At 48.7% G+C, this 140,293-nt stretch overlaps 2 protein-coding genes, 20 non-coding genes and 10 pseudogenes across 23 annotated transcripts; 31 read left to right on the top strand and 1 right to left on the bottom strand.

Moving 5' to 3' along the window:
• Positions 1-3,327: 3,327 nt before the first annotated feature.
• Positions 3,328-3,501, top strand: LOC132118838 (U2 spliceosomal RNA; annotated as a pseudogene).
• Positions 3,502-3,853: 352 nt separating this feature from the next.
• Positions 3,854-4,017, top strand: LOC132118716 (U1 spliceosomal RNA). The gene has a single exon (XR_009425944.1). It is a non-coding gene; the product is annotated as a U1 spliceosomal RNA (small nuclear RNA).
• Positions 4,018-5,484: 1,467 nt separating this feature from the next.
• LOC132118864 (U2 spliceosomal RNA) lies at positions 5,485-5,626 on the top strand (annotated as a pseudogene).
• Positions 5,627-12,633: 7,007 nt separating this feature from the next.
• Positions 12,634-13,996, top strand: LOC132117821 (putative uncharacterized protein DDB_G0287113). Its single transcript, XM_059527126.1, has 2 exons — positions 12,634-13,493; positions 13,856-13,996. The coding sequence occupies exons 1-2, from the start codon at positions 13,237-13,239 to the stop codon at positions 13,860-13,862; spliced, it is 264 nt and encodes an 87-aa protein (XP_059383109.1). The 5' UTR covers positions 12,634-13,236; the 3' UTR covers positions 13,863-13,996.
• LOC132117820 (uncharacterized) lies at positions 13,584-14,567 on the bottom strand. Of its 2 annotated transcripts, none has more exons than XM_059527124.1 (4): positions 14,487-14,567; positions 14,048-14,411; positions 13,842-13,968; positions 13,584-13,724 (listed from the first exon to the last, which is right to left on the bottom strand). In XM_059527124.1, exons 1-4 carry the CDS (start codon positions 14,513-14,515, stop codon positions 13,615-13,617), a joined length of 630 nt encoding a protein of 209 aa, XP_059383107.1. In that variant the 5' UTR covers positions 14,516-14,567; the 3' UTR covers positions 13,584-13,614. The 2 variants fall into 2 exon arrangements, with proteins under 2 accessions (XP_059383107.1, XP_059383108.1); XM_059527125.1 differs by having other exon boundaries at positions 13,584-13,721.
• Positions 14,568-16,336: 1,769 nt separating this feature from the next.
• Positions 16,337-16,501, top strand: LOC132118764 (U1 spliceosomal RNA). The gene has a single exon (XR_009425986.1). It is a non-coding gene; the product is annotated as a U1 spliceosomal RNA (small nuclear RNA).
• A 7,615-nt stretch (positions 16,502-24,116) lies between these two features.
• LOC132118815 (U2 spliceosomal RNA) lies at positions 24,117-24,290 on the top strand (annotated as a pseudogene).
• A 352-nt stretch (positions 24,291-24,642) lies between these two features.
• On the top strand, positions 24,643-24,808 carry LOC132118747 (U1 spliceosomal RNA). Its single transcript, XR_009425974.1, has one exon. It is a non-coding gene; the product is annotated as a U1 spliceosomal RNA (small nuclear RNA).
• A 1,583-nt stretch (positions 24,809-26,391) lies between these two features.
• Positions 26,392-26,582, top strand: LOC132118789 (U2 spliceosomal RNA). Its single transcript, XR_009426009.1, has one exon. It is a non-coding gene; the product is annotated as a U2 spliceosomal RNA (small nuclear RNA).
• A 352-nt stretch (positions 26,583-26,934) lies between these two features.
• On the top strand, positions 26,935-27,098 carry LOC132118715 (U1 spliceosomal RNA). Its single transcript, XR_009425943.1, has one exon. It is a non-coding gene; the product is annotated as a U1 spliceosomal RNA (small nuclear RNA).
• An 8,170-nt stretch (positions 27,099-35,268) lies between these two features.
• Positions 35,269-35,459, top strand: LOC132118811 (U2 spliceosomal RNA). The gene has a single exon (XR_009426030.1). It is a non-coding gene; the product is annotated as a U2 spliceosomal RNA (small nuclear RNA).
• Positions 35,460-35,811: 352 nt separating this feature from the next.
• Positions 35,812-35,975, top strand: LOC132118737 (U1 spliceosomal RNA). The gene has a single exon (XR_009425965.1). It is a non-coding gene; the product is annotated as a U1 spliceosomal RNA (small nuclear RNA).
• A 22,129-nt stretch (positions 35,976-58,104) lies between these two features.
• Positions 58,105-58,264, top strand: LOC132118865 (U2 spliceosomal RNA; annotated as a pseudogene).
• A 5,403-nt stretch (positions 58,265-63,667) lies between these two features.
• LOC132118832 (U2 spliceosomal RNA) lies at positions 63,668-63,843 on the top strand (annotated as a pseudogene).
• Positions 63,844-64,195: 352 nt separating this feature from the next.
• LOC132118721 (U1 spliceosomal RNA) lies at positions 64,196-64,359 on the top strand. The gene has a single exon (XR_009425949.1). It is a non-coding gene; the product is annotated as a U1 spliceosomal RNA (small nuclear RNA).
• A 7,207-nt stretch (positions 64,360-71,566) lies between these two features.
• Positions 71,567-71,765, top strand: LOC132118839 (U2 spliceosomal RNA). Its single transcript, XR_009426032.1, has one exon. It is a non-coding gene; the product is annotated as a U2 spliceosomal RNA (small nuclear RNA).
• A 352-nt stretch (positions 71,766-72,117) lies between these two features.
• On the top strand, positions 72,118-72,281 carry LOC132118714 (U1 spliceosomal RNA). The gene has a single exon (XR_009425942.1). It is a non-coding gene; the product is annotated as a U1 spliceosomal RNA (small nuclear RNA).
• Positions 72,282-73,157: 876 nt separating this feature from the next.
• On the top strand, positions 73,158-73,334 carry LOC132118862 (U2 spliceosomal RNA; annotated as a pseudogene).
• A 2,131-nt stretch (positions 73,335-75,465) lies between these two features.
• LOC132118827 (U2 spliceosomal RNA) lies at positions 75,466-75,640 on the top strand (annotated as a pseudogene).
• A 352-nt stretch (positions 75,641-75,992) lies between these two features.
• LOC132118841 (U1 spliceosomal RNA) lies at positions 75,993-76,156 on the top strand. The gene has a single exon (XR_009426033.1). It is a non-coding gene; the product is annotated as a U1 spliceosomal RNA (small nuclear RNA).
• A 6,397-nt stretch (positions 76,157-82,553) lies between these two features.
• LOC132118829 (U2 spliceosomal RNA) lies at positions 82,554-82,723 on the top strand (annotated as a pseudogene).
• A 352-nt stretch (positions 82,724-83,075) lies between these two features.
• On the top strand, positions 83,076-83,239 carry LOC132118713 (U1 spliceosomal RNA). Its single transcript, XR_009425941.1, has one exon. It is a non-coding gene; the product is annotated as a U1 spliceosomal RNA (small nuclear RNA).
• A 9,323-nt stretch (positions 83,240-92,562) lies between these two features.
• LOC132118830 (U2 spliceosomal RNA) lies at positions 92,563-92,733 on the top strand (annotated as a pseudogene).
• A 352-nt stretch (positions 92,734-93,085) lies between these two features.
• On the top strand, positions 93,086-93,249 carry LOC132118726 (U1 spliceosomal RNA). Its single transcript, XR_009425954.1, has one exon. It is a non-coding gene; the product is annotated as a U1 spliceosomal RNA (small nuclear RNA).
• Positions 93,250-111,914: 18,665 nt separating this feature from the next.
• On the top strand, positions 111,915-112,105 carry LOC132118788 (U2 spliceosomal RNA). Its single transcript, XR_009426008.1, has one exon. It is a non-coding gene; the product is annotated as a U2 spliceosomal RNA (small nuclear RNA).
• A 352-nt stretch (positions 112,106-112,457) lies between these two features.
• Positions 112,458-112,621, top strand: LOC132118712 (U1 spliceosomal RNA). Its single transcript, XR_009425940.1, has one exon. It is a non-coding gene; the product is annotated as a U1 spliceosomal RNA (small nuclear RNA).
• An 875-nt stretch (positions 112,622-113,496) lies between these two features.
• LOC132118787 (U2 spliceosomal RNA) lies at positions 113,497-113,687 on the top strand. Its single transcript, XR_009426007.1, has one exon. It is a non-coding gene; the product is annotated as a U2 spliceosomal RNA (small nuclear RNA).
• Positions 113,688-114,039: 352 nt separating this feature from the next.
• Positions 114,040-114,203, top strand: LOC132118711 (U1 spliceosomal RNA). Its single transcript, XR_009425939.1, has one exon. It is a non-coding gene; the product is annotated as a U1 spliceosomal RNA (small nuclear RNA).
• A 4,427-nt stretch (positions 114,204-118,630) lies between these two features.
• Positions 118,631-118,821, top strand: LOC132118786 (U2 spliceosomal RNA). Its single transcript, XR_009426006.1, has one exon. It is a non-coding gene; the product is annotated as a U2 spliceosomal RNA (small nuclear RNA).
• A 352-nt stretch (positions 118,822-119,173) lies between these two features.
• Positions 119,174-119,337, top strand: LOC132118710 (U1 spliceosomal RNA). The gene has a single exon (XR_009425938.1). It is a non-coding gene; the product is annotated as a U1 spliceosomal RNA (small nuclear RNA).
• A 14,100-nt stretch (positions 119,338-133,437) lies between these two features.
• LOC132118821 (U2 spliceosomal RNA) lies at positions 133,438-133,613 on the top strand (annotated as a pseudogene).
• A 352-nt stretch (positions 133,614-133,965) lies between these two features.
• LOC132118709 (U1 spliceosomal RNA) lies at positions 133,966-134,129 on the top strand. Its single transcript, XR_009425937.1, has one exon. It is a non-coding gene; the product is annotated as a U1 spliceosomal RNA (small nuclear RNA).
• Positions 134,130-140,293: the final 6,164 nt, after the last annotated feature.

Below are 140,293 nucleotides of genomic sequence, written 5' to 3'. Positions count from 1 at the left end.
AGGTTCTTAACGTGTATGGTTTTACAGAAAAAAATGACAGGTATGAGCTTTTAGAAGACCTGCAGCCCCACATGTTAGGCAGGGCTCCCCTAATAGTAGCAGGGGATTTTAACTGTGTTTTATCAAAAACAGATAGGAAGAGAGTAGGAGAAGATTTTAAGGTCGATAAGACATCGGTTTTATTACAAAATTTAGTCAAGGATTTTAAGTTAGTTGACTGTTTTAAACAACTGCAACAACAATTTTAAACAACAAATGGTAAAGGACCGGACAAGACAGTTTTTTAGGAAGGTAGGGAAAGATAAAAAGAATAGGGAAAAGAGATGCATGATGGGGTTGCAAAAAAGATTACAAAGATATTTTAATCTTTTAAATAATGGTTTTGATTTTAGCCAAGAAATAACAGATGTAAAAAAAGAAATGTCAGTTTTATCTCGTATCCAAAGTAAAGGTGTTATTTTAAGAAGCAAAGAAAGAGAAATAGAGGAAGGTGAAAAGTGTACAAGTTACTTTTTTAAAAAGATAATAACAAGGGGAGGGGCAATAACCAGGGTTAAGGTAGGAGGGAGGGATGCAAACACAACAGAAGAGATTTTAAAAAATGTAGAGGGATTTTATGAGGATTTGTATTGTAAAAAAGATGTACACGACGATACGGCAAGGGAAGTTTTAAATTTTTTAGTCAAGAATGTTAATGGCCAAAATAAGTTTTTATCCCAAGATTTTAATATTTTAGAATTACATAAAGCTCTTAAAGGTTTTAAAAAGGGGAAGTCCCCAGGAGCAGATGGACTTCCCCTAGAGTTTTATCTTACTTTTTGGGATATTTTAGCACATGAATTATTGGCTGTTTTTAACAACTTTGAGACTCTTGACAGACAACCCGACAGTTTTAGGATAGGGATAGTGTCTTTACTGTACAAAAAAGGGGACAGGACTGACTTAAAAAATTGGAGACCAATCACGCTTTTAAATTTCGATGGTAAACTTTTTAGTAAGATTTTAGCGACACGCATGTCGACTGTTTTAGAGGACGTGATCCACCCGGATCAAGCTTCTGCTGTGCCCGGAAGAAAGATAACAGACAACCTAGTGCTGATTAGAGACGCCATCTGTTACGCGAGAGACAGAAATATTCGGCTAGTAGTCCTAAATTTAGATTTTGAAAAAGCATTTGATCGAGTCTCGCACCAGTACCTCTTCCAGGTACTGGATAAAATGGGGTTTCCAGAGAGGTTTATAGCCTGGGTGGGACTGCTGTACAAGGGAATAGTCAGCAAAATTCTAATAAATGGGCATCTTTCCAAAGCTGTGAACATACACAGTGGTGTCCGTCAGGGATGTCCTTTATCTCCTCTTCTGTATGTGGCTTGCATTGAGCCACTGGCACAGATCTTGAGAAGGGACAAATGGATCAAAGGACTGGACGTTCCTGGGACGGGTGGACTGACGGCGACCTGTGCTTTATACATGGACGACGTAACTCTTTTAGCCACGGACCTTTTATCCATACGAAGAGCACTGGACTTGACTGACTGGTACGGTCGGGCCTCGGGCGCCAAACTCAATAGAAACAAGTCCGAGGCCCAGCTCTTCGGGCCGTGGGGAGACGCGGACACAGGAGGACTTGATTTGGTTTTTAAAGACAATGATTTTAAGATTTTAGGCGTTAAATTTGATAAAGACGGAGGTGGACGAGACAACTGGACTGACTTGCTAGGGAAAGCTAGGAAAAGACTGGGGTTTTGGGGACTAAGACAGTTGACAATTGAAGGTAAAATTTTAATTTTTAAATCTGTGATTTTACCTCTGATTTTACTTGTCTGTTCTGTTTTTAGCCCCCCTCGGCGGTTCCTGGTGAGACTGGAGAGGGCGGTGTTTTATTTCCTGTGGGGGTCCAAGTGGGAGCGCCTGAAGAGGGAGACCATCAAGAAAAGGCCAGAGAACGGTGGAAAAGGCCTCCCAGACCCCCACCTGTTTTTAGGCAGCCGCTTCACCGCCCTGCACATTAGTTATGCCATGACCCCATCCAAAGAAAACAAGACGGCTGCAATGGTGCGATTTTGGATGGGGTCTTACCTAAGAACATTGAAAATTTTACCAGTAGACTTGAAAACCCCAGTGTCTTTTAACTTGCCTAAAGAGTACAGTTTTATAAAAAATTTTTTAAAGAAATATCTTTTAGAGAGTGAAGATGTCACCATTTTAACTAAACACAAGTCTCTCATTTCTGTTGTGCAGGACCGGGAACCGGTGAGTCCAGTTCCAGGCCTCACACTAGGTGAGGCCAAACAAGTTTGGAGGAACGCTGCTCACCCCGCTCTCCAGAACAGGCACAAGGATTTATCATGGATGGTGGCTCATGAGATCCTCCCGGTCAGGGCGGTTATGCACTCCAGAGGCATGGCCAAAAACCCCATCTGCCCTCGGTCCGGCTGCAATTCCCCGGAGACCGTCCACCACCTACTCTGGGAGTGCGGTGCTGCGCGGGACCTGTGGGCCAAGACCGGCCCCTTGTATTTCCCGTGCCTACCAGCAGGTGGGGCCCAGTTCGGGTACCAGCTCGCCATCCTTGGGGTGGGCCGGGGCTTGAAGGACATGACAGCACAGGAATTCACCTCGCTCTGGCTCACCCTCAACGTCATCAAGGATGCCATCTGGGCCACCAGAAACCTGCTGGTGGGGAAACGCGTTACGGTAACCCTCCATGCATGCGAGCTAAAGGTAACATCAATGCTGCAGGGGTACCGGACGACGATATTCGGACGGGGGGGCCGGGGCCGCACAGAGAGGGTCCCGGCAGGCACCGACCCTGGCTGCCCGTAGATGCACCCTCACCATTCTGGCTACGGGAACAGCGGGCCAGCGGGCCGGAGGAGAGGGGATCTCCGCTGAGCCTGTAAAGCAGCATCTCATGTCCCTGTTCTGGAGAGTGGGGTGAAGACCGACTTGATAAGGACTCACCCCCGGTCTTGCACAACAGATGTTTTTTTTTTATTTGGTTTTTATCCTATAAATTGGTTTTTATTGTGTTTTATTAATGAAATTGGTTTTATTAACATGCATATGAGGCTTGTTTGCTTTTTTAAATTTGTATTTTACTTTTGAAACCGATCGCACCTTTTAAACACACCTCAAATATGGACTTTTAAAAACAAGCAAAACACTGTGGTTTAATCAATTTTTTTTAACAATGATTGTTTCTTTCATTTTACCATGTGTATTTATTATATATTATATGGCTTGTTTTAATGTGTGCTTGAAAAAAAAAAAAAAAATGTGTGTGAAAGTAAAAATGCAAATGGAAAAAATGTAAATGGTGACAATAAAACTTTTTCGAAAGAAAAATCTGTTCTTATCAGTTTAATATCTGATACGTCCCCCATCCGGGGACTACATATTAAATGGATTTTTAGATCACGGAGCTGGAGCCGGGGCTTGCTCCGTCCATTCCACGCATCGGCCTGGTATTGCAGTGTCCCCAGGAACGGTGTGCTTTCCCTTTTTTGGGAATGCCATTTATTGTGACGAATAGCAGAGCAAGTAATGAGGTCTGCCTTTGCAGGTCCTGTGGTTTATTGCGGACTCTCTTCTGAGGCACCCCCCTGAGGTGTTGGACTCTTCCACTAACGATGCTCCCACCTGAGGTCTCAGAGTCTTTCACTGATGAGGTGATGTATCGAATTCGGTGTGTTTGGTTAAAGGGAGTCAACTAAAACCAGCGTTGGGAAGCAGTTTCCAGGCCAGTAATGGAAGTCGCCCATCCTTCCTTTGTTGGGGTTTACGGAGGGCTAACCGTTGGTGAGGATGGTAGAGACGCAAATTGTACCTCTGGCTGGCCGCCTGGGTCTTCATACTTACCTGGCAGGGGAGACACCATGATCAAGAAGGCGGTTCACCCAGGGCGAGGCTTGTCCATTGCACTACGGCCATGCTGACCCCTGCGAATTCCCCAAATGTGGGAATCTCGACTGCATAATTTATGGTAGTGGGGGACTGCGTTCGCGCTCTCCCCTGAATTAACTGGTGAAACAAAGCAGAAAGATCTATCTCAGTTACTTTTTAGTTTCAGAATGATGAGTCCTGCCACATGCTGGGTATGTGTTTTGAGCTCATGAAACAAAATCACTTACGCTCTTGAAATATCGGTCCCTGGTGTGTGGTTTAGTTCGAATTTTGCACAGACCTCACTTTGCAAGTCGATTGGATTGACTGCAGCCTAGCTGTAGCTGTCTCCATGTTTGTTTTTCGTTGTGCTTTTTCAAATCATATTAGTTCTTTTCCGCTTACAGCGCCACCTAGTGGCCTGTCGCAGCGCCCTTTTACACCTGACCGCTGACAGAGCCCCTGCACAGGTGTGCCGATTTGGGTGAAGGGATCTCACTCCTTCCTGGAGTTATAGCCATTTGAGCCACCTCGGCCACACCACCTTGGCACGTTTTGAGGTCCCCTCGCCAAGGTGAATGGAAATTTCCACTTTTTTTGGATGATTATTGACAGTCAGACTCCAGAGAAGCATTCTGTGCTGATCTGGGTGGGACTGGGCCAAATACCTGCCGCTAGTTTGCAAAAGAAGGTTTTCGACAAAATCCCAAATACCCGAAAATTTCGTCAGAGCGACGAGCCAATCTGAGACCTGCATCTCGTTCGGCTCGAGCCAAGGATTCCGATGACATAAGGCACGTGGCTCTGCGACGAACCGTTTGGGAGTTACGAGCGATGCCGTACTCTCTGTCGCCGCAGAGCCAGCGTCAGGCCGATCGGGGCGAGGCCCGGTGACGTTGCAGACGGGGGAGGGTACTACCATCACACAGCGTTTCAGGTGTTTCCATCTTTGTTTGATGGTCCTTTTACATTTCAATTTTCTTATTTTTCCGCTTACAGCGCCACCTAGTGGCCTGTCGCAGCGCCCTTTTATACCTGACCGCTGACTGAGCCCCTGCACAGGTGTGCCGATTTGGGTGAAGGGATCTCACTCCTTCCTGGAGTTATAGCCATTTGAGCCACCTCGGCCACACCACCTTGGCACGTTTTGAGGTCCCCTCGCCAAGGTGAATGGAATTTCCACTTTTTTTGGATGATTATTGACAGTCAGACTCCAGAGAAGCATTCTGTGCTGATCTGGGCGGGACTGGGCCAAATACCTGCCGCTAGTTTGCAAAAGAAGGTTTTCGACAAAATCCCAAATACCCGAAAATTTCGTCAGAGAGACGAGCCAATCTGAGACCTGCATCTCGTTCGGCTCGAGCCAAGGATTCCGATGACATAAAGCACGTGGCTTTGCGACGAACCGTTTGGGAGTTACGAGCGATGCCGTACTCTCTGTTGCTGCAGAGCCAGCGTCAGGCCGATCGGGGCGAGGCCCGGTGACGTTGCAGACGGGGGAGGGTACTACCATCACACAGCGTTTCAGGTCTCCCAGACTTACCAAAGCCGAGATGGGCATCGTCGTGTCCGGCTTCTTCCCCGCTGCATCAAATCAACATAGCTTCTCGGCCTTTTGGCTAAGATCAAGTGTAGTATCTGTTCTTATCAGTCTTTTAGCAAACCTGACTTTTTTAGGGAGAGATTTTAAGGTTCTTAACGTGTATGGTTTTACAGAAAAAAATGACAGGTATGAGCTTTTAGAAGACCTGCAGCCCCACATGTTAGGCAGGGCTCCCCTAATAGTAGCAGGGGATTTTAACTGTGTTTTATCAAAAACAGATAGGAAGAGAGTAGGAGAAGATTTTAAGGTCGATAAGACATCGGTTTTATTACAAAATTTAGTCAAGGATTTTAAGTTAGTTGACTGTTTTAAACAACTGCATCAAAGAGAGGAGGGCTTCACCTGGTTCAGTGGTGATGGCGCCAGAGCCTCTCGAATTGACTATGTTTTTACAAGGGACTGCCCGCCAACCGATGCAACATTGACCCCTCTCTTTTTTTCTGATCACATGATGCTGTCTTGCACCCTTTCACTTTCCCCGGGTGTGACGGTAGGAGGAGGGATGTGGAAGCTGAACTGTTCCCTATTGGTGGATGAAGAAGTGGTTAGAGAATATAGGGAGCAGTTCAGCCAATGGCAGACCCTCCAAGACTTTTATGAGACACGTGCACAGTGGTGGGAAATGGTAAAGGACCGGACAAGACAGTTTTTTAGGAAGGTAGGGAAAGATAAAAAGAATAGGGAAAAGAGATGCATGATGGGGTTGCAAAAAAGATTACAAAGATATTTTAATCTTTTAAATAATGGTTTTGATTTTAGCCAAGAAATAACAGATGTAAAAAAAGAAATGTCAGTTTTATCTCGTATCCAAAGTAAAGGTGTTATTTTAAGAAGCAAAGAAAGAGAAATAGAGGAAGGTGAAAAGTGTACAAGTTACTTTTTTAAAAAGATAATAACAAGGGGAGGGGCAATAACCAGTGTTAAGGTAGGAGGGAGGGATGCAAACACAACAGAAGAGATTTTAAAAAATGTAGAGGGATTTTATGAGGATTTGTATTGTAAAAAAGATGTACACGACGATACGGCAAGGGAAGTTTTAAATTTTTTAGTCAAGAATGTTAATGGCCAAAATAAGTTTTTATCCCAAGATTTTAATATTTTAGAATTACATAAAGCTCTTAAAGGTTTTAAAAAGGGGAAGTCCCCAGGAGCAGATGGACTTCCCCTAGAGTTTTATCTTACTTTTTGGGATATTTTAGCACATGAATTATTGGCTGTTTTTAACAACTTTGAGACTCTTGACAGACTACCCGACAGTTTTAGGATAGGGATAGTGTCTTTACTGTACAAAAAAGGGGACAGGACTGACTTAAAAAATTGGAGACCAATCACGCTTTTAAATTTCGATGGTAAACTTTTTAGTAAGATTTTAGCGACACGCATGTCGACTGTTTTAGAGGACGTGATCCACCCGGATCAAGCTTCTGCTGTGCCCGGAAGAAAGATAACAGACAACCTAGTGCTGATTAGAGACGCCATCTGTTACGCGAGAGACAGAAATATTCGGCTAGTAGTCCTAAATTTAGATTTTGAAAAAGCATTTGATCGAGTCTCGCACCAGTACCTCTTCCAGGTACTGGATAAAATGGGGTTTCCAGAGAGGTTTATAGCCTGGGTGGGACTGCTGTACAAGGGAATAGTCAGCAAAATTCTAATAAATGGGCATCTTTCCAAAGCTGTGAACATACACAGTGGTGTCCGTCAGGGATGTCCTTTATCTCCTCTTCTGTATGTGGCTTGCATTGAGCCACTGGCACAGATCTTGAGAAGGGACAAGAAGGGGTAGCTCTCCCCTGAATTAACTGGTGAAACAAAGCAGAAAGATCTATCTCAGTTACTTTTTAGTTTCAGAATGATGAGTCCTGCCACATGCTGGGTATGTGTTTTGAGCTCATGAAACAAAATCACTTACGCTCTTGAAATATCGGTCCCTGGTGTGTGGTTTAGTTCGAATTTTGCACAGACCTCACTTTGCAAGTCAATTGGATTGACTGCAGCCTAGGGCCCTGGGACCGTACGAAGTGCAAATTTTCATCTGGACATTTAGACACACATGGGACGGGATTGGTGGAATGGCTACAGCCAAATTATGAATGAAGTGAGGTCACACGCGTAGGTCCTCCCACACCCTTTTGTGCTTACCTCATCAAAACAACCATCGTAGAGTGATTGTTAGTGCTTTCTAAACACTTTCTTTGTTTTGGGGCCAAAAATAGTTCATGATGAGTGATGATCATATGTTAGTAAACCTAGTTTACAAACCCCATCCCAAAAAAAAGTTTGGACACTGTACAGAGAATTTTGGGAAAAAAATCTGTCACTTTTGTGGCTTTACAGCTTGTAATATGATCTACCACACCCCAATTTGTAAGTGATACATATGCAAACAATGTATATAGTTTTTTTGTTGTTGTTTTTTTTTTTTTTACTCCATAATAACCAAGTGTTATGTGTGTGTTGCAGGTGGAGCTTGATTGTTGAGTGCGGTTGTGGGAGAAATCCAATGGCATCCCTTTTGACAACATTAGGACAAAGGTGTCTTTGACGACACTGCATGCAGGCTTGGAACAATGCACAGGAGCCAAGTCAGAAGCCATTGACGTTTCAACCACCTGTGCCAGACTTACTGGGGGACATTATTATAAAAATGGACTGCATATTATTGTCATGGATTTTGATGATGTGTGGCTGAATTAAAATAAAGATCAGAGGAAGTCAGAAAATACAAGTTGTACAAGTTAATTTATTAGTCATTCCCACATTTAGAAAAACAAACATCACACTGTTCTCAATTATCTGAACTCACTTTGTTAAAAGTGCAAAGGAAAAAGGTTCTGAACGTGTTGTTTGACCTGCTCGAAACAAAAGCTTACACAATAGTTTGTAATCAATATCTCCATATTATCAAAAGTTATATTAATATAGATGCTAGTAACAGTTAGAGTAATGGTGATCTATTTATAATAAACATTATGCCAGGTCAAGTATTCCAGGTCAGTCATTCAAGTAAAAAAAAAACCTTGAAACATACTTTTTACCCTTAAAATAAAATAAAAGACATCAGTATTATAAAACAAGTAAAGTGCTGTAAACCATTATTAAACGGCAATTAACTGTAAAACTGTCACAACCACAACATAAACAGTAAAACAATCAACTATGTAACATTTGATAAAAAAAAAAAAAATAACACTGATAAAAGTCGAGTGGTATGTAGAGCAAAAAGCACTTGGCTTAGACAAACTCTGAAGCCTGAGATTGAGAGCCCAGGAGAATGTCCACTGCTTTTTTAAAGTCTTCAAAATTCTCAAAAGTTTGTCCAGCAAGGTCTTTGGACGTGGATGCTTTAGAACTTTCACAATAGGTCTTTTTCCTGTATTTTTTGTGGCCTTGAGTGGGTTGGCCACACATTGCACAGATGTATACTTTTACAGTGGCTGGATGTTCCATGCCACTGCGCTCTGCTTTCTTTCTCTTGTAGAACGTCGATCTTGATGCCGACGGTGGCGGAATGGATGCCTGCGGCAGGGAAACTGCAGGAGGTCCTGTTAGGGGTGCACCCATCAGCTGAGTTGGCGTGGATATGCGCATGGTCTGGACTGGTGCAGGTAACAGCTGAGGGGGAGGAGCGGGGGCCAGAGAGGAGACATGTGGTAGTCTTGGTTTAAGCTTTCTGGTCCCTGCCAAAGATTCAGTGGCCTGATACTGTACTGTAGGTCGGCTGGTGTGTGGTCTTTCGTCAGGAAGCTCGATCGCTGGGGGCTGGCTGGTGCTAGAAACACTCTGATGACGACGGAGGACAGCCAAACCTTGATCCGTCACATTTGTGGCTGACAAGGCCTCCTGCCTCCTGATGAACTCGCTAACACATTTTGAATTTATTTTTAGTATTGGAATGCCAAGTTTGCTGAGTTCAGCGTCATCCACAGTCACTCTCTGCTGCACACGCTGGTACATTTTTGTGATGTGATGCTTCAGTGGTGACCCCTGACCCTTTCCTCCAGAACCAGGATGAAGCCATAGCTGTTTAATAAGGCAGTACATCAGGCGGTTCTTTCTGGAGTCAACCAAGTGGGCGGCCGAGTAACGCTTGCTGAACTTCAGCTTTTGCACCAAAGATGCCTCAGATGGATCTCCACTTGTTCGGCCGAACAGAGCATTGCCCCAGCGTGCCGAGTAAAGGCTGTCAAACTGCTGGATGCTGCGATCGTGGAGGTCAAGTTTGTTCCAGGCCCTGATGACCCTCTGCCTGTTAGAGTCACTCATCGCAAGCTTTCCCTCCTCCAAGGCGATCTCTACAAGGACATTGCACAGATCCTCTACGTGTTGGTATCCAGGGAGATGATTGGGACCGCACACATCCTCCACACAGGGATCAAACTCCGCAGCCGCTACCTGGTCAGTGAGGCACAGACTGTTCCTCAGAGGAGTAAGACGATCACCCTCACTGTCGGAGTTGTATCCCACATCATCCTCCTCCTCCTCCTCCTCTGCCGCAGCAACAGAGACCTCATCCTCTTCATCCTCACCCGCTCGAAGTGTCTCTCTGGTCTGAGCGTAATGGTCTGGAGCACTGAAAGGCTCTGATGACTGAGAGAACAGATACTCCAAACCGATCCGCTCATCCCCTGCGGGAACTGGAGGCCTGTAGTTTGCCTCCTCCACCTCCCCAAACAGTTCCTGACACCTTTCATTCAGCCTATGCACCAGAGGGGAGACGTACACCATGTGCTTTCTCCCTTTTTGGCCTTTGACGCTGGCTGACTCCCTGTCTGAGTTCCAGCGTGCAATGCCAGCCAGGAGATACACCTGGAAGGGGACAGCAGCACAGTGGGGCCCAGGGATCATGCTGGGCAAAAAAGAATGAAAGCCTTCCAGGCTGTTGCTCCCTCTCACTGTGCTGTATCGTGGGAGACGCACACCGTTACGGGTCACATACTTTGTGATGGTGTACATGTTTCTCCCCGGCGGATCCTGGATGCATTCGAGGTGCTTCTGCTGGTTCTCCCATATGTGGTCAATGGCCGCAGCGTCCTTGAACAGGTGGACCTGGTTCTCATCCATACCAGCTGCTCCCTTCAAGATGCCGATGGCACTCTGGACACGTGCACAGGTTTCCTGGGCACCCAACGTGATCCTCCTGACATGATGGCTGAGGTCTGACTTGCTTACATGTAGTTCAACGATCTGGCTGTCAGTCAGGGAAGCATAGCATGTTGGGTGACCGGCACGTGTCGCCTGTACCAGGAGAGCCACATCGTCCTTGTTGTAGGCGAAGACCGCAGCGGATAGGGCGGACTTAAACAGGGCGTACTTCGGATGGTGATCCGTCCGTAAGGCTGCATCAAATCGATGGATCCAATGAAAGATGTCCAGCCGTACCAGCATACCCCTGTCAGTCCACTCGCTGAAGAGCTGCTCCACAGAAGACACGCCGTGGATGCGACAGCAGCCGCGATCCACATACATGAGCTCGGGAGGTGCCTCGTCAGCTCTTCTGTACCTCTCCATGAGGCCATCAGCCATTGGCCGCATTTTGTCCAGCGACTCCTCACAAGTCAGGACTGACGTGAGGATCTGGCCCAGCTCGTTGGCCACGTTGGTGCACCATTCCGCCGTGCCCTTTCCATCCCCGGAAAGTTTCTTGCAGATCTGATAACGAAAAAACAAAGAGATTCAAACATCCGTTATTATTTTTCATTCATTCCTCGTTTTTTTCAGTGTTGGGTTATTAGTTTCGTCAGGGGCCAGTTGTTCATAAGTGATCTGATCAGATTTTTTCCATCAGAGTGGAACAAATCTTGAAAATGGGCTGCCAAAAAGAAAAGGATTCTGAATTCGGATTAGATAAAAAAAATCCAATCTTGGTTTTGATCTGGATTAAGTCTTCAATTTGTGTTTAAAATGTTTTCATAAAATTTGATTACTTTTGTTCCAAAAAAAAACTGGATTATTCTGATCCCAGCACAGAAAGTTATAGAACTTTAAGACTGGTCCCAAAAATACATCCTATGTAACATGCAATATTTCTCCAAACAGCCATCAATATCAAACCAAAATATTATATTTAAAGTGAAAAAGTGAAAGTGACGTGACATTCAGCCAATATGGTGACCCATACTCAGAATTCGTGCTCTGCATTTAACCCATCCATAGTGCACACACAAACAGAGCAGTGAACAGTGAACCGCGAACTCGAACTCACAACCCTTCGATTGCGACTCTCTAACCATTAGGCCACGACATTCCCCCATACTAGTTATTACTACGATTTATTGACTCAAATTTCCCATTGATGTAAAAATGGACAATCCTGTATGTTTACAATCAGACTGCTGTTTGTTTGTTTGCATTTGTCAGACTGTGTTTAATTTACCTTTTTGGTGGAGTCGTACTTGGGGACTTTGCCAAAAGTAGACATAATCTGTGTGCGGTAGTCCTCGATGTTATCTGCTTCTGCGATGAGAAAGGCCTTTCTCAACAGCTTTGGACATGGCAGCTCTCTCCTCGCTGGTGGTCGCTGGAATTGTTGGCAAAAATTCCCTAAAAGCAGAAAAAACACACAGATGCAGACTTCATTATTGGTGGTGAAAACAAACAAACCTTAAGAGTTGGATGGAGGGGAGATTTGTTCCTATTATAGTGAGGTCTCCTGCTGTGCTGAAGTCAGATGGAAATCTGCAGTAATATGCGACACGAAAACAATTAGCTCTTAACTTACGTGTGATCTTCCCAGGTTTTTTGTACTGGCTGAGGAGGGTGGTGTACAAGTCCTTTCTTTGGAGGTACTCCTCGCAGTGGCTCTCCAGGACCTGCCTCCATACCTTGGCCATGGTGTTGCCCTCGGTGCGATCCCTCATCAGGCGGATAACCTGCTTGTCCACGCCACGCCTAAAATTATAGCACAGTGTTTGGATTCCTGTAAATCTCAGAATTTCATTTTTTAGGGTTAGGTTTAAATCATTGTGGAATTATGCAGAGAACTCACCGTAATGTCAAGACAGCAGGGAACACCGCTCTGTGTGCTGGACTGAGCTGGTTAAGGATGCACGCATCCCATGAGAGGAACCGACCGATGGAGTGTTCCTCAGACTCCTTTGCAGCCTTTCTGCAAGCGTTGCATGCCAGGACTTCTGTCAGCATGGAGTACCAGCCAGACATGTGGCAGATCTGCCTGACAGTTTTTGAATACCCACAACGGTAGAGAAAGGCCTTCTGACTAGGACGTGCCGGGCAGCCAGACCTTGGGCATCGAAGACTGTACCGCCACACTCCGACTGGTCTCCAGAAGAAAACGGAGCCATGAAAAAAGGAGTCTGCTGAGGGGACTTTCCCTTCCACCACTCCAGGAAATTCAGGAGGGTGAAACCACATTCTGTTGTCCTTCAGGACTTTCCTCCACCTCGTGCTGCCGTGCTTGTCTTTATAAGACATTGCCCTCTGAAAAAGTCCCCTTTCAGCATCCTCCTTCAGCCATGTTATGTCTGCGCTGGTGAGCCCATAAGGACCAGACTCCCACATTTTGTGCCAACCCTCAAGCGTCACCTGGTAGTATAACAGAGACAAATTCTTATGTAATAAACACCTAAACAGTTTCCTTGTCTAACAACCACTGACTACTTAGACCGTTACCTCAGGATGTGCTGTGTCTGCTGGAGGAGCTGCTGGAGGAGCTGATGCATGAGCTGCTGTAGGAGCTGCTGGAGGAGCAGATGCAGGAGCTGCTGTAGGAGCTGCTGGAGGAGCAGATGCAGGAGCAGATGCAGGAGCTGCTGGAGGAGCTGCTGGAGGAGCAGATGCAGGAGCAGATGCAGGAGCTGCTGGAGGAGCTGCTGGAGGAGCAGATGCAGGAGCTGCTGGAGGAGCTGCTGGAGGAGCAGATGCAGGAGCAGATGCAGGAGCTGCTGGAGGAGCTGCTGGAGGAGCAGATGCAGGAGCAGATGCAGGAGCTGCTGGAGGAGCTGATGCAGGAGCAGATGCAGGAGCTGCTGCAGGAGCCTTTAACGTAAGTGTATTAGTGAAAACCTTTTTCATTTACCTAAGCATACTTTTGCATGCCCCTACCCATTTATGGTGTCCCACCTGGAATCAGGGAGGTAACAGGTAATTGTGATGTACAGTACAAACTAGGGACTTACAGCATACGGTGAAATGTAGCCTGTGGATGGCTTCTTTGGAGGATCCGGATGGGTCTCTTTTTCAGGAGACCTTTTTCTACCCACAGCTTCCCCAGCTGCTAAATGTGGACAGTTGTCGTCATCAGCACACACAGTGTTTTTGGACTTTGCATTAATTAATACAAGGTTCATGACATGACATGAATAATTCAAGACATTAATAAAGCGATATAAACCTTGTCTTTCAAAGGAGGTGAGAGCTTCCACCAGCAGAGCGTCATCCGCCCAGCCACTATCACCTTTGGACCCTGATGAGCTGGAGCTGGCAGCTGCTGCGGGAGGGTCCCTGTCCTGTGGAGGTTTCTGTGATGTACGGGTGGGTGACATTTGCATTAAATGTTGTGGCTTGTTTTTTCTTAAAGGCACCATAAAAAAAGCCTACCTCTTTGTCGAGAATGTACTGCCTGAAGCGCTTCAGTGACTTGGTGGTGATGTCCTCCACCTTCATCACCAGCCACTGCTGCACAGAGCAGTGTGCCTCCTTTGCCATTTTCCTTTCGTGGTCGGTCCCGGCTTGTGGGTCAGCCTGAAGAGACTTGTGCAGGCTGTACCACTGCCACATCTCCTGGAATGTGAATGACCTGAAGCGGCCCTGCCCATAAATGGCCCTGTCCACATTAATCTCGAGGTGGCAGGAGACCTGTGGAAACAGCTGCACATACCTCAGCAGGAGATCCTTTACCCACTCGTCAGGGCTTGCTTTTCTTTCATGATGGCGACGTTCTTTTATGTGCATATCAAGCAGACTAAAACATCACATAATTAATTGGTTATTATTGGTTATTCATTAACGTTATTTCTGTTAAGTACAGCATACTTACTACTTAATGTAGCCAACATCGTTCTCCATCAGCCATTTAAAACTTTGGCCGTTGTATTTTCCAAATGTAATCTGGAGCTGACCAAGGTACTGCAGCTCTGATGGAGTCAAGGTAAGGGGCTGACATCTCTTTTTGGCTGAAGACAGATAAATTGTAATGACTTTTTTTTTTTAATGATAGGCTCAAAAAAACAGTTTATGCTGCAGTGTAAACATAGGGTGGAAACACATCGATTGCATATTACCTTCCTCACAAGCTGTCTTTTTATCCTGGCCTGTCTTTCTATTATAGCATGTGTTGCGAGATGCCAGTGCCTTGGCCTCCTTTGAAGCCTTAAGAAGGCATTGTTGCCTATTTTGTGGCACACTTGTGTCTAAAATGCACAAGGTGGGAAACAAGGGATCCATGTCTAACACACCTGTAGGAAACAGTCTCTTATAATCACCATGATGATACAGGGAAAAATTTGTCCACAAGCAAGTATTGAATAAATTTGAAGGTGTTCAATACTTCGTTTCCTTTCCATTTTTTTTACACTCCTCTTTATTAATGGACTTAGATTTTTTTCATGTCTTCATGTACATTACACTTTACTGTTCATTACTTTGAGTACGAAATGTGCTATATAAATAAACTTGCCTTGCCTTACACAACGATATATATGGGTCATTCTACAGAAACATCCACTTTTGGAATGGCAAAAAGTGTTAAAATGCATTTATTTTTCTAACACTTAAACTTAGACAAGATTATAAGATTACCTGTTGACTTTATGAATGCATATAAATGACAGCTTAATTATTTGTCTTTTTAGCTTTTTTGTGCAATTATTTCAAGACCACATGTACCATTTTTGTCTTTTTTTTCTGAATATGTATTCAGAGTCAGAAAAATAATGAAAATGCAAGAAATCAGGAGATTGTTTTATTTATTTTGTGTGAAAGACGAAAACAAGGTAACACCAGTGACAATTTTCATTAAAAAATGCATTTTACAAATGTCTGAATTTCTGATAACTGAATATGAATACATTATTGTATTTTAAAGGTAGAAAAACTGGTTTGTACTTAAAAATAAAGCAATTTCCCTCTGTACATGGCTGTGGGGGCAAGCAGTTTTGTGATGCTTGGAATTATTTATAATTAGTTAAAAACACAGTGCTACATTGATGGCGCAAGAAGGTCTTTTATTTTGTTTTATTTTTAAATATTAAAAACAAATTGTAATATTCCTGTAAAGGCTAGGGACATAAAAATACAAATTTCTGTAGAATGACACATTCACACATAATACATTTACACACACACACACACACACACATATATATATATATATATATAAATATAAATACACACGCACACGTCTATGTGTATAATGACAATCATGCGTTTGGCAGACGCTTTTATATAAAACAAGTGACTTAAAGTGCATTCATTTTTTTCTATCAGTATTTTTGGCAAAATGATCTAACAACTACTAATACTAATCATCGCGATAAATATAATTATATATAAAAGAGTATGTATTTATTTATTAGCATTGCTAATTGTAAAGGAAATAAGGTTTTTTTTCCCCAAAATCGACCTTCACAACGGACACGAGCGGCACGACACCACCCCAAACGCGATCATATTTCTGACTTGATGTGAATAAAACCAACTTTGCGTGGATATTCTAACATTATAATAACTTACCAAACAAACTAACTTCGGATGACGGACGAGGAGCGCTAGCGCAACATCCCCAAGCTTTAGACAGCCCGGCCTTCCGATTGGCTCGCGCCGTTGAACTTTAGACAGTGCGGCCTTCTGAATGGCTCGCGCCGTCTGAACTTTAGACAGCGCGGCCCTCTGATTGGCTCACTGTGGACTCGCGACCAATCGGCAGGCCGCGCTGTCTAAAGTCTAAAGCGGCCATTGCACGGCGCTCGGGCTCGCGTCTGCGAATTCCCCAAATGTGGGAATCTCGACTGCATAATTTATGGTAGTGGGGGACTGCGTTCGCGCTCTCCCCTGAATTAACTGGTGAAACAAAGCAGAAAGATCTATCTCAGTTACTTTTTAGTTTCAGAATGATGAGTCCTGCCACATGCTGGGTATGTGTTTTGAGCTCATGAAACAAAATCACTTACGCTCTTGAAATATCGGTCCCTGGTGTGTGGTTTAGTTCGAATTTTGCACAGACCTCACTTTGCAAGTCGATTGGATTGACTGCAGCCTAGCTGTAGCTGTCTCCATGTTTGTTTTTCGTTGTGCTTTTTCAAATCATATTAGTTCTTTTCCGCTTACAGCGCCACCTAGTGGCCTGTCGCAGCGCCCTTTTACACCTGACCGCTGACTGAGCCCCTGCACAGGTGTGCCGATTTGGGTGAAGGGATCTCACTCCTTCCTGGAGTTATAGCCATTTGAGCCACCTCGGCCACACCACCTTGGCACATTTTGAGGTCCCCTCGCCAAGGTGAATGGAAATTTCCACTTTTTTTGGATGATTATTGACAGTCAGACTCCAGAGAAGCATTCTGTGCTGATCTGGGTGGGACTGGGCCAAATACCTGCCGCTAGTTTGCAAAAGAAGGTTTTCGACAAAATCCCAAATACCCGAAAATTTCGTCAGAGCGACGAGCCAATCTGAGACCTGCATCTCGTTCGGCTCGAGCCAAGGATTCCGATGACATAAGGCACGTGGCTTTGCGACGAACCGTTTGGGAGTTACGAGCGATGCCGTACTCTCTGTCGCTGCAGAGCCAGCGTCAGGCCGATCGAGGCGAGGCCCGGTGACGTTGCAGACGGGGGAGGGTACTACCATCACACAGCGTTTCAGGTGTTTCCATCTTTGTTTGATGGTCCTTTTACATTTCATTTTTCTTATTTTTCCGCTTACAGCGCCACCTAGTGGCCTGTCGCAGCGCCCTTTTACACCTGACCGCTGACTGAGCCCCTGCACAGGTGTGCCGATTTGGGTGAAGGGATCTCACTCCTTCCTGGAGTTATAGCCATTTGAGCCACCTCGGCCACACCACCTTGGCACATTTTGAGGTCCCCTCGCCAAGGTGAATGGAAATTTCCACTTTTTTTGGATGATTATTGACAGTCAGACTCCAGAGAAGCATTCTGTGCTGATCTGGGTGGGACTGGGCCAATTACCTGCCGCTAGTTTGCAAAAGAAGGTTTTCGACAAAATCCCAAATACCCGAAAATTTCGTCAGAGCGACGAGCCAATCTGAGACCTGCATCTCGTTCGGCTCGAGCCAAGGATTCCGATGACATAAGGCACGTGGCTTTGCGACGAACCGTTTGGGAGTTACGAGCGATGCCGTACTCTCTGTCGCTGCAGAGCCAGCGTCAGGCCGATCGAGGCGAGGCCCGGTGACGTTGCAGACGGGGGAGGGTACTACCATCACACAGCGTTTCAGGTGTTTCCATCTTTGTTTGATGGTCCTTTTACATTTCATTTTTCTTATTTTTCCGCTTACAGCGCCACCTAGTGGCCTGTCGCAGCGCCCTTTTACACCTGACCACTGACTGAGCCCCTGCACAGGTGTGCCGATTTGGGTGAAGGGATCTCACACCTTCCTGGAGTTATAGCCATTTGAGCCACCTCGGCCACACCACCATGGCACGTTTTGAGGTCCCCTCGCCAAGGTGAATGGAATTTCCACTTTTTTTGGATGATTATTGACAGTCAGACTCCAGAGAAGCATTCTGTGCTGATCTGGGCGGGACTGGGCCAAATACCTGCCGCTAGTTTGCAAAAGAAGGTTTTCGACAAAATGCCAAATACCCGAAAATTTCGTCAGAGCGACGAGCCAATCTGAGACATGCATCTCGTTCGGCTCGAGCCAAGGATTCCGATGACATAAAGCACGTGGCTTTGCGACGAACCGTTTGGGAGTTACGAGCGATGCCGTACTCTCTGTCGCCGCAGAGCCAGCGTCAGGCCGATCGGGGCGAGGCCCGGTGACGTTGCAGACGGGGGAGGGTACTACCATCACACAGCGTTTCAGGTCTCCCAGACTTACCAAAGCCGAGATGGGCATCGTCGTGTCCGGCTTCTTCCCCGCTGCATCAAATCAACATCGCTTCTCGGCCTTTTGGCTAAGATCACGTATCTTGTCGGACGGTTGAGACTGCGATCGCCTCTTGGAGGTTTCCTGACTTGAGATCTTTTTATATCTTGAGTCACACAACTTCGAGAGGTACATTGAATTCTGCTGCTTCGGGCTCCAACAAGTTTTAAGGTAAGGTCTTTTAATTATTTATTTGGTTATTTATTGTTGTATTTATTGTTGTTTTAAGTTTTTAGGCTGTTGGTGCCTCCATCATGTCGGCTGCTCGTGCCGGCGTGCGGAGGCACCACAGCGTGCGTTTTTTTATTCAGGCAGGTTGAGGGGAAGCTCCTTGGAATGTCCCGTATGGACTTTTCAAGGAAGCTGATCCAAAAGACCTTAGCTTTTAGATCTGACGACCTGAATTGTTTGATGACTCTGCCCTTGAACAAAGGATTTGATGTCAGTTTTAAAACCGCTTCCCTGCTTAATGACTTTTGGCAAAGGTTTGATTCAGTTAAAGCCCAGTTCTCCATGTTCACTGTCGAGAAACTTTCGGATAACACACTTAAAACTGTGATTGTCAGGATGTTCAATGAAACAGTGACTGGAGATGATATTTGTGTTTGGTTGGGTAGATTTTGCACTGTTCGAGGCCAGCCTGTCAAAGTGTTGGATGAAGATGGCATTTGGACATGCTCCTGGCGAATTCCCATTAAACAATGGGAAGACGCTGGGGGCTACCAGGGCCTGAAACATCTGCCTTCCATGATTGTGCTCGGAGAGAACAGAGGCTACATACATTATCAAGGAATGCCCAAACTCTGCAGGAAGTGTTGCAGGTTTGGTCATCTCGCTGAAGCATGCCAAGAGTTAATATGTGGGAAGTGTAGAGAAATTGGTCACAGTTTTGATGATTGTACCAATGGCAGACGGTGTAATCTTTGTGGAGAAACAAACCATCTCTACAGAGACTGCCCTAAAAGTTTTGCCAACAAGCTCAAAATGGCCGCCCCACATGGGCAACAAACGAATGAACAAAGGAAAGAGGAGGCGGTCCCTGAGGTTTTGGCGGGAATTTCAAATCCCCAGCCGGCCTCAGGGATTGGGCAGGAAGGAGGAAGTGGGGCGGCCACAGGGGCGGAGTCAGATATTGAACTGGAAAAAGTCACGGAAGGAGAAGTGAGCGAGGAAGAAACAAGCTCTTCCCTAGAAACGGTGTCAGATTTGGTGCAGGAATCCAGTGGGAGTGAATTTGAGTGTTCACTCCCAAATGCTCAAGTGCAAAAAAGACCTGCGGGATCTCCTCTGGTGGAAACAGAGGAGAAAAAAAGCTAGGGCAGCACAGCGGCTTGATAGTTCCGATTTGGAAGATCAAGAACGTATGTGGCCCCTAGAATCCCCAAATGAGGTTTCCTTTTTGCACATCAATCTAAGAACATCGTCGCCTAGGGAGTTACAAGAGGGTTTCTCTGTAGCACCCGATGTGTCGAGCACCTGCTCTCCGGGCCCCAGTTCATCTGGGAGAAAGGAAGAGCAGGTGAAACAAGATAAAACATGATTTTAAGCATATTTTTGTAGTCTTTTAGTCTTCTGTTTAAATGTCTCATACTGTTTTAACCATACTGCTCATGGCCCTCACTATCTCTACCATAAATGTAAGAAGTGTGAGGTCCACCTTGCGAGCACAGAGCATTTTATCCCTTTTAAAGTCTTTTAAGTCAGATTTGTTTTTACTGCAAGAGTGTGCTCTGCCCTTTTTAAGTAACCACAGGAAGTTGGAGGAGATGTGGACCATGGGGCCCTCAATATGGAGTGGCTCCAACTTCAACAAGAATGATGGTGTCGCTATTTTAATAAAAAATTCAAACATCACGGTGAAGGATAGCACTGTGGTGAGGGAAGGGCGGGCTCTTTTAGCAAACCTGACTTTTTTAGGGAGAGATTTTAAGGTTCTTAACGTGTATGGTTTTACAGAAAAAAATGACAGGTATGAGCTTTTAGAAGACCTGCAGCCCCACATGTTAGGCAGGGCTCCCCTAATAGTAGCAGGGGATTTTAACTGTGTTTTATCAAAAACAGATAGGAAGAGAGTAGGAGAAGATTTTAAGGTCGATAAGACATCGGTTTTATTACAAAATTTAGTCAAGGATTTTAAGTTAGTTGACTGTTTTAAACAACTGCATCAAAGAGAGGAGGGCTTCACCTGGTTCAGTGGTGATGGCGCCAGAGCCTCTCGAATTGACTATGTTTTTACAAGGGACTGCCCGCCAACCGATGCAACATTGACCCCTCTCTTTTTTTCTGATCACATGATGCTGTCTTGCACCCTTTCATTTTCCCCGGGTGTGACGGTAGGAGGAGGGATGTGGAAGCTGAACTGTTCCCTATTGGTGGATGAAGAAGTGGTTAGAGAATATAGGGAGCAGTTCAGCCAATGGCAGACCCTCCAAGACTTTTATGAGACACGTGCACAGTGGTGGGAAATGGTAAAGGACCGGACAAGACAGTTTTTTAGGAAGGTAGGGAAAGATAAAAAGAATAGGGAAAAGAGATGCATGATGGGGTTGCAAAAAAGATTACAAAGATATTTTAATCTTTTAAATAATGGTTTTGATTTTAGCCAAGAAATAACAGATGTAAAAAAAGAAATGTCAGTTTTATCTCGTATCCAAAGTAAAGGTGTTATTTTAAGAAGCAAAGAAAGAGAAATAGAGGAAGGTGAAAAGTGTACAAGTTACTTTTTTAAAAAGATAATAACAAGGGGAGGGGCAATAACCAGGGTTAAGGTAGGAGGGAGGGATGCAAACACAACAGAAGAGATTTTAAAAAATGTAGAGGGATTTTATGAGGATTTGTATTGTAAAAAAGATGTACACGACGATACGGCAAGGGAAGTTTTAAATTTTTTAGTCAAGAATGTTAATGGCCAAAATAAGTTTTTATCCCAAGATTTTAATATTTTAGAATTACATAAAGCTCTTAAAGGTTTTAAAAAGGGGAAGTCCCCAGGAGCAGATGGACTTCCCCTAGAGTTTTATCTTACTTTTTGGGATATTTTAGCACATGAATTATTGGCTGTTTTTAACAACTTTGAGACTCTTGACAGACTACCCGACAGTTTTAGGATAGGGATAGTGTCTTTACTGTACAAAAAAGGGGACAGGACTGACTTAAAAAATTGGAGACCAATCACGCTTTTAAATTTCGATGGTAAACTTTTTAGTAAGATTTTAGCGACACGCATGTCGACTGTTTTAGAGGACGTGATCCACCCGGATCAAGCTTCTGCCGTGCCCGGAAGAAAGATAACAGACAACCTAGTGCTGATTAGAGACGCCATCTGTTACGCGAGAGACAGAAATATTCGGCTAGTAGTCCTAAATTTAGATTTTGAAAAAGCATTTGATCGAGTCTCGCACCAGTACCTCTTCCAGGTACTGGATAAAATGGGGTTTCCAGAGAGGTTTATAGCCTGGGTGGGACTGCTGTACAAGGGAATAGTCAGCAAAATTCTAATAAATGGGCATCTTTCCAAAGCTGTGAACATACACAGTGGTGTCCGTCAGGGATGTCCTTTATCTCCTCTTCTGTATGTGGCTTGCATCGAGCCACTGGCACAGATCTTGAGAAGGGACAAATGGATCAAAGGACTGGACGTTCCTGGGACGGGTGGACTGACGGCGACCTGTGCTTTATACATGGACGACGTAACTCTTTTAGCCACGGACCTTTTATCCATACGAAGAGCACTGGACTTGACTGACTGGTACGGTCGGGCCTCGGGCGCCAAACTCAATAGAAACAAGTCCGAGGCCCAGCTCTTCGGGCCGTGGGGAGACGTGGACACAGGAGGACTTGATTTGGTTTTTAAAGACAATGATTTTAAGATTTTAGGCGTTAAATTTGATAAAGACGGAGGTGGACGAGACAACTGGACTGACTTGCTAGGGAAAGCTAGGAAAAGACTGGGGTTTTGGGGACTAAGACAGTTGACAATTGAAGGTAAAATTTTAATTTTTAAATCTGTGATTTTACCTCTGATTTTACTTGTCTGTTCTGTTTTTAGCCCCCCTCGGCAGTTCCTGGTGAGACTGGAGAGGGCGGTGTTTTATTTCCTGTGGGGGTCCAAGTGGGAGCGCCTGAAGAGGGAGACCATCAAGAAAAGGCCAGAGAACGGTGGAAAAGGCCTCCCAGACCCCCACCTGTTTTTAGGCAGCCGCTTCACCGCCCTGCACATTAGTTATGCCATGACCCCATCCAAAGAAAACAAGACGGCTGCAATGGTGCGATTTTGGATGGGGTCTTACCTAAGAACATTGAAAATTTTACCAGTAGACTTGAAAACCCCAGTGTCTTTTAACTTGCCTAAAGAGTACAGTTTTATAAAAATTTTTTTAAAGAAATATCTTTTAGAGAGTGAAGATGTCACCATTTTAACTAAACACAAGTCTCTCATTTCTGTTGTGCAGGACCGGGAACCGGTGAGTCCAGTTCCAGGCCTCACACTAGGTGAGGCCAAACAAGTTTGGAGGAACGCTGCTCACCCCGCTCTCCAGAACAGGCACAAGGATTTATCATGGATGGTGGCTCATGAGATCCTCCCGGTCAGGGCGGTTATGCACTCCAGAGGCATGGCCAAAAACCCCATCTGCCCTCGGTCCGGCTGCAATTCCCCGGAGACCGTCCACCACCTACTCTGGGAGTGCGGTGCTGCGCGGGACCTGTGGGCCAAGACCGGCCCCTTGTATTTCCCGTGCCTACCAGCAGGTGGGGCCCAGTTCGGGTACCAGCTCGCCATCCTTGGGGTGGGCCGGGGCTTGAAGGACATGACAGCACAGGAATTCACCTCGCTCTGGCTCACCCTCAACGTCATCAAGGATGCCATCTGGGCCACCAGAAACCTGCTGGTGGGGAAACGCGTTACGGTAACCCTCCATGCATGCGAGCTAAAGGTAACATCAATGCTGCAGGGGTACCGGACGACGATATTCGGACGGGGGGGCCGGGGCCGCACAGAGAGGGTCCCGGCAGGCACCGACCCTGGCTGCCCGTAGATGCACCCTCACCATTCTGGCTACGGGAACAGCGGGCCAGCGGGCCGGAGGCGAGGGGATCTCCGCTGAGCCTGTAAAGCAGCATCTCATGTCCCTGTTCTGGAGAGTGGGGTGAAGACCGACTTGATAAGGACTCACCCCCGGTCTTGCACAACAGATGTTTTTTTTTTTTTTTTTTTTTTTTTATTTGGTTTTTATCCAATTAATTGGTTTTTATTGTGTTTTATCAATGAAATTGGTTTTATTAACATGCATATGAGGCTTGTTTGCTTTTTTAAATTTGTATTTTACTTTTGAAACCGATCGCACCTTTTAAACACACCTCAAATATGGACTTTTAAAAACAAGCAAAACACTGTGGTTTAATCAATTTTTTTTTTTTTTTTTTTTTTTTAACAATGATTGTTTCTTTCATTTTACCATGTGTATTTATTATATATTATATGGCTTGTTTTAATGTGTGCTTGAAAAAAAAAAAATGTGTGTGAAAGTAAAAATGCAAATGGAAAAAATGTAAATGGTGACAATAAAACTTTTTCGAAAGAAAAATCTGTTCTTATCAGTTTAATATCTGATACGTCCCCCATCCGGGGACTACATATTAAATGGATTTTTAGATCACGGAGCTGGAGCCGGGGCTTGCTCCGTCCATTCCACGCATCGGCCTGGTATTGCAGTGTCTCCAGGAACGGTGTGCTTTCCCTTTTTTGGGAATGCCATTTATTGTGACGAATAGCAGAGCAAGTAATGAGGTCTGCCTTTGCAGGTCCTGTGGTTTATTGCGGACTCTCTTCTGAGGCACCCCCCTGAGGTGTTGGACTCTTCCACTAACGATGCTCCCACCTGAGGTCTCGGAGTCTTTCACTGACGAGGTGATGTATCGAATTCGGTGTGTTTGGTTAAAGGGAGTCAACTAAAACCAGCGTTGGGAAGCAGTTTCCAGGCCAGTAATGGAAGTCGCCCATCCTTCCTTTGTTGGGGTTTACGGAGGGCTAACCGTTGGTGAGGATGGTAGAGACGCAAATTGTACCTCTGGCTGGCCGCCTGGGTCTTCATACTTACCTGGCAGGGGAGACACCATGATCAAGAAGGCGGTTCACCCAGGGCGAGGCTTATCCATTGCACTACGGCCATGCTGACCCCTGCGAATTCCCCAAATGTGGGAATCTCGACTGCATAATTTATGGTAGTGGGGGACTGCGATTTCGTGCTCTCCCCTGAATTAACTGGTGAAACAAAGCAGAAAGATCTATCTCAGTTACTTTTTAGTTTCAGAATGATGAGTCCTGCCACATGCTGGGTATGTGTTTTGAGCTCATGAAACAAAATCACTTACGCTCTTGAAATATCGGTCCCTGGTGTGTGGTTTAGTTCGAATTTTGCACAGACCTCACTTTGCAAGTCGATTGGATTGACTGCAGCCTAGCTGTAGCTGTCTCCATGTTTGTTTTTCGTTGTGCTTTTTCAAATCATATTAGTTCTTTTCCGCTTACAGCGCCACCTAGTGGCCTGTCGCAGCGCCCTTTTACACCTGACCGCTGACTGAGCCCCTGCACAGGTGTGCCGATTTGGGTGAAGGGATCACACTCCTTCCTGGAGTTATAGCCATTTGAGCCACCTCGGCCACACCACCTTGGCACGTTTTGAGGTCCCCTCGCCAAGGTGAATGGAAATTTCCACTTTTTTTGGATGATTATTGACAGTCAGACTCCAGAGAAGCATTCTGTGCTGATCTGGGTGGGACTGGGCCAAATACCTGCCGCTAGTTTGCAAAAGAAGGTTTTCGACAAAATCCCAAATACCCGAAAATTCGACGAGCCAATCTGAGACCTGCATCTCGTTCGGCTCGAGCCAAGGATTCCGATGACATAAGGCACGTGGCTCTGCGACGAACCGTTTGGGAGTTACGAGCGATGCCGTACTCTCTGTCGCCGCAGAGCCAGCGTCAGGCCGATCGGGGCGAGGCCCGGTGAGCCAAGGATTCCGATGACATAAGGCACGTGGCTCTGCGACGAACCGTTTGGGAGTTACGAGCGATGCCGTACTCTCTGTCGCCGCAGAGCCAGCGTCAGGCCGATCGGGGCGAGGCCCGGTGACGTTGCAGACGGGGGAGGGTACTACCATCACACAGCGTTTCAGCTGTTTCCATCTTTGTTTGATGGTCCTTTTACATTTCAATTTTCTTATTTTTCCGCTTACAGCGCCACCTAGTGGCCTGTCGCAGCGCCCTTTTACACTTGACCGCTGACTGAGCCCCTGCACAGGTGTGCCGATTTGGGTGAAGGGATCTCACTCCTTCCTGGAGTTATAGCCATTTGAGCCACCTCGGCCACACCACCTTGGCACGTTTTGAGGTCCCCTCGCCAAGGTGAATGGAAATTTCCACTTTTTTTGGATGATTATTGACAGTCAGACTCCAGAGAAGCATTCTGTGCTGATCTGGGTGGGACTGGGCCAAATACCTGCCGCTAGTTTGCAAAAGTAGGTTTTCGACAAAATCCCAAATACCCGAAAATTTCGTCTAGAGCGACGAGCCAATCTGAGACGTCCATCTCGTTCGGCTCGAGCCAAGGATTCCGATGACATAAAGCACGTGGCTTTGCGACGAATCGTTTGGGAATTACGAGCGATGCCGTACTCTCTGTCGCTGCAGAGCCAGCGTCAGGCCGATCGGGGCGAGGCCCGGTGACGTTGCAGACGGGGGAGGGTACTACCATCACACAGCGTTTCAGGTCTCCCAGACTTACCAAAGCCGAGATGGGCATCGTCGTGTCCGGCTTCTTCCCCGCTGCATCAAATCAACATCGCTTCTCGGCCTTTTGGCTAAGATCAAGTGTAGTATCTGTTCTTATCAGTTTAATATCTGATACGTCCCCCATCCGGGGACTACATATTAAATGGATTTTTAGATCACGGAGCTGGAGCCGGGGCTTGCTCCGTCCATTCCACGCATCGGCCTGGTATTGCAGTGTCTCCAGGAACGGTGTGCTTTCCCTTTTTCGGGAATGCCATTTATTGTGACGAATAGCAGAGCAAGTAATGAGGTCTGCCTTTGCAGGTCCTGTGGTTTATTGCGGACTCTCTTCTGAGGAACCCCCCTGAGGTGTTGGACTCTTCCACTAACGATGCTCCCACCTGAGGTCTCGGAGTCTTTCACTGACGAGGTGATGTATCGAATTCGGTGTGGTTGGTTAAAGGGAGTCAACTAAAACCAGCGTTGGGAAGCAGTTTCCAGGCCAGTAATGGAAGTCGCCCATCCTTCCTTTGTTGGGGTTTACGGAGGGCTAACCGTTGGTGAGGATGGTAGAGACGCAAATTGTACCTCTGGCTGGCCGCCTGGGTCTTCATACTTACCTGGCAGGGGAGACACCATGATCAAGAAGGCGGTTCACCCAGGGCGAGGCTTGTCCATTGCACTACGGCCATGCTGACCCCTGCGAATTCCCCAAATGTGGGAATCTCGACTGCATAATTTATGGTAGTGGGGGACTGCGTTCGCGCTCTCCCCTGAATTAACTGGTGAAACAAAGCAGAAAGATCTATCTCAGTTACTTTTTAGTTTCAGAATGATGAGTCCTGCCACATGCTGGGTATGTGTTTTGAGCTCATGAAACAAAATCACTTACGCTCTTGAAATATCGGTCCCTGGTGTGTGGTTTAGTTCGAATTTTGCACAGACCTCACTTTGCAAGTCGATTGGATTGACTGCAGCCTAGCTGTAGCTGTCTCCATGTTTGTTTTTCGTTGTGCTTTTTCAAATCATATTAGTTCTTTTCCGCTTACAGCGCCACCTAGTGGCCTGTCGCAGCGCCCTTTTACACCTGACCGCTGACTGAGCCCCTGCACAGGTGTGCCGATTTGGGTGAAGGGATCACACTCCTTCCTGGAGTTATAGCCATTTGAGCCACCTCGGCCACACCACCTTGGCACGTTTTGAGGTCCCCTCGCCAAGGTGAATGGAAATTTCCACTTTTTTTGGATGATTATTGACAGTCAGACTCCAGAGAAGCATTCTGTGCTGATCTGGGTGGGACTGGGCCAAATACCTGCCGCTAGTTTGCAAAAGAAGGTTTTCGACAAAATCCCAAATACCCGAAAATTCGACGAGCCAATCTGAGACCTGCATCTCGTTCGGCTCGAGCCAAGGATTCCGATGACATAAGGCACGTGGCTCTGCGACGAACCGTTTGGGAGTTACGAGCGATGCCGTACTCTCTGTCGCCGCAGAGCCAGCGTCAGGCCGATCGGGGCGAGGCCCGGTGAGCCAAGGATTCCGATGACATAAGGCACGTGGCTCTGCGACGAACCGTTTGGGAGTTACGAGCGATGCCGTACTCTCTGTCGCCGCAGAGCCAGCGTCAGGCCGATCGGGGCGAGGCCCGGTGACGTTGCAGACGGGGGAGGGTACTACCATCACACAGCGTTTCAGCTGTTTCCATCTTTGTTTGATGGTCCTTTTACATTTCAATTTTCTTATTTTTCCGCTTACAGCGCCACCTAGTGGCCTGTCGCAGCGCCCTTTTACACCTGACCGCTGACTGAGCCCCTGCACAGGTGTGCCGATTTGGGTGAAGGGATCTCACTCCTTCCTGGAGTTATAGCCATTTGAGCCACCTCGGCCACACCACCTTGGCACGTTTTGAGGTCCCCTCGCCAAGGTGAATGGAAATTTCCACTTTTTTTGGATGATTATTGACAGTCAGACTCCAGAGAAGCATTCTGTGCTGATCTGGGTGGGACTGGGCCAAATACCTGCCGCTAGTTTGCAAAAGAAGGTTTTCGACAAAATCCCAAATACCCGAAAATTTCGTCAGAGCGACGAGCCAATCTGAGACCTGCATCTCGTTCGGCTCGAGCCAAGGATTCCGATGACATAAGGCACGTGGCTCTGCGACGAACCGTTTGGGAGTTACGAGCGATGCCGTACTCTCTGTCGCCACAGAGCCAGCGTCAGGCCGATCGGGGCGAGGCCCGGTGAGCCAAGGATTCCGATGACATAAGGCACGTGGCTCTGCGACGAACCGTTTGGGAGTTACGAGCGATGCCGTACTCTCTGTCGCCGCAGAGCCAGCGTCAGGCCGATCGGGGCGAGGCCCGGTGATGTTGCAGACGGGGGAGGGTACTACCATCACACAGCGTTTCAGGTGTTTCCATCTTTGTTTGATGGTCCTTTTACATTTCAATTTTCTTATTTTTCCGCTTACAGCGCCACCTAGTGGCCTGTCGCAGCGCCCTTTTACACCTGACCGCTGACTGAGCCCCTGCACAGGTGTGCCGATTTGGGTGAAGGGATCTCACTCCTTCCTGGAGTTATAGCCATTTGAGCCACCTCGGCCACACCACCTTGGCACGTTTTGAGGTCCCCTCGCCAAGGTGAATGGAAATTTCCACTTTTTTTGGATGATTATTGACAGTCAGACTCCAGAGAAGCATTCTGTGCTGATCTCGTTTGAAGTAATGGTACTTCATATAACATTATCCAAAGAAACAAATGTTAATGATAAATCCCCTGTTATGTTTGTACTGGCTACTGTATACAGGCCACCAGGGCACCATACAGACTTTATTAAAGAGTTTGGTGATTTTACATCCGAGTTAGTTCTGGCTGCAGATAAAGTTTTAATAGTTGGTGATTTTAATATCCATGTTGATAATGAAAACGATGCATTGGGATCAGCATTTATAGACATTCTGAAGTCTATTGGTGTTAGACAACACGTTTCAGGACCTACTCATTGTCGAAATCATACTCTAGATTTAATACTGTCACATGGAATTGATGTTGATGGTGTTGAAATTATTCAGCCAAGTGATGATATCTCAGATCATTATTTAGTTCTTTGCAAAATTCATATAGCCAAAATTGTAAATTCTACTTATTGTTACAAGTATGGAAGAACCATAACTTCTAACACAAAAGACTGCTTTTTAAGTTATCTTCCTGATGTAACCAAATTCTTTAGCATATCCAAAACCTCAGAACAACTTGATGATGTAACAGAAACTATGGACTCTCTCTTTTCTAGCACTTTAAATAAAGTTGCTCCTTTACGCTTAAGGAAGGTTAAGGAAAACAGTTTTACACCATGGTATAATGAGCATACTCGCACCCTAAAGAGAGCAGCCCGAAAAATGGAGCGCAGCTGGAGGAAAACAAAACTAGAGGTATTTCGTATTGCTTGGCGGGAAAGTAACATATCCTACAGAAAAGCATTAAAAACTGCTAGATCCGATTACTTTTCTTCTCTTTTAGAAGAAAACAAACATAACCCCAGGTATTTATTCAATACAGTGGCTAAATTAACGAAAAATAAAGCCTCAACAAGTGTTGACATTTCCCAACACCACAGCAGTAATGACTTTATGAACTACTTTACTTCTAAAATCGATACTATTAGAGATAAAATTGCAACCATTCAGCCGTCAGCTACAGTATCACATCAGACAGTGCACTATAGACCCCCTGAGGAACAGTTCCACTCATTCTCTACTATAGGAGAGGAAGAATTGTATAAACTTGTTAAATCATCTAAACCAACAACATGTATGTTAGACCCTATACCATCTAAGCTCCTGAAAGAGGTGCTTCCAGAAGTCATAGATCCTCTTCTGACTATTATTAATTCCTCATTGTCATTAGGACATGTCCCCAAAACCTTCAAACTGGCTGTTATTAAGCCTCTCATCAAAAAACCACAACTTGACCCCAAAGAACTAGTTAATTATAGACCAATCTCGAATCTCCCTTTTCTGTCCAAGATACTAGAAAAGGTGGTATCCACACAATTATATTCCTTCTTAGAGAAAAATGGTATATGTGAGGATTTCCAGTCAGGATTTAGACCGTATCATAGTACTGAGACTGCTCTTCTTAGAGTTACAAATGATCTGCTCTTATCATCTGATCGTGGGTGTATCTCTCTATTAGTTTTATTGGATCTTAGTGCTGCGTTTGACACAATTGACCACAACATTCTTTTGCATAGACTTGAATACTTTGTTGGCATCAGTGGAAGTGCATTAGCATGGTTTAAATCGTACTTATATGACCGCCATCAGTTCGTAGCAGTGAATGAAGATGTATCCTATCGATCACAAGTGCAGTATGGAGTACCTCAAGGCTCAGTACTAGGGCCGCTACTCTTCACGCTTTATATGTTACCCTTGGGAGATATCATCAGGAAACATGGTGTTAGCTTTCACTGTTATGCTGATGATACTCAGCTCTATATTTCTTCGCAGCCCGGTGAAACACACCAATTTGAAAAACTAATGGATTGCATAGTCGATATAAAAAACTGGATGACGAGTAATTTCTTACTGCTAAATTCTGAAAAAACAGAGGTGTTAATTATAGGGCCTAAAAACTCTGCTTGTAATAACCTAGAACACTGTCTAAGACTTGATGGTTGCTCTGTCAATTCTTCATCATCAGTTAGGAACCTAGGTGTGCTACTTGATCGCAATCTTTCCTTAGAAAGCCACGTTTCTAGCATTTGTAAAACTGCATTTTTCCATCTCAAAAATATATCTAAATTACGGCCTATGCTCTCAATGTCAAATGCAGAAATGTTAATCCACGCATTTATGACCTCAAGGTTAGATTATTGTAATGCTTTATTGGGTGGTTGTTCTGCACGCTTAGTAAACAAACTACAGCTAGTCCAAAATGCAGCAGCAAGAGTTCTTACTAGAACCAGGAAGTATGACCATATTAGCCCGGTCCTGTCAACACTGCACTGGCTCCCTATCAAGCATCGCATAGATTTTAAAATATTGCTTATTACTTATAAAGCCCTGAATGGTTTAGCTCCTCAGTATTTGAATGAGCTCCTTTTAAATTATAACCCTCTACGTCCACTACGTTCTAAAACTCAGGCAATTTGATAATACCTAGAATATCAAAATCAACTGCAGGCGGCAGATCCTTTTCCTATTTGGCGCCCAAACTCTGGAATAACCTACCTAACATTGTTCGGGAGGCAGACACACTCTTGCAGTTTAAATCTAGATTAAAGACCCATCTCTTTAACCTGGCATACACATAACAAACGAATATGCTTTTATTATCCAAATCCGTTAAAGGATTTTTAGGCTGCATTAATTAGGTAAACCGGAACCGGATACACTTCCCATAACACCCTATGTACTTGCTACATCATTAGAAGAATGGCATCTACGCTAATATTTGTCTGTTTCTCTCTTGTTCCGAGGTCACCGTGGCCACCAGATCCAGTCTGTGTCCAGATCAGAGGGTCACTGCAGTCACCCGGATCCAGTACGTATCCAGACCAGATGGTGGATCAGCACCTAGAAAGGACCTCTACATCCCTGAAAGACAGCGGAGACCAGGACAACTAGAGCCCCAGATACAGATCCCCTGTAAAGACCTTGTCTCAGAGGAGCACCAGGACAAGACCACAGGAAACAGATGATTCTTCTGCACAATTTGACTTTGCTGCAGTCTGGAATTGAACTACTGGTTTCGTCTGGTCAGAGGAGAACTGGCCCCCCAACTGAGCCTGGTTTCTCCCAAGGTTTTTTTCTCCATTCTGTCACCGATGGAGTTTCGGTTCCTTGCCGCTGTCGCCTCTGGCTTGCTTAGTTGGGGACACTTCATCTACAGCGACATCGTTGACTTGATTGCAAATAAATGCACAGACACTATTTAACTGAACAGAGATGACATAACTGAATCCAATGATGAACTGCCTTTAACTATCATTTTTGCATTATTGACACTGTTTTCCTAATAAATGTTGTTCAGTTGCTTTGACGCAATGTATTTTGTTTAAAGCGCTATATAAATAAAGGTGACATTGACATCTGGGTGGGACTGGGCCAAATACCTGCCGCTAGTTTGCAAAAGAAGGTTTTCGACAAAATCCCAAATACCCGAAAATTTCGTCAGAGCGACGAGCCAATCTGAGACCTGCATCTCGTTCGGCTCGAGCCAAGGATTCCAATGACATAAGGCACGTGGCTCTGCGACGAACCGTTTGGGAGTTACGAGCGATGCCGTACTCTCTGTCGCCGCAGAGCCAGCGTCAGGCCGATCGGGGCGAGGCCCGGTGAGCCAAGGATTCCGATGACATAAGGCACGTGGCTCTGCGACGAACCGTTTGGGAGTTACGAGCGATGCCGTACTCTCTGTCGCCGCAGAGCCAGCGTCAGGCCGATCGGGGCGAGGCCCGGTGACGTTGCAGACGGGGGAGGGTACTACCATCACACAGCGTTTCAGGTGTTTCCATCTTTGTTTGATGGTCCTTTTACATTTCAATTTTCTTATTTTTCCGCTTACAGTGCCACCTAGTGGCCTGTCGCAGCGCCCTTTTACACCTGACCGCTGACTGAGCCCCTGCACAGGTGTGCCGATTTGGGTGAAGGGATCTCACTCCTTCCTGGAGTTATAGCCATTTGAGCCACCTCGGCCACACCACCTTGGCACGTTTTGAGGTCCCCTCGCCAAGGTGAATGGAAATTTCCACTTTTTTTGGATGATTATTGACAGTCAGACTCCAGAGAAGCATTCTGTGCTGATCTGGGTGGGACTGGGCCAAATACCTGCCGCTAGTTTGCAAAAGAAGGTTTTCGACAAAATCCCAAATACCCGAAAATTTCGTCAGAGCGACGAGCCAATCTGAGACCTGCATCTCGTTCGGCTCGAGCCAAGGATTCCGATGACATAAGGCACGTGGCTCTGCGACGAACCGTTTGGGAGTTACGAGCGATGCCGTACTCTCTGTCGCCGCAGAGCCAGCGTCAGGCCGATCGGGGCGAGGCCCGGTGACGTTGCAGACGGGGGAGGGTACTACCATCACACAGCGTTTCAGGTGTTTCCATCTTTGTTTGATGGTCCTTTTACATTTCAATTTTCTTATTTTTCCGCTTACAGCGCCACCTAGTGGCCTGTCGCAGCGCCCTTTTACACCTGACCGCTGACTGAGCCCCTGCACAGGTGTGCCGATTTGGGTGAAGGGATCTCACTCCTTCCTGGAGTTATAGCCATTTGAGCCACCTCGGCCACACCACCTTGGCACGTTTTGAGGTCCCCTCGCCAAGGTGAATGGAAATTTCCACTTTTTTTGGATGATTATTGACAGTCAGACTCCAGAGAAGCATTCTGTGCTGATCTGGGTGGGACTGGGCCAAATACCTGCCGCTAGTTTGCAAAAGAAGGTTTTCGACAAAATCCCAAATACCCGAAAATTTCGTCAGAGCCACGAGCCAATCTGAGACGTGCATCTCGTTCGGCTCGAGCCAAGGATTCCGATGACATAAGGCACGTGGCTCTGCGACGAACCGTTTGGGAGTTACGAGCGATGCCGTACTCTCTGTCGCCGCAGAGCCAGCGTCAGGCCGATCGGGGCGAGGCCCGGTGACGTTGCAGACGGGGGAGGGTACTACCATCACACAGCGTTTCAGGTGTTTCCATCTTTGTTTGATGGTCCTTTTACATTTCAATTTTCTTATTTTTCCGCTTACAGCGCCACCTAGTGGCCTGTCGCAGCGCCCTTTTACACCTGACCGCTGACTGAGCCCCTGCACAGGTGTGCCGATTTGGGTGAAGGGATCTCACTCCTTCCTGGAGTTATAGCCATTTGAGCCACCTCGGCCACACCACCTTGGCACGTTTTGAGGTCCCCTCGCCAAGGTGAATGGAAATTTCCACTTTTTTTGGATGATTATTGACAGTCAGACTCCAGAGAAGCATTCTGTGCTGATCTGGGTGGGACTGGGCCAAATACCTGCCGCTAGTTTGCAAAAGAAGGTTTTCGACAAAATCCCAAATACCCGAAAATTTCGTCAGAGCGACGAGCCAATCTGAGACCTGCATCTCGTTCGGCTCGAGCCAAGGATTCCGATGACATAAGGCACGTGGCTCTGCGACGAACCGTTTGGGAGTTACGAGCGATGCCGTACTCTCTGTCGCCGCAGAGCCAGCGTCAGGCCGATCGGGGCGAGGCCCGGTGACGTTGCAGACGGGGGAGGGTACTACCATCACACAGCGTTTCAGGTGTTTCCATCTTTGTTTGATGGTCCTTTTACATTTCAATTTTCTTATTTTTCCGCTTACAGCGCCACCTAGTGGCCTGTCGCAGCGCCCTTTTACACCTGACCGCTGACTGAGCCCCTGCACAGGTGTGCCGATTTGGGTGAAGGGATCTCACTCCTTCCTGGAGTTATAGCCATTTGAGCCACCTCGGCCACACCACCTTGGCACGTTTTGAGGTCCCCTCGCCAAGGTGAATGGAAATTTCCACTTTTTTTGGATGATTATTGACAGTCAGACTCCAGAGAAGCATTCTGTGCTGATCTGGGTGGGACTGGGCCAAATACCTGCCGCTAGTTTGCAAAAGAAGGTTTTCGACAAAATCCCAAATACCCGAAAATTTCGTCAGAGCGACGAGCCAATCTGAGACCTGCATCTCGTTCGGCTCGAGCCAAGGATTCCGATGACATAAGGCACGTGGCTCTGCGACGAACCGTTTGGGAGTTACGAGCGATGCCGTACTCTCTGTCGCCGCAGAGCCAGCGTCAGGCCGATCGGGGCGAGGCCCGGTGACGTTGTAGACGGGGAATGGTACTACCATCACACAGCGTTTCAGGTCTCCCAGACTTACCAAAGCCGAGATGGGCATCGTCGTGTCCGGCTTCTTCCCCGCTGCATCAAATCAACATCGCTTCTCGGCCTTTTGGCTAAGATCAAGTGTAGTATCTGTTCTTATCAGTTTAATATATAATACGTCCCCCATCCGGGGACTACATATTAAATGGATTTTTAGATCACGGAGCTGGAGCCGGGGCTTGCTTCGTCCATTCCACGCATCGGCCTGGTATTGCAGTGTCTCCAGGAACGGTGTGCTTTCCCTTTTTCGGGAATGCCATTTATTGTGACGAATAGCAGAGCAAGTAATGAGGTCTGCCTTTGCAGGTCCTGTGGTTTATTGCGGACTCTCTTCTGAGGCACCCCCCTGAGGTGTTGGACTCTTCCACTAACGATGCTCCCACCTGAGGTCTCGGAGTCTTTCACTGACAAGGTGATGTATCGAATTCGGTGTGTTTGGTTAAAGGGAGTCAACTAAAACCAGCGTTGGGAAGCAGTTTCCAGGCCAGTAATGGAAGTCGCCCATCCTTCCTTTGTTGGGGTTTACGGAGGGCTAACCGTTGGTGAGGATGGTAGAGACGCAAATTGTACCTCTGGCTGGCCGCCTGGGTCTTCATACTTACCTGGCAGGGGAGACACCATGATCAAGAAGGCGGTTCACCCAGGGCGAGGCTTGTCCATTGCACCACGGCCATGCTGACCCCTGTGAATTCCCCAAATGTGGGAATCTCGACTGCATAATTTATGGTAGTGGGGGACTGCGTTCGCGCTCTCCCCTGAATTAACTGGTGAAACAAAGCAGAAAGATCTATCTCAGTTACTTTTTAGTTTCAGAATGATGAGTCCTGCCACATGCTGGGTATGTGTTTTGAGCTCATGAAACAAAATCACTTACGCTCTTGAAATATCGGTCCCTGGTGTGTGGTTTAGTTCGAATTTTGCACAGACCTCACTTTGCAAGTCGATTGGATTGACTGCAGCCTAGCTGTAGCTGTCTCCATGTTTGTTTTTCGTTGTGCTTTTTCAAATCATATTAGTTCTTTTCCGCTTACAGCGCCACCTAGTGGCCTGTCGCAGCGCCCTTTTACACCTGACCGCTGACTGAGCCCCTGCACAAGTGTGCCGATTAGGGTGAAGGGATCTTACTCCTTCCTGGAGTTATAGCCATTTGAGCCACCTCGGCCACACCACCTTGGCACGTTTTGAGGTCCCCTCGCCAAGGTGAATGGAAATTTCCACTTTTTTTGGATGATTATTGACAGTCAGACTCCAGAGAAGCATTCTGTGCTGATCTGGGTGGGACTGGGCCAAATACCTGCCGCTAGTTTGCAAAAGAAGGTTTTCGACAAAATCCCAAATACCCGAAAATTTCGTCAGAGCGACGAGCCAATCTGAGACCTGCATCTCGTTCGGCTCGAGCCAAGGATTCCGATGACATAAGGCACGTGGCTCTGCGACGAACCGTTTGGGAGTTACGAGCGATGCCGTACTCTCTGTCGCCGCAGAGCCAGCGTCAGGCCGATCGGGGTGAGGCCCGGTGACGTTGCAGACGGGGGAGGGTACTACCATCACACAGCGTTTCAGGTGTTTCCATCTTTGTTTGATGGTCCTTTTACATTTCAATTTTCTTATTTTTCCGCTTACAGCGCCACCTAGTGGCCTGTCGCAGCGCCCTTTTACACCTGACCGCTGACTGAGCCCCTGCACAGGTGTGCCGATTTGGGTGAAGGGATCTCACTCCTTCCTGGAGTTATAGCCATTTGAGCCACCTCGGCCACACCACCTTGGCACGTTTTGAGGTCCCCTCGCCAAGGTGAATGGAAATTTCCACTTTTTTTGGATGATTATTGACAGTCAGACTCCAGAGAAGCATTCTGTGCTGATCTGGGTGGGACTGGGCCAAATACCTGCCGCTAGTTTGCAAAAGAAGGTTTTCGACAAAATCCCAAATACCCGAAAATTTCGTCAGAGCGACGAGCCAATCTGAGACGTGCATCTCGTTCGGCTCGAGCCAAGGATTCCGATGACATAAGGCACGTGGCTCTGCGACGAACCGTTTGGGAGTTACGAGCGATGCCGTACTCTCTGTCGCCGCAGAGCCAGCGTCAGGCCGATCGGGGCGAGGCCCGGTGACGTTGCAGACGGGGGAGGGTACTACCATCACACAGCGTTTCAGGTGTTTCCATCTTTGTTTGATGGTCCTTTTACATTTCAATTTTCTTATTTTTCCGCTTACAGCGCCACCTACTGGCCTGTCGCAGCGCCCTTTTACACCTGACCGCTGACTGAGCCCCTGCACAGGTGTGCCGATTTGGGTGAAGGGATCTCACTCCTTCCTGGAGTTATAGCCATTTGAGCCACCTCGGCCACACCACCTTGGCACGTTTTGAGGTCCCCTCGCCAAGGTGAATGGAAATTTCCACTTTTTTTGGATGATTATTGACAGTCAGACTCCAGAGAAGCATTCTGTGCTGATCTGGGTGGGACTGGGCCAAATACCTGCCGCTAGTTTGCAAAAGAAGGTTTTCGACTAAATCCCAAATACCCGAAAATTTCGTCAGAGCGACGAGCCAATCTGAGACGTGCATCTCGTTCGGCTCGAGCCAAGGATTCCGATGACATAAGGCACGTGGCTCTGCGACGAACCGTTTGGGAGTTACGAGCGATGCCGTACTCTCTGTCGCCGCAGAGCCAGCGTCAGGCCGATCGGGGCGAGGCCCGGTGACGTTGCAGACGGGGGAGGGTACTACCATCACACAGCGTTTCAGGTGTTTCCATCTTTGTTTGATGGTCCTTTTACATTTCAATTTTCTTATTTTTCCGCTTACAGCGCCACCTAGTGGCCTGTCGCAGCGCCCTTTTACACCTGACCGCTGACTGAGCCCCTGCACAGGTGTGCCGATTTGGGTGAAGGGATCTCACTCCTTCCTGGAGTTATAGCCATTTGAGCCACCTCGGCCACACCACCTTGGCACGTTTTGAGGTCCCCTCGCCAAGGTGAATGGAAATTTCCACTTTTTTTGGATGATTATTGACAGTCAGACTCCAGAGAAGCATTCTGTGCTGATCTGGGTGGGACTGGGCCAAATACCTGCCGCTAGTTTGCAAAAGAAGGTTTTCGACAAAATCCCAAATACCCGAAAATTTCGTCAGAGCGACGAGCCAATCTGAGACCTGCATCTCGTTCGGCTCGAGCCAAGGATTCCGATGACATAAGGCACGTGGCTCTGCGACGAACCGTTTGGGAGTTACGAGCGATGCCGTACTCTCTGTCGCCGCAGAGCCAGCGTCAGGCCGATCGGGGCGAGGCCCGGTGACGTTGCAGATGGGGGAGGGTACTACCATCACACAGCGTTTCATGTGTTTCCATCTTTGTTTGATGGTCCTTTTACATTTCAATTTTCTTATTTTTCCGCTTACAGCGCCACCTAGTGGCCTGTCGCAGCGCCCTTTTACACCTGACCGCTGACTGAGCCCCTGCACAGGTGTGCCGATTTGGGTGAAGGGATCTCACTCCTTCCTGGAGTTATAGCCATTTGAGCCACCTCGGCCACACCACCTTGGCACGTTTTGAGGTCCCCTCGCCAAGGTGAATGGAAATTTCCACTTTTTTTGGATGATTATTGACAGTCAGACTCCAGAGAAGCATTCTGTGCTGATCTGGGTGGGACTGGGCCAAATACCTGCCGCTAGTTTGCAAAAGAAGGTTTTCGACAAAATCCCAAATACCCGAAAATTTCGTACGAGCCAATCTGAGACCTGCATCTCGTTCGGCTCGAGCCAAGGATTCCGATGACATAAGGCACGTGGCTCTGCGACGAACCGTTTGGGAGTTACGAGCGATGCCGTACTCTCTGTCGCCGCAGAGCCAGCGTCAGGCCGATCGGGGCGAGGCCCGGTGACGTTGCAGACGGGGGAGGGTACTACCATCACACAGCGTTTCAGGTGTTTCCATCTTTGTGTGATGGTCCTTTTACATTTCAATTTTCTTATTTTTCCGCTTACAGCGCCACCTAGTGGCCTGTCGCAGCGCCCTTTTACACCTAACCGCTGACTGAGCCCCTGCACAGGTGTGCCGATTTGGGTGAAGGGATCTCACTCCTTCCTGGAGTTATAGCCATTTGAGCCACCTCGGCCACACCACCTTGGCACGTTTTGAGGTCCCCTCGCCAAGGTGAATGGAAATTTCCACTTTTTTTGGATGATTATTGACAGTCAGACTCCAGAGAAGCATTCTGTGCTGATCTGGGTGGGACTGGGCCAAATACCTGCCGCTAGTTTGCAAAAGAAGGTTTTCGACAAAATCCCAAATACCCGAAAATTTCGTCAGAGCGACGAGCCAATCTGAGACGTGCATCTCGTTCGGCTCGAGCCAAGGATTCCGATGACATAAGGCACGTGGCTCTGCGACGAACCGTTTGGGAGTTACGAGCGATGCCGTACTCTCTGTCGCCGCAGAGCCAGCGTCAGGCCGATCGGGGCGAGGCCCGGTGACGTTGCAGACGGGGGAGGGTACTACCATCACACAGCGTTTCAGGTGTTTCCATCTTTGTTTGATGGTCCTTTTACATTTCAATTTTCTTATTTTTCCGCTTACAGCGCCACCTAGTGGCCTGTCGCAGCGCCCTTTTACACCTGACCGCTGACTGAGCCCCTGCACAGGTGTGCCGATTTGGGTGAAGGGATCTCACTCCTTCCTGGAGTTATAGCCATTTGAGCCACCTCGGCCACACCACCTTGGCACGTTTTGAGGTCCCCTCGCCAAGGTGAATGGAAATTTCCACTTTTTTTGGATGATTATTGACAGTCAGACTCCAGAGAAGCATTCTGTGCTGATCTGGGTGGGACTGGGCCAAATACCTGCCGCTAGTTTGCAAAAGAAGGTTTTCGACAAAATCCCAAATACCCGAAAATTTCGTCAGAGCGACGAGCCAATCTGAGACCTGCATCTCGTTCGGCTCAAGCCAAGGATTCCGATGACATAAGGCACGTGGCTCTGCGACGAACCGTTTGGGAGTTACGAGCGATGCCGTACTCTCTGTCGCCGCAGAGCCAGCGTCAGGCCGATCGGGGCGAGGCCCGGTGACGTTGCAGACGGGGGAGGGTACTACCATCACACAGCGTTTCAGGTGTTTCCATCTTTGTTTGATGGTCCTTTTACATTTCAATTTTCTTATTTTTCCGCTTACAGCGCCACCTAGTGGCCTGTCGCAGCGCCCTTTTACACCTGACCGCTGACTGAGCCCCTGCACAGGTGTGCCGATTTGGGTGAAGGGATCTCACTCCTTCCTGGAGTTATAGCCATTTGAGCCACCTCGGCCACACCACCTTGGCACGTTTTGAGGTCCCCTCGCCAAGGTGAATGGAAATTTCCACTTTTTTTGGATGATTATTGACAGTCAGACTCCAGAGAAGCATTCTGTGCTGATCTGGGTGGGACTGGGCCAAATACCTGCCGCTAGTTTGCAAAAGAAGGTTTTCGACAAAATCCCAAATACCCGAAAATTTCGTCAGAGCGACGAGCCAATCTGAGACGTGCATCTCGTTCGGCTCGAGCCAAGGATTCCGATGACATAAGGCACGTGGCTCTGCGACGAACCGTTTGGGAGTTACGAGCGATGCCGTACTCTCTGTCGCCGCAGAGCCAGCGTCAGGCCGATCGGGGCGAGGCCCGGTGACGTTGCAGACGGGGGAGGGTACTACCATCACACAGCGTTTCAGGTGTTTCCATCTTTGTTTGATGGTCCTTTTACATTTCAATTTTCTTATTTTTCCGCTTACAGCGCCACCTAGTGGCCTGTCGCAGCGCCCTTTTACACCTGACCGCTGACTGAGCCCCTGCACAGGTGTGCCGATTTGGGTGAAGGGATCTCACTCCTTCCTGGAGTTATAGCCATTTGAGCCACCTCGGCCACACCACCTTGGCACGTTTTGAGGTCCCCTCGCCAAGGTGAATGGAAATTTCCACTTTTTTTGGATGATTATTGACAGTCAGACTCCAGAGAAGCATTCTGTGCTGATCTGGGTGGGACTGGGCCAAATACCTGCCGCTAGTTTGCAAAAGAAGGTTTTCGACAAAATCCCAAATACCCGAAAATTTCGTACGAGCCAATCTGAGACCTGCATCTCGTTCGGCTCGAGCCAAGGATTCCGATGACATAAGGCACGTGGCTCTGCGACGAACCGTTTGGGAGTTACGAGCGATGCCGTACTCTCTGTCGCCGCAGAGCCAGCGTCAGGCCGATCGGGGCGAGGCCCGGTGACGTTGCAGACGGGGGAGGGTACTACCATCACACAGCGTTTCAGGTGTTTCCATCTTTGTGTGATGGTCCTTTTACATTTCAATTTTCTTATTTTTCCGCTTACAGCGCCACCTAGTGGCCTGTCGCAGCGCCCTTTTACACCTAACCGCTGACTGAGCCCCTGCACAGGTGTGCCGATTTGGGTGAAGGGATCTCACTCCTTCCTGGAGTTATAGCCATTTGAGCCACCTCGGCCACACCACCTTGGCACGTTTTGAGGTCCCCTCGCCAAGGTGAATGGAAATTTCCACTTTTTTTGGATGATTATTGACAGTCAGACTCCAGAGAAGCATTCTGTGCTGATCTGGGTGGGACTGGGCCAAATACCTGCCGCTAGTTTGCAAAAGAAGGTTTTCGACAAAATCCCAAATACCCGAAAATTTCGTCAGAGCGACGAGCCAATCTGAGACGTGCATCTCGTTCGGCTCGAGCCAAGGATTCCGATGACATAAGGCACGTGGCTCTGCGACGAACCGTTTGGGAGTTACGAGCGATGCCGTACTCTCTGTCGCCGCAGAGCCAGCGTCAGGCCGATCGGGGCGAGGCCCGGTGACGTTGCAGACGGGGGAGGGTACTACCATCACACAGCGTTTCAGGTGTTTCCATCTTTGTTTGATGGTCCTTTTACATTTCAATTTTCTTATTTTTCCGCTTACAGCGCCACCTAGTGGCCTGTCGCAGCGCCCTTTTACACCTGACCGCTGACTGAGCCCCTGCACAGGTGTGCCGATTTGGGTGAAGGGATCTCACTCCTTCCTGGAGTTATAGCCATTTGAGCCACCTCGGCCACACCACCTTGGCACGTTTTGAGGTCCCCTCGCCAAGGTGAATGGAAATTTCCACTTTTTTTGGATGATTATTGACAGTCAGACTCCAGAGAAGCATTCTGTGCTGATCTGGGTGGGACTGGGCCAAATACCTGCCGCTAGTTTGCAAAAGAAGGTTTTCGACAAAATCCCAAATACCCGAAAATTTCGTCAGAGCGACGAGCCAATCTGAGACCTGCATCTCGTTCGGCTCAAGCCAAGGATTCCGATGACATAAGGCACGTGGCTCTGTGACGAACCGTTTGGGAGTTACGAGCGATGCCGTACTCTCTGTCGCCGCAGAGCCAGCGTCAGGCCGATCGGGGCGAGGCCCGGTGACGTTGCAGACGGGGGAGGGTACTACCATCACACAGCGTTTCAGGTGTTTCCATCTTTGTTTGATGGTCCTTTTACATTTCAATTTTCTTATTTTTCCGCTTACAGCGCCACCTAGTGGCCTGTCGCAGCGCCCTTTTACACCTGACCGCTGACTGAGCCCCTGCACAGGTGTGCCGATTTGGGTGAAGGGATCTCACTCCTTCCTGGAGTTATAGCCATTTGAGCCACCTCGGCCACACCACCTTGGCACGTTTTGAGGTCCCCTCGCCAAGGTGAATGGAAATTTCCACTTTTTTTGGATGATTATTGACAGTCAGACTCCAGAGAAGCATTCTGTGCTGATCTGGGTGGGACTGGGCCAAATACCTGCCGCTAGTTTGCAAAAGAAGGTTTTCGACAAAATCCCAAATACCCGAAAATTTCGTCAGAGCGACGAGCCAATCTGAGACCTGCATCTCGTTCGGCTCGAGCCAAGGATTCCGATGACATAAGGCACGTGGCTCTGCGACGAACCGTTTGGGAGTTACGAGCGATGCCGTACTCTCTGTCGCCGCAGAGCCAGCGTCAGGCCGATCGGGGCGAGGCCCGGTGACGTTGCAGATGGGGGAGGGTACTACCATCACACAGCGTTTCATGTGTTTCCATCTTTGTTTGATGGTCCTTTTACATTTCAATTTTCTTATTTTTCCGCTTACAGCGCCACCTAGTGGCCTGTCGCAGCGCCCTTTTACACCTGACCGCTGACTGAGCCCCTGCACAGGTGTGCCGATTTGGGTGAAGGGATCTCACTCCTTCCTGGAGTTATAGCCATTTGAGCCACCTCGGCCACACCACCTTGGCACGTTTTGAGGTCCCCTCGCCAAGGTGAATGGAAATTTCCACTTTTTTTGGATGATTATTGACAGTCAGACTCCAGAGAAGCATTCTGTGCTGATCTGGGTGGGACTGGGCCAAATACCTGCCGCTAGTTTGCAAAAGAAGGTTTTCGACAAAATCCCAAATACCCGAAAATTTCGTACGAGCCAATCTGAGACCTGCATCTCGTTCGGCTCGAGCCAAGGATTCCGATGACATAAGGCACGTGGCTCTGCGACGAACCGTTTGGGAGTTACGAGCGATGCCGTACTCTCTGTCGCCGCAGAGCCAGCGTCAGGCCGATCGGGGCGAGGCCCGGTGACGTTGCAGACGGGGGAGGGTACTACCATCACACAGCGTTTCAGGTGTTTCCATCTTTGTGTGATGGTCCTTTTACATTTCAATTTTCTTATTTTTCCGCTTACAGCGCCACCTAGTGGCCTGTCGCAGCGCCCTTTTACACCTAACCGCTGACTGAGCCCCTGCACAGGTGTGCCGATTTGGGTGAAGGGATCTCACTCCTTCCTGGAGTTATAGCCATTTGAGCCACCTCGGCCACACCACCTTGGCACGTTTTGAGGTCCCCTCGCCAAGGTGAATGGAAATTTCCACTTTTTTTGGATGATTATTGACAGTCAGACTCCAGAGAAGCATTCTGTGCTGATCTGGGTGGGACTGGGCCAAATACCTGCCGCTAGTTTGCAAAAGAAGGTTTTCGACAAAATCCCAAATACCCGAAAATTTCGTCAGAGCGACGAGCCAATCTGAGACGTGCATCTCGTTCGGCTCGAGCCAAGGATTCCGATGACATAAGGCACGTGGCTCTGCGACGAACCGTTTGGGAGTTACGAGCGATGCCGTACTCTCTGTCGCCGCAGAGCCAGCGTCAGGCCGATCGGGGCGAGGCCCGGTGACGTTGCAGACGGGGGAGGGTACTACCATCACACAGCGTTTCAGGTGTTTCCATCTTTGTTTGATGGTCCTTTTACATTTCAATTTTCTTATTTTTCCGCTTACAGCGCCACCTAGTGGCCTGTCGCAGCGCCCTTTTACACCTGACCGCTGACTGAGCCCCTGCACAGGTGTGCCGATTTGGGTGAAGGGATCTCACTCCTTCCTGGAGTTATAGCCATTTGAGCCACCTCGGCCACACCACCTTGGCACGTTTTGAGGTCCCCTCGCCAAGGTGAATGGAAATTTCCACTTTTTTTGGATGATTATTGACAGTCAGACTCCAGAGAAGCATTCTGTGCTGATCTGGGTGGGACTGGGCCAAATACCTGCCGCTAGTTTGCAAAAGAAGGTTTTCGACAAAATCCCAAATACCCGAAAATTTCGTCAGAGCGACGAGCCAATCTGAGACCTGCATCTCGTTCGGCTCAAGCCAAGGATTCCGATGACATAAGGCACGTGGCTCTGCGACGAACCGTTTGGGAGTTACGAGCGATGCCGTACTCTCTGTCGCCGCAGAGCCAGCGTCAGGCCGATCGGGGCGAGGCCCGGTGACGTTGCAGACGGGGGAGGGTACTACCATCACACAGCGTTTCAGGTGTTTCCATCTTTGTTTGATGGTCCTTTTACATTTCAATTTTCTTATTTTTCCGCTTACAGCGCCACCTAGTGGCCTGTCGCAGCGCCCTTTTACACCTGACCGCTGACTGAGCCCCTGCACAGGTGTGCCGATTTGGGTGAAGGGATCTCACTCCTTCCTGGAGTTATAGCCATTTGAGCCACCTCGGCCACACCACCTTGGCACGTTTTGAGGTCCCCTCGCCAAGGTGAATGGAAATTTCCACTTTTTTTGGATGATTATTGACAGTCAGACTCCAGAGAAGCATTCTGTGCTGATCTGGGTGGGACTGGGCCAAATACCTGCCGCTAGTTTGCAAAGAAGGTTTTCGACAAAATCCCAAATACCCGAAAATTTCGTCAGAGCGACGAGCCAATCTGAGACGTGCATCTCGTTCGGCTCGAGCCAAGGATTCCGATGACATAAGGCACGTGGCTCTGCGACGAACCGTTTGGGAGTTACGAGCGATGCCGTACTCTCTGTCGCCGCAGAGCCAGCGTCAGGCCGATCGGGGCGAGGCCCGGTGACGTTGCAGACGGGGGAGGGTACTACCATCACACAGCGTTTCAGGTGTTTCCATCTTTGTTTGATGGTCCTTTTACATTTCAATTTTCTTATTTTTCCGCTTACAGCGCCACCTAGTGGCCTGTCGCAGCGCCCTTTTACACCTGACCGCTGACTGAGCCCCTGCACAGGTGTGCCGATTTGGGTGAAGGGATCTCACTCCTTCCTGGAGTTATAGCCATTTGAGCCACCTCGGCCACACCACCTTGGCACGTTTTGAGGTCCCCTCGCCAAGGTGAATGGAAATTTCCACTTTTTTTGGATGATTATTGACAGTCAGACTCCAGAGAAGCATTCTGTGCTGATCTGGGTGGGACTGGGCCAAATACCTGCCGCTAGTTTGCAAAAGAAGGTTTTCGACAAAATCCCAAATACCCGAAAATTTCGTACGAGCCAATCTGAGACCTGCATCTCGTTCGGCTCGAGCCAAGGATTCCGATGACATAAGGCACGTGGCTCTGCGACGAACCGTTTGGGAGTTACGAGCGATGCCGTACTCTCTGTCGCCGCAGAGCCAGCGTCAGGCCGATCGGGGCGAGGCCCGGTGACGTTGCAGACGGGGGAGGGTACTACCATCACACAGCGTTTCAGGTGTTTCCATCTTTGTGTGATGGTCCTTTTACATTTCAATTTTCTTATTTTTCCGCTTACAGCGCCACCTAGTGGCCTGTCGCAGCGCCCTTTTACACCTAACCGCTGACTGAGCCCCTGCACAGGTGTGCCGATTTGGGTGAAGGGATCTCACTCCTTCCTGGAGTTATAGCCATTTGAGCCACCTCGGCCACACCACCTTGGCACGTTTTGAGGTCCCCTCGCCAAGGTGAATGGAAATTTCCACTTTTTTTGGATGATTATTGACAGTCAGACTCCAGAGAAGCATTCTGTGCTGATCTGGGTGGGACTGGGCCAAATACCTGCCGCTAGTTTGCAAAAGAAGGTTTTCGACAAAATCCCAAATACCCGAAAATTTCGTCAGAGCGACGAGCCAATCTGAGACGTGCATCTCGTTCGGCTCGAGCCAAGGATTCCGATGACATAAGGCACGTGGCTCTGCGACGAACCGTTTGGGAGTTACGAGCGATGCCGTACTCTCTGTCGCCGCAGAGCCAGCGTCAGGCCGATCGGGGCGAGGCCCGGTGACGTTGCAGACGGGGGAGGGTACTACCATCACACAGCGTTTCAGGTGTTTCCATCTTTGTTTGATGGTCCTTTTACATTTCAATTTTCTTATTTTTCCGCTTACAGCGCCACCTAGTGGCCTGTCGCAGCGCCCTTTTACACCTGACCGCTGACTGAGCCCCTGCACAGGTGTGCCGATTTGGGTGAAGGGATCTCACTCCTTCCTGGAGTTATAGCCATTTGAGCCACCTCGGCCACACCACCTTGGCACGTTTTGAGGTCCCCTCGCCAAGGTGAATGGAAATTTCCACTTTTTTTGGATGATTATTGACAGTCAGACTCCAGAGAAGCATTCTGTGCTGATCTGGGTGGGACTGGGCCAAATACCTGCCGCTAGTTTGCAAAGAAGGTTTTCGACAAAATCCCAAATACCCGAAAATTTCGTCAGAGCGACGAGCCAATCTGAGACGTGCATCTCGTTCGGCTCGAGCCAAGGATTCCGATGACATAAGGCACGTGGCTCTGCGACGAACCGTTTGGGAGTTACGAGCGATGCCGTACTCTCTGTCGCCGCAGAGCCAGCGTCAGGCCGATCGGGGCGAGGCCCGGTGACGTTGCAGACGGGGGAGGGTACTACCATCACACAGCGTTTCAGGTGTTTCCATCTTTGTTTGATGGTCCTTTTACATTTCAATTTTCTTATTTTTCCGCTTACAGCGCCACCTAGTGGCCTGTCGCAGCGCCCTTTTACACCTGACCGCTGACTGAGCCCCTGCACAGGTGTGCCGATTTGGGTGAAGGGATCTCACTCCTTCCTGGAGTTATAGCCATTTGAGCCACCTCGGCCACACCACCTTGGCACGTTTTGAGGTCCCCTCGCCAAGGTGAATGGAAATTTCCACTTTTTTTGGATGATTATTGACAGTCAGACTCCAGAGAAGCATTCTGTGCTGATCTGGGTGGGACTGGGCCAAATACCTGCCGCTAGTTTGCAAAAGAAGGTTTTCGACAAAATCCCAAATACCCGAAAATTTCGTACGAGCCAATCTGAGACCTGCATCTCGTTCGGCTCGAGCCAAGGATTCCGATGACATAAGGCACGTGGCTCTGCGACGAACCGTTTGGGAGTTACGAGCGATGCCGTACTCTCTGTCGCCGCAGAGCCAGCGTCAGGCCGATCGGGGCGAGGCCCGGTGACGTTGCAGACGGGGGAGGGTACTACCATCACACAGCGTTTCAGGTGTTTCCATCTTTGTGTGATGGTCCTTTTACATTTCAATTTTCTTATTTTTCCGCTTACAGCGCCACCTAGTGGCCTGTCGCAGCGCCCTTTTACACCTAACCGCTGACTGAGCCCCTGCACAGGTGTGCCGATTTGGGTGAAGGGATCTCACTCCTTCCTGGAGTTATAGCCATTTGAGCCACCTCGGCCACACCACCTTGGCACGTTTTGAGGTCCCCTCGCCAAGGTGAATGGAAATTTCCACTTTTTTTGGATGATTATTGACAGTCAGACTCCAGAGAAGCATTCTGTGCTGATCTGGGTGGGACTGGGCCAAATACCTGCCGCTAGTTTGCAAAAGAAGGTTTTCGACAAAATCCCAAATACCCGAAAATTTCGTCAGAGCGACGAGCCAATCTGAGACGTGCATCTCGTTCGGCTCGAGCCAAGGATTCCGATGACATAAGGCACGTGGCTCTGCGACGAACCGTTTGGGAGTTACGAGCGATGCCGTACTCTCTGTCGCCGCAGAGCCAGCGTCAGGCCGATCGGGGCGAGGCCCGGTGACGTTGCAGACGGGGGAGGGTACTACCATCACACAGCGTTTCAGGTGTTTCCATCTTTGTTTGATGGTCCTTTTACATTTCAATTTTCTTATTTTTCCGCTTACAGCGCCACCTAGTGGCCTGTCGCAGCGCCCTTTTACACCTGACCGCTGACTGAGCCCCTGCACAGGTGTGCCGATTTGGGTGAAGGGATCTCACTCCTTCCTGGAGTTATAGCCATTTGAGCCACCTCGGCCACACCACCTTGGCACGTTTTGAGGTCCCCTCGCCAAGGTGAATGGAAATTTCCACTTTTTTTGGATGATTATTGACAGTCAGACTCCAGAGAAGCATTCTGTGCTGATCTGGGTGGGACTGGGCCAAATACCTGCCGCTAGTTTGCAAAAGAAGGTTTTCGACAAAATCCCAAATACCCGAAAATTTCGTCAGAGCGACGAGCCAATCTGAGACCTGCATCTCGTTCGGCTCAAGCCAAGGATTCCGATGACATAAGGCACGTGGCTCTGTGACGAACCGTTTGGGAGTTACGAGCGATGCCGTACTCTCTGTCGCCGCAGAGCCAGCGTCAGGCCGATCGGGGCGAGGCCCGGTGACGTTGCAGACGGGGGAGGGTACTACCATCACACAGCGTTTCAGGTGTTTCCATCTTTGTTTGATGGTCCTTTTACATTTCAATTTTCTTATTTTTCCGCTTACAGCGCCACCTAGTGGCCTGTCGCAGCGCCCTTTTACACCTGACCGCTGACTGAGCCCCTGCACAGGTGTGCCGATTTGGGTGAAGGGATCTCACTCCTTCCTGGAGTTATAGCCATTTGAGCCACCTCGGCCACACCACCTTGGCACGTTTTGAGGTCCCCTCGCCAAGGTGAATGGAAATTTCCACTTTTTTTGGATGATTATTGACAGTCAGACTCCAGAGAAGCATTCTGTGCTGATCTGGGTGGGACTGGGCCAAATACCTGCCGCTAGTTTGCAAAAGAAGGTTTTCGACAAAATCCCAAATACCCGAAAATTTCGTACGAGCCAATCTGAGACCTGCATCTCGTTCGGCTCGAGCCAAGGATTCCGATGACATAAGGCACGTGGCTCTGCGACGAACCGTTTGGGAGTTACGAGCGATGCCGTACTCTCTGTCGCCGCAGAGCCAGCGTCAGGCCGATCGGGGCGAGGCCCGGTGACGTTGCAGACGGGGGAGGGTACTACCATCACACAGCGTTTCAGGTGTTTCCATCTTTGTGTGATGGTCCTTTTACATTTCAATTTTCTTATTTTTCCGCTTACAGCGCCACCTAGTGGCCTGTCGCAGCGCCCTTTTACACCTAACCGCTGACTGAGCCCCTGCACAGGTGTGCCGATTTGGGTGAAGGGATCTCACTCCTTCCTGGAGTTATAGCCATTTGAGCCACCTCGGCCACACCACCTTGGCACGTTTTGAGGTCCCCTCGCCAAGGTGAATGGAAATTTCCACTTTTTTTGGATGATTATTGACAGTCAGACTCCAGAGAAGCATTCTGTGCTGATCTGGGTGGGACTGGGCCAAATACCTGCCGCTAGTTTGCAAAAGAAGGTTTTCGACAAAATCCCAAATACCCGAAAATTTCGTCAGAGCGACGAGCCAATCTGAGACGTGCATCTCGTTCGGCTCGAGCCAAGGATTCCGATGACATAAGGCACGTGGCTCTGCGACGAACCGTTTGGGAGTTACGAGCGATGCCGTACTCTCTGTCGCCGCAGAGCCAGCGTCAGGCCGATCGGGGCGAGGCCCGGTGACGTTGCAGACGGGGGAGGGTACTACCATCACACAGCGTTTCAGGTGTTTCCATCTTTGTTTGATGGTCCTTTTACATTTCAATTTTCTTATTTTTCCGCTTACAGCGCCACCTAGTGGCCTGTCGCAGCGCCCTTTTACACCTGACCGCTGACTGAGCCCCTGCACAGGTGTGCCGATTTGGGTGAAGGGATCTCACTCCTTCCTGGAGTTATAGCCATTTGAGCCACCTCGGCCACACCACCTTGGCACGTTTTGAGGTCCCCTCGCCAAGGTGAATGGAAATTTCCACTTTTTTTGGATGATTATTGACAGTCAGACTCCAGAGAAGCATTCTGTGCTGATCTGGGTGGGACTGGGCCAAATACCTGCCGCTAGTTTGCAAAAGAAGGTTTTCGACAAAATCCCAAATACCCGAAAATTTCGTCAGAGCGACGAGCCAATCTGAGACCTGCATCTCGTTCGGCTCAAGCCAAGGATTCCGATGACATAAGGCACGTGGCTCTGTGACGAACCGTTTGGGAGTTACGAGCGATGCCGTACTCTCTGTCGCCGCAGAGCCAGCGTCAGGCCGATCGGGGCGAGGCCCGGTGACGTTGCAGACGGGGGAGGGTACTACCATCACACAGCGTTTCAGGTGTTTCCATCTTTGTTTGATGGTCCTTTTACATTTCAATTTTCTTATTTTTCCGCTTACAGCGCCACCTAGTGGCCTGTCGCAGCGCCCTTTTACACCTGACCGCTGACTGAGCCCCTGCACAGGTGTGCCGATTTGGGTGAAGGGATCTCACTCCTTCCTGGAGTTATAGCCATTTGAGCCACCTCGGCCACACCACCTTGGCACGTTTTGAGGTCCCCTCGCCAAGGTGAATGGAAATTTCCACTTTTTTTGGATGATTATTGACAGTCAGACTCCAGAGAAGCATTCTGTGCTGATCTGGGTGGGACTGGGCCAAATACCTGCCGCTAGTTTGCAAAAGAAGGTTTTCGACAAAATCCCAAATACCCGAAAATTTCGTCAGAGCGACGAGCCAATCTGAGACCTGCATCTCGTTCGGCTCGAGCCAAGGATTCCGATGACATAAGGCACGTGGCTCTGCGACGAACCGTTTGGGAGTTACGAGCGATGCCGTACTCTCTGTCGCCGCAGAGCCAGCGTCAGGCCGATCGGGGCGAGGCCCGGTGACGTTGCAGATGGGGGAGGGTACTACCATCACACAGCGTTTCATGTGTTTCCATCTTTGTTTGATGGTCCTTTTACATTTCAATTTTCTTATTTTTCCGCTTACAGCGCCACCTAGTGGCCTGTCGCAGCGCCCTTTTACACCTGACCGCTGACTGAGCCCCTGCACAGGTGTGCCGATTTGGGTGAAGGGATCTCACTCCTTCCTGGAGTTATAGCCATTTGAGCCACCTCGGCCACACCACCTTGGCACGTTTTGAGGTCCCCTCGCCAAGGTGAATGGAAATTTCCACTTTTTTTGGATGATTATTGACAGTCAGACTCCAGAGAAGCATTCTGTGCTGATCTGGGTGGGACTGGGCCAAATACCTGCCGCTAGTTTGCAAAAGAAGGTTTTCGACAAAATCCCAAATACCCGAAAATTTCGTACGAGCCAATCTGAGACCTGCATCTCGTTCGGCTCGAGCCAAGGATTCCGATGACATAAGGCACGTGGCTCTGCGACGAACCGTTTGGGAGTTACGAGCGATGCCGTACTCTCTGTCGCCGCAGAGCCAGCGTCAGGCCGATCGGGGCGAGGCCCGGTGACGTTGCAGACGGGGGAGGGTACTACCATCACACAGCGTTTCAGGTGTTTCCATCTTTGTGTGATGGTCCTTTTACATTTCAATTTTCTTATTTTTCCGCTTACAGCGCCACCTAGTGGCCTGTCGCAGCGCCCTTTTACACCTAACCGCTGACTGAGCCCCTGCACAGGTGTGCCGATTTGGGTGAAGGGATCTCACTCCTTCCTGGAGTTATAGCCATTTGAGCCACCTCGGCCACACCACCTTGGCACGTTTTGAGGTCCCCTCGCCAAGGTGAATGGAAATTTCCACTTTTTTTGGATGATTATTGACAGTCAGACTCCAGAGAAGCATTCTGTGCTGATCTGGGTGGGACTGGGCCAAATACCTGCCGCTAGTTTGCAAAAGAAGGTTTTCGACAAAATCCCAAATACCCGAAAATTTCGTCAGAGCGACGAGCCAATCTGAGACGTGCATCTCGTTCGGCTCGAGCCAAGGATTCCGATGACATAAGGCACGTGGCTCTGCGACGAACCGTTTGGGAGTTACGAGCGATGCCGTACTCTCTGTCGCCGCAGAGCCAGCGTCAGGCCGATCGGGGCGAGGCCCGGTGACGTTGCAGACGGGGGAGGGTACTACCATCACACAGCGTTTCAGGTGTTTCCATCTTTGTTTGATGGTCCTTTTACATTTCAATTTTCTTATTTTTCCGCTTACAGCGCCACCTAGTGGCCTGTCGCAGCGCCCTTTTACACCTGACCGCTGACTGAGCCCCTGCACAGGTGTGCCGATTTGGGTGAAGGGATCTCACTCCTTCCTGGAGTTATAGCCATTTGAGCCACCTCGGCCACACCACCTTGGCACGTTTTGAGGTCCCCTCGCCAAGGTGAATGGAAATTTCCACTTTTTTTGGATGATTATTGACAGTCAGACTCCAGAGAAGCATTCTGTGCTGATCTGGGTGGGACTGGGCCAAATACCTGCCGCTAGTTTGCAAAAGAAGGTTTTCGACAAAATCCCAAATACCCGAAAATTTCGTCAGAGCGACGAGCCAATCTGAGACCTGCATCTCGTTCGGCTCAAGCCAAGGATTCCGATGACATAAGGCACGTGGCTCTGCGACGAACCGTTTGGGAGTTACGAGCGATGCCGTACTCTCTGTCGCCGCAGAGCCAGCGTCAGGCCGATCGGGGCGAGGCCCGGTGACGTTGCAGACGGGGGAGGGTACTACCATCACACAGCGTTTCAGGTGTTTCCATCTTTGTTTGATGGTCCTTTTACATTTCAATTTTCTTATTTTTCCGCTTACAGCGCCACCTAGTGGCCTGTCGCAGCGCCCTTTTACACCTGACCGCTGACTGAGCCCCTGCACAGGTGTGCCGATTTGGGTGAAGGGATCTCACTCCTTCCTGGAGTTATAGCCATTTGAGCCACCTCGGCCACACCACCTTGGCACGTTTTGAGGTCCCCTCGCCAAGGTGAATGGAAATTTCCACTTTTTTTGGATGATTATTGACAGTCAGACTCCAGAGAAGCATTCTGTGCTGATCTGGGTGGGACTGGGCCAAATACCTGCCGCTAGTTTGCAAAGAAGGTTTTCGACAAAATCCCAAATACCCGAAAATTTCGTCAGAGCGACGAGCCAATCTGAGACGTGCATCTCGTTCGGCTCGAGCCAAGGATTCCGATGACATAAGGCACGTGGCTCTGCGACGAACCGTTTGGGAGTTACGAGCGATGCCGTACTCTCTGTCGCCGCAGAGCCAGCGTCAGGCCGATCGGGGCGAGGCCCGGTGACGTTGCAGACGGGGGAGGGTACTACCATCACACAGCGTTTCAGGTGTTTCCATCTTTGTTTGATGGTCCTTTTACATTTCAATTTTCTTATTTTTCCGCTTACAGCGCCACCTAGTGGCCTGTCGCAGCGCCCTTTTACACCTGACCGCTGACTGAGCCCCTGCACAGGTGTGCCGATTTGGGTGAAGGGATCTCACTCCTTCCTGGAGTTATAGCCATTTGAGCCACCTCGGCCACACCACCTTGGCACGTTTTGAGGTCCCCTCGCCAAGGTGAATGGAAATTTCCACTTTTTTTGGATGATTATTGACAGTCAGACTCCAGAGAAGCATTCTGTGCTGATCTGGGTGGGACTGGGCCAAATACCTGCCGCTAGTTTGCAAAAGAAGGTTTTCGACAAAATCCCAAATACCCGAAAATTTCGTACGAGCCAATCTGAGACCTGCATCTCGTTCGGCTCGAGCCAAGGATTCCGATGACATAAGGCACGTGGCTCTGCGACGAACCGTTTGGGAGTTACGAGCGATGCCGTACTCTCTGTCGCCGCAGAGCCAGCGTCAGGCCGATCGGGGCGAGGCCCGGTGACGTTGCAGACGGGGGAGGGTACTACCATCACACAGCGTTTCAGGTGTTTCCATCTTTGTGTGATGGTCCTTTTACATTTCAATTTTCTTATTTTTCCGCTTACAGCGCCACCTAGTGGCCTGTCGCAGCGCCCTTTTACACCTAACCGCTGACTGAGCCCCTGCACAGGTGTGCCGATTTGGGTGAAGGGATCTCACTCCTTCCTGGAGTTATAGCCATTTGAGCCACCTCGGCCACACCACCTTGGCACGTTTTGAGGTCCCCTCGCCAAGGTGAATGGAAATTTCCACTTTTTTTGGATGATTATTGACAGTCAGACTCCAGAGAAGCATTCTGTGCTGATCTGGGTGGGACTGGGCCAAATACCTGCCGCTAGTTTGCAAAAGAAGGTTTTCGACAAAATCCCAAATACCCGAAAATTTCGTCAGAGCGACGAGCCAATCTGAGACGTGCATCTCGTTCGGCTCGAGCCAAGGATTCCGATGACATAAGGCACGTGGCTCTGCGACGAACCGTTTGGGAGTTACGAGCGATGCCGTACTCTCTGTCGCCGCAGAGCCAGCGTCAGGCCGATCGGGGCGAGGCCCGGTGACGTTGCAGACGGGGGAGGGTACTACCATCACACAGCGTTTCAGGTGTTTCCATCTTTGTTTGATGGTCCTTTTACATTTCAATTTTCTTATTTTTCCGCTTACAGCGCCACCTAGTGGCCTGTCGCAGCGCCCTTTTACACCTGACCGCTGACTGAGCCCCTGCACAGGTGTGCCGATTTGGGTGAAGGGATCTCACTCCTTCCTGGAGTTATAGCCATTTGAGCCACCTCGGCCACACCACCTTGGCACGTTTTGAGGTCCCCTCGCCAAGGTGAATGGAAATTTCCACTTTTTTTGGATGATTATTGACAGTCAGACTCCAGAGAAGCATTCTGTGCTGATCTGGGTGGGACTGGGCCAAATACCTGCCGCTAGTTTGCAAAAGAAGGTTTTCGACAAAATCCCAAATACCCGAAAATTTCGTCAGAGCGACGAGCCAATCTGAGACCTGCATCTCGTTCGGCTCAAGCCAAGGATTCCGATGACATAAGGCACGTGGCTCTGTGACGAACCGTTTGGGAGTTACGAGCGATGCCGTACTCTCTGTCGCCGCAGAGCCAGCGTCAGGCCGATCGGGGCGAGGCCCGGTGACGTTGCAGACGGGGGAGGGTACTACCATCACACAGCGTTTCAGGTGTTTCCATCTTTGTTTGATGGTCCTTTTACATTTCAATTTTCTTATTTTTCCGCTTACAGCGCCACCTAGTGGCCTGTCGCAGCGCCCTTTTACACCTGACCGCTGACTGAGCCCCTGCACAGGTGTGCCGATTTGGGTGAAGGGATCTCACTCCTTCCTGGAGTTATAGCCATTTGAGCCACCTCGGCCACACCACCTTGGCACGTTTTGAGGTCCCCTCGCCAAGGTGAATGGAAATTTCCACTTTTTTTGGATGATTATTGACAGTCAGACTCCAGAGAAGCATTCTGTGCTGATCTGGGTGGGACTGGGCCAAATACCTGCCGCTAGTTTGCAAAAGAAGGTTTTCGACAAAATCCCAAATACCCGAAAATTTCGTCAGAGCGACGAGCCAATCTGAGACCTGCATCTCGTTCGGCTCGAGCCAAGGATTCCGATGACATAAGGCACGTGGCTCTGCGACGAACCGTTTGGGAGTTACGAGCGATGCCGTACTCTCTGTCGCCGCAGAGCCAGCGTCAGGCCGATCGGGGCGAGGCCCGGTGACGTTGCAGACGGGGGAGGGTACTACCATCACACAGCGTTTCAGGTGTTTCCATCTTTGTTTGATGGTCCTTTTACATTTCAATTTTCTTATTTTTCCGCTTACAGCGCCACCTAGTGGCCTGTCGCAGCGCCCTTTTACACCTGACCGCTGACTGAGCCCCTGCACAGGTGTGCCGATTTGGGTGAAGGGATCTCACTCCTTCCTGGAGTTATAGCCATTTGAGCCACCTCGGCCACACCACCTTGGCACGTTTTGAGGTCCCCTCGCCAAGGTGAATGGAAATTTCCACTTTTTTTGGATGATTATTGACAGTCAGACTCCAGAGAAGCATTCTGTGCTGATCTGGGTGGGACTGGGCCAAATACCTGCCGCTAGTTTGCAAAAGAAGGTTTTCGACAAAATCCCAAATACCCGAAAATTTCGTCAGAGCGACGAGCCAATCTGAGACCTGCATCTCGTTCGGCTCGAGCCAAGGATTCCGATGACATAAGGCACGTGGCTCTGCGACGAACCGTTTGGGAGTTACGAGCGATGCCGTACTCTCTGTCGCCGCAGAGCCAGCGTCAGGCCGATCGGGGCGAGGCCCGGTGACGTTGCAGACGGGGGAGGGTACTACCATCACACAGCGTTTCAGGTGTTTCCATCTTTGTTTGATGGTCCTTTTACATTTCAATTTTTTTATTTTTCCGCTTACAGCGCCACCTAGTGGCCTGTCGCAGCGCCCTTTTACACCTAACCGCTGACTGAGCCCCTGCACAGGTGTGCCGATTTGGGTGAAGGGATCTCACTCCTTCCTGGAGTTATAGCCATTTGAGCCACCTCGGCCACACCACCTTGGCACGTTTTGAGGTCCCCTCGCCAAGGTGAATGGAAATTTCCACTTTTTTTGGATGATTATTGACAGTCAGACTCCAGAGAAGCATTCTGTGCTGATCTGGGTGGGACTGGGCCAAATACCTGCCGCTAGTTTGCAAAAGAAGGTTTTCGACAAAATCCCAAATACCCGAAAATTTCGTCAGAGCGACGAGCCAATCTGAGACCTGCATCTCGTTCGGCTCGAGCCAAGGATTCCGATGACATAAGGCACGTGGCTCTGCGACGAACCGTTTGGGAGTTACGAGCGATGCCGTACTCTCTGTCGCCGCAGAGCCAGCGTCAGGCCGATCGGGGCGAGGCCCGGTGACGTTGCAGACGGGGGAGGGTACTACCATCACACAGCGTTTCAGGTGTTTCCATCTTTGTTTGATGGTCCTTTTACATTTCAATTTTCTTATTTTTCCGCTTACAGCGCCACCTAGTGGCCTGTCGCAGCGCCCTTTTACACCTAACCGCTGACTGAGCCCCTGCACAGGTGTGCCGATTTGGGTGAAGGGATCTCACTCCTTCCTGGAGTTATAGCCATTTGAGCCACCTCGGCCACACCACCTTGGCACGTTTTGAGGTCCCCTCGCCAAGGTGAATGGAAATTTCCACTTTTTTTGGATGATTATTGACAGTCAGACTCCAGAGAAGCATTCTGTGCTGATCTGGGTGGGACTGGGCCAAATACCTGCCGCTAGTTTGCAAAAGAAGGTTTTCGACAAAATCCCAAATACCCGAAAATTTCGTCAGAGCGACGAGCCAATCTGAGACCTACATCTCGTTCGGCTCGAGCCAAGGATTCCGATGACATAAGGCACGTGGCTCTGCGACGAACCGTTTGGGAGTTACGAGCGATGCCGTACTCTCTGTCGCCGCAGAGCCAGCGTCAGGCCGATCGGGGCGAGGCCCGGTGACGTTGCAGACGGGGGAGGGTACTACCATCACACAGCGTTTCAGGTCTCCCAGACTTACCAAAGCCGAGATGGGCATCGTCGTGTCCGGCTTCTTCCCCGCTGCATCAAATCAACATCGCTTCTCGGCCTTTTGGCTAAGATCAAGTGTAGTATCTGTTCTTATCGCTTCTCGGCCTTTTGGCAAAGATCACGTATCTTGTCGGACGGTTGAGACTGCGATCGCCTCTTGGAGGTTTCCTGACTTGAGATCTTTTTATATCTTGAGTCACACAACTTCGAGAGGTACATTGAATTCTGCTGCTTCGGGCTCCAACAAGTTTTAAGGTAAGGTCTTTTAATTATTTATTTGGTTATTTATTGTTGTATTTATTGTTGTTTTAAGTTTTTAGGCTGTTGGTGCCTCCATCATGTCGGCTGCTCGTGCCGGCGTGCGGAGGCACCACAGCGTGCGTTTTTTATTCAGGCAGGTTGAGGGGAAGCTCCTTGGAATGTCCCGTATGGACTTTTCAAGGAAGCTGATCCAAAAGACCTTAGCTTTTAGATCTGACGACCAGAATTGTTTGATGACTCTGCCCTTGAACAAAGGATTTGATGTCAGTTTTAAAACCGCTTCCCTGCTTAATGACTTTTGGCAAAGGTTTGATTCAGTTAAAGCCCAGTTCTCCATGTTTACTGTCGAGAAACTTTCGGATAACACACTTAAAACTGTGATTGTCAGGATGTTCAATGAAACAGTGACTGGAGATGATATTTGTGTTTGGTTGGGTAGATTTTGCACTGTGCGAGGCCAGCCTGTCAAAGTGTTGGATGAAGATGGCATTTGGACATGCTCCTGGCGAATTCCCATTAAACAATGGGAAGACGCTGGGGGCTACCAGGGCCTGAAACATCTGCCTTCCATGATTGTGCTCGGAGAGAACAGAGGCTACATACATTATCAAGGAATGCCCAAACTCTGCAGGAAGTGTTGCAGGTTTGGTCATCTCGCTGAAGCATGCCAAGAGTTAATATGTGGGAAGTGTAGAGAAATTGGTCACAGTTTTGATGATTGTACCAATGGCAGACGGTGTAATCTTTGTGGAGAAACAAACCATCTCTACAGAGACTGCCCTAAAAGTTTTGCCAACAAGCTCAAAATGGCCGCCCCACATGGGCAACAAACGAATGAACAAAGGAAAGAGGAGGCGGTCCCTGAGGTTTTGGCGGGAATTTCAAATCCCCAGCCGGCCTCAGGGATTGGGCAGGAAGGAGGAAGTGGGGCGGCCACAGGGGCGGAGTCAGATATTGAACTGGAAAAAGTCACGGAAGGAGAAGTGAGCGAGGAAGAAACAAGCTCTTCCCTAGAAACGGTGTCAGATTTGGTGCAGGAATCCAGTGGGAGTGAATTTGAGTGTTCACTCCCAAATGCTCAAGTGCAAAAAAGACCTGCGGGATCTCCTCTGGTGGAAACAGAGGAGAAAAAAGCTAGGGCAGCACAGCGGCTTGATAGTTCCGATTTGGAAGATCAAGAACGTATGTGGCCCCTAGAATCCCCAAATGAGGTTTCCTTTTTGCACATCAAGCTAAGAACATCGTCGCCTAGGGAGTTACAAGAGGGCTTCTCTGTAGCACCCGATGTGTCGAGCACCTGCTCTCCGGGCCCCAGTTCATCTGGGAGAAAGGAAGAGCAGGTGAAACAAGATAAAACATGATTTTAAGCATATTTTTGTAGTCTTTTAGTCTTCTGTTTAAATGTCTCATACTGTTTTAACCATACTGCTCATGGCCCTCACTATCTCTACCATAAATGTAAGAAGTGTGAGGTCCACCTTGCGAGCACAGAGCATTTTATCCCTTTTAAAGTCTTTTAAGTCAGATTTGTTTTTACTGCAAGAGTGTGCTCTGCCCTTTTTAAGTAACCACAGGAAGTTGGAGGAGATGTGGACCATGGGGCCCTCAATATGGAGTGGCTCCAACTTCAACAAGAATGATGGTGTCGCTATTTTAATAAAAAATTCAAACATCACGGTGAAGGATAGCACTGTGGTGAGGGAAGGGCGGGCTCTTTTAGCAAACCTGACTTTTTTAGGGAGAGATTTTAAGGTTCTTAACGTGTATGGTTTTACAGAAAAAAATGACAGGTATGAGCTTTTAGAAGACCTGCAGCCCCACATGTTAGGCAGGGCTCCCCTAATAGTAGCAGGGGATTTTAACTGTGTTTTATCAAAAACAGATAGGAAGAGAGTAGGAGAAGATTTTAAGGTCGATAAGACATCGGTTTTATTACAAAATTTAGTCAAGGATTTTAAGTTAGTTGACTGTTTTAAACAACTACATCAAAGAGAGGAGGGCTTCACCTGGTTCAGTGGTGATGGCGCCAGAGCCTCTCGAATTGACTATGTTTTTGCAAGGGACTGCCCGCCAACCGATACAACATTGACCCCTCTCTTTTTTTCTGATCACATGATGCTGTCTTGCACCCTTTCACTTTCCCCGGGTGTGACGGTAGGAGGAGGGATGTGGAAGCTGAACTGTTCCCTATTGGTGGATGAAGAAGTGGTTAGAGAATATAGGGAGCAGTTCAGCCAATGGCAGACCCTCCAAGACTTTTATGAGACACGTGCACAGTGGTGGGAAATGGTAAAGGACCGGACAAGACAGTTTTTTAGGAAGGTAGGGAAAGATAAAAAGAATAGGGAAAAGAGATGCATGATGGGGTTGCAAAAAAGATTACAAAGATATTTTAATCTTTTAAATAATGGTTTTGATTTTAGCCAAGAAATAACAGATGTAAAAAAAGAAATGTCAGTTTTATCTCGTATCCAAAGTAAAGGTGTTATTTTAAGAAGCAAAGAAAGAGAAATTGAGGAAGGTGAAAAGTGTACAAGTTACTTTTTTAAAAAGATAATAACAAGGGGAGGGGCAATAACCAGGGTTAAGGTAGGAGGGAGGGATGCAAACACAACAGAAGAGATTTTAAAAAATGTAGAGGGATTTTATGAGGATTTGTATTGTAAAAAAGATGTACACGACGATACGGCAAGGGAAGTTTTAAATTTTTTAGTCAAGAATGTTAATGGCCAAAATAAGTTTTTATCCCAAGATTTTACTATTTTAGAATTACATAAAGCTCTTAAAGGTTTTAAAAAGGGGAAGTCCCCAGGAGCAGATGGACTTCCCCTAGAGTTTTATCTTACTTTTTGGGATATTTTAGCACATGAATTATTGGCTGTTTTTAACAACTTTGAGACTCTTGACAGACTACCCGACAGTTTTAGGATAGGGATAGTGTCTTTACTGTACAAAAAAGGGGACAGGACTGACTTAAAAAATTGGAGACCAATCACGCTTTTAAATTTCGATGGTAAACTTTTTAGTAAGATTTTAGCGACACGCATGTCGACTGTTTTAGAGGACGTGATCCACCCGGATCAAGCTTGTGCTGTGCCCGGAAGAAAGATAACAGACAACCTAGTGCTGATTAGAGACGCCATCTGTTACGCGAGAGACAGAAATATTCGGCTAGTAGTCCTAAATTTAGATTTTGAAAAAGCATTTGATCGAGTCTCGCACCAGTACCTCTTCCAGGTACTGGATAAAATGGGGTTTCCAGAGAGGTTTATAGCCTGGGTGGGACTGCTGTACAAGGGAATAGTCAGCAAAATTCTAATAAATGGGCATCTTTCCAAAGCTGTGAACATACACAGTGGTGTCCGTCAGGGATGTCCTTTATCTCCTCTTCTGTATGTGGCTTGCATCGAGCCACTGGCACAGATCTTGAGAAGGGACAAATGGATCAAAGGACTGGACGTTCCTGGGACGGGTGGACTGACGGCGACCTGTGCTTTATACATGGACGACGTAACTCTTTTAGCCACAGACTTTTTATCCATACGAAGAGCACTGGACTTGACTGACTGGTACGGTCGGGCCTCGGGCGCCAAACTCAATAGAAACAAGTCCGAGGCCCAGCTCTTCGGGCCGTGGGGAGACGTGGACACAGGAGGACTTGATTTGGTTTTTAAAGACAATGATTTTAAGATTTTAGGCGTTAAATTTGATAAAGACGGAGGTGGACGAGACAACTGGACTGACTTGCTAGGGAAAGCTAGGAAAAGACTGGGGTTTTGGGGACTAAGACAGTTGACAATTGAAGGTAAAATTTTAATTTTTAAATCTGTGATTTTACCTCTGATTTTACTTGTCTGTTCTGTTTTTAGCCCCCCTCGGCGGTTCCTGGTGAGACTGGAGAGGGCGGTGTTTTATTTCCTGTGGGGGTCCAAGTGGGAGCGCCTGAAGAGGGAGACCATCAAGAAAAGGCCAGAGAATGGTGGAAAAGGCCTCCCAGACCCCCACCTGTTTTTAGGCAGCCGCTTCACCGCCCTGCACATTAGTTATGCCATGACCCCATCCAAAGAAATCAAGACGGCTGCAATGGTGCGATTTTGGATGGGGTCTTACCTAAGAACATTGAAAATTTTACCAGTAGACTTGAAAACCCCAGTGTCTTTTAACTTGCCTAAAGAGTACAGTTTTATAAAAAATTTTTTAAAGAAATATCTTTTAGAGAGTGAAGATGTCACCATTTTAACTAAACACAAGTCTCTCATTTCTGTTGTGCAGGACCGGGAACCGGTGAGTCCAGTTCCAGGCCTCACACTAGGTGAGGCCAAACAAGTTTGGAGGAACGCTGCTCACCCCGCTCTCCAGAACAGGCACAAGGATTTATCATGGATGGTGGCTCATGAGATCCTCCCGGTCAGGGCGGTTATGCACTCCAGAGGCATGGCCAAAAACCCCATCTGCCCTCGGTCCGGCTGCAATTCCCTGGAGACCGTCCACCACCTACTCTGGGAGTGCGGCGCTGCGCGGGACCTGTGGGCCAAGACCGGCCCCTTGTATTTCCCGTGCCTACCAGCAGGTGGGGCCCAGTTCGGGTACCAGCTCGCCATCCTTGGGGTGGGCCGGGGCTTGAACGACATGACAGCACAGGAATTCACCTCGCTCTGGCTCACCCTCAACGTCATCAAGGATGCCATCTGGGCCACCAGAAACCTGCTGGTGGGGAAACGCGTTACGGTAACCCTCCATGCATGCGAGCTAAAGGTAACATCAATGCTGCAGGGGTACCGGACGACGATATTCGGACGGGGGGGCCGGGGCCGCACAGAGAGGGTCCCGGCAGGCACCGACCCTGGCTGCCCGTAGATGCACCCTCACCATTCTGGCTACGGGAACAGCGGGCCGGAGGAGAGGGGATCTCCGCTGAGCCTGTAAAGCAGCATCTCATGTCCCTGTTCTGGAGAGTGGGGTGAAGACCGACTTGATAAGGACTCATCCCCGGTCTTGCACAACAGATGTTTTTTTTTTTTTATTGGTTTTTATCCAATAAATTGGTTTTTATTGTGTTTTATCAATGAAATTGGTTTTATTAACATGCATATGAGGCTTGTTTGCTTTTTAAATTTGTATTTTACTTTTGAATCCGATCGCACCTTGTAAACACACCTCAAATATGGACTTTTAAAAACAAGCAAAACACTGTGGTTTAATCAAATTTTTTTTTAACAATGATTGTTTCTTTCATTTTACCATGTGTATTTATTATATATTATATGGCTTGTTTTAATGTGTGCTTGAAGAAAAAAATGTGTGTGAAAGTAAAAATGCAAATGAAAAAAATGTAAATAGTGACAATAAAACTTTTTCGAAAGAAAAAAATCTGTTCTTATCAGTTTAATATCTGATACGTCCCCCATCCGGGGACCACATATTAAATGGATTTTTAGATCACGGAGCTGGAGCCGGGGCTTGCTCCGTCCATTCCACGCATCGGCCTGGTATTGCAGTGTCTCCAGGAACGGTGTGCTTTCCCTTTTTCGGGAATGCCATTTATTGTGACGAATAGCAGAGCAAGTAATGAGGTCTGCCTTTGCAGGTCCTGTGGTTTATTGCGGACTCTCTTCTGAGGCACCCCCCTGAGGTGTTGGACTCTTCCACTAACGATGCTCCCACCTGAGGTCTCGGAGTCTTTCACTGACGAGGTGATGTATCGAATTCGGTGTGTTTGGTTAAAGGGAGTCAACTAAAACCAGCGTTGGGAAGCAGTTTCCAGGCCAGTAATGGAAGTCGCCCATCCTTCCTTTGTTGGGGTTTACGGAGGGCTAACCGTTGGTGAGGATGGTAGAGACGCAAATTGTACCTCTGGCTGGCCGCCTGGGTCTTCATACTTACCTGGCAGGGGAGGCACCATGATCAAGAAGGCGGTTCACCCAGGGCGAGGCTTGTCCATTGCACTACGGCCATGCTGACCCCTGCGAATTCCCCAAATGTGGGAATCTCGACTGCATAATTTATGGTAGTGGGGGACTGCGTTCGCGCTCTCCCCTGAATTAACTGGTGAAACAAAGCAGAAAGATCTATCTCAGTTACTTTTTAGTTTCAGAATGATGAGTCCTGCCACATGCTGGGTATGTGTTTTGAGCTCATGAAACAAAATCACTTACGCTCTTGAAATATCGGTCCCTGGTGTGTGGTTTAGTTCGAATTTTGCACAGACCTCACTTTGCAAGTCGATTGGATTGACTGCAGCCTAGCTGTAGCTGTCTCCATGTTTGTTTTTCGTTGTGCTTTTTCAAATCATATTAGTTCTTTTCCGCTTACAGCGCCACCTAGTGGCCTGTCGCAGCGCCCTTTTACACCTGACCGCTGACTGAGCCCCTGCACAAGTGTGCCGATTTGGGTGAAGGGATCTCACTCCTTCCTGGAGTTATAGCCATTTGAGCCACCTCGGCCACACCACCTTGGCACGTTTTGAGGTCCCCTCGCCAAGGTGAATGGAAATTTCCACTTTTTTTGGATGATTATTGACAGTCAGACTCCAGAGAAGCATTCTGTGCTGATCTGGGTGGGACTGGGCCAAATACCTGCCGCTAGTTTGCAAAAGAAGGTTTTCGACAAAATCCCAAATACCCGAAAATTTCGTCAGAGCGACGAGCCAATCTGAGACCTGCATCTCGTTCGGCTCGAGCCAAGGATTCCGATGACATAAGGCACGTGGCTCTGCGACGAACCGTTTGGGAGTTACGAGCGATGCCGTACTCTCTGTCGCCGCAGAGCCAGCGTCAGGCCGATCGGGGCGAGGCCCGGTGACGTTGCAGACGGGGGAGGGTACTACCATCACACAGCGTTTCAGGTGTTTCCATCTTTGTTTGATGGTCCTTTTACATTTCAATTTTCTTATTTTTCCGCTTACAGCGCCACCTAGTGGCCTGTCGCAGCGCCCTTTTACACCTGACCGCTGACTGAGCCCCTGCACTGGTTTGCCGATTTGGGTGAAGGGATCTCACTCCTTCCTGGAGTTATAGCCATTTGAGCCACCTCGGCCACACCACCTTGGCACGTTTTGAGGTCCCCTCGCCAAGGTGAATGGAAATTTCCACTTTTTTTGGATGATTATTGACAGTCAGACTCCAGAGAAGCATTCTGTGCTGATCTGGGTGGGACTGGGCCAAATACCTGCCGCTAGTTTGCAAAAGAAGGTTTTCGACAAAATCCCAAATACCCGAAAATTTCGTCAGAGCGACGAGCCAATCTGAGACCTGCATCTCGTTCGGCTCGAGCCAAGGATTCCGATGACATAAGGCACGTGGCTCTGCGACGAACCGTTTGGGAGTTACGAGCGATGCCGTACTCTCTGTCGCCGCAGAGCCAGCGTCAGGCCGATCGGGGCGAGGCCCGGTGACGTTGCAGACGGGGGAGGGTACTACCATCACACAGCGTTTCAGGTCTCCCAGACTTACCAAAGCCGAGATGGGCATCGTCGTGTCCGGCTTCTTCCCCGCTGCATCAAATCAACATCGCTTCTCGGCCTTTTGGCTAAGATCAGAGGGACGTGGTCGCGATCATCTTCTCTGGAAGGAAATAGACGATTACCGGGCGGTGGTTGTAGTCTCTCCGGACAGGGATATATCTTGGACTTCACCTGTGAACAGCATTTTTTTTCTTGTTTTTCTTCTTTCTTCAGGTTCTTTTTCCAGCTCGCCTAGGAAGGAGAAAAACACTAGCGTTCACAGGTAAAGTGCCCTTTTATTCATTTATTTTGCTGTATTATTATTTAGTGTCCTTTTAAAAGTTTAGTTATTTATTCTATCAGTCTTTTAGACATTTATTGGCTGTTGTACGTATTTTTAAAGGGCTGTTGGTGCCTCCACCATGTCGGCTGCTCGTGCCGGCATGCGGAGGCACCACAGCGTGCGTTTTATGTTTAGAAAAAATGATGATGGAACGTTAATGGGGATGTCCAGACTTGATTTCTCACGGAAACTCGTACAAAAGGTTTTAGGATTTTCAGCAAATGATGTAAATTGCTTATTGACCCTTCCCCAGAACCGTGGTTTTGATTTGAGCTTTAAAGGCGCTGCACTGCTAAATGTTTTCTGGTCTCGTTTTGAAGCGGCAAAAGCCAGTCTTTCCATGTTCACAGTTGAAAAACTGACAGACAATTCCCTGAAAGTGGTAATTGTTCGAATGTTTAATGAAACTGTGAGTGGAGATGACATAGCGATATGGTTGGCGAGATTTTGCTCTGTTCGGGGCCAGCCTGTTAAGGTTTTAGACGAGGACGGCATCTGGAATGGCGCGTGGAGAGTTCCCATTAAACAATGGGAGGATCCACACGGCTTCCAGGGCTTAAGTCAGATTCCTTCTATGATTGTGCTGGGAGAAAACAGAGGCTACATTCATTATCAGGGGATGCCCAAACTGTGCCGTAAATGCAGTCGGTTTGGGCACCTCATAGAGGCATGTCAGGAAACAGTTTGTGGTAAGTGCAAAGAAATTGGGCACATCTATGAAGAATGTACCAATGGCAGAAAGTGCAATCTTTGTGGTGAATCCAACCATCTCTACAGAGACTGCCCTAAATCCTTTGCCAACATATTAAAAGCAAAAATGGCTGCCACCAAAAACCAAACGAGTGAAAAAGAGGCAGTCCCTGAGGTTTTGGAGGGAATTTTGAATACCCAACCAAGCCCAGGGACTGGTCGAGACGGAGCGGAAGGGGCGGGTCAAGGGGTGGAGTCAGGCGCGGGTAACGGTCGGGAGGAGGAGACTCCGCCCATCCAATTAGGAAAGCAAAATGTGAGTATGGAAATGGATAAAGAAAGTGAAGAGGAGAAAGAGTCAGATGAATTGACCCCCTCCTCTTTGGAAACTGTACCCGATCTAGACACCGAGCAAAACACTTCAAGCAGTATAGGCGGAATAACTCTAGATTGGTTACCTAATGCTCAGCTGCAGAAAAGACCTGCGGGGTCTCCTTTGTGTCAAACAGAGGAGAAAAAGTTGAGGTCCACCAGCTCAAGTAATGAGGAAGGAGACAGGGTGTGGCCCTCAGCCTCCCCGAATGAGGTTTCGTTTCTGCAAATACAGCTAAGAACATCATCGCCAAAGGAGCCGCAAGAGATTTTCTCTGCGGATCCTAAGGCGGTGGACACCTCCGTTCCTGAACCCAATACTATCACTAGTAAAGAGGAGCGGGTGTCACAAGAGTTTTTTTGATTAAAATGAACTTTGTAGTCTTTTAAATAAAATGTTTTAGTTCCTTTTTAAGCTCATGCCTTTTTACCTAATTTATTCACCATGGCCCTCACAATTTCAACAATAAATGTAAGAAGTGTGAGGTCCATGGTCAGAGCACATACTATTTTATCCTTTTTAAAATCTCAAAAGTCAGATGTCTTTTTACTACAAGAGTGTGCCTTACCCTTTTTATCTAGTTACAGGAGGTGGGAGGAGCTATGGACGCCGGGACCCTCCATATGGAGCGGGTCCAACTTTAACAAAAATGATGGAGTGGCGATTTTAATAAATAACCCTCACATCCTGGTGAAGGGGAGCACGGTGGTAAGAGATGGGCGGGCTATTTTAGCGAATATGACTTTTTTAGATAGAGATTTTAAGGTGTTAAATGTGTACGGTTTTACAGGTAAAAACGATAGGTATGAGCTTTTAGAGGAACTGCAGTCCCACATGCTGGGGAGGGTACCATTAGTGGTAGGGGGAGATTTTAACTGTGTTTTAGCCAAAACTGATAGGAAGAGGGTGGGGGCAGATTTTAGGTTTGATAAGACATCAGTTTTAATGCAAAGTTTAGTTAAGGATTTTAAATTAACTGACTGTTTTAAGACTTTGCATCCAAGAGAGGTGGGCTACACCTGGGTCAGTGGTGATGGCACCAACGCCTCTCGCATTGACTACATTTTCGTACGCGATTGCCCGCCGACTGATGCTATATTAACACCCCTATTCTTTTCCGATCACGTTATGCTGTCTTGCACTATTTCCTTCACCACAAAATTGACGGTAGGGGGAGGGATCTGGAAACTGAATTGCTCCCTTTTGCAGGATGAGGAGATAGTTAGTGACTACAGGGAGCAATTCAGTCAGTGGCAGACCCTCCAAGACTTTTTCGATTCACGTGCACAGTGGTGGGAGATGGTGAAACACCGGACGAGACTGTTTTTTAGAAAGAAAGGGATTGGAAAAAAGAACAAAGAAAAGAGACGCATGTTGGGACTGCAAAAAAGATTACAAAGGTATTTCAAGTTTGTTAATGGAGGGTTTGATTTTAACGAGGAATTAAATGAGGTTAAAAAAGAAATGGCTGATTTGGAAAAACAAAGAAACAAAGGGTTGATTTTAAGAAGTAAGGAACAAGATCTGGAGGAAGGTGAAAAATGCACAAGATACTTTTTTAAGAGGATTTTAACAAATAAAGGGGTAATTACTGAATTAAAAAAGGGGGAGAAGGAAGCCAGAAATACAGAAGAGATATTAGAAGAAGTAGAAAGATTTTATACAGATTTATACAACAAAAAAGAGATAACAGAGGAAGCCATAGAAAATATTTTGGGAAATTTAGAAAAGAAAATTGATAATGAGTGTGCTATTTTAACCCAAGATTTTACTCTTTTAGAGCTTACAAAATGTATGAAGGATTTTAAAACTGGTAAGTCGCCGGGAAGTGATGTCCCAAAATTTTGAATAAAATTCCACGGGAAGGCCATTTTAGCACCAGAACTTTTAATGGTTTTTAAGGACTTTAAAACTGTCGGGGAGTCGGTCCAGTCTATCAGACTAGGCATTGTTTCACTTTTGCATAAAAAAGGAGATAGGACAGATTTAAAAACGTGGAGACCAATCAGCCTTTTAAATTGGGATTGCAAACTTTTTAGCAAGCTTTTAGCTAAACGCATGTCCCTGTTTTTAAAGGATGTGATCCACCCGGATCAAGCATGTGCTGTGCCCGGGAAGAGGATCACGGACAGTCTGATATTGATCCGAGACACCATCTGTTTTGCGAGAGACAGAAACATTGGCCTAATAGTGGTAAATTTAGATTTTGAAAAAGCTTTTGATCGGGTCTCGCACCAGTACCTATTGCAGGTACTGGAGAAAATGGGCTTCCCAGGGAGGTTTTTAGCATGGGTGGGATTGCTGTATAATGATATAACCAGCAAAATTCTTGTAAATGGGCATTTAACAAAAGCTGTTAACATTCACAGCGGCGTCCGTCAAGGGTGCCCGTTATCCCCGCTCTTGTATGTGGCATGCATTGAGCCATTGGCACAGCTTTTGAGAAGGGACCAACGGATCGCAGGATTTAATCTACCAGGAGGTTTGATAGCAAAATGTGTTTTATACATGGACGATGTGACAATTTTAACGACTGACTTTTTATCTGTCCGAAGAGCTTTGGAACTTACAGATTCTTATGGACGGGCCTCTGGCTCCAAATTAAACAGAAACAAGTCAGAGGCCCAGCTCTTCGGACAGTGGGGCGACATAGACGTGGGAGGGCTGGAAGTGACTCTAAGAAATGATAATATAAAAATTCTAGGCATAAAATTTGATAAGGAGGGGGGTGGACAAGGTAATTGGACCAATGCTTTAGGGAAAGTAAGACAGCGACTGGGTTTGTGGGGACTAAGGACTTTGACGATGGAGGGAAAGATTTTAGTTTTTAAAGCTGTGATTTTACCTCTGTTTTTATTGTTGTGCTCTGTTTTTACCCCCCCCAGGTCCTTCATTTTAGCAGTGGAACGTGCTGTCTTTTATTTTCTCTGGGGATCCAGGTGGGAGAGAATAAAGAGAGAAACAGTCAAGAAAAGAAAGGAAAACGGAGGCAAAGGACTGCCAGACCTAAGCCTTTTTTTAGGGAGTCATTTTACAGGATTACATTTTAAGTATGCCACGGCCCCATCCAGTGATAAGACCGCAGCAATAGTGAAGTTTTGGATGGGGTCGTACTTACGCTACCTAAAAATTTTAACCGTAGATCTTAGAACCCCAGTGTCTTTTAACTTGCCAAAAGAATATGCATTTATTAATTTTTTTTTAAAGAAACATGACCTAGAACGAGAAAATGTGGACATTTTAAAAGACCATAAAAAGATTATCTCTGTTGTGCAGGACCGGGAGAAGGTGAGCCCAGTTCCAGGGCTAACTGAGAGCGAATCCAAAACAGTGTGGAGAAACGCAGCCCACCCCGCTCTTTGGAACCGGCAAAAAGACCTGATGTGGATGGTGGCCCATGAGATCCTACCAACCAGGGCGGTTATGCACTCCCGCGGCATGGCCGCCAACGCAAAGTGCCCACGGCTCGGGTGTAATCAGGAAGAGACCGTGCGGCACGTCCTCTGGGAGTGCGGTGCTGCACGGGACCGGTGGACCGCGACCGGCCCCCTGGTTTTCCCATGCCTGCCAGCGGGTGGGGTCCAGATGGACTATAATCTCGCCGTCCTAGGGGTGGGCCGGAGGATAAAGGATTTAACATCAAAACAGTTCACAACACTCTGGTTCACCCTGAATGCTATAAAGCATGCAATCTGGACTGCCAGAAACCTGCTGGTGGGGAAACGGGTGATGGTGCCCCTCCAAGCCACTGTAAGGATGGTGGAGAACATGCTGCAGGGGCACCGCGCCCAATCATTCAGAGCGGGGGCCGGGGTTGCCACTGAGAGAGTCCCGGCCACCACCGACCCTGGTTGCCCGTAGATGTACCTTCACCACTTCCGGCTACGGGAGCAGCGGGCCAGAGAGTACGGATCTCCTCTGGGTCACTGAAGCTGGGTTTGATTGCCTGGGACCGAAGAGTGGGAGAGGCCCAAATTGAAAGATTACCTCCCCGATCAAGCACAATAGAGAACCCTTTTTTTTTTTTTTTTTTTTTTTTTTTTTTTTTACATAGTTTTATTTTGGCTTTTAAAACACACTGAAAGCACTTTAAAGGAAAATAAAAATGTATGTAAAAGAACAATTCATCAATGTGTAACCTTATAACCCCTCTTTTTTTTTTTTTTTTTTTTTTTTTTTTTTTTTTTTTTTTTTTTTTCTTTTTTTTTTTCCCTTATGGTCATTTCAAGTACTTTGTCTGTATCTTAACATAAGGCATGTCTTGGAGATCCAGGATTTTAGTGGTGTGTTAACCGTCATTGGAACGATTGTTTTTTAATTTTTTATTTTATTTTTTTTTACTCATACCTGCATGTGAACATATATGTTGTATTTTATCTATTACTTGACGTACTGTTGTACCACTTTTGATTAAATATCAATAAAACCAGTCAAAAAAAAAAAAATCTGTTCTTATCAGTTTAATATCTGATACGTCCCCCATCCGGGGACTACATATTAAATGGATTTTTAGATCACGGAGCTGGAGCCGGGGCTTGCTCCGTCCATTCCACGCATCGGCCTGGTATTGCAGTGTCTCCAGGAACGGTGTGCTTTCCCTTTTTCGGGAATGCCATTTATTGTGACGAATAGCAGAGCAAGTAATGAGGTCTGCCTTTGCAGGTCCTGTGGTTTATTGCGGACTCTCTTCTGAGGCACCCCCCTGAGGTGTTGGACTCTTCCACTAACGATGCTCCCACCTGAGGTCTCGGAGTCTTTCACTGACGAGGTGATGTATCGAATTCGGTGTGTTTGGTTAAAGGGAGTCAACTAAAACCAGCGTTGGGAAGCAGTTTCCAGGCCAGTAATGGAAGTCGCCCATCCTTCCTTTGTTGGGGTTTACGGAGGGCTAACCGTTGGTGAGGATGGTAGAGACGCAAATTGTACCTCTGGCTGGCCGCCTGGGTCTTCATACTTACCTGGCAGGGGAGACACCATGATCAAGAAGGCGGTTCACCCAGGGCGAGGCTTGTCCATTGCACTACGGCCATGCTGACCCCTGCGAATTCCCCAAATGTGGGAATCTCGACTGCATAATTTATGGTAGTGGGGGACTGCGTTCGCGCTCTCCCCTGAATTAACTGGTGAAACAAAGCAGAAAGATGTATCTCAGTTACTTTTTAGTTTCAGAATGATGAGTCCTGCCACATGCTGGGTATGTGTTTTGAGCTCATGAAACAAAATCACTTACGCTCTTGAAATATCGGTCCCTGGTGTGTGGTTTAGTTCGAATTTTGCACAGACCTCACTTTGCAAGTCGATTGGATTGACTGCAGCCTAGCTGTAGCTGTCTCCATGTTTGTTTTTCGTTGTGCTTTTTCAAATCATATTAGTTCTTTTCCGCTTACAGCGCCACCTAGTGGCCTGTCGCAGCGCCCTTTTACACCTGACCGCTGACTGAGCCCCTGCACAAGTGTGCCGATTTGGGTGAAGGGATCTCACTCCTTCCTGGAGTTATAGCCATTTGAGCCACCTCGGCCACACCACCTTGGCACGTTTTGAGGTCCCCTCGCCAAGGTGAATGGAAATTTCCACTTTTTTTGGATGATTATTGACAGTCAGACTCCAGAGAAGCATTCTGTGCTGATCTGGGTGGGACTGGGCCAAATACCTGCCGCTAGTTTGCAAAAGAAGGTTTTCGACAAAATCCCAAATACCCGAAAATTTCGTCAGAGCGACGAGCCAATCTGAGACCTGCATCTCGTTCGGCTCGAGCCAAGGATTCCGATGACATAAGGCACGTGGCTCTGCGACGAACCGTTTGGGAGTTACGAGCGATGCCGTACTCTCTGTCGCCGCAGAGCCAGCGTCAGGCCGATCGGGGCGAGGCCCAGTGACGTTGCAGACGGGGGAGGGTACTACCATCACACAGCGTTTCAGGTCTCCCAGACTTACCAAAGCCGAGATGGGCATCGTCGTGTCCGGCTTCTTCCCCGCTGCATCAAATCAACATCGCTTCTCGGCCTTTTGGCTAAGATCAAGTGTAGTATCTGTTCTTATCAGATAACAGACAACCTAGTGCTGATTAGAGACGCCATCTGTTACGCGAGAGACAGAAATATTCGGCTAGTAGTCCTAAATTTAGATTTTGAAAAAGCATTTGATCGAGTCTCGCACCAGTACCTCTTCCAGGTACTGGATAAAATGGGGTTTCCAGAGAGGTTTATAGCCTGGGTGGGACTGCTGTACAAGGGAATAGTCAGCAAAATTCTAATAAATGGGCATCTTTCCAAAGCTGTGAACATACACAGTGGTGTCCGTCAGGGATGTCCTTTATCTCCTCTTCTGTATGTGGCTTGCATTGAGCCACTGGCACAGATCTTGAGAAGGGACAAATGGATCAAAGGACTGGACGTTCCTGGGACGGGTGGACTGACGGCGACCTGTGCTTTATACATGGACGACGTAACTCTTTTAGCCACGGACCTTTTATCCATACGAAGAGCACTGGACTTGACTGACTGGTACGGTCGGGCCTCGGGCGCCAAACTCAATAGAAACAAGTCCGAGGCCCAGCTCTTCGGGCCGTGGGGAGACGCGGACACAGGAGGACTTGATTTGGTTTTTAAAGACAATGATTTTAGGATTTTAGGCGTTAAATTTGATAAAGACGGAGGTGGACGAGACAACTGGACTGACTTGCTAGGGAAAGCTAGGAAAAGACTGGGGTTTTGGGGACTAAGACAGTTGACAATTGAAGGTAAAATTTTAATTTTTAAATCTGTGATTTTACCTCTGATTTTACTTGTCTGTTCTGTTTTTAGCCCCCCTCGGCGGTTCCTGGTGAGACTGGAGAGGGCGGTGTTTTATTTCCTGTGGGGGTCCAAGTGGGAGCGCCTGAAGAGGGAGACCATCAAGAAAAGGCCAGAGAACGGTGGAAAAGGCCTCCCAGACCCCCACCTGTTTTTAGGCAGCCGCTTCACCGCCCTGCACATTAGTTATGCCATGACCCCATCCAAAGAAAACAAGACGGCTGCAATGGTGCGATTTTGGATGGGGTCTTACCTAAGAACATTGAAAATTTTACCAGTAGACTTGAAAACCCCAGTGTCTTTTAACTTGCCTAAAGAGTACAGTTTTATAAAAAATTTTTTAAAGAAATATCTTTTAGAGAGTGAAGATGTCACCATTTTAACTAAACACAAGTCTCTCATTTCTGTTGTGCAGGACCGGGAACCGGTGAGTCCAGTTCCAGGCCTCACACTAGGTGAGGCCAAACAAGTTTGGAGGAACGCTGCTCACCCCGCTCTCCAGAACAGGCACAAGGATTTATCATGGATGGTGGCTCATGAGATCCTCCCGGTCAGGGCGGTTATGCACTCCAGAGGCATGGCCAAAAACCCCATCTGCCCTCGGTCCGGCTGCAATTCCCCGGAGACCGTCCACCACCTACTCTGGGAGTGCGGTGCTGCGCGGGACCTGTGGGCCAAGACCGGCCCCTTGTATTTCCCGTGCCTACCAGCAGGTGGGGCCCAGTTCGGGTACCAGCTCGCCATCCTTGGGGTGGGCCGAGGCTTGAAGGACATGACAGCACAGGAATTCACCTCGCTCTGGCTCACCCTCAACGTCATCAAGGATGCCATCTGGGCCACCAGAAACCTGCTGGTGGGGAAACGCGTTACGGTAACCCTCCATGCATGCGAGCTAAAGGTAACATCAATGCTGCAGGGGTACCGGACGACGATATTCGGACGGGGGGGCCGGGGCCGCACAGAGAGGGTCCCGGCAGGCACCGACCCTGGCTGCCCGTAGATGCACCCTCACCATTCTGGCTACGGGAACAGCGGGCCAGCGGGCCGGAGGAGAGGGGATCTCCGCTGAGCCTGTAAAGCAGCATCTCATGTCCCTGTTCTGGAGAGTGGGGTGAAGACCGACTTGATAAGGACTCACCCCCGGTCTTGCACAACAGATGTTTTTTTTTTTTTATTTGGTTTTTATCCTATAAATTGGTTTTTATTGTGTTTTATTAATGAAATTGGTTTTATTAACATGCATATGAGGCTTGTTTGCTTTTTTAAATTTGTATTTTACTTTTGAAACCGATCGCACCTTTTAAACACACCTCAAATATGGACTTTTAAAAACAAGCAAAACACTGTGGTTTAATCAATTTTTTTTAACAATGATTGTTTCTTTCATTTTACCATGTGTATTTATTATATATTATATGGCTTGTTTTAATGTGTGCTTGAAAAAAAAAAAAAAAAAAATGTGTGTGAAAGTAAAAATGCAAATGGAAAAAATGTAAATGGTGACAATAAAACTTTTTCGAAAGAAAAAATCTGTTCTTATCAGTTTAATATCTGATACGTCCCCCATCCGGGGACTACATATTAAATGGATTTTTAGATCACGGAGCTGGAGCCGGGGCTTGCTCCGTCCATTCCACGCATCGGCCTGGTATTGCAGTGTCTCCAGGAACGGTGTGCTTTCCCTTTTTCGGGAATGCCATTTATTGTGACGAATAGCAGAGCAAGTAATGAGGTCTGCCTTTGCAGGTCCTGTGGTTTATTGCGGACTCTCTTCTGAGGCACCCCCCTGAGGTGTTGGACTCTTCCACTAACGATGCTCCCACCTGAGGTCTCGGAGTCTTTCACTGACGAGGTGATGTATCGAATTCGGTGTGTTTGGTTAAAGGGAGTCAACTAAAACCAGCGTTGGGAAGCAGTTTCCAGGCCAGTAATGGAAGTCGCCCATCCTTCCTTTGTTGGGGTTTACGGAGGGCTAACCGTTGGTGAGGATGGTAGAGACGCAAATTGTACCTCTGGCTGGCCGCCTGGGTCTTCATACTTACCTGGCAGGGGAGACACCATGATCAAGAAGGTGGTTCACCCAGGGCGAGGCTTGTCCATTGCACTACGGCCATGCTGACCCCTGCGAATTCCCCAAATGTGGGAATCTCGACTGCATAATTTATGGTAGTGGGGGACTGCGTTCGCGCTCTCCCCTGAATTAACTGGTGAAACAAAGCAGAAAGATGTATCTCAGTTACTTTTTAGTTTCAGAATGATGAGTCCTGCCACATGCTGGGTATGTGTTTTGAGCTCATGAAACAAAATCACTTACGCTCTTGAAATATCGGTCCCTGGTGTGTGGTTTAGTTCGAATTTTGCACAGACCTCACTTTGCAAGTCGATTGGATTGACTGCAGCCTAGCTGTAGCTGTCTCCATGTTTGTTTTTCGTTGTGCTTTTTCAAATCATATTAGTTCTTTTCCGCTTACAGCGCCACCTAGTGGCCTGTCGCAGCGCCCTTTTACACCTGACCGCTGACTGAGCCCCTGCACAAGTGTGCCGATTTGGGTGAAGGGATCTCACTCCTTCCTGGAGTTATAGCCATTTGAGCCACCTCGGCACGTTTTGAGGTCCCCTCGCCAAGGTGAATGGAAATTTCCACTTTTTTTGGATGATTATTGACAGTCAGACTCCAGAGAAGCATTCTGTGCTGATCTGGGTGGGACTGGGCCAAATACCTGCCGCTAGTTTGCAAAAGAAGGTTTTCGACAAAATCCCAAATACCCGAAAATTTCGTCAGAGCGACGAGCCAATCTGAGACCTGCATCTCGTTCGGCTCGAGCCAAGGATTCCGATGACATAAGGCACGTGGCTCTGCGACGAACCGTTTGGGAGTTACGAGCGATGCCGTACTCTCTGTCGCCGCAGAGCCAGCGTCAGGCCGATCGGGGCGAGGCCCGGTGACGTTGCAGACGGGGGAGGGTACTACCATCACACAGCGTTTCAGGTCTCCCAGACTTACCAAAGCCGAGATGGGCATCGTCGTGTCCGGCTTCTTCCCCGCTGCATCAAATCAACATCGCTTCTCGGCCTTTTGGCTAAGATCACGTATCTTGTCGGACGGTTGAGACTGCGATCGCCTCTTGGAGGTTTCCTGACTTGAGATCTTTTTATATCTTGAGTCACACAACTTCGAGAGGTACATTGAATTCTGCTGCTTCGGGCTCCAACAAGTTTTAAGGTAAGGTCTTTTAATTATTTATTTGGTTATTTATTGTTGTATTTATTGTTGTTTTAAGTTTTAAGGCTGTTGGTGCCTCCATCATGTCGGCTGCCCGTGCCGGCGTGCGGAGGCACCACAGCGTGCGTTTTTTATTCAGGCAGGTTGAGGGGAAGCTCCTTGGAATGTCCCGTATGGACTTTTCAAGGAAGCTGATCCAAAAGACCTTAGCTTTTAGATCTGACGACCTGAATTGTTTGATGACTCTGCCCTTGAACAAAGGATTTGATGTCAGTTTTAAAACCGCTTCCCTGCTTAATGACTTTTGGCAAAGGTTTGATTCAGTTAAAGCCCAGTTCTCCATGTTCACTGTCGAGAAACTTTCGGATAACACACTTAAAACTGTGATTGTCAGGATGTTCAATGAAACAGTGACTGGAGATGATATTTGTGTTTGGTTGGGTAGATTTTGCACTGTTCGAGGCCAGCCTGTCAAAGTGTTGGATGAAGATGGCATTTGGACATGCTCCTGGCGAATTCCCATTAAACAATGGGAAGACGCTGGGGGCTACCAGGGCCTGAAACATCTGCCTTCCATGATTGTGCTCGGAGAGAACAGAGGCTACATACATTATCAAGGAATGCCCAAACTCTGCAGGAAGTGTTGCAGGTTTGGTCATCTCGCTGAAGCATGCCAAGAGTTAATATGTGGGAAGTGTAGAGAAATTGGTCACAGTTTTGATGATTGTACCAATGGCAGACGGTGTAATCTTTGTGGAGAAACAAACCATCTCTACAGAGACTGCCCTAAAAGTTTTGCCAACAAGCTCAAAATGGCCGCCCCACATGGGCAACAAACGAATGAACAAAGGAAAGAGGAGGCGGTCCCTGAGGTTTTGGCGGGAATTTCAAATCCCCAGCCGGCCTCAGGGATTGGGCAGGAAGGAGGAAGTGGGGCGGCCACAGGGGCGGAGTCAGATATTGAACTGGAAAAAGTCACGGAAGGAGAAGTGAGCGAGGAAGAAACAAGCTCTTCCCTAGAAACGGTGTCAGATTTGGTGCAGGAATCCAGTGGGAGTGAATTTGAGTGTTCACTCCCAAATGCTCAAGTGCAAAAAAGACCTGCGGGATCTCCTCTGGTGGAAACAGAGGAGAAAAAAGCTAGGGCAGCACAGCGGCTTGATAGTTCCGATTTGGAAGATCAAGAACGTATGTGGCCCCTAGAATCCCCAAATGAGGTCTCCTTTTTGCACATCAAGCTAAGAACATCGTCGCCTAGGGAGTTACAAGAGGGTTTCTCTGTAGCACCCGATGTGTCGAGCACCTGCTCTCCGGGCCCCAGTTCATCTGGGAGAAAGGAAGAGCAGGTGAAACAAGATAAAACATGATTTTAAGCATATTTTTGTAGTCTTTTAGTCTTCTGTTTAAATGTCTCATACTGTTTTAACCATACTGCTCATGGCCCTCACTATCTCTACCATAAATGTAAGAAGTGTGAGGTCCACCTTGCGAGCACAGAGCATTTTATCCCTTTTAAAGTCTTTTAAGTCAGATTTGTTTTTACTGCAAGAGTGTGCTCTGCCCTTTTTAAGTAACCACAGGAAGTTGGAGGAGATGTGGACCATGGGGCCCTCAATATGGAGTGGCTCTAACTTCAACAAGAATGATGGTGTCGCTATTTTAATAAAAAATTCAAACATCACGGTGAAGGATAGCACTGTGGTGAGGGAAGGGCGGGCTCTTTTAGCAAACCTGACTTTTTTAGGGAGAGATTTTAAGGTTCTTAACGTGTATGGTTTTACAGAAAAAAATGACAGGTATGAGCTTTTAGAAGACCTGCAGCCCCACATGTTAGGCAGGGCTCCCCTAATAGTAGCAGGGGATTTTAACTGTGTTCTATCAAAAACAGATAGGAAGAGAGTAGGAGAAGATTTTAAGGTCGATAAGACATCGGTTTTATTACAAAATTTAGTCAAGGATTTTAAGTTAGTTGACTGTTTTAAACAACTGCATCAAAGAGAGGAGGGCTTCACCTGGTTCAGTGGTGATGGCGCCAGAGCCTCTCGAATTGACTATGTTTTTACAAGGGACTGCCCGCCAACCGATGCAACATTGACCCCTCTCTTTTTTTCTGATCACATGATGCTGTCTTGCACCCTTTCACTTTCCCCGGGTGTGACGGTAGGAGGAGGGATGTGGAAGCTGAACTGTTCCCTATTGGTGGATGAAGAAGTGGTTAGAGAATATAGGGAGCAGTTCAGCCAATGGCAGACCCTCCAAGACTTTTATGAGACACGTGCACAGTGGTGGGAAATGGTAAAGGACCGGACAAGACAGTTTTTTAGGAAGGTAGGGAAAGATAAAAAGAATAGGGAAAAGAGATGCATGATGGGGTTGCAAAAAAGATTACAAAGATATTTTAATCTTTTAAATAATGGTTTTGATTTTAGCCAAGAAATAACAGATGTAAAAAAAGAAATGTCAGTTTTATCTCGTATCCAAAGTAAAGGTGTTATTTTAAGAAGCAAAGAAAGAGAAATAGAGGAAGGTGAAAAGTGTACAAGTTACTTTTTTAAAAAGATAATAACAAGGGGAGGGGCAATAACCAGTGTTAAGGTAGGAGGGAGGGATGCAAACACAACAGAAGAGATTTTAAAAAATGTAGAGGGATTTTATGAGGATTTGTATTGTAAAAAAGATGTACACGACGATACGGCAAGGGAAGTTTTAAATTTTTTAGTCAAGAATGTTAATGGCCAAAATAAGTTTTTATCCCAAGATTTTAATATTTTAGAATTACATAAAGCTCTTAAAGGTTTTAAAAAGGGGAAGTCCCCAGGAGCAGATGGACTTCCCCTAGAGTTTTATCTTACTTTTTGGGATATTTTAGCACATGAATTATTGGCTGTTTTTAACAACTTTGAGACTCTTGACAGACTACCCGACAGTTTTAGGATAGGGATAGTGTCTTTACTGTACAAAAAAGGGGACAGGACTGACTTAAAAAATTGGAGACCAATCACGCTTTTAAATTTCGATGGTAAACTTTTTAGTAAGATTTTAGCGACACGCATGTCGACTGTTTTAGAGGACGTGATCCACCCGGATCAAGCTTCTGCTGTGCCCGGAAGAAAGATAACAGACAACCTAGTGCTGATTAGAGACGCCATCTGTTACGCGAGAGACAGAAATATTCGGCTAGTAGTCCTAAATTTAGATTTTGAAAAAGCATTTGATCGAGTCTCGCACCAGTACCTCTTCCAGGTACTGGATAAAATGGGGTTTCCAGAGAGGTTTATAGCCTGGGTGGGACTGCTGTACAAGGGAATAGTCAGCAAAATTCTAATAAATGGGCATCTTTCCAAAGCTGTGAACATACACAGTGGTGTCCGTCAGGGATGTCCTTTATCTCCTCTTCTGTATGTGGCTTGCATTGAGCCACTGGCACAGATCTTGAGAAGGGACAAATGGATCAAAGGACTGGACGTTCCTGGGACGGGTGGACTGACGGCGACCTGTGCTTTATACATGGACGACGTAACTCTTTTAGCCACGGACCTTTTATCCATACGAAGAGCACTGGACTTGACTGACTGGTACGGTCGGGCCTCGGGCGCCAAACTCAATAGAAACAAGTCCGAGGCCCAGCTCTTCGGGCCGTGGGGAGACGCGGACACAGGAGGACTTGATTTGGTTTTTAAAGACAATGATTTTAAGATTTTAGGCGTTAAATTTGATAAAGACGGAGGTGGACGAGACAACTGGACTGACTTGCTAGGGAAAGCTAGGAAAAGACTGGGGTTTTGGGGACTAAGACAGTTGACAATTGAAGGTAAAATTTTAATTTTTAAATCTGTGATTTTACCTCTGATTTTACTTGTCTGTTCTGTTTTTAGCCCACCTCGGCGGTTCCTGGTGAGACTGGAGAGGGCGGTGTTTTATTTCCTGTGGGGGTCCAAGTGGGAGCGCCTGAAGAGGGAGACCATCAAGAAAAGGCCAGAGAACGGTGGAAAAGGCCTCCCAGACCCCCACCTGTTTTTAGGCAGCCGCTTCACCGCCCTGCACATTAGTTATGCCATGACCCCATCCAAAGAAAACAAGACGGCTGCAATGGTGCGATTTTGGATGGGGTCTTACCTAAGAACATTGAAAATTTTACCAGTAGACTTGAAAACCCCAGTGTCTTTTAACTTGCCTAAAGAGTACAGTTTTATAAAAATTTTTTTAAAGAAATATCTTTTAGAGAGTGAAGATGTCACCATTTTAACTAAACACAAGTCTCTCATTTCTGTTGTGCAGGACCGGGAACCGGTGAGTCCAGTTCCAGGCCTCACACTAGGTGAGGCCAAACAAGTTTGGAGGAACGCTGCTCACCCCGCTCTCCAGAACAGGCACAAGGATTTATCATGGATGGTGGCTCATGAGATCCTCCCGGTCAGGGCGGTTATGCACTCCAGAGGCATGGCCAAAAACCCCATCTGCCCTCGGTCCGGCTGCAATTCCCCGGAGACCGTCCACCACCTACTCTGGGAGTGCGGTGCTGCGCGGGACCTGTGGGCCAAGACCGGCCCCTTGTATTTCCCGTGCCTACCAGCAGGTGGGGCCCAGTTCGGGTACCAGCTCGCCATCCTTGGGGTGGGCCGGGGCTTGAAGGACATGACAGCACAGGAATTCACCTCGCTCTGGCTCACCCTCAACGTCATCAAGGATGCCATCTGGGCCACCAGAAACCTGCTGGTGGGGAAACGCGTTACGGTAACCCTCCATGCATGCGAGCTAAAGGTAACATCAATGCTGCAGGGGTACCGGACGACGATATTCGGACGGGGGGGCCGGGGCCGCACAGAGAGGGTCCCGGCAGGCACCGACCCTGGCTGCCCGTAGATGCACCCTCACCATTCTGGCTACGGGAACAGCGGGCCAGCGGGCCGGAGGAGAGGGGATCTCCGCTGAGCCTGTAAAGCAGCATCTCATGTCCCTGTTCTGGAGAGTGGGGTGAAGACCGACTTGATAAGGACTCACCCCCGGTCTTGCACAACAGATGTTTTTTTTTTTTTTTTATTTGGTTTTTATCCTATAAATTGGTTTTTATTGTGTTTTATTAATGAAATTGGTTTTATTAACATGCATATGAGGCTTGTTTGCTTTTTTAAATTTGTATTTTACTTTTGAAACCGATCGCACCTTTTAAACACACCTCAAATATGGACTTTTAAAAACAAGCAAAACACTGTGGTTTAATCAATTTTTTTTAACAATGATTGTTTCTTTCATTTTACCATGTGTATTTATTATATATTATATGGCTTGTTTTAATGTGTGCTTGAAAAAAAAAAAAAAAAAATGTATGTGAAAGTAAAAATGCAAATGGAAAAAATGTAAATGGTGACAATAAAACTTTTTCGAAAAATCTGTTCTTATCAGTTTAATATCTGATACGTCCCCCATCCGGGGACTACATATTAAATGGATTTTTAGATCACGGAGCTGGAGCCGGGGCTTGCTCCGTCCATTCCACGCATCGGCCTGGTATTGCAGTGTCTCCAGGAACGGTGTGCTTTCCCTTTTTCGGGAATGCCATTTATTGTGACGAATAGCAGAGCAAGTAATGAGGTCTGCCTTTGCAGGTCCTGTGGTTTATTGCGGACTCTCTTCTGAGGCACCCCCCTGAGGTGTTGGACTCTTCCACTAACGATGCTCCCACCTGAGGTCTCGGAGTCTTTCACTGACGAGGTGATGTATCGAATTCGGTGTGTTTGGTTAAAGGGAGTCAACTAAAACCAGCGTTGGGAAGCAGTTTCCAGGCCAGTAATGGAAGTCGCCCATCCTTCCTTTGTTGGGGTTTACGGAGGGCTAACCGTTGGTGAGGATGGTAGAGACGCAAATTGTACCTCTGGCTGGCCGCCTGGGTCTTCATACTTACCTGGCAGGGGAGACACCATGATCAAGAAGGCGGTTCACCCAGGGCGAGGCTTGTCCATTGCACTACGGCCATGCTGACCCCTGCGAATTCCCCAAATGTGGGAATCTCGACTGCATAATTTATGGTAGTGGGGGACTGCGTTCGCGCTCTCCCCTGAATTAACTGGTGAAACAAAGCAGAAAGATCTATCTCAGTTACTTTTTAGTTTCAGAATGATGAGTCCTGCCACATGCTGGGTATGTGTTTTGAGCTCATGAAACAAAATCACTTACGCTCTTGAAATATCGGTCCCTGGTGTGTGGTTTAGTTCGAATTTTGCACAGACCTCACTTTGCAAGTCGATTGGATTGACTGCAGCCTAGCTGTAGCTGTCTCCATGTTTGTTTTTCGTTGTGCTTTTTCAAATCATATTAGTTCTTTTCCGCTTACAGCGCCACCTAGTGGCCTGTCGCAGCGCCCTTTTACACCTGACCGCTGACTGAGCCCCTGCACAGGTGTGCCGATTTGGGTGAAGGGATCTCACTCCTTCCTGGAGTTATAGCCATTTGAGCCACCTCGGCCACACCACCTTGGCACGTTTTGAGGTCCCCTCGCCAAGGTGAATGGAAATTTCCACTTTTTTTGGATGATTATTGACAGTCAGACTCCAGAGAAGCATTCTGTGCTGATCTGGGTGGGACTGGGCCAAATACCTGCCGCTAGTTTGCAAAAGAAGGTTTTCGACAAAATCCCAAATACCCGAAAATTTCGTCAGAGCGACGAGCCAATCTGAGACCTGCATCTCGTTCGGCTCGAGCCAAGGATTCCGATGACATAAGGCACGTGGCTTTGCGACGAACCGTTTGGGAGTTACGAGCGATGCCGTACTCTCTGTTGCTGCAGAGCCAGCGTCAGGCCGATCGGGGCGAGGCCCGGTGACGTTGCAGACGGGGGAGGGTACTACCATCACACAGCGTTTCAGGTGTTTCCATCTTTGTTTGATGGTCCTTTTACATTTCATTTTTCTTATTTTTCCGCTTACAGCGCCACCTAGTGGCCTGTCGCAGCGCCCTTTTACACCTGACCGCTGACTGCGTCCCTGCACAGGTGTGCCGATTTGGGTGAAGGGATCTCACTCCTTCCTGGAGTTATAGCCATTTGAGCCACCTCGGCCACACCACCTTGGCACGTTTTGAGGTCCCCTCGCCAAGGTGAATGGAAATTTCCACTTTTTTTGGATGATTATTGACAGTCAGACTCCAGAGAAGCATTCTGTGCTGATATGGGTGGGACTGGGCCAAATACCTGCCGCTAGTTTGCAAAAGAAGGTTTTCGACAAAATCCCAAATACCCGAAAATTTCGTCAGAGCGACGAGCCAATCTGAGACCTGCATCTCGTTCGGCTCGAGCCAAGGATTCCGATGACATAAGGCACGTGGCTTTGCGACGAACCGTTTGGGAGTTACGAGCGATGCCGTACTCTCTGTTGCTGCAGAGCCAGCGTCAGGCCGATCGGGGCGAGGCCCGGTGACGTTGCAGACGGGGGAGGATACTACCATCACACAGCGTTTCAGGTGTTTCCATCTTTGTTTGATGGTCCTTTTACATTTCATTTTTCTTATTTTTCCGCTTACAGCGCCACCTAGTGGCCTGTCGCAGCGCCCTTTTACACCTGACCGCTGACTGAGCCCCTGCACAGGTTTGCCGATTTGGGTGAAGGGATCTCACTCCTTCCTGGAGTTATAGCCATTTGAGCCACCTCGGCCACACCACCTTGGCACGTTTTGAGGTCCCCTCGCCAAGGTGAATGGAAATTTCCACTTTTTTTGGATGATTATTGACAGTCAGACTCCAGAGAAGCATTCTGTGCTGATCTGGGTGGGACTGGGCCAAATACCTGCCGCTAGTTTGCAAAAGAAGGTTTTTGACAAAATCCCAAATACCCGAAAATTTCGTCAGAGCGACGAGCCAATCTGAGACCTGCATTTCGTTCGGCTCGAGCCAAGGATTCCGATGACATAAGGCACGTGGCTTTGCGACGAACCGTTTGGGAGTTACGAGCGATGCCGTACTCTCTGTTGCTGCAGAGCCAGCGTCAGGCCGATCGGGGCGAGGCCCGGTGACGTTGCAGACGGGGGAGGGTACTACCATCACACAGCGTTTCAGGTGTTTCCATCTTTGTTTGATGGTCCTTTTACATTTCATTTTTCTTATTTTTCCGCTTACAGCGCCACCTAGTGGCCTGTCGCAGCGCCCTTTTACACCTGACCGCTGACTGAGTCCCTGCACAGGTGTGCCGATTTGGGTGAAGGGATCTCACTCCTTCCTGGAGTTATAGCCATTTGAGCCACCTCGGCCACACCACCTTGGCACGTTTTGAGGTCCCCTCGCCAAGGTGAATGGAAATTTCCACTTTTTTTGGATGATTATTGACAGTCAGACAACAGAGAAGCATTCTGTGCTGATCTGGGTGGGACTGGGCCAAATACCTGCCGCTAGTTTGCAAAAGAAGGTTTTCGACAAAATCCCAAATACCCGAAAATTTCGTCAGAGCGACGAGCCAATCTGAGACCTGCATCTCGTTCGGCTCGAGCCAAGGATTCCGATGACATAAGGCACGTGGCTTTGCGACGAACCGTTTGGGAGTTACGAGCGATGCCGTACTCTCTGTTGCTGCAGAGCCAGCGTCAGGCCGATCGGGGCGAGGCCCGGTGACGTTGCAGACGGGGGAGGGTACTACCATCACACAGCGTTTCAGGTGTTTCCATCTTTGTTTGATGGTCCTTTTACATTTCATTTTTCTTATTTTTCCGCTTACAGCGCCACCTAGTGGCCTGTCGCAGCGCCCTTTTACACCTGACCGCTGACTGAGCCCCTGCACAGGTGTGCCGATTTGGGTGAAGGGATCTCACTCCTTCCTGGAGTTATAGCCATTTGAGCCACCTCGGCCACACCACCTTGGCACGTTTTGAGGTCCCCTCGCCAAGGTGAATGGAAATTTCCACTTTTTTTGGATGATTATTGACAGTCAGACTACAGAGAAGCATTCTGTGCTGATCTGGGTGGGACTGGGCCAAATACCTGCCGCTAGTTTGCAAAAGAAGGTTTTCGACAAAATCCCAAATACCCGAAAATTTCGTCAGAGCGACGAGCCAATCTGAGACCTGCATCTCGTTCGGCTCGAGCCAAGGATTCCGATGACATAAGGCACGTGGCTTTGCGACGAACCGTTTGGGAGTTACGAGCGATGCCGTACTCTCTGTTGCTGCAGAGCCAGCGTCAGGCCGATCGGGGCGAGGCCCGGTGACGTTGCAGACGGGGGAGGGTACTACCATCACACAGCGTTTCAGGTGTTTCCATCTTTGTTTGATGGTCCTTTTACATTTCATTTTTCTTATTTTTCCGCTTACAGCGCCACCTAGTGGCCTGTCGCAGCGCCCTTTTACACCTGACCGCTGACTGAGCCCCTGCACAGGTGTGCCGATTTGGGTGAAGGGATCTCACTCCTTCCTGGAGTTATAGCCATTTGAGCCACCTCGGCCACACCACCTTGGCACGTTTTGAGGTCCCCTCGCCAAGGTGAATGGAAATTTCCACTTTTTTTGGATGATTATTGACAGTCAGACTCCAGAGAAGCATTCTGTGCTGATCTGGGTGGGACTGGGCCAAATACCTGCCGCTAGTTTGCAAAAGAAGGTTTTCGACAAAATCCCAAATACCCGAAAATTTCGTCAGAGCGACGAGCCAATCTGAGACCTGCATCTCGTTCGGCTCGAGCCAAGGATTCCGATGACATAAGGCACGTGGCTTTGCGACGAGCCGTTTGGGAGTTACGAGCGATGCCGTACTCTCTGTTGCTGCAGAGCCAGCGTCAGGCCGATCGGGGCGAGGCCCGGTGACGTTGCAGACGGGGGAGGGTACTACCATCACACAGCGTTTCAGGTCTCCCAGACTTACCAAAGCCGAGATGGGCATCGTCGTGTCCGGCTTCTTCCCCGCTGAATCAAATCAACATCGCTTCTCGGCCTTTTAGCTAATATCAAGTGTCTGGCTTGGAGGAAGAGACAGCGATCGCCTCTTGGAGGTACTTAGGTTGTGCTTTGCCATAGCACGTCCTACACCTTCCGAGAGGTATATTGTATTGCTTTGAGCATACTTTTTTATTATTTCTTGTCCTTCATATTGTGTTGTGCTTGTTTTTTTAGGAGGAGTTTTTTTATTGAGAAACTGGTCTTAAGGTAAGTTATTTCTGTTTTAAGTTGTCTTTTATTGTTGTAGTAATATTTTAGTTTGTTTAATCTCTTTTAGCTGTGGGTGCTTCCAACATGTCGGCTGCCCGTGCCGGCATGCGGAGGCACCACAGCACTCGATTCCTGTTTTTAGAAAAAGATGGTAAGTTAATGGAAATGTCTAGGTTGGATTTTTCAAGGAAAATGATGCAAAAACTTCTAGGTTTTAACCCTGCTGATTTAAATTGCATTCTAACCCTGCCTTTTAATAAAGGTTTTGATGTGAGTTTTAAAAATGCAGCACTGTTAAATGACTTCTGGCAGCGCTTTGACACACACAAGACCCAGTTTTCCATGTTTAAAGTTGAGAAACTAACTGATAACACACAAAAAATGGTTATCGTTAGAATGTTCAATGAGACTGTGAATGGAGAAGATATTTGTATATGGCTGGGTAGATTTTGCACTGTAAGGGGCCAGGCTATGAAGGTTTATGATGAAGACGGCATTTGGAATTGTTCCTGGAGGGTCCCCATTAAGCAATGGGAAGACCCCCAGGGCTTCCAAGGTCTGAGGCATTTACCACAAATGATAGTTCTGGGAGAAAACAGGGGCTACATCCATTACCAGGGAATGCCCAAACTCTGCCGGCGTTGTGGGGAGTTTGGACATCTTGTCGAGGCATGCCAGAAAGTGTTTTGTAACAAGTGTAGAGAAATTGGACATTCCTTTGAAGAATGTCCAAATGGCAGAAGGTGTAATCTTTGTGGAGACCTGTCTCATCTTTACAGAGATTGCCCCAAATCGTTTGCCAACAAAGTTAAATCACACAAAATGGCAGTTGAGGAGCAAATGCAACAAGTTAACGAGGAGGCGGGGCCAAATTCAAATCTCCCGCCAAACCCTGTGGTTGGTGGAGAGAAAGTGGACGATAGAGGCAAGGAGAGAGTGGGGGCTGAGCAAATTTCAAACTTCCCGCCAAACCATACTTTTGGAGAAGATGAAAAGGAGGAGATGGAACTCCATCAATCCCTAATAGAGAAAGAAACGGGGTCAGATGAACAGAGCAAGGATGGGGATAGTGAACAAGACAACCAAGAACAGGAAAAGGTAGTGGAGGAGAAACGAGAGATAGAGGTAAGTAATGATCTTCCAGGAGTTATACTGAGAGGGAAAAAAAGGATTGCCCGATCTCCCATTGAGGAGAAAACTGAGAAAAGAGATCGAATGGGATGGCAATCAGATTCCTCCTCATCAGAGGATCTGAACCAGCTTTTCCCACTCAGTTCCCCAAACGAAATATCCTTTTTGTCAATAGATCTCCAAACATCAACCCCTAGAGCTAGCTCAGGGGGGAAACAGCTTCAATCTCCGGATTCCCCAAATAGGGAAAAAAAGGAAAAGCTGGTTTCACAAGATACAGATATCTTTTTTAATTGAAATTTTAGTTATTTTCTAAAATGTCGTATTTATCCCTTTTAACTGTTTTTATCATGACACTCACACTCTCTACCTTAAATGTAAGAAGTGTGAGGTCACAGTTGAGAGCTCAAACGGTTTTATCCTTTTTACAAACCCAAAATAGCGATATCCTGCTTTTACAAGAATGTGCTTTACCTTTTTTGTCCAATTATAGGAGATGAGAAGAACAATGGCCTCATGTATCTGTGTGGAGTGGATCAAATTTTAACAGAGCAGATGGAGTAGCCATTTTAATTAAAAATCCTCAGCTCTTGGTGAAGTGTAGCACAGTGGTGAGAGATGGGAGAGCTCTTTTAATAAATCTGTCCTTTTTAGGACATGATTTTAATATTTTAAATATGTATGCCTTCACAGATAAAAATGAAAGGAACGACCTTTTAGAAGACGTGCAGTCCCACCTTTTAGGCAAGACCCCATTTATTTTAGCAGGAGATTTTAATTGCATCTTAAGTAAAAATGATAGAAAAGGAGAGAGAGGGGATTTTAAAATGGATAAAACGTCAATTTTACTACAGAACATTATAAAGGATTTTAAATTGACTGACTGTTTTAGAACCATGCATCCTGGGGAAAAAGAGATATAATAAGAGTATAGATTATATCTTCACGCGAGACCTTACACCAGTAGATGCTAAACTAACACCTGTTTTCTTTTCAGACCACGTTATGCTTTCTTGCACCCTTTCTTTTCCCACAGGTTTGACGAAAGGTGGTGGGATTTGGAAGTTGAACTGCTCCCTGCTGAAAGACAGAGATCACAACAGACTACAGGGAGCAGTACAGCCAATGGCAGACTTTACAAGACTTTTATGATTCACGAACACAGTGGTGGGAGATGGTAAAGGGAAAGACCAAGACCTTTTTTAGATGGGCAGGGAAAAAGAAAAAATTAAAGGAAAAAAGACGAATGGTGGGACTGCAAAAGAGGCTACAACGTTACTTTTATCTTCTTAGTCTGGGTTTCGATTTTAACGAAGAAATTAAGGAAGTTAAGAAAGAAATGTCAGAATTAGCAGAAGTCAAAAGTAGAGGTGTTATCTTCAGGAGCAAAGAAAGGGAAATAGAAGAAGGCGAGAAATGCACAAGATACTTTTTTAAGAAAGTCATGGACGGAGGTAGAGCAATATTTAAACTGAGAAATAAAGAAGGAGAAACAGTGACCGACACAAAGGGTATTTTATCAGTAGTAGAAAGCTTTTATGAAGAACTCTATGAAGAAAAGGCAAGTGACAATAGTATTTTAAGTGAAATTTTAACAAGCATAGAGAAAACAGTAAAAGAAAATACCAGTCTGACAAAAGACTTCAACATTTCTGAGATAGACAAAAGTGTTAAAAAATTCAAAAAAGGGAAAACTCCTGGAGTTGATGGACTCCCTCTTGAATTTTATTTGACCTTTTGGGACATTCTAAGACAAGACTTACTGGCTGTTTTTAATGACTTTGAAAAGATCGACCAGCTCCCTGACAGTTTTAGGATAGGAATAATGACGCTACTACACAAAAAAGATGACAAGACCGACCTAAAAAACTGGCGTCCTATAACCCTTTTAAACTTTGATTGTAAACTTTTTAGTAAACTTTTAACAACACGAATGTCAACAGTTTTAGCAGATCTGATCCACCCGGATCAAGCCTGCGCTGTCCCTGGGAGAAAGATCACAGACAGCCTCATACTGATAAGAGACGCCATATGTTATGCGAGAGACAGAAATATTCGGCTGATAGTTTTAAATTTAGACTTTGAAAAAGCATTTGACCGAGTCTCGCACCACTACTTGTTTCAAGTTTTGGAAAAAATGGGGTTTCCCAGGAGGTTTTTAGCTTGGGTGGGATTGCTGTATAAAGATATAACCAGCAAAATCCTAGTTAACGGGAATCTTTCAAAAGCGATAGATATACGCAGCGGGGTCCGTCAGGGCTGTCCGTTATCTCCTCTCCTGTATGTGGCTTGTATCGAACCCTTAGCGCAGGTATTGAGAAGGGATAAATGGATCAATGGACTGACTATACCCGGGACAGGAGGACTGACTGCAAAGACCGTTTTATATATGGATGATGTCAACCTTTTATGTACTGACGTTTTATCAACACAGAGGACAATGGACCTGACAGACTGGTTTGGGAAAGCATCGGGAGCCAGACTGAACCGAGATAAAACACAGGCACAGTTTTACGGTCCCTGGAAACCTAGCGAGCTTACTGGACTGGAAACTACTTTTAAAAAGACAGAGTTAAAAATATTGGGCATTAAATTTGACAGAGAAGGGGGAGGGAGTGGAAACTGGCATGACGTGTTGGTTAAAGTGCGGAAAAAAATAGGTTTCTGGGGACTGAGACGTTTGACATTTGAAGGAAAGGTTTTAATCATAAAAGCTGTGATTTTACCCCTGGTTTTATTGTTGTGTTCTGTTTTATTTCCACCCAGACTCTTTCTTGCATCCCTGGAACGTGCAATGTTTTATTTTGTGTGGGGGTCCAAGTGGGAGAGACTTAAAAGAGCAACCATGAAGAAAGCACCCCAAAATGGAGGAAAAGGAGTGCCAGACCCCTACTTGTTTTTAGGAGCTTTTTATACTGCACTACATATAAAACATGCCCGAACCCCATCCAAACAAGACAAAACAGCAGCAATGACCCGGTTTTGGATGGGGTCCTACTTAAGAACTCAAAACATTTTACAGATTGACTTGACAACACCGGTTGCCTTTGACCAACCCCCAGCATACACCCACATAAAGAAGTTTTTAAAGAAATTCAATTTGGAAAAAGAAAGTGTGACCGTTTTAACTAATCATCGCTCCATACTCTCTCTTGTGCAGGAATGGGAACAAGTGTGTCCAGTGCGCGGGCTCACTCTAGGTGAAGCCCAAAAAGTTTGGCGGAATGTATCCCACTCAGCTCTTCACAACCGACACCGAGACTTGGCTTGGATGGCTGCCCATGAGATCCTCCCGGTCAGGGCCGTGATGCACTCCCGAGGCATGTCAAAGAACCCCATCTGCCCACGGCCCGGATGTGGCGCACCCGAGACCGTGAAGCACGCCTTCTGGGAGTGCAGCGCTGTGAGGGACCTGTGGGCAACAGCTGGCCCCCAGCAATTCCCGTGCCTGCCAGTAGGGGGGGTCCTAGACTACCCAATGGGAAGAGGAGGGGTGAGCCAAGAAGAAATGCCAGCAAAAACACCCCCTAAGCTATGGCTCACCATCATCTGCATCAAAGACGCCATATGGACCTCCAGAAACCTACTGGTAGGGAAGCGCATGCAGGGGTCCCTCCACGCCACTATCCAGCTGGCTAAATCAAGGCTGCAGGAGTACACCGCATGTCGCCATTTGGATGTGGAGGGTTAGAGCTTCACGGGAAAGGTCCCCATAGCCACGAGCCCTGGCTGCCCGTAGATGCACCTGAAGTGGGGCAGCGGCGCCACGGTTTAAGAGGATCTCCTCTGAGCCAGAAGGGTCAAGTCTCTGGGACTGTTTTTGAGGAACAGAGTTAATGGTTTAACCTCTTATTTTTTTTAAAGGACATACCCGTTTTTGTAATCCAGAAGAGAAACGTTTTAAACCTGTCTTTCGATTTTAATAACACTGTTTTTTTTTAACACTACAGATACACAACACAAACAAACACTCCACACAAAATGTTTTTATTTTTGTATCAACTTATTTAACTGTTGTTTTGAAAAAAAAAAAAAAAAAAAAAAAAAAGGTCTCCAAAGCAACCAATGTACTATGTTTTTTAACAAAAAAAATGTGTGCATGTAACCAGAGATTATTGTGACAATAAAACATTTTCGAAAGAAAAATCTGTTCTTATCAGTTTAATATCTGATACGTCCCCCATCCGGGGACTACATATTAAATGGATTTTTAGATCACGGAGCTGGAGCCGGGGCTTGCTCCGTCCATTCCACGCATCGGCCTGGTATTGCAGTGTCTCCAGGAACGGTGTGCTTTCCCTTTTTCGGGAATGCCATTTATTGTGACGAATAGCAGAGCAAGTAATGAGGTCTGCCTTTGCAGCTCCTGTGGTTTATTGCGGACTCTCTTCTGAGGCACCCCCCTGAGGTGTTGGACTCTTCCACTAACGATGCTCCCACCTGAGGTCTCGGAGTCTTTCACTGACGAGGTGATGTATCGAATTCGGTGTGTTTGGTTAAAGGGAGTCAACTAAAACCAGCGTTGGGAAGCAGTTTCCAGGCCAGTAATGGAAGTCACCCATCCTTCCTTTGTTGGGGTTTACGGAGGGCTAACCATTGGTGAGGATGGTAGAGACGCAAATTGTACCTCTGGCTGGCCGCCTGGGTCTTCATACTTACCTGGCAGGGGAGACACCATGATCAAGAAGGCGGTTCACCCAGGGTGAGGCTTGTCCATTGCACTACGGCCATGCTGACCCCTGCGAATTCCCCAAATGTGGGAATCTCGACTGCATAATTTATGGTAGTGGGGGACTGCGTTCGTGCTCTCCCCTGAATTAACTGGTGAAACAAAGCAGAAAGATCTATCTCAGTTACTTTTTAGTTTCAGAATGATGAGTCCTGCCACATGCTGGGTATGTGTTTTGAGCTCATGAAACAAAATCACTTACGCTCTTGAAATATCGGTCCCTGGTGTGTGGTTTAGTTCGAATTTTGCACAGACCTCACTTTGCAAGTCGATTGGATTGACTGCAGCCTAGCTGTAGCTGAGTCCATGTTTGTTTTTGGTTGTGCTTTTGTGAAAGTGAAAGTGAAGTGACATTCAGCCAAGTATGGTGACCCATACTCAGAATTTGTGCTCTGCATTTAACCCATCCGAAATGCACACACACAGAGCATTGAACACACACACACACTGTGAGCACAGACCCAGAGCAGTGGGCAGCCATTTATGCTGCGGCGCCCGGGGAGCAGTTGGGGGTTCGATGCCTTGCTCAAGGGCACCTAAGTCGTGGTATTGAAGGTGGAGAGAGAACTGTACATGCACTCCCCCCACCCACAATTCCTGCCGGCCCGGGACTCGAACTCACAACCTTTTGATTGGGAGTCCGACTCTCTAACCATTAGGCCACGACTTCCCCCGATTTATGATTTTTCAAATCATATTAGTTTTTTTCCGCTTACAGCGCCACCTAGTGGCCTGTCGCAGCGCCCTTTTACACCTGACCGCTGACTGAGCCCCTGCACAGGTGTGCCGATTTGGGTGAAGGGATCTCACTCCTTCCTGGAGTTATAGCCATTTGAGCCACCTCGGCCACACCACCTTGGCACGTTTTGAGGTCCCCTCGCCAAGGTGAATGGAAATTTCCACTTTTTTGGGATGATTATTGACAGTCAGACTCCAGAGAAGCATTCTGTGCTGATCTGGGTGGGACTGGGCCAAATACCTGCCGCTAGTTTGCAAAAGAAGGTTTTCGACAAAATCCCAAATACCCGAAAATTTCGTCAGAGCGACGAGCCAATCTGAGACCTGCATCTCGTTCGACTCGAGCCAAGGATTCCGATGACATAAGGCACGTGGCTCTGCGACGAACCGTTTGGGAGTTACGAGCGATGCCGTACTCTCTGTCGCTGCAGAGCCAGCGTCAGGCCGATCGGGGCGAGGCCCGGTGACGTTGCAGACGGGGGAGGGTACTACCATCACACAGCGTTTCAGGTGTTTCCATCTTTGTTTGATGGTCCTTTTACATTTCATTTTTCTTATTTTTCCGCTTACAGCGTTACCTAGTGGCCTGTCGCAGATTTGGGTGAAGGGATCTCACTCCTTCCTGGAGTTATAGCCATTTGAGCCACCTCGGCCACACCACCTTGGCACATTTTGAGGTCCCCTCGCCAAGGTGAATGGAAATTTCCACTATTTTTTTGGATGATTATTGACAGTCAGACTCCAGAGAAGCATTCTGTGCTGATCTGGGTGGGACTGGGCCAAATACCTGCCGCTAGTTTGCAAAAGAAGGTTTTCGACAAAATCCCAAATACCCGAAAATTTCCTCAGAGCGACGAGCCAATCTGAGACCTGCATCTCGTTCGGCTCGAGCCAAGGATTCCGATGACATAAGGCACGTGGCTTTGCGACGAACCGTTTGGGAGTTACGAGCGATGCCGTACTCTCTGTCGCTGCAGAGCCAGCGTCAGGCCGATCGGGGCGAGGCCCGGTGACGTTGCAGACGGGGGAGGGTACTACCATCACACAGCGTTTCAGGTGTTTCCATCTTTGTTTGATGGTCCTTTTACATTTCATTTTTCTTATTTTTCCGCTTACAGCGTTACCTAGTGGCCTGTCGCAGATTTGGGTGAAGGGATCTCACTCCTTCCTGGAGTTATAGCCATTTGAGCCACCTCGGCCACACCACCTTGGCACGTTTTGAGGTCCCCTCGCCAAGGTGAATGGAAATTTCCACTATTTTTTTGGATGATTATTGACAGTCAGACTCCAGAGAAGCATTCTGTGCTGATCTGGGTGGGACTGGGCCAAATACCTGCCGCTAGTTTGCAAAAGAAAGTTTTCGACAAAATCCCAAATACCCGAAAATTTCCTCAGAGCGACGAGCCAATCTGAGACCTGCATCTCGTTCGGCTCGAGCCAAGGATTCCGATGACATAAGGCACGTGGCTTTGCGACGAACCGTTTGGGATTTACGAGCGATGCCGTACTCTCTGTCGCTGCAGAGCCAGCGTCAGGCCGATCGGGGCGAGGCCCGGTGACGTTGCAGACGGGGGAGGGTACTACCATCACACAGCGTTTCAGGTGTTTCCATCTTTGCTTGATGGTCCTTTTACATTTCATTTTTCTTATTTTTCCGCTTACAGCGCCACCTAGTGGCCTGTCGCAGCGCCCTTTTACACCTGACCGCTGACTGAGCCCCTGAAGAGAGAGTGAAGAGAGTGAAGTGACATTCAGCCAAGTATGGTGACCCATACTCAGAATTTGTGCTCTGCATTTAACCCATCCGAAATGCACACACACAGAGCATTGAACACACACACACACTGTGAGCACAAACCCGGAGCAGTGGGCAGCCATTTATGCTGCGGCGCCCGGGGAGCAGTTGGGGGTTCGATGCCTTGCTCAAGGGCACCTAAGTCGTGGTATTGAAGGTGGAGAGAGAACTGTACATGCACTCCCCCCACCCACAATTCCTGCCGGCCCGGGACTCAAACTCACAACCTTTCGATTGGGAGTCCGACTCTCTAACCATTAGGCCACGACTTCCCCCATAAATCGGCACAGGTGTGCCGATTTGGGTGAAGGGATCTCACTCCTTCCTGGAGTTATAGCCATTTGAGCCACCTCGGCCACACCACCTTGGCACGTTTTGAGGTCCTCTCGCCAAGGTGAATGGAAATTTCCACTTTTTTTGGATGATTATTGACAGTCAGACTCCAGAGAAGCATTCTGTGCTGATCTGGGTGGGACTGGGCCAAATACCTGCCGCTAGTTTGCAAAAGAAGGTTTTCGACAAAATCCCAAATACCCGAAAATTTCGTCAGAGCGACGAGCCAATCTGAGACCTGCATCTCGTTCGGCTCGAGCCAAGGATTCCGATGACATAAGGCACGTGGCTCTGCGACGAACCGTTTGGGAGTTACGAGCGATGCCGTACTCTCTGTCGCCGCAGAGCCAGCGTCAGGCCGATCGGGGCGAGGCCCGGTGACGTTGCAGACGGGGGAGGGTACTACCATCACACAGCGTTTCAGGTGTTTCCATCTTTTTTTGATGGTCCTTTTACATTTCAATTTTCTTATTTTTCCGCTTACAGCGCCACCTAGTGGCCTGTCGCAGCGCCCTTTTACACCTGACCGCTGACTGAGCCCCTGCACAGGTGTGCCGATTTGGGTGAAGGGATCTCACTCCTTCCTGGAGTTATAGCCATTTGAGCCACCTCGGCCACACCACCTTGGCACGTTTTGAGGTCCCCTCGCCAAGGTGAATGGAAATTTCCACTTTTTTTGGATGATTATTGACAGTCAGACTCCAGAGAAGCATTCTGTGCTGATCTGGGTGGGACTGGGCCAAATACCTGCCGCTAGTTTGCAAAAGAAGGTTTTCGACAAAATCCCAAATACCCGAAAATTTCGTCAGAGCGACGAGCCAATCTGAGACCTGCATCTCGTTCGGCTCGAGCCAAGGATTCCGATGACATAAGGCACGTGGCTCTGCGACGAACCGTTTGGGAGTTACGAGCGATGCCGTACTCTCTGTCGCCGCAGAGCCAGCGTCAGGCCGATCGGGGCGAGGCCCGGTGACGTTGCAGACGGGGGAGGGTACTACCATCACACAGCGTTTCAGGTGTTTCCATCTTTGTTTGATGGTCCTTTTACATTTCAATTTTCTTATTTTTCCGCTTACAGCGCCACCTAGTGGCCTGTCGCAGCGCCCTTTTACACCTGAACGCTGACTGAGCCCCTGCACAGGTGTGCCGATTTGGGTGAAGGGATCTCACTCCTTCCTGGAGTTATAGCCATTTGAGCCACCTCGGCCACACCACCTTGGCACGTTTTGAGGTCCCCTCGCCAAGGTGAATGGAAATTTCCACTTTTTTGGATGATTATTGACAGTCAGACTCCAGAGAAGCATTCTGTGCTGATCTGGGTGGGACTGGGCCAAATACCTGCCGCTAGTTTGCAAAAGAAGGTTTTCGACAAAATCCCAAATACCCGAAAATTTCGTCAGAGCGATGAGCCAATCTGAGACCTGCATCTCGTTCGGCTCGAGCCAAGGATTCCGATGACATAAGGCACGTGGCTCTGCGACGAACCGTTTGGGAGTTACGAGCGATGCCGTACTCTCTGTCGCCGCAGAGCCAGCGTCAGGCCGATCGGGGCGAGGCCCGGTGACGTTGCAGACGGGGGAGGGTACTACCATCACACAGCGTTTCAGGTGTTTCCATCTTTGTTTGATGGTCCTTTTACATTTCAATTTTCTTATTTTTCCGCTTACAGCGCCACCTAGTGGCCTGTCGCAGCGCCCTTTTACACCTGAACGCTGACTGAGCCCCTGCACAGGTGTGCCGATTTGGGTGAAGGGATCTCACTCCTTCCTGGAGTTATAGCCATTTGAGCCACCTCGGCCACACCACCTTGGCACGTTTTGAGGTCCTCTCGCCAAGGTGAATGGAAATTTCCACTTTTTTTGGATGATTATTGACAGTCAGACTCCAGAGAAGCATTCTGTGCTGATCTGGGTGGGACTGGGCCAAATACCTGCCGCTAGTTTGCAAAAGAAGGTTTTCGACAAAATCCCAAATACCCGAAAATTTCGTCAGAGCGATGAGCCAATCTGAGACGTGCATCTCGTTCGGCTCGAGCCAAGGATTCCGATGACATAAGGCACGTGGCTCTGCGACGAACCGTTTGGGAGTTACGAGCGATGCCGTACTCTCTGTCGCCGCAGAGCCAGCGTCAGGCCGATCGGGGCGAGGCCCGGTGACGTTGCAGACGGGGGAGGGTACTACCATCACACAGCGTTTCAGGTGTTTCCATCTTTGTTTGATGGTCCTTTTACATTTCAATTTTCTTATTTTTCCGCTTACAGCGCCACCTAGTGGCCTGTCGCAGCGCCCTTTTACACCTGAACGCTGACTGAGCCCCTGCACAGGTGTGCCGATTTGGGTGAAGGGATCTCACTCCTTCCTGGAGTTATAGCCATTTGAGCCACCTCGGCCACACCACCTTGGCACGTTTTGAGGTCCTCTCGCCAAGGTGAATGGAAATTTCCACTTTTTTTGGATGATTATTGACAGTCAGACTCCAGAGAAGCATTCTGTGCTGATCTGGGTGGGACTGGGCCAAATACCTGCCGCTAGTTTGCAAAAGAAGGTTTTCGACAAAATCCCAAATACCCGAAAATTTCGTCAGAGCGACGAGCCAATCTGAGACCTGCATCTCGTTCGGCTCGAGCCAAGGATTCCGATGACATAAGGCACGTGGCTCTGCGACGAACCGTTTGGGAGTTACGAGCGATGCCGTACTCTCTGTCGCCGCAGAGCCAGCGTCAGGCCGATCGGGGCGAGGCCCGGTGACGTTGCAGACGGGGGAGGGTACTACCATCACACAGCGTTTCAGGTGTTTCCATCTTTGTTTGATGGTCCTTTTACATTTCAATTTTCTTATTTTTCCGCTTACAGCGCCACCTAGTGGCCTGTCGCAGCGCCCTTTTACACCTGACCGCTGACTGAGCCCCTGCACAGGTGTGCCGATTTGGGTGAAGGGATCTCACTCCTTCCTGGAGTTATAGCCATTTGAGCCACCTCGGCCACACCACCTTGGCACGTTTTGAGGTCCCCTCGCCAAGGTGAATGGAAATTTCCACTTTTTTTGGATGATTATTGACAGTCAGACTCCAGAGAAGCATTCTGTGCTGATCTGGGTGGGACTGGGCCAAATACCTGCCGCTAGTTTGCAAAAGAAGGTTTTCGACAAAATCCCAAATACCCGAAAATTTCGTCAGAGCGATGAGCCAATCTGAGACCTGCATCTCGTTCGGCTCGAGCCAAGGATTCCGATGACATAAGGCACGTGGCTCTGCGACGAACCGTTTGGGAGTTACGAGCGATGCCGTACTCTCTGTCGCCGCAGAGCCAGCGTCAGGCCGATCGGGGCGAGGCCCGGTGACGTTGCAGACGGGGGAGTGTACTACCATCACACAGCGTTTCAGGTGTTTCCATCTTTGTTTGATGGTCCTTTTACATTTCAATTTTCTTATTTTTCCGCTTACAGCGCCACCTAGTGGCCTGTCGCAGCGCCCTTTTACACCTGAACGCTGACTGAGCCCCTGCACAGGTGTGCCGATTTGGGTGAAGGGATCTCACTCCTTCCTGGAGTTATAGCCATTTGAGCCACCTCGGCCACACCACCTTGGCACGTTTTGAGGTCCCCTCGCCAAGGTGAATGGAAATTTCCACTTTTTTTGGATGATTATTGACAGTCAGACTCCAGAGAAGCATTCTGTGCTGATCTGGGTGGGACTGGGCCAAATACCTGCCGCTAGTTTGCAAAAGAAGGTTTTCGACAAAATCCCAAATACCCGAAAATTTCGTCAGAGCGATGAGCCAATCTGAGACCTGCATCTCGTTCGGCTCGAGCCAAGGATTCCGATGACATAAGGCACGTGGCTCTGCGACGAACCGTTTGGGAGTTACGAGCGATGCCGTACTCTCTGTCGCCGCAGAGCCAGCGTCAGGCCGATCGGGGCGAGGCCCGGTGACGTTGCAGACGGGGGAGTGTACTACCATCACACAGCGTTTCAGGTGTTTCCATCTTTGTTTGATGGTCCTTTTACATTTCAATTTTCTTATTTTTCCGCTTACAGCGCCACCTAGTGGCCTGTCGCAGCGCCCTTTTACACCTGAACGCTGACTGAGCCCCTGCACAGGTGTGCCGATTTGGGTGAAGGGATCTCACTCCTTCCTGGAGTTATAGCCATTTGAGCCACCTCGGCCACACCACCTTGGCACGTTTTGAGGTCCTCTCGCCAAGGTGAATGGAAATTTCCACTTTTTTTGGATGATTATTGACAGTCAGACTCCAGAGAAGCATTCTGTGCTGATCTGGGTGGGACTGGGCCAAATACCTGCCGCTAGTTTGCAAAAGAAGGTTTTCGACAAAATCCCAAATACCCGAAAATTTCGTCAGAGCGACGAGCCAATCTGAGACCTGCATCTCGTTCGGCTCGAGCCAAGGATTCCGATGACATAAGGCACGTGGCTCTGCGACGAACCGTTTGGGAGTTACGAGCGATGCCGTACTCTCTGTCGCCGCAGAGCCAGCGTCAGGCCGATCGGGGCGAGGCCCGGTGACGTTGCAGACGGGGGAGGGTACTACCATCACACAGCGTTTCAGGTGTTTCCATCTTTTTTTGATGGTCCTTTTACATTTCAATTTTCTTATTTTTCCGCTTACAGCGCCACCTAGTGGCCTGTCGCAGCGCCCTTTTACACCTGACCGCTGACTGAGCCCCTGCACAGGTGTGCCGATTTGGGTGAAGGGATCTCACTCCTTCCTGGAGTTATAGCCATTTGAGCCACCTCGGCCACACCACCTTGGCACGTTTTGAGGTCCCCTCGCCAAGGTGAATGGAAATTTCCACTTTTTTTGGATGATTATTGACAGTCAGACTCCAGAGAAGCATTCTGTGCTGATCTGGGTGGGACTGGGCCAAATACCTGCCGCTAGTTTGCAAAAGAAGGTTTTCGACAAAATCCCAAATACCCGAAAATTTCGTCAGAGCGACGAGCCAATCTGAGACCTGCATCTCGTTCGGCTCGAGCCAAGGATTCCGATGACATAAGGCACGTGGCTCTGCGACGAACCGTTTGGGAGTTACGAGCGATGCCGTACTCTCTGTCGCCGCAGAGCCAGCGTCAGGCCGATCGGGGCGAGGCCCGGTGACGTTGCAGACGGGGGAGGGTACTACCATCACACAGCGTTTCAGGTGTTTCCATCTTTGTTTGATGGTCCTTTTACATTTCAATTTTCTTATTTTTCCGCTTACAGCGCCACCTAGTGGCCTGTCGCAGCGCCCTTTTACACCTGAACGCTGACTGAGCCCCTGCACAGGTGTGCCGATTTGGGTGAAGGGATCTCACTCCTTCCTGGAGTTATAGCCATTTGAGCCACCTCGGCCACACCACCTTGGCACGTTTTGAGGTCCCCTCGCCAAGGTGAATGGAAATTTCCACTTTTTTTGGATGATTATTGACAGTCAGACTCCAGAGAAGCATTCTGTGCTGATCTGGGTGGGACTGGGCCAAATACCTGCCGCTAGTTTGCAAAAGAAGGTTTTCGACAAAATCCCAAATACCCGAAAATTTCGTCAGAGCGATGAGCCAATCTGAGACCTGCATCTCGTTCGGCGCGAGCCAAGGATTCCGATGACATAAGGCACGTGGCTCTGCGACGAACCGTTTGGGAGTTACGAGCGATGCCGTACTCTCTGTCGCCGCAGAGCCAGCGTCAGGCCGATCGGGGCGAGGCCCGGTGACGTTGCAGACGGGGGAGGGTACTACCATCACACAGCGTTTCAGGTGTTTCCATCTTTGTTTGATGGTCCTTTTACATTTCAATTTTCTTATTTTTCCGCTTACAGCGCCACCTAGTGGCCTGTCGCAGCGCCCTTTTACACCTGAACGCTGACTGAGCCCCTGCACAGGTGTGCCGATTTGGGTGAAGGGATCTCACTCCTTCCTGGAGTTATAGCCATTTGAGCCACCTCGGCCACACCACCTTGGCACGTTTTGAGGTCCTCTCGCCAAGGTGAATGGAAATTTCCACTTTTTTTGGATGATTATTGACAGTCAGACTCCAGAGAAGCATTCTGTGCTGATCTGGGTGGGACTGGGCCAAATACCTGCCGCTAGTTTGCAAAAGAAGGTTTTCGACAAAATCCCAAATACCCGAAAATTTCGTCAGAGCGACGAGCCAATCTGAGACCTGCATCTCGTTCGGCTCGAGCCAAGGATTCCGATGACATAAGGCACGTGGCTCTGCGACGAACCGTTTGGGAGTTACGAGCGATGCCGTACTCTCTGTCGCCGCAGAGCCAGCGTCAGGCCGATCGGGGCGAGGCCCGGTGACGTTGCAGACGGGGGAGGGTACTACCATCACACAGCGTTTCAGGTGTTTCCATCTTTGTTTGATGGTCCTTTTACATTTCAATTTTCTTATTTTTCCGCTTACAGCGCCACCTAGTGGCCTGTCGCAGCGCCCTTTTACACCTGACCGCTCACTGAGCCCCTGCACAGGTGTGCCGATTTGGGTGAAGGGATCTCACTCCTTCCTGGAGTTATAGCCATTTGAGCCACCTCGGCCACACCACCTTGGCACGTTTTGAGGTCCCCTCGCCAAGGTGAATGGAAATTTCCACTTTTTTTGGATGATTATTGACAGTCAGACTCCAGAGAAGCATTCTGTGCTGATCTGGGTGGGACTGGGCCAAATACCTGCCGCTAGTTTGCAAAAGAAGGTTTTCGACAAAATCCCAAATACCCGAAAATTTCGTCAGAGCGATGAGCCAATCTGAGACCTGCATCTCGTTCGGCTCGAGCCAAGGATTCCGATGACATAAGGCACGTGGCTCTGCGACGAACCGTTTGGGAGTTACGAGCGATGCCGTACTCTCTGTCGCCGCAGAGCCAGCGTCAGGCCGATCGGGGCGAGGCCCGGTGACGTTGCAGACGGGGGAGTGTACTACCATCACACAGCGTTTCAGGTGTTTCCATCTTTGTTTGATGGTCCTTTTACATTTCAATTTTCTTATTTTTCCGCTTACAGCGCCACCTAGTGGCCTGTCGCAGCGCCCTTTTACACCTGAACGCTGACTGAGCCCCTGCACAGGTGTGCCGATTTGGGTGAAGGGATCTCACTCCTTCCTGGAGTTATAGCCATTTGAGCCACCTCGGCCACACCACCTTGGCACGTTTTGAGGTCCCCTCGCCAAGGTGAATGGAAATTTCCACTTTTTTTGGATGATTATTGACAGTCAGACTCCAGAGAAGCATTCTGTGCTGATCTGGGTGGGACTGGGCCAAATACCTGCCGCTAGTTTGCAAAAGAAGGTTTTCGACAAAATCCCAAATACCCGAAAATTTCGTCAGAGCGATGAGCCAATCTGAGACCTGCATCTCGTTCGGCTCGAGCCAAGGATTCCGATGACATAAGGCACGTGGCTCTGCGACGAACCGTTTGGGAGTTACGAGCGATGCCGTACTCTCTGTCGCCGCAGAGCCAGCGTCAGGCCGATCGGGGCGAGGCCCGGTGACGTTGCAGACGGGGGAGTGTACTACCATCACACAGCGTTTCAGGTGTTTCCATCTTTGTTTGATGGTCCTTTTACATTTCAATTTTCTTATTTTTCCGCTTACAGCGCCACCTAGTGGCCTGTCGCAGCGCCCTTTTACACCTGAACGCTGACTGAGCCCCTGCACAGGTGTGCCGATTTGGGTGAAGGGATCTCACTCCTTCCTGGAGTTATAGCCATTTGAGCCACCTCGGCCACACCACCTTGGCACGTTTTGAGGTCCTCTCGCCAAGGTGAATGGAAATTTCCACTTTTTTTGGATGATTATTGACAGTCAGACTCCAGAGAAGCATTCTGTGCTGATCTGGGTGGGACTGGGCCAAATACCTGCCGCTAGTTTGCAAAAGAAGGTTTTCGACAAAATCCCAAATACCCGAAAATTTCGTCAGAGCGACGAGCCAATCTGAGACCTGCATCTCGTTCGGCTCGAGCCAAGGATTCCGATGACATAAGGCACGTGGCTCTGCGACGAACCGTTTGGGAGTTACGAGCGATGCCGTACTCTCTGTCGCCGCAGAGCCAGCGTCAGGCCGATCGGGGCGAGGCCCGGTGACGTTGCAGACGGGGGAGGGTACTACCATCACACAGCGTTTCAGGTGTTTCCATCTTTTTTTGATGGTCCTTTTACATTTCAATTTTCTTATTTTTCCGCTTACAGCGCCACCTAGTGGCCTGTCGCAGCGCCCTTTTACACCTGACCGCTGACTGAGCCCCTGCACAGGTGTGCCGATTTGGGTGAAGGGATCTCACTCCTTCCTGGAGTTATAGCCATTTGAGCCACCTCGGCCACACCACCTTGGCACGTTTTGAGGTCCCCTCGCCAAGGTGAATGGAAATTTCCACTTTTTTTGGATGATTATTGACAGTCAGACTCCAGAGAAGCATTCTGTGCTGATCTGGGTGGGACTGGGCCAAATACCTGCCGCTAGTTTGCAAAAGAAGGTTTTCGACAAAATCCCAAATACCCGAAAATTTCGTCAGAGCGACGAGCCAATCTGAGACCTGCATCTCGTTCGGCTCGAGCCAAGGATTCCGATGACATAAGGCACGTGGCTCTGCGACGAACCGTTTGGGAGTTACGAGCGATGCCGTACTCTCTGTCGCCGCAGAGCCAGCGTCAGGCCGATCGGGGCGAGGCCCGGTGACGTTGCAGACGGGGGAGGGTACTACCATCACACAGCGTTTCAGGTGTTTCCATCTTTGTTTGATGGTCCTTTTACATTTCAATTTTCTTATTTTTCCGCTTACAGCGCCACCTAGTGGCCTGTCGCAGCGCCCTTTTACACCTGAACGCTGACTGAGCCCCTGCACAGGTGTGCCGATTTGGGTGAAGGGATCTCACTCCTTCCTGGAGTTATAGCCATTTGAGCCACCTCGGCCACACCACCTTGGCACGTTTTGAGGTCCCCTCGCCAAGGTGAATGGAAATTTCCACTTTTTTTGGATGATTATTGACAGTCAGACTCCAGAGAAGCATTCTGTGCTGATCTGGGTGGGACTGGGCCAAATACCTGCCGCTAGTTTGCAAAAGAAGGTTTTCGACAAAATCCCAAATACCCGAAAATTTCGTCAGAGCGATGAGCCAATCTGAGACCTGCATCTCGTTCGGCGCGAGCCAAGGATTCCGATGACATAAGGCACGTGGCTCTGCGACGAACCGTTTGGGAGTTACGAGCGATGCCGTACTCTCTGTCGCCGCAGAGCCAGCGTCAGGCCGATCGGGGCGAGGCCCGGTGACGTTGCAGACGGGGGAGGGTACTACCATCACACAGCGTTTCAGGTGTTTCCATCTTTGTTTGATGGTCCTTTTACATTTCAATTTTCTTATTTTTCCGCTTACAGCGCCACCTAGTGGCCTGTCGCAGCGCCCTTTTACACCTGAACGCTGACTGAGCCCCTGCACAGGTGTGCCGATTTGGGTGAAGGGATCTCACTCCTTCCTGGAGTTATAGCCATTTGAGCCACCTCGGCCACACCACCTTGGCACGTTTTGAGGTCCTCTCGCCAAGGTGAATGGAAATTTCCACTTTTTTTGGATGATTATTGACAGTCAGACTCCAGAGAAGCATTCTGTGCTGATCTGGGTGGGACTGGGCCAAATACCTGCCGCTAGTTTGCAAAAGAAGGTTTTCGACAAAATCCCAAATACCCGAAAATTTCGTCAGAGCGACGAGCCAATCTGAGACCTGCATCTCGTTCGGCTCGAGCCAAGGATTCCGATGACATAAGGCACGTGGCTCTGCGACGAACCGTTTGGGAGTTACGAGCGATGCCGTACTCTCTGTCGCCGCAGAGCCAGCGTCAGGCCGATCGGGGCGAGGCCCGGTGACGTTGCAGACGGGGGAGGGTACTACCATCACACAGCGTTTCAGGTGTTTCCATCTTTGTTTGATGGTCCTTTTACATTTCAATTTTCTTATTTTTCCGCTTACAGCGCCACCTAGTGGCCTGTCGCAGCGCCCTTTTACACCTGACCGCTCACTGAGCCCCTGCACAGGTGTGCCGATTTGGGTGAAGGGATCTCACTCCTTCCTGGAGTTATAGCCATTTGAGCCACCTCGGCCACACCACCTTGGCACGTTTTGAGGTCCCCTCGCCAAGGTGAATGGAAATTTCCACTTTTTTTGGATGATTATTGACAGTCAGACTCCAGAGAAGCATTCTGTGCTGATCTGGGTGGGACAGGGCCAAATACCTGCCGCTAGTTTGCAAAAGAAGGTTTTCGACAAAATCCCAAATACCCGAAAATTTCGTCAGAGCGATGAGCCAATCTGAGACCTGCATCTCGTTCGGCTCGAGCCAAGGATTCCGATGACATAAGGCACGTGGCTCTGCGACGAACCGTTTGGGAGTTACGAGCGATGCCGTACTCTCTGTCGCCGCAGAGCCAGCGTCAGGCCGATCGGGGCGAGGCCCGGTGACGTTGCAGACGGGGGAGTGTACTACCATCACACAGCGTTTCAGGTGTTTCCATCTTTGTTTGATGGTCCTTTTACATTTCAATTTTCTTATTTTTCCGCTTACAGCGCCACCTAGTGGCCTGTCGCAGCGCCCTTTTACACCTGAACGCTGACTGAGCCCCTGCACAGGTGTGCCGATTTGGGTGAAGGGATCTCACTCCTTCCTGGAGTTATAGCCATTTGAGCCACCTCGGCCACACCACCTTGGCACGTTTTGAGGTCCTCTCGCCAAGGTGAATGGAAATTTCCACTTTTTTTGGATGATTATTGACAGTCAGACTCCAGAGAAGCATTCTGTGCTGATCTGGGTGGGACTGGGCCAAATACCTGCCGCTAGTTTGCAAAAGAAGGTTTTCGACAAAATCCCAAATACCCGAAAATTTCGTCAGAGCGACGAGCCAATCTGAGACCTGCATCTCGTTCGGCTCGAGCCAAGGATTCCGATGACATAAGGCACGTGGCTCTGCGACGAACCGTTTGGGAGTTACGAGCGATGCCGTACTCTCTGTCGCCGCAGAGCCAGCGTCAGGCCGATCGGGGCGAGGCCCGGTGACGTTGCAGACGGGGGAGGGTACTACCATCACACAGCGTTTCAGGTGTTTCCATCTTTTTTTGATGGTCCTTTTACATTTCAATTTTCTTATTTTTCCGCTTACAGCGCCACCTAGTGGCCTGTCGCAGCGCCCTTTTACACCTGACCGCTGACTGAGCCCCTGCACAGGTGTGCCGATTTGGGTGAAGGGATCTCACTCCTTCCTGGAGTTATAGCCATTTGAGCCACCTCGGCCACACCACCTTGGCACGTTTTGAGGTCCCCTCGCCAAGGTGAATGGAAATTTCCACTTTTTTTGGATGATTATTGACAGTCAGACTCCAGAGAAGCATTCTGTGCTGATCTGGGTGGGACTGGGCCAAATACCTGCCGCTAGTTTGCAAAAGAAGGTTTTCGACAAAATCCCAAATACCCGAAAATTTCGTAGAGCGACGAGCCAATCTGAGACCTGCATCTCGTTCGGCTCGAGCCAAGGATTCCGATGACATAAGGCACGTGGCTCTGCGACGAACCGTTTGGGAGTTACGAGCGATGCCGTACTCTCTGTCGCCGCAGAGCCAGCGTCAGGCCGATCGGGGCGAGGCCCGGTGACGTTGCAGACGGGGGAGGGTACTACCATCACACAGCGTTTCAGGTGTTTCCATCTTTGTTTGATGGTCCTTTTACATTTCAATTTTCTTATTTTTCCGCTTACAGCGCCACCTAGTGGCCTGTCGCAGCGCCCTTTTACACCTGAACGCTGACTGAGCCCCTGCACAGGTGTGCCGATTTGGGTGAAGGGATCTCACTCCTTCCTGGAGTTATAGCCATTTGAGCCACCTCGGCCACACCACCTTGGCACGTTTTGAGGTCCCCTCGCCAAGGTGAATGGAAATTTCCACTTTTTTTGGATGATTATTGACAGTCAGACTCCAGAGAAGCATTCTGTGCTGATCTGGGTGGGACTGGGCCAAATACCTGCCGCTAGTTTGCAAAAGAAGGTTTTCGACAATATCCCAAATACCCGAAAATTTCGTCAGAGCGACGAGCCAATCTGAGACCTGCATCTCGTTCGGCTCGAGCCAAGGATTCCGATGACATAAGGCACGTGGCTCTGCGACGAACCGTTTGGGAGTTACGAGCGATGCCGTACTCTCTGTCGCCGCAGAGCCAGCGTCAGGCCGATCGGGGCGAGGCCCGGTGACGTTGCAGACGGGGGAGGGTACTACCATCACACAGCGTTTCAGGTGTTTCCATCTTTTTTTGATGGTCCTTTTACATTTCAATTTTCTTATTTTTCCGCTTACAGCGCCACCTAGTGGCCTGTCGCAGCGCCCTTTTACACCTGAACGCTGACTGAGCCCCTGCACAGGTGTGCCGATTTGGGTGAAGGGATCTCACTCCTTCCTGGAGTTATAGCCATTTGAGCCACCTCGGCCACACCACCTTGGCACGTTTTGAGGTCCCCTCGCCAAGGTGAATGGAAATTTCCACTTTTTTTGGATGATTATTGACAGTCAGACTCCAGAGAAGCATTCTGTGCTGATCTGGGTGGGACTGGGCCAAATACCTGCCGCTAGTTTGCAAAAGAAGGTTTTCGACAAAATCCCAAATACCCGAAAATTTCGTCAGAGCAACGAGCCAATCTGAGACCTGCATCTCGTTCGGCTCGAGCCAAGGATTCCGATGACATAAGGCACGTGGCTCTGCGACGAACCGTTTGGGAGTTACGAGCGATGCCGTACTCTCTGTCGCCGCAGAGCCAGCATCAGGCCGATCGGGGCGAGGCCCGGTGACGTTGCAGACGGGGGAGGGTACTACCATCACACAGCGTTTCAGGTGTTTCCATCTTTGTTTGATGGTCCTTTTACATTTCAATTTTCTTATTTTTCCGCTTACAGCGCCACCTAGTGGCCTGTCGCAGCGCCCTTTTACACCTGACCGCTGACTGAGCCCCTGCACAGGTGTGCCGATTTGGGTGAAGGGATCTCACTCCTTCCTGGAGTTATAGCCATTTGAGCCACCTCGGCCACACCACCTTGGCACGTTTTGAGGTCCCCTCGCCAAGGTGAATGGAAATTTCCACTTTTTTTGGATGATTATTGACAGTCAGACTCCAGAGAAGCATTCTGTGCTGATCTGGGTGGGACTGGGCCAAATACCTGCCGCTAGTTTGCAAAAGAAGGTTTTCGACAAAATCCCAAATACCCGAAAATTTCGTCAGAGCGACGAGCCAATCTGAGACCTGCATCTCGTTCGGCTCGAGCCAAGGATTCCGATGACATAAGGCACGTGGCTCTGCGACGAACCGTTTGGGAGTTACGAGCGATGCCGTACTCTCTGTCGCCGCAGAGCCAGCGTCAGGCCGATCGGGGCGAGGCCCGGTGACGTTGCAGACGGGGGAGGGTACTACCATCACACAGCGTTTCAGGTGTTTCCATCTTTGTTTGATGGTCCTTTTACATTTCAATTTTCTTATTTTTCCGCTTACAGCGCCACCTAGTGGCCTGTCTCAGCGCCCTTTTACACCTGACCGCTGACTGAGCCCCTGCACAGGTGTGCCGATTTGGGTGAAGGGATCTCACTCCTTCCTGGAGTTATAGCCATTTGAGCCACCTCGGCCACACCACCTTGGCACGTTTTGAGGTCCCCTCGCCAAGGTGAATGGAAATTTCCACTTTTTTTGGATGATTATTGACAGTCAGACTCCAGAGAAGCATTCTGTGCTGATCTGGGTGGGACTGGGCCAAATACCTGCCGCTAGTTTGCAAAAGAAGGTTTTCGACAAAATCCCAAATACCCGAAAATTTCGTCAGAGCGACGAGCCAATCTGAGACCTGCGTCTCGTTCGGCTCGAGCCAAGGATTCCGATGACATAAGGCACGTGGCTCTGCGACGAACCGTTTGGGAGTTACGAGCGATGCCGTACTCTCTGTCGCCGCAGAGCCAGCGTCAGGCCGATCGGGGCGAGGCCCGGTGACGTTGCAGACGGGGGAGGGTACTACCATCACACAGCGTTTCAGGTGTTTCCATCTTTGTTTGATGGTCCTTTTACATTTCAATTTTCTTATTTTTCCGCTTACAGCGCCACCTAGTGGCCTGTCGCAGCGCCCTTTTACACCTGAACGCTGACTGAGCCCCTGCACAGGTGTGCCGATTTGGGTGAAGGGATCTCACTCCTTCCTTGAGTTATAGCCATTTGAGCCACCTCGGCCACACCACCTTGGCACGTTTTGAGGTCCTCTCGCCAAGGTGAATGGAAATTTCCACTTTTTTTGGATGATTATTGACAGTCAGACTCCAGAGAAGCATTCTGTGCTGATCTGGGTGGGACTGGGCCAAATACCTGCCGCTAGTTTGCAAAAGAAGGTTTTCGACAAAATCCCAAATACCCGAAAATTTCGTCAGAGCGACGAGCCAATCTGAGACCTGCATCTCGTTTGGCTCGAGCCAAGGATTCCGATGACATAAGGCACGTGGCTCTGCAACGAACCGTTTGGGAGTTACGAGCGATGCCGTACTCTCTGTCACCGCAGAGCCAGCGTCAGGCCGATCGGGGCGAGGCCCGGTGACGTTGCAGACGGGGGAGGGTACTACCATCACACAGCGTTTCAGGTGTTTCCATCTTTGTTTGATGGTCCTTTTACATTTCAATTTTCTTATTTTTCCGCTTACAGCGCCACCTAGTGGCCTGTCGCAGCGCCCTTTTACACCTGAACGCTGACTGAGCCCCTGCACAGGTGTGCCGATTTGGGTGAAGGGATCTCACTCCTTCCTGGAGTTATAGCCATTTGAGCCACCTCGGCCACACCACCTTGGCACGTTTTGAGGTCCCCTCGCCAAGGTGAATGGAAATTTCCACTTTTTTTGGATGATTATTGACAGTCAGACTCCAGAGAAGCATTCTGTGCTGATCTGGGTGGGACTGGGCCAAATACCTGCCGCTAGTTTGCAAAAGAAGGTTTTCGACAATATCCCAAATACCCGAAAATTTCGTCAGAGCGACGAGCCAATCTGAGACCTGCATCTCGTTCGGCTCGAGCCAAGGATTCCGATGACATAAGGCACGTGGCTCTGCGACGAACCGTTTGGGAGTTACGAGCGATGCCGTACTCTCTGTCGCCGCAGAGCCAGCGTCAGGCCGATCGGGGCGAGGCCCGGTGACGTTGCAGACGGGGGAGGGTACTACCATCACACAGCGTTTCAGGTGTTTCCATCTTTTTTTGATGGTCCTTTTACATTTCAATTTTCTTATTTTTCCGCTTACAGCGCCACCTAGTGGCCTGTCGCAGCGCCCTTTTACACCTGAACGCTGACTGAGCCCCTGCACAGGTGTGCCGATTTGGGTGAAGGGATCTCACTCCTTCCTGGAGTTATAGCCATTTGAGCCACCTCGGCCACACCACCTTGGCACGTTTTGAGGTCCCCTCGCCAAGGTGAATGGAAATTTCCACTTTTTTTGGATGATTATTGACAGTCAGACTCCAGAGAAGCATTCTGTGCTGATCTGGGTGGGACTGGGCCAAATACCTGCCGCTAGTTTGCAAAAGAAGGTTTTCGACAAAATCCCAAATACCCGAAAATTTCGTCAGAGCAACGAGCCAATCTGAGACCTGCATCTCGTTCGGCTCGAGCCAAGGATTCCGATGACATAAGGCACGTGGCTCTGCGACGAACCGTTTGGGAGTTACGAGCGATGCCGTACTCTCTGTCGCCGCAGAGCCAGCGTCAGGCCGATCGGGGCGAGGCCCGGTGACGTTGCAGACGGGGGAGGGTACTACCATCACACAGCGTTTCAGGTCTCCCAGACTTACCAAAGCCGAGATGGGCATCGTCGTGTCCGGCTTCTTCCCCGCTGCATCAAATCAACATCGCTTCTCGGCCTTTTGGCTAAGATCAAGTGTAGTATCTGTTCTTATCAGTTTAATATCTGATACGTCCCCCATCCGGGGACTACATATTAAATGGATTTTTAGATCACGGAGCTGGAGCCGGGGCTTGCTCCGTCCATTCCACGCATCGGCCTGGTATTGCAGTGTCTCCAGGAACGGTGTGCTTTCCCGTTTTCGGGAATGCCATTTATTGTGACGAATAGCAGTGCAAGTAATGAGGTCTGCCTTTGCAGGTCCTGTGGTTTATTGCGGACTCTCTTCTGAGGCACCCCCCTGAGGTGTTGGACTCTTCCACTAACGATGCTCCCACCTGAGGTCTCGGAGTCTTTCACTGACGAGGTGATGTATCGAATTCGGTGTGTTTGGTTAAAGGGAGTCAACTAAAACCAGCGTTGGGAAGCAGTTTCCAGGCCAGTAATGGAAGTCGCCCATCCTTCCTTTGTTGGGGTTTACGGAGGGCTAACCGTTGGTGAGGATGGTAGAGACGCAAATTGTACCTCTGGCTGGCCGCCTGGGTCTTCATACTTACCTGGCAGGGGAGACACCATGATCAAGAAGGCGGTTCACCCAGGGCGAGGCTTGTCCATTGCACTACGGCCATGCTGACCCCTGCGAATTCCCCAAATGTGGGAATCTCGACTGCATAATTTATGGTAGTGGGGGACTGCGTTCGCGCTCTCCCCTGAATTAACTGGTGAAACAAAGCAGAAAGATCTATCTCAGTTACTCTTTAGTTTCAGAATGATGAGCCCTGCCACATGCTGGGTATGTGTTTTGAGCTCATGAAACAAAATCACTTACGCTCTTGAAATATCGGTCCCTGGTGTGTGGTTTAGTTCGAATTTTGCACAGACCTCACTTTGCAAGTCGATTGGATTGACTGCAGCCTAGCTGTAGCTGTCTCCATGTTTGTTTTTCGTTGTGCTTTTTCAAATCATATTAGTTCTTTTCCGCTTACAGCGCCACCTAGTGGCCTGTCGCAGCGCCCTTTTACACCTGACCGCTGACTGAGCCCCTGCACAGGTGTGCCGATTTGGGTGAAGGGATCTCACTCCTTCCTGGAGTTATAGCCATTTGAGCCACCTCGGCCACACCACCTTGGCACGTTTTGAGGTCCCCTCGCCAAGGTGAATGGAATTTCCACTTTTTTTGGATGATTATTGACAGTCAGACTCCAGAGAAGCATTCTGTGCTGATCTGGGCGGGACTGGGCCAAATACCTGCCGCTAGTTTGCAAAAGAAGGTTTTCGACAAAATCCCAAATACCCGAAAATTTCGTCAGAGCGACGAGCCAATCTGAGACCTGCATCTCGTTCGGCTCGAGCCAAGGATTTCGATGACATAAAGCACGTGGCTTTGCGACGAACCGTTTGGGAGTTACGAGCGATGCCGTACTCTCTGTCGCCGCAGAGCCAGCGTCAGGCCGATCGGGGCGAGGCCCGGTGACGTTGCAGACGGGGGAGGGTACTACCATCACACAGCGTTTCAGGTCTCCCAGACTTACCAAAGCCGAGATGGGCATCGTCGTGTCCGGCTTCTTCCCCGCTGCATCAAATCAACATCGCTTCTCGGCCTTTTGGCTAAGATCAAGTGTAGTATCTGTTCTTATCAGTTTAATATCTGATACGTCCCCCATCCGGGGACTACATATTAAATGGATTTTTAGATCACGGAGCTGGAGCCGGGGCTTGCTCCGTCCATTCCACGCATCGGCCTGGTATTGCAGTGTCTCCAGGAACGGTGTGCTTTCCCGTTTTCGGGAATGCCATTTATTGTGACGAATAGCAGTGCAAGTAATGAGGTCTGCCTTTGCAGGTCCTGTGGTTTATTGCGGACTCTCTTCTGAGGCACCCCCCTGAGGTGTTGGACTCTTCCACTAACGATGCTCCCACCTGAGGTCTCGGAGTCTTTCACTGACGAGGTGATGTATCGAATTCGGTGTGTTTGGTTAAAGGGAGTCAACTAAAACCAGCGTTGGGAAGCAGTTTCCAGGCCAGTAATGGAAGTCGCCCATCCTTCCTTTGTTGGGGTTTACGGAGGGCTAACCGTTGGTGAGGATGGTAGAGACGCAAATTGTACCTCTGGCTGGCCGCCTGGGTCTTCATACTTACCTGGCAGGGGAGACACCATGATCAAGAAGGCGGTTCACCCAGGGCGAGGCTTGTCCATTGCACTACGGCCATGCTGACCCCTGCGAATTCCCCAAATGTGGGAATCTCGACTGCATAATTTATGGTAGTGGGGGACTGCGTTCGCGCTCTCCCCTGAATTAACTGGTGAAACAAAGCAGAAAGATCTATCTCAGTTACTCTTTAGTTTCAGAATGATGAGCCCTGCCACATGCTGGGTATGTGTTTTGAGCTCATGAAACAAAATCACTTACGCTCTTGAAATATCGGTCCCTGGTGTGTGGTTTAGTTCGAATTTTGCACAGACCTCACTTTGCAAGTCGATTGGATTGACTGCAGCCTAGCTGTAGCTGTCTCCATGTTTGTTTTTCGTTGTGCTTTTTCAAATCATATTAGTTCTTTTCCGCTTACAGCGCCACCTAGTGGCCTGTCGCAGCGCCCTTTTACACCTGACCGCTGACTGAGCCCCTGCACAGGTGTGCCGATTTGGGTGAAGGGATCTCACTCCTTCCTGGAGTTATAGCCATTTGAGCCACCTCGGCCACACCACCTTGGCACGTTTTGAGGTCCCCTCGCCAAGGTGAATGGAAATTTCCACTTTTTTTGGATGATTATTGACAGTCAGACTCCAGAGAAGCATTCTGTGCTGATCTGGGTGGGACTGGGCCAAATACCTGCCGCTAGTTTGCAAAAGAAGGTTTTCGACAAAATCCCAAATACCCGAAAATTTCGTCAGAGCGACGAGCCAATCTGAGACCTGCGTCTCGTTCGGCTCGAGCCAAGGATTCCGATGACATAAGGCACGTGGCTCTGCGACGAACCGTTTGGGAGTTACGAGCGATGCCGTACTCTCTGTCGCCGCAGAGCCAGCGTCAGGCCGATCGGGGCGAGGCCCGGTGACGTTGCAGACGGGGGAGGGTACTACCATCACACAGCATTTCAGGTGTTTCCATCTTTGTTTGATGGTCCTTTTACATTTCAATTTTCTTATTTTTCCGCTTACAGCGCCACCTAGTGGCCTGTCGCAGCGCCCTTTTACACCTGACCGCTGACTGAGCCCCTGCACAGGTGTGCCAATTTGGGTGAAGGGATCTCACTCCTTCCTGGAGTTATAGCCATTTGAGCCACCTCGGCCACACCACCTTGGCACGTTTTGAGGTCCCCTCGCCAAGGTGAATGGAAATTTCCACTTTTTTTGGATGATTATTGACAGTCAGACTCCAGAGAAGCATTCTGTGCTGATCTGGGTGGGACTGGGCCAAATACCTGCCGCTAGTTTGCAAAAGAAGGTTTTCGACAAAATCCCAAATACCCGAAAATTTCGTCAGAGCGACAAGCCAATCTGAGACCTGCATCTCGTTCGGCTCGAGCCAAGGATTCTGATGACATAAGGCACGTGGCTCTGCGACGAACCGTTTGGGAGTTACGAGCGATGCCGTACTCTCTGTCGCCGCAGAGCCAGCGTCAGGCCGATCGGGGCGATGCCCGGTGACGTTGCAGACGGGGGAGGGTACTACCATCACACAGCGTTTCAGGTGTTTCCATCTTTGTTTGATGGTCCTTTTACATTTCATTTTTCTTATTTTTCCGCTTACAGTGCCACCTAGTGGCCTGTCGCAGCGCCCTTTTACACCTGACCGCTGACTGAGCCCCTGCACAGGTGTGCCGATTTGGGTGAAGGGATCTCACTCCTTCCTGGAGTTATAGCCATTTGAGCAACCTCGGCCACACCACCTTGGCACGTTTTGAGGTCCCCTCGCCAAGGTGAATGGAAATTTCCACTTTTTTTGGATGATTATTGACAGTCAGACTCCAGAGAAGCATTCTGTGCTGATCTGGGTGGGACTGGGCCAAATACCTGCCGCTAGTTTGCAAAAGAAGGTTTTCGACAAAATCCCAAATACCCGAAAATTTCGTCAGAGCGACGAGCCAATCTGAGACCTGCGTCTCGTTCGGCTCGAGCCAAGGATTCCGATGACATAAGGCACGTGGCTCTGCGACGAACCGTTTGGGAGTTACGAGCGATGCCGTACTCTCTGTCGCCGCAGAGCCAGCGTCAGGCCGATCGGGGCGAGGCCCGGTGACGTTGCAGACGGGGGAGGGTACTGCCATCACACAGCATTTCAGGTGTTTCCATCTTTGTTTGATGGTCCTTTTACATTTCAATTTTCTTATTTTTCCGCTTACAGCGCCACCTAGTGGCCTGTCGCAGCGCCCTTTTACACCTGACCGCTGACTGAGCCCCTGCACAGGTGTGCCAATTTGGGTGAAGGGATCTCACTCCTTCCTGGAGTTATAGCCATTTGAGCCACCTCGTCCACACCACCTTGGCACGTTTTGAGGTCCCCTCGCCAAGGTGAATGGAAATTTCCACTTTTTTTGGATGATTATTGACAGTCAGACTCCAGAGAAGCATTCTGTGCTGATCTGGGTGGGACTGGGCCAAATACCTGCCGCTAGTTTGCAAAAGAAGGTTTTCGACAAAATCCCAAATACCCGAAAATTTCGTCAGAGAGACAAGCCAATCTGAGACCTGCATCTCGTTCGGCTCGAGCCAAGGATTCTGATGACATAAGGCACGTGGCTCTGCGACGAACCGTTTGGGAGTTACGAGCGATGCCGTACTCTCTGTCGCCGCAGAGCCAGCGTCAGGCCGATCGGGGCGAGGCCCGGTGACGTTGCAGACGGGGGAGGGTACTACCATCACACAGCGTTTCAGGTGTTTCCATCTTTGTTTGATGGTCCTTTTACATTTCAATTTTTTTATTTTTCCGCTTACAGCGCCACCTAGTGGCCTGTCGCAGCGCCCTTTTACACCTGACCGCTGACTGAGCCCCTGCACAGGTGTGCCGATTTGGGTGAAGGGATCTCACTCCTTCCTGGAGTTATAGCCATTTGAGCCACCTCGGCCACACCACCTTGGCACGTTTTGAGGTCCCCTCGCCAAGGTGAATGGAAATTTCCACTTTTTTTGGATGATTATTGACAGTCAGACTCCAGAGAAGCATTCTGTGCTGATCTGGATGGGACTGGGCCAAATACCTGCCGCTAGTTTGCAAAAGAAGGTTTTCGACAAAATACCAAATACCCGAAAATTTCGTCAGAGCGACGAGCCAATCTGAGACCTGCATCTCGTTCGGCTCGAGCCAAGGATTCCGATGACATAAGGCACATGGCTTTGCGACGAACCGTTTGGGAGTTACGAGCGATGCCGTACTCTCTGTCGCTGCAGAGCCAGCGTCAGGCCGATCGGGGCGAGGCCCGGTGACGTTGCAGACGGGGGAGGGTACTACCATCACACAGCGTTTCAGGTGTTTCCATCTTTGTTTGATGGTCCTTTTACATTTCATTTTTCTTATTTTTCCGCTTACAGTGCCACCTAGTGGCCTGTCGCAGCGCCCTTTTACACCTGACCGCTGACTGAGCCCCTGCACAGGTGTGCCGATTTGGGTGAAGGGATCTCACTCCTTCCTGGAGTTATAGCCATTTGAGCAACCTCGGCCACACCACCTTGGCACGTTTTGAGGTCCCCTCGCCAAGGTGAATGGAAATTTCCACTTTTTTTGGATGATTATTGACAGTCAGACTCCAGAGAAGCATTCTGTGCTGATCTGGGTGGGACTGGGCCAAATACCTGCCGCTAGTTTGCAAAAGAAGGTTTTCGACAAAATCCCAAATACCCGAAAATTTCGTCAGAGCGACGAGCCAATCTGAGACCTGCATCTCGTTCGGCTCGAGCAAAGGATTCCGATGACATAAGGCACGTGGCTCTGCGACGAACCGTTTGGGAGTTACGAGCGATGCCGTACTCTCTGTCGCCGCAGAGCCAGCGTCAGGCCGATCGGGGCGAGGCCCGGTGACGTTGCAGACGGGGGAGGGTACTACCATCACACAGCGTTTCAGGTGTTTCCATCTTTGTTTGATGGTCCTTTTACATTTCAATTTTCTTATTTTTCCGCTTACAGCGCCACCCAGTGGCCTGTCGCAGCGCCCTTTTACACCTGACCGCTGACTGAGCCCCTGCACAGGTGTGCCGATTTGGGTGAAGGGATCTCACTCCTTCCTGGAGTTATAGCCATTTGAGCCACCTCGGCCACACCACCTTGGCACGTTTTGAGGTCCCCTCGCCAAGGTGAATGGAATTTCCACTTTTTTTGGATGATTATTGACAGTCAGACTCCAGAGAAGCATTCTGTGCTGATCTGGGCGGGACTGGGCCAAATACCTGCCGCTAGTTTGCAAAAGAAGGTTTTCGACAAAATCCCAAATACCCGAAAATTTCGTCAGAGCGACGAGCCAATCTGAGACCTGCATCTCGTTCGGCTCGAGCCAAGGATTCCGATGACATAAAGCACGTGGCTTTGCGACGAACCGTTTGGGAGTTACGAGCGATGCCGTACTCTCTGTCGCCGCAGAGCCAGCGTCAGGCCGATCGGGGCGAGGCCCGGTGACGTTGCAGACGGGGGAGGGTACTACCATCACACAGCGTTTCAGGTCTCCCAGACTTACCAAAGCCGAGATGGGCATCGTCGTGTCCGGCTTCTTCCCCGCTGCATCAAATCAACATCGCTTCTCGGCCTTTTGGCTAAGATCAAGTGTAGTATCTGTTCTTATCAGTTTAATATCTGATACGTCCCCCATCCGGGGACTACATATTAAATGGATTTTTAGATCACGGAGCTGGAGCCGGGGCTTGCTCCGTCCATTCCACGCATCGGCCTGGTATTGCAGTGTCTCCAGGAACGGTGTGCTTTCCCGTTTTCGGGAATGCCATTTATTGTGACGAATAGCAGTGCAAGTAATGAGGTCTGCCTTTGCAGGTCCTGTGGTTTATTGCGGACTCTCTTCTGAGGCACCCCCCTGAGGTGTTGGACTCTTCCACTAACGATGCTCCCACCTGAGGTCTCGGAGTCTTTCACTGACGAGGTGATGTATCGAATTCGGTGTGTTTGGTTAAAGGGAGTCAACTAAAACCAGCGTTGGGAAGCAGTTTCCAGGCCAGTAATGGAAGTCGCCCATCCTTCCTTTGTTGGGGTTTACGGAGGGCTAACCGTTGGTGAGGATGGTAGAGACGCAAATTGTACCTCTGGCTGGCCGCCTGGGTCTTCATACTTACCTGGCAGGGGAGACACCATGATCAAGAAGGCGGTTCACCCAGGGCGAGGCTTGTCCATTGCACTACGGCCATGCTGACCCCTGCGAATTCCCCAAATGTGGGAATCTCGACTGCATAATTTATGGTAGTGGGGGACTGCGTTCGCGCTCTCCCCTGAATTAACTGGTGAAACAAAGCAGAAAGATCTATCTCAGTTACTCTTTAGTTTCAGAATGATGAGCCCTGCCACATGCTGGGTATGTGTTTTGAGCTCATGAAACAAAATCACTTACGCTCTTGAAATATCGGTCCCTGGTGTGTGGTTTAGTTCGAATTTTGCACAGACCTCACTTTGCAAGTCGATTGGATTGACTGCAGCCTAGCTGTAGCTGTCTCCATGTTTGTTTTTCGTTGTGCTTTTTCAAATCATATTAGTTCTTTTCCGCTTACAGCGCCACCTAGTGGCCTGTCGCAGCGCCCTTTTACACCTGACCGCTGACTGAGCCCCTGCACAGGTGTGCCGATTTGGGTGAGGGGATCTCACTCCTTCCTGGAGTTATAGCCATTTGAGCCACCTCGGCCACACCACCTTGGCACGTTTTGAGGTCCCCTCGCCAAGGTGAATGGAAATTTCCACTTTTTTTGGATGATTATTGACAGTCAGACTCCAGAGAAGCATTCTGTGCTGATCTGGATGGGACTGGGCCAAATACCTGCCGCTAGTTTGCAAAAGAAGGTTTTCGACAAAATCCCAAATACCCGAAAATTTCGTCAGAGCGACGAGCCAATCTGAGACCTGCGTCTCGTTCGGCACGAGCCAAGGATTCCGATGACATAAGGCACGTGGCTCTGCGACGAACCGTTTGGGAGTTACGAGCGATGCCGTACTCTCTGTCGCCGCAGAGCCAGCGTCAGGCCGATCGGGGCGAGGCCCGGTGACGTTGCAGACGGGGGAGGGTACTACCATCACACAGCATTTCAGGTGTTTCCATCTTTGTTTGATGGTCCTTTTACATTTCAATTTTCTTATTTTTCCGCTTACAGCGCCACCTAGTGGCCTGTCGCAGCGCCCTTTTACACCTGACCGCTGACTGAGCCCCTGCACAGGTGTGCCAATTTGGGTGAAGGGATCTCACTCCTTCCTGGAGTTATAGCCATTTGAGCCACCTCGGCCACACCACCTTGGCACGTTTTGAGGTCCCCTCGCCAAGGTGAATGGAAATTTCCACTTTTTTTGGATGATTATTGACAGTCAGACTCCAGAGAAGCATTCTGTGCTGATCTGGGTGGGACTGGGCCAAATACCTGCCGCTAGTTTGCAAAAGAAGGTTTTCGACAAAATCCCAAATACCCGAAAATTTCGTCAGAGCGACAAGCCAATCTGAGACCTGCATCTCGTTCGGCTCGAGCCAAGGATTCTGATGACATAAGGCACGTGGCTCTGCGACGAACCGTTTGGGAGTTACGAGCGATGCCGTACTCTCTGTCGCCGCAGAGCCAGCGTCAGGCCGATCGGGGCGAGGCCCGGTGACGTTGCAGACGGGGGAGGGTACTACCATCACACAGCGTTTCAGGTGTTTCCATCTTTGTTTGATGGTCCTTTTACATTTCAATTTTTTTATTTTTCCGCTTACAGCGCCACCTAGTGGCCTGTCGCAGCGCCCTTTTACACCTGACCGCTGACTGAGCCCCTGCACAGGTGTGCCGATTTGGGTGAAGGGATCTCACTCCTTCCTGGAGTTATAGCCATTTGAGCCACCTCGGCCACACCACCTTGGCACGTTTTGAGGTCCCCTCGCCAAGGTGAATGGAAATTTCCACTTTTTTTGGATGATTATTGACAGTCAGACTCCAGAGAAGCATTCTGTGCTGATCTGGATGGGACTGGGCCAAATACCTGCCGCTAGTTTGCAAAAGAAGGTTTTCGACAAAATCCCAAATACCCGAAAATTTCGTCAGAGCGACGAGCCAATCTGAGACCTCCATCTCGTTCGGCTCGAGCCAAGGATTCCGATGACATAAGGCACGTGGCTTTGCGACGAACCGTTTGGGAGTTACGAGCGATGCCGTACTCTCTGTCGCTGCAGAGCCAGCGTCAGGCCGATCGGGGCGAGGCCCGGTGACGTTGCAGATGGGGGAGGGTACTACCATCACACAGCGTTTCAGGTGTTTCCATCTTTGTTTGATGGTCCTTTTACATTTCATTTTTCTTATTTTTCCGCTTACAGTGCCACCTAGTGGCCTGTCGCAGCGCCCTTTTACACCTGACCGCTGACTGAGCCCCTGCACAGGTGTGCCGATTTGGGTGAAGGGATCTCACTCCTTCCTGGAGTTATAGCCATTTGAGCAACCTCGGCCACACCACCTTGGCACGTTTTGAGGTCCCCTCGCCAAGGTGAATGGAAATTTCCACTTTTTTTGGATGATTATTGACAGTCAGACTCCAGAGAAGCATTCTGTGCTGATCTGGGTGGGACTGGGCCAAATACCTGCCGCTAGTTTGCAAAAGAAGGTTTTCGACAAAATCCCAAATACCCGAAAATTTCGTCAGAGCGACGAGCCAATCTGAGACCTGCGTCTCGTTCGGCTCGAGCCAAGGATTCCGATGACATAAGGCACGTGGCTCTGCGACGAACCGTTTGGGAGTTACGAGCGATGCCGTACTCTCTGTCGCCGCAGAGCCAGCGTCAGGCCGATCGGGGCGAGGCCCGGTGACGTTGCAGACGGGGGAGGGTACTACCATCACACAGCATTTCAGGTGTTTCCATCTTTGTTTGATGGTCCTTTTACATTTCAATTTTCTTATTTTTCCGCTTACAGCGCCACCTAGTGGCCTGTCGCAGCGCCCTTTTACACCTGACCGCTGACTGAGCCCCTGCACAGGTGTGCCAATTTGGGTGAAGGGATCTCACTCCTTCCTGGAGTTATAGCCATTTGAGCCACCTCGGCCACACCACCTTGGCACGTTTTGAGGTCCCCTCGCCAAGGTGAATGGAAATTTCCACTTTTTTTGGATGATTATTGACAGTCAGACTCCAGAGAAGCATTCTGTGCTGATCTGGATGGGACTGGGCCAAATACCTGCCGCTAGTTTGCAAAAGAAGGTTTTCGACAAAATCCCAAATACCCGAAAATTTCGTCAGAGCGACGAGCCAATCTGAGACCTCCATCTCGTTCGGCTCGAGCCAAGGATTCCGATGACATAAGGCACGTGGCTTTGCGACGAACCGTTTGGGAGTTACGAGCGATGCCGTACTCTCTGTCGCTGCAGAGCCAGCGTCAGGCCGATCGGGGCGAGGCCCGGTGACGTTGCAGATGGGGGAGGGTACTACCATCACACAGCGTTTCAGGTGTTTCCATCTTTGTTTGATGGTCCTTTTACATTTCATTTTTCTTATTTTTCCGCTTACAGTGCCACCTAGTGGCCTGTCGCAGCGCCCTTTTACACCTGACCGCTGACTGAGCCCCTGCACAGGTGTGCCGATTTGGGTGAAGGGATCTCACTCCTTCCTGGAGTTATAGCCATTTGAGCAACCTCGGCCACACCACCTTGGCACGTTTTGAGGTCCCCTCGCCAAGGTGAATGGAAATTTCCACTTTTTTTGGATGATTATTGACAGTCAGACTCCAGAGAAGCATTCTGTGCTGATCTGGGTGGGACTGGGCCAAATACCTGCCGCTAGTTTGCAAAAGAAGGTTTTCGACAAAATCCCAAATACCCGAAAATTTCGTCAGAGCGACGAGCCAATCTGAGACCTGCGTCTCGTTCGGCTCGAGCCAAGGATTCCGATGACATAAGGCACGTGGCTCTGCGACGAACCGTTTGGGAGTTACGAGCGATGCCGTACTCTCTGTCGCCGCAGAGCCAGCGTCAGGCCGATCGGGGCGAGGCCCGGTGACGTTGCAGACGGGGGAGGGTACTACCATCACACAGCATTTCAGGTGTTTCCATCTTTGTTTGATGGTCCTTTTACATTTCAATTTTCTTATTTTTCCGCTTACAGCGCCACCTAGTGGCCTGTCGCAGCGCCCTTTTACACCTGACCGCTGACTGAGCCCCTGCACAGGTGTGCCAATTTGGGTGAAGGGATCTCACTCCTTCCTGGAGTTATAGCCATTTGAGCCACCTCGGCCACACCACCTTGGCACGTTTTGAGGTCCCCTCGCCAAGGTGAATGGAAATTTCCACTTTTTTTGGATGATTATTGACAGTCAGACTCCAGAGAAGCATTCTGTGCTGATCTGGGTGGGACTGGGCCAAATACCTGCCGCTAGTTTGCAAAAGAAGGTTTTCGACAAAATCCCAAATACCCGAAAATTTCGTCAGAGCGACAAGCCAATCTGAGACCTGCATCTCGTTCGGCTCGAGCCAAGGATTCTGATGACATAAGGCACGTGGCTCTGCGACGAACCGTTTGGGAGTTACGAGCGATGCCGTACTCTCTGTCGCCGCAGAGCCAGCGTCAGGCCGATCGGGGCGAGGCCCGGTGACGTTGCAGACGGGGGAGGGTACTACCATCACACAGTGTTTCAGGTGTTTCCATCTTTGTTTGATGGTCCTTTTACATTTCAATTTTTTTATTTTTCCGCTTACAGCGCCACCTAGTGGCTTGTCGCAGCGCCCTTTTACACCTGACCGCTGACTGAGCCCCTGCACAGGTGTGCCGATTTGGGTGAAGGGATCTCACTCCTTCCTGGAGTTATAGCCATTTGAGCAACCTCGGCCACACCACCTTGGCACGTTTTGAGGTCCCCTCGCCAAGGTGAATGGAAATTTCCACTTTTTTTGGATGATTATTGACAGTCAGACTCCAGAGAAGCATTCTGTGCTGATCTGGGTGGGACTGGGCCAAATACCTGCCGCTAGTTTGCAAAAGAAGGTTTTCGACAAAATCCCAAATACCCGAAAATTTCGTCAGAGCGACGAGCCAATCTGAGACCTGCGTCTCGTTCGGCTCGAGCCAAGGATTCCGATGACATAAGGCACGTGGCTCTGCGACGAACCGTTTGGGAGTTACGAGCGATGCCGTACTCTCTGTCGCCGCAGAGCCAGCGTCAGGCCGATCGGGGCGAGGCCCGGTGACGTTGCAGACGGGGGAGGGTACTACCATCACACAGCATTTCAGGTGTTTCCATCTTTGTTTGATGGTCCTTTTACATTTCAATTTTCTTATTTTTCCGCTTACAGCGCCACCTAGTGGCCTGTCGCAGCGCCCTTTTACACCTGACCGCTGACTGAGCCCCTGCACAGGTGTGCCAATTTGGGTGAAGGGATCTCACTCCTTCCTGGAGTTATAGCCATTTGAGCCACCTCGGCCACACCACCTTGGCACGTTTTGAGGTCCCCTCGCCAAGGTGAATGGAAATTTCCACTTTTTTTGGATGATTATTGACAGTCAGACTCCAGAGAAGCATTCTGTGCTGATCTGGGTGGGACTGGGCCAAATACCTGCCGCTAGTTTGCAAAAGAAGGTTTTCGACAAAATCCCAAATACCCGAAAATTTCGTCAGAGCGACAAGCCAATCTGAGACCTGCATCTCGTTCGGCTCGAGCCAAGGATTCTGATGACATAAGGCACGTGGCTCTGCGACGAACCGTTTGGGAGTTACGAGCGATGCCGTACTCTCTGTCGCCGCAGAGCCAGCGTCAGGCCGATCGGGGCGAGGCCCGGTGACGTTGCAGACGGGGGAGGGTACTACCATCACACAGTGTTTCAGGTGTTTCCATCTTTGTTTGATGGTCCTTTTACATTTCAATTTTTTTATTTTTCCGCTTACAGCGCCACCTAGTGGCCTGTCGCAGCGCCCTTTTACACCTGACCGCTGACTGAGCCCCTGCACAGGTGTGCCGATTTGGGTGAAGGGATCTCACTCCTTCCTGGAGTTATAGCCATTTGAGCCACCTCGGCCACACCACCTTGGCACGTTTTGAGGTCCCCTCGCCAAGGTGAATGGAAATTTCCACTTTTTTTGGATGATTATTGACAGTCAGACTCCAGAGAAGCATTCTGTGCTGATCTGGGTGGGACTGGGCCAAATACCTGCCGCTAGTTTGCAAAAGAAGGTTTTCGACAAAATCCCAAATACCCGAAAATTTCGTCAGAGCGACGAGCCAATCTGAGACCTGCGTCTCGTTCGGCTCGAGCCAAGGATTCCGATGACATAAGGCACGCGGCTCTGCGACGAACCGTTTGGGAGTTACGAGCGATGCCGTACTCTCTGTCGCCGCAGAGCCAGCGTCAGGCCGATCGGGGCGAGGCCCGGTGACGTTGCAGACGGGGGAGGGTACTACCATCACACAGCGTTTCAGGTGTTTCCATCTTTGTTTGATGGTCCTTTTACATTTCAATTTTTTTATTTTTCCGCTTACAGCGCCACCTAGTGGCCTGTCGCAGCGCCCTTTTACACCTGACCGCTGACTGAGCCCCTGCACAGGTGTGCCGATTTGGGTGAAGGGATCTCACTCCTTCCTGGAGTTATAGCCATTTGAGCCACCTCGGCCACACCACCTTGGCACGTTTTGAGGTCCCCTCGCCAAGGTGAATGGAAATTTCCACTTTTTTTGGATGATTATTGACAGTCAGACTCCAGAGAAGCATTCTGTGCTGATCTGGGTGGGACTGGGCCAAATACCTGCCGCTAGTTTGCAAAAGAAGGTTTTCGACAAAATCCCAAATACCCGAAAATTTCGTCAGAGCGACGAGCCAATCTGAGACCTGCGTCTCGTTCGGCTCGAGCCAAGGATTCCGATGACATAAGGCACGCGGCTCTGCGACGAACCGTTTGGGAGTTACGAGCGATGCCGTACTCTCTGTCGCCGCAGAGCCAGCGTCAGGCCGATCGGGGCGAGGCCCGGTGACGTTGCAGACGGGGGAGGGTACTACCATCACACAGCGTTTCAGGTGTTTCCATCTTTGTTTGATGGTCCTTTTACATTTCAATTTTTTTATTTTTCCGCTTACAGCGCCACCTAGTGGCCTGTCGCAGCGCCCTTTTACACCTGACCGCTGACTGAGCCCCTGCACAGGTGTGCCGATTTGGGTGAAGGGATCTCACTCCTTCCTGGAGTTATAGCCATTTGAGCCACCTCGGCCACACCACCTTGGCACGTTTTGAGGTCCCCTCGCCAAGGTGAATGGAAATTTCCACTTTTTTTGGATGATTATTGACAGTCAGACTCCAGAGAAGCATTCTGTGCTGATCTGGATGGGACTGGGCCAAATACCTGCCGCTAGTTTGCAAAAGAAGGTTTTCGACAAAATCCCAAATACCCGAAAATTTCGTCAAAGCGACGAGCCAATCTGAGACCTGCATCTCGTTCGGCTCGAGCCAAGGATTCCGATGACATAAGGCACGTGGCTTTGCGACGAACCGTTTGGGAGTTACGAGCGATGCCGTACTCTCTGTCGCTGCAGAGCCAGCGTCAGGCCGATCGGGGCGAGGCCCGGTGACGTTGCAGACGGGGGAGGGTACTACCATCACACAGCGTTTCAGGTGTTTCCATCTTTGTTTGATGGTCCTTTTACATTTCATTTTTCTTATTTTTCCGCTTACAGTGCCACCTAGTGGCCTGTCGCAGCGCCCTTTTACACCTGACCGCTGACTGAGCCCCTGCACAGGTGTGCCGATTTGGGTGAAGGGATCTCACTCCTTCCTGGAGTTATAGCCATTTGAGCAACCTCGGCCACACCACCTTGGCACGTTTTGAGGTCCCCTCGCCAAGGTGAATGGAAATTTCCACTTTTTTTGGATGATTATTGACAGTCAGACTCCAGAGAAGCATTCTGTGCTGATCTGGGTGGGACTGGGCCAAATACCTGCCGCTAGTTTGCAAAAGAAGGTTTTCGACAAAATCCCAAATACCCGAAAATTTCGTCAGAGCGACGAGCCAATCTGAGACCTGCATCTCGTTCGGCTCGAGCAAAGGATTCCGATGACATAAGGCACGTGGCTCTGCGACGAACCGTTTGGGAGTTACGAGCGATGCCGTACTCTCTGTCGCCGCAGAGCCAGCGTCAGGCCGATCGGGGCGAGGCCCGGTGACGTTGCAGACGGGGGAGGGTACTACCATCACACAGCGTTTCAGGTGTTTCCATCTTTGTTTGATGGTCCTTTTACATTTCAATTTTCTTATTTTTCCGCTTACAGCGCCACCCAGTGGCCTGTCGCAGCGCCCTTTTACACCTGACCGCTGACTGAGCCCCTGCACAGGTGTGCCGATTTGGGTGAAGGGATCTCACTCCTTCCTGGAGTTATAGCCATTTGAGCCACCTCGGCCACACCACCTTGGCACGTTTTGAGGTCCCCTCGCCAAGGTGAATGGAATTTCCACTTTTTTTGGATGATTATTGACAGTCAGACTCCAGAGAAGCATTCTGTGCTGATCTGGGCGGGACTGGGCCAAATACCTGCCGCTAGTTTGCAAAAGAAGGTTTTCGACAAAATCCCAAATACCCGAAAATTTCGTCAGAGCGACGAGCCAATCTGAGACCTGCATCTCGTTCGGCTCGAGCCAAGGATTCCGATGACATAAAGCACGTGGCTTTGCGACGAACCGTTTGGGAGTTACGAGCGATGCCGTACTCTCTGTCGCCGCAGAGCCAGCGTCAGGCCGATCGGGGCGAGGCCCGGTGACGTTGCAGACGGGGGAGGGTACTACCATCACACAGCGTTTCAGGTCTCCCAGACTTACCAAAGCCGAGATGGGCATCGTCGTGTCCGGCTTCTTCCCCGCTGCATCAAATCAACATCGCTTCTCGGCCTTTTGGCTAAGATCACGTATCTTGTCGGACGGTTGAGACTGCGATCGCCTCTTGGAGGTTTCCTGACTTGAGATCTTTTTATATCTTGAGTCACACAACTTCGAGAGGTACATTGAATTCTGCTGCTTCGGGCTCCAACAAGTTTTAAGGTAAGGTCTTTTAATTATTTATTTGGTTATTTATTGTTGTATTTATTGTTGTTTTAAGTTTTAAGGCTGTTGGTGCCTCCATCATGTCGGCTGCCCGTGCCGGCGTGCGGAGGCACCACAGCGTGCGTTTTTTATTCAGGCAGGTTGAGGGGAAGCTCCTTGGAATGTCCCGTATGGACTTTTCAAGGAAGCTGATCCAAAAGACCTTAGCTTTTAGATCTGACGACCTGAATTGTTTGATGACTCTGCCCTTGAACAAAGGATTTGATGTCAGTTTTAAAACCGCTTCCCTGCTTAATGACTTTTGGCAAAGGTTTGATTCAGTTAAAGCCCAGTTCTCCATGTTCACTGTCGAGAAACTTTCGGATAACACACTTAAAACTGTGATTGTCAGGATGTTCAATGAAACAGTGACTGGAGATGATATTTGTGTTTGGTTGGGTAGATTTTGCACTGTTCGAGGCCAGCCTGTCAAAGTGTTGGATGAAGATGGCATTTGGACATGCTCCTGGCGAATTCCCATTAAACAATGGGAAGACGCTGGGGGCTACCAGGGCCTGAAACATCTGCCTTCCATGATTGTGCTCGGAGAGAACAGAGGCTACATACATTATCAAGGAATGCCCAAACTCTGCAGGAAGTGTTGCAGGTTTGGTCATCTCGCTGAAGCATGCCAAGAGTTAATATGTGGGAAGTGTAGAGAAATTGGTCACAGTTTTGATGATTGTACCAATGGCAGACGGTGTAATCTTTGTGGAGAAACAAACCATCTCTACAGAGACTGCCCTAAAAGTTTTGCCAACAAGCTCAAAATGGCCGCCCCACATGGGCAACAAACGAATGAACAAAGGAAAGAGGAGGCTGTCCCTGAGGTTTTGGCGGGAATTTCAAATCCCCAGCCGGCCTCAGGGATTGGGCAGGAAGGAGGAAGTGGGGCGGCCACAGGGGCGGAGTCAGATATTGAACTGGAAAAAGTCACGGAAGGAGAAGTGAGCGAGGAAGAAACAAGCTCTTCCCTAGAAACGGTGTCAGATTTGGTGCAGGAATCCAGTGGGAGTGAATTTGAGTGTTCACTCCCAAATGCTCAAGTGCAAAAAAGACCTGCGGGATCTCCTCTGGTGGAAACAGAGGAGAAAAAAGCTAGGGCAGCACAGCGGCTTGATAGTTCCGATTTGGAAGATCAAAAACGTATGTGGCCCCTAGAATCCCCAAATGAGGTTTCCTTTTTGCACATCAAGCTAAGAACATCGTCGCCTAGGGAGTTACAAGAGGGTTTCTCTGTAGCACCCGATGTGTCGAGCACCTGCTCTCCGGGCCCCAGTTCATCTGGGAGAAAGGAAGAGCAGGTGAAACAAGATAAAACATGATTTTAAGCATATTTTTGTAGTCTTTTAGTCTTCTGTTTAAATGTCTCATACTGTTTTAACCATACTGCTCATGGCCCTCACTATCTCTACCATAAATGTAAGAAGTGTGAGGTCCACCTTGCGAGCACAGAGCATTTTATCCCTTTTAAAGTCTTTTAAGTCAGATTTGTTTTTACTGCAAGAGTGTGCTCTGCCCTTTTTAAGTAACCACAGGAAGTTGGAGGAGATGTGGACCATGGGGCCCTCAATATGGAGTGGCTCTAACTTCAACAAGAATGATGGTGTCGCTATTTTAATAAAAAATTCAAACATCACGGTGAAGGATAGCACTGTGGTGAGGGAAGGGCGGGCTCTTTTAGCAAACCTGACTTTTTTAGGGAGAGATTTTAAGGTTCTTAACGTGTATGGTTTTACAGAAAAAAATGACAGGTATGAGCTTTTAGAAGACCTGCAGCCCCACATGTTAGGCAGGGCTCCCCTAATAGTAGCAGGGGATTTTAACTGTGTTTTATCAAAAACAGATAGGAAGAGAGTAGGAGAAGATTTTAAGGTCGATAAGACATCGGTTTTATTACAAAATTTAGTCAAGGATTTTAAGTTAGTTGACTGTTTTAAACAACTGCATCAAAGAGAGGAGGGCTTCACCTGGTTCAGTGGTGATGGCGCCAGAGCCTCTCGAATTGACTATGTTTTTACAAGGGACTGCCCGCCAACCGATGCAACATTGACCCCTCTCTTTTTTTCTGATCACATGATGCTGTCTTGCACCCTTTCACTTTCCCCGGGTGTGACGGTAGGAGGAGGGATGTGGAAGCTGAACTGTTCCCTATTGGTGGATGAAGAAGTGGTTAGAGAATATAGGGAGCAGTTCAGCCAATGGCAGACCCTCCAAGACTTTTATGAGACACGTGCACAGTGGTGGGAAATGGTAAAGGACCGGACAAGACAGTTTTTTAGGAAGGTAGGGAAAGATAAAAAGAATAGGGAAAAGAGATGCATGATGGGGTTGCAAAAAAGATTACAAAGATATTTTAATCTTTTAAATAATGGTTTTGATTTTAGCCAAGAAATAACAGATGTAAAAAAAGAAATGTCAGTTTTATCTCGTATCCAAAGTAAAGGTGTTATTTTAAGAAGCAAAGAAAGAGAAATAGAGGAAGGTGAAAAGTGTACAAGTTACTTTTTTAAAAAGATAATAACAAGGGGAGGGGCAATAACCAGTGTTAAGGTAGGAGGGAGGGATGCAAACACAACAGAAGAGATTTTAAAAAATGTAGAGGGATTTTATGAGGATTTGTATTGTAAAAAAGATGTACACGACGATACGGCAAGGGAAGTTTTAAATTTTTTAGTCAAGAATGTTAATGGCCAAAATAAGTTTTTATCCCAAGATTTTAATATTTTAGAATTACATAAAGCTCTTAAAGGTTTTAAAAAGGGGAAGTCCCCAGGAGCAGATGGACTTCCCCTAGAGTTTTATCTTACTTTTTGGGATATTTTAGCACATGAATTATTGGCTGTTTTTAACAACTTTGAGACTCTTGACAGACTACCCGACAGTTTTAGGATAGGGATAGTGTCTTTACTGTACAAAAAAGGGGACAGGACTGACTTAAAAAATTGGAGACCAATCACGCTTTTAAATTTCGATGGTAAACTTTTTAGTAAGATTTTAGCGACACGCATGTCGACTGTTTTAGAGGACGTGATCCACCCGGATCAAGCTTCTGCTGTGCCCGGAAGAAAGATAACAGACAACCTAGTGCTGATTAGAGACGCCATCTGTTACGCGAGAGACAGAAATATTCGGCTAGTAGTCCTAAATTTAGATTTTGAAAAAGCATTTGATCGAGTCTCGCACCAGTACCTCTTCCAGGTACTGGATAAAATGGGGTTTCCAGAGAGGTTTATAGCCTGGGTGGGACTGCTGTACAAGGGAATAGTCAGCAAAATTCTAATAAATGGGCATCTTTCCAAAGCTGTGAACATACACAGTGGTGTCCGTCAGGGATGTCCTTTATCTCCTCTTCTGTATGTGGCTTGCATTGAGCCACTGGCACAGATCTTGAGAAGGGACAAATGGATCAAAGGACTGGACGTTCCTGGGACGGGTGGACTGACGGCGACCTGTGCTTTATACATGGACGACGTAACTCTTTTAGCCACGGACCTTTTATCCATACGAAGAGCACTGGACTTGACTGACTGGTACGGTCGGGCCTCGGGCGCCAAACTCAATAGAAACAAGTCCGAGGCCCAGCTCTTCGGGCCGTGGGGAGACGCGGACACAGGAGGACTTGATTTGGTTTTTAAAGACAATGATTTTAAGATTTTAGGCGTTAAATTTGATAAAGACGGAGGTGGACGAGACAACTGGACTGACTTGCTAGGGAAAGCTAGGAAAAGACTGGGGTTTTGGGGACTAAGACAGTTGACAATTGAAGGTAAAATTTTAATTTTTAAATCTGTGATTTTACCTCTGATTTTACTTGTCTGTTCTGTTTTTAGCCCCCCTCGGCGGTTCCTGGTGAGACTGGAGAGGGCGGTGTTTTATTTCCTGTGGGGGTCCAAGTGGGAGCGCCTGAAGAGGGAGACCATCAAGAAAAGGCCAGAGAACGGTGGAAAAGGCCTCCCAGACCCCCACCTGTTTTTAGGCAGCCGCTTCACCGCCCTGCACATTAGTTATGCCATGACCCCATCCAAAGAAAACAAGACGGCTGCAATGGTGCGATTTTGGATGGGGTCTTACCTAAGAACATTGAAAATTTTACCAGTAGACTTGAAAACCCCAGTGTCTTTTAACTTGCCTAAAGAGTACAGTTTTATAAAAAATTTTTTAAAGAAATATCTTTTAGAGAGTGAAGATGTCACCATTTTAACTAAACACAAGTCTCTCATTTCTGTTGTGCAGGACCGGGAACCGGTGAGTCCAGTTCCAGGCCTCACACTAGGTGAGGCCAAACAAGTTTGGAGGAACGCTGCTCACCCCGCTCTCCAGAACAGGCACAAGGATTTATCATGGATGGTGGCTCATGAGATCCTCCCGGTCAGGGCGGTTATGCACTCCAGAGGCATGGCCAAAAACCCCATCTGCCCTCAGTCCGGCTGCAATTCCCCGGAGACCGTCCACCACCTACTCTGGGAGTGCGGTGCTGCGCGGGACCTGTGGGCCAAGACCGGCCCCTTGTATTTCCCGTGCCTACCAGCAGGTGGGGCCCAGTTCGGGTACCAGCTCGCCATCCTTGGGGTGGGCCGGGGCTTGAAGGACATGACAGCACAGGAATTCACCTCGCTCTGGCTCACCCTCAACGTCATCAAGGATGCCATCTGGGCCACCAGAAACCTGCTGGTGGGGAAACGCGTTACGGTAACCCTCCATGCATGCGAGCTAAAGGTAACATCAATGCTGCAGGGGTACCGGACGACGAAATTCGGACGGGGGGGCCGGGGCCGCACAGAGAGGGTCCCGGCAGGCACCGACCCTGGCTGCCCGTAGATGCACCCTCACCATTCTGGCTACGGGAACAGCGGGCCAGCGGGCCGGAGGAGAGGGGATCTCTGCTGAGCCTGTAAAGCAGCATCTCATGTCCCTGTTCTGGAGAGTGGGGTGAAGACCGACTTGATAAGGACTCACCCCCGGTCTTGCACAACAGATGTTTTTTTTTTTTTTATTTGGTTTTTATCCTATAAATTGGTTTTTATTGTGTTTTATTAATGAAATTGGTTTTATTAACATGCATATGAGGCTTGTTTGCTTTTTTAAATTTGTATTTTACTTTTGAAACCGATCGCACCTTTTAAACACACCTCAAATATGGACTTTTAAAAACAAGCAAAACACTGTGGTTTAATCAATTTTTTTTAACAATGATTGTTCCTTTCATTTTACCATGTGTATTTATTATATATTATATGGCTTGTTTTAATGTGTGCTTGAAAAAAAAAAAAAATGTGTGTAAAAAGAAAAATGCAAATGGAAAAAATGTAAATGGTGACAATAAAACTTTTTCGAAAGAAAAAAATCTGTTCTTATCAGTTTAATATCTGATACGTCCCCCATCCGGGGACTACATATTAAATGGATTTTTAGATCACGGAGCTGGAGCCGGGGCTTGCTCCGTCCATTCCACGCATCGGCCTGGTATTGCAGTGTCTCCAGGAACGGTGTGCTTTCCCGTTTTCGGGAATGCCATTTATTGTGACGAATAGCAGTGCAAGTAATGAGGTCTGCCTTTGCAGGTCCTGTGGTTTATTGCGGACTCTCTTCTGAGGCACCCCCCCGAGGTGTTGGACTCTTCCACTAACGATGCTCCCACCTGAGGTCTCGGAGTCTTTCACTGACGAGGTGATGTATCGAATTCGGTGTGTTTGGTTAAAGGGAGTCAACTAAAACCAGCGTTGGGAAGCAGTTTCCAGGCCAGTAATGGAAGTCGCCCATCCTTCCTTTGTTGGGGTTTACGGAGGGCTAACCGTTGGTGAGGATGGTAGAGACGCAAATTGTACCTCTGGCTGGCCGCCTGGGTCTTCATACTTACCTGGCAGGGGAGACACCATGATCAAGAAGGCGGTTCACCCAGGGCGAGGCTTGTCCATTGCACTACGGCCATGCTGACCCCTGCGAATTCCCCAAATGTGGGAATCTCGACTGCATAATTTATGGTAGTGGGGGACTGCGTTCGCGCTCTCCCCTGAATTAACTGGTGAAACAAAGCAGAAAGATCTATCTCAGTTACTCTTTAGTTTCAGAATGATGAGCCCTGCCACATGCTGGGTATGTGTTTTGAGCTCATGAAACAAAATCACTTACGCTCTTGAAATATCGGTCCCTGGTGTGTGGTTTAGTTCGAATTTTGCACAGACCTCACTTTGCAAGTCGATTGGATTGACTGCAGCCTAGCTGTAGCTGTCTCCATGTTTGTTTTTCGTTGTGCTTTTTCAAATCATATTAGTTCTTTTCCGCTTACAGCGCCACCTAGTGGCCTGTCGCAGCGCCCTTTTACACCTGACCGCTGACTGAGCCCCTGCACAGGTGTGCCGATTTGGGTGAAGGGATCTCACTCCTTCCTGGAGTTATAGCCATTTGAGCCACCTCGGCCACACCACCTTGGCACGTTTTGAGGTCCCCTCGCCAAGGTGAATGGAAATTTCCACTTTTTTTGGATGATTATTGACAGTCAGACTCCAGAGAAGCATTCTGTGCTGATCTGGGTGGGACTGGGCCAAATACCTGCCGCTAGTTTGCAAAAGAAGGTTTTCGACAAAATCCCAAATACCCGAAAATTTCGTCAGAGCGACTAGCCAATCTGAGACCTGCATCTCGTTCGGCTCGAGCCAAGGATTCCGATGACATAAGGCACGTGGCTTTGCGACGAACCGTTTGGGAGTTACGAGCGATGCCGTACTCTCTGTCGCTGCAGAGCCAGCGTCAGGCCGATCGGGGCGAGGCCCGGTGACGTTGCAGACGGGGGAGGGTACTACCATCACACAGCGTTTCAGGTGTTTCCATCTTTGTTTGATGGTCCTTTTACATTTCATTTTTCTTATTTTTCCGCTTACAGTGCCACCTAGTGGCCTGTCGCAGCGCCCTTTTACACCTGACCGCTGACTGAGCCCCTGCACAGGTGTGCCGATTTGGGTGAAGGGATCTCACTCCTTCCTGGAGTTATAGCCATTTGAGCAACCTCGGCCACACCACCTTGGCACGTTTTGAGGTCCCCTCGCCAAGGTGAATGGAAATTTCCACTTTTTTTGGATGATTATTGACAGTCAGACTCCAGAGAAGCATTCTGTGCTGATCTGGGTGGGACTGGGCCAAATACCTGCCGCTAGTTTGCAAAAGAAGGTTTTCGACAAAATCCCAAATACCCGAAAATTTCGTCAGATCGACGAGCCAATCTGAGACCTGCATCTCGTTCGGCTCGAGCCAAGGATTCCGATGACATAAGGCACGTGGCTCTGCGACGAACCGTTTGGGAGTTACGAGCGATGCCGTACTCTCTGTCGCCGCAGAGCCAGCGTCAGGCCGATCGGGGCGAGGCCCGGTGACGTTGCAGACGGGGGAGGGTACTACCATCACACAGCGTTTCAGGTGTTTCCATCTTTGTTTGATGGTCCTTTTACATTTCAATTTTCTTATTTTTCCGCTTACAGCGCCACCTAGTGGCCTGTCGCAGCGCCCTTTTACACCTGAACGCTGACTGAGCCCCTGCACAGGTGTGCCGATTTGGGTGAAGGGATCTCACTCCTTCCTGGAGTTATAGCCATTTGAGCCACATCGGCCACACCACCTTGGCACGTTTTGAGGTCCCCTCGCCAAGGTGAATGGAAATTTCCACTTTTTTTGGATGATTATTGACAGTCAGACTCCAGAGAAGCATTCTGTGCTGATCTGGGTGGGACTGGGCCAAATACCTGCCGCTAGTTTGCAAAAGAAGGTTTTCGACAAAATCCCAAATACCCGAAAATTTTGTCAGAGCGACGAGCCAATCTGAGACCTGCATCTCGTTCGGCTCGAGCCAAGGATTCCGATGACATAAAGCACGTGGCTTTGCGACGAACCGTTTGGGAGTTACGAGCGATGCCGTACTCTCTGTCGCCGCAGAGCCAGCGTCAGGCCGATCGGGGCGAGGCCCGGTGACGTTGCAGACGGGGGAGGGTACTACCATCACACAGCGTTTCAGGTGTTTCCATCTTTGTTTGATGGTCCTTTTACATTTCAATTTTCTTATTTTTCCGCTTACAGCGCCACCTAGTGGCCTGTCGCAGCGCCCTTTTACACCTGACCGCTGACTGAGCCCCTGCACAGGTGTGCCGATTTGGGTGAAGGGATCTCACTCCTTCCTGGAGTTATAGCCATTTGAGCCACCTCGGCCACACCACCTTGGCACGTTTTGAGGTCCCCTCGCCAAGGTGAATGGAATTTCCACTTTTTTTGGATGATTATTGACAGTCAGACTCCAGAGAAGCATTCTGTGCTGATCTGGGCGGGACTGGGCCAAATACCTGCCGCTAGTTTGCAAAAGAAGGTTTTCGACAAAATCCCAAATACCCGAAAATTTCGTCAGAGAGACGAGCCAATCTGAGACCTGCATCTCGTTCGGCTCGAGCCAAGGATTCCGATGACATAAAGCACGTGGCTTTGCGACGAACCGTTTGGGAGTTACGAGCGATGCCGTACTCTCTGTCGCCGCAGAGCCAGCGTCAGGCCGATCGGGGCGAGGCCCGGTGACGTTGCAGACGGGGGAGGGTACTACCATCACACAGCGTTTCAGGTCTCCCAGACTTACCAAAGCCGAGATGGGCATCGTCGTGTCCGGCTTCTTCCCCGCTGCATCAAATCAACATCGCTTCTCGGCCTTTTGGCTAAGATCACGTATCTTGTCGGACGGTTGAGACTGCGATCGCCTATTGGAGGTTTCCTGACTTGAGATCTTTTTATATCTTGAGTCACACAACTTCGAGAGGTACATTGAATTCTGCTGCTTCGGGCTCCAACAAGTTTTAAGGTAAGGTCTTTTAATTATTTATTTGGTTATTTATTTTTTGTATTTATTGTTGTTTTAAGTTTTAAGGCTGTTGGTGCCTCCATCATGTCGGCTGCCCGTGCCGGCGTGCGGAGGCACCACAGCATGCGTTTTTTATTCAGGCAGGTTGAGGGGAAGCTCCTTGGAATGTCCCGTATGGACTTTTCAAGGAAGCTGATCCAAAAGACCTTAGCTTTTAGATCTGACGACCTGAATTGTTTGATGACTCTGCCCTTGAACAAAGGATTTGATGTCAGTTTTAAAACCGCTTCCCTGCTTAATGACTTTTGGCAAAGGTTTGATTCAGTTAAAGCCCAGTTCTCCATGTTCACTGTCGAGAAACTTTCGGATAACACACTTAAAACTGTGATTGTCAGGATGTTCAATGAAACAGTGACTGGAGATGATATTTGTGTTTGGTTGGGTAGATTTTGCACTGTTCGAGGCCAGCCTGTCAAAGTGTTGGATGAAGATGGCATTTGGACATGCTCCTGGCGAATTCCCATTAAACAATGGGAAGACGCTGGGGGCTACCAGGGCCTGAAACATCTGCCTTCCATGATTGTGCTCGGAGAGAACAGAGGCTACATACATTATCAAGGAATGCCCAAACTCTGCAGGAAGTGTTGCAGGTTTGGTCATCTCGCTGAAGCATGCCAAGAGTTAATATGTGGGAAGTGTAGAGAAATTGGTCACAGTTTTGATGATTGTACCAATGGCAGACGGTGTAATCTTTGTGGAGAAACAAACCATCTCTACAGAGACTGCCCTAAAAGTTTTGCCAACAAGCTCAAAATGGCCGCCCCACATGGGCAACAAACGAATGAACAAAGGAAAGAGGAGGCGGTCCCTGAGGTTTTGGCGGGAATTTCAAATCCCCAGCCGGCCTCAGGGATTGGGCAGGAAGGAGGAAGTGGGGCGGCCACAGGGGCGGAGTCAGATATTGAACTGGAAAAAGTCACGGAAGGAGAAGTGAGCGAGGAAGAAACAAGCTCTTCCCTAGAAACGGTGTCAGATTTGGTGCAGGAATCCAGTGGGAGTGAATTTGAGTGTTCACTCCCAAATGCTCAAGTGCAAAAAAGACCTGCGGGATCTCCTCTGGTGGAAACAGAGGAGAAAAAAGCTAGGGCAGCACAGCGGCTTGATAGTTCCGATTTGGAAGATCAAGAACGTATGTGGCCCCTAGAATCCCCAAATGAGGTTTCCTTTTTGCACATCAAGCTAAGAACATCGTCGCCTAGGGAGTTACAAGAGGGTTTCTCTGTAGCACCCGATGTGTCGAGCACCTGCTCTCCGGGCCCCAGTTCATCTGGGAGAAAGGAAGAGCAGGTGAAACAAGATAAAACATGATTTTAAGCATATTTTTGTAGTCTTTTAGTCTTCTGTTTAAATGTCTCATACTGTTTTAACCATACTGCTCATGGCCCTCACTATCTCTACCATAAATGTAAGAAGTGTGAGGTCCACCTTGCGAGCACAGAGCATTTTATCCCTTTTAAAGTCTTTTAAGTCAGATTTGTTTTTACTGCAAGAGTGTGCTCTGCCCTTTTTAAGTAACCACAGGAAGTTGGAGGAGATGTGGACCATGGGGCCCTCAATATGGAGTGGCTCTAACTTCAACAAGAATGATGGTGTCGCTATTTTAATAAAAAATTCAAACATCACGGTGAAGGATAGCACTGTGGTGAGGGAAGGGCGGGCTCTTTTAGCAAACCTGACTTTTTTAGGGAGAGATTTTAAGGTTCTTAACGTGTATGGTTTTACAGAAAAAAATGACAGGTATGAGCTTTTAGAAGACCTGCAGCCCCACATGTTAGGCAGGGCTCCCCTAATAGTAGCAGGGGATTTTAACTGTGTTTTATCAAAAACAGATAGGAAGAGAGTAGGAGAAGATTTTAAGGTCGATAAGACATCGGTTTTATTACAAAATTTAGTCAAGGATTTTAAGTTAGTTGACTGTTTTAAACAACTGCATCAAAGAGAGGAGGGCTTCACCTGGTTCAGTGGTGATGGCGCCAGAGCCTCTCGAATTGACTATGTTTTTACAAGGGACTGCCCGCCAACCGATGCAACATTGACCCCTCTCTTTTTTTCTGATCACATGATGCTGTCTTGCACCCTTTCACTTTCCCCGGGTGTGACGGTAGGAGGAGGGATGTGGAAGCTGAACTGTTCCCTATTGGTGGATGAAGAAGTGGTTAGGGAATATAGGGAGCAGTTCAGCCAATGGCAGACCCTCCAAGACTTTTATGAGACACGTGCACAGTGGTGGGAAATGGTAAAGGACCGGACAAGACAGTTTTTTAGGAAGGTAGGGAAAGATAAAAAGAATAGGGAAAAGAGATGCATGATGGGGTTGCAAAAAAGATTACAAAGATATTTTAATCTTTTAAATAATGGTTTTGATTTTAGCCAAGAAATAACAGATGTAAAAAAAGAAATGTCAGTTTTATCTCGTATCCAAAGTAAAGGTGTTATTTTAAGAAGCAAAGAAAGAGAAATAGAGGAAGGTGAAAAGTGTACAAGTTACTTTTTTAAAAAGATAATAACAAGGGGAGGGGCAATAACCAGTGTTAAGGTAGGAGGGAGGGATGCAAACACAACAGAAGAGATTTTAAAAAATGTAGAGGGATTTTATGAGGATTTGTATTGTAAAAAAGATGTACACGATGATACGGCAAGGGAAGTTTTAAATTTTTTAGTCAAGAATGTTAATGGCCAAAATAAGTTTTTATCCCAAGATTTTAATATTTTAGAATTACATAAAGCTCTTAAAGGTTTTAAAAAGGGGAAGTCCCCAGGAGCAGATGGACTTCCCCTAGAGTTTTATCTTACTTTTTGGGATATTTTAGCACATGAATTATTGGCTGTTTTTAACAACTTTGAGACTCTTGACAGACTACCCGACAGTTTTAGGATAGGGATAGTGTCTTTACTGTACAAAAAAGGGGACAGGACTGACTTAAAAAATTGGAGACCAATCACGCTTTTAAATTTCGATGGTAAACTTTTTAGTAAGATTTTAGCGACACGCATGTCGACTGTTTTAGAGGACGTGATCCACCCGGATCAAGCTTCTGCTGTGCCCGGAAGAAAGATAACAGACAACCTAGTGCTGATTAGAGACGCCATCTGTTACGCGAGAGACAGAAATATTCGGCTAGTAGTCCTAAATTTAGATTTTGAAAAAGCATTTGATCGAGTCTCGCACCAGTACCTCTTCCAGGTATTGGATAAAATGGGGTTTCCAGAGAGGTTTATAGCCTGGGTGGGACTGCTGTACAAGGGAATAGTCAGCAAAATTCTAATAAATGGGCATCTTTCCAAAGCTG

The sequence above is a fragment of the Carassius carassius genome, chromosome 37 (genome assembly GCF_963082965.1).
Source record: "Carassius carassius chromosome 37, fCarCar2.1, whole genome shotgun sequence".
Classification (NCBI taxonomy): domain Eukaryota; kingdom Metazoa; phylum Chordata; class Actinopteri; order Cypriniformes; family Cyprinidae; genus Carassius; species Carassius carassius.
Note: the sequence above shows the minus strand (reverse complement) of the source record. Positions and strands in the feature narration are given on the sequence as shown.

Coding starts and splice junctions, on each gene's coding strand:
- LOC132117820 (XM_059527124.1), bottom strand. CDS start 14,515: ATGGAGAACGATGTTGGCTACATTAAGTA. Junction 14,412..14,486: donor GATGTTGGCTACATTAAGTA/GTAAGTATGCTG, acceptor GTGATGTTTTAG/TCTGCTTGATATGCACATAA. Junction 13,969..14,047: donor AGTACATTCTCGACAAAGAG/GTAGGCTTTTTT, acceptor CGTACATCACAG/AAACCTCCACAGGACAGGGA.
- LOC132117821 (XM_059527126.1), top strand. CDS start 13,237: ATGCAGGAGCAGATGCAGGAGCTGCTGGAGGAGCTGCTGGAGGAGCAG.